The sequence below is a fragment of the Myxine glutinosa genome, chromosome 1 (assembly GCF_964187855.1).
Source record: "Myxine glutinosa chromosome 1, kmMyxGlut1.1, whole genome shotgun sequence".
NCBI lineage: Eukaryota > Metazoa > Chordata > Myxini > Myxiniformes > Myxinidae > Myxine > Myxine glutinosa.
In genome coordinates, this window is record NC_136261.1 from 140,576,104 (window position 1) to 140,720,282 (window position 144,179).

The window sequence follows — 144,179 nt, forward strand, 5'->3', positions numbered from 1 at the left end:
AATTTCAAAATAATTCATTATTTTATTTATGTAGTATCTTGTATTAACATTTCCATTAAAATTATTTTGAATAATAAATATCATTAAACCCTTATACATTTCCTCAATACAAAGAGTCTCTTTCCTTGTAAGAAATGGTGTATTATCACCATAATGCTTAATATTCATCTCTCTTATTAATCTTGTAAAGTAATTCAATTTTGGTTCTAATTTAAAAGAGTTATATGTTTTTTTATATTTCTTATTATCATTAATTAGAATATAATCACAGAATAAACATTGTTTATATGAATCCTCATCATTAAGCCCCACTCTATCACAAGCCGGACAATTCTCTAATTTATCATATGGAGAGTCTGGAAATTCTAAATATCCTTCAGAACTTAACATATTTATGTGTTAAATTTTTACTTAAACTAAATGCAAGTTTATTCATTAATAAATACAATGTTTCAAAGCACAAAAGACAAATTTCAATCAATCTCTACTTCGGTGAAAGATATAGAAAAATATGTCAAAGATGTTAAATTGAACAAAGATAAATATGGAAATTTTTGGGTAAAACCAGTTATGGAAAATAACATGAGCCCCTCTATTTCATTTAAAGGAAGAGCTCTAACTATACCTGGAAAGACATCCATTAAAGTAAATCTAACAAAAGTTTCTCCTCTACTCCTGGCAATTTATTCAAAGCTTGAAAAAGTGATTGACCACGATACTTTGAAAAAGAATGATAAGACCATCAACAATACTCGTGGAGAAATTTGTATTTACTTTAATAATCCAAAGGGTGTAGATCTAAGTAAAATGAATGATGTTAATATTTCTGGTGAAATGTCATTTCGTTCTATGATAGTTAGAGATTATTTAAAGATAACTTTTGATATTAAAAATGTAGAGATTGAATCCGTTAATGAAAGAAAGTATATTGGTATAGATGGAAAGGTTTTTTCTGCTAATTAAATATGAGTCATTACAGCAGTGAAGATTTTACTATTTCATTGAACTCGGACGATAGTGATGATAGTATTTCATTGAACACAGATGATAGTTATGATACTAATAGTTTGTGCTCAAATGATAGTTATGAGAGTAGCTTTATTGATGACTCTGAGTATGATTCTGAGTATTCATGTGATAGTTATGACTTAGATGATTCTGAGTGAAAAAGTGTTTTAGTTTAAGCACAGCGATATATATAAAACGGAGCTGTAAAGCTCAAAAGTGTTTTATTTTAAGCACAGTGATATACATAAAACACCACGTTTTCTCACACTATAAATATGGTTTATTGTGATACTTGCGAGAAGGAAGTAAAATATTATAAACAACATATTCTCACCGCAAAACATACATGCAACATTCTTAACAAACTTTCCCCTCTTCCACCTAAAACAAAACATTGTAAGGTCTGTAAAACAACCATCCTCAAGAAGGGGTTTAAAGCCCATCTTAAAACTAACAAACACTTGTCAAAATTGTTTACTATTAAAAATACTGATGGTGCTTTCAAAAGACATATCAGGATTCGAATCTTTAACTTCAAACCTCCCGAACCAAAGTCTATAGTTGATGCTGTAGAAATAGTCAAACCTGCTGTTCAAACATTGATTGAAAAAACACTAAAAGAAATGAAACCACTTAAATTTTATATGGGGGTAAAATTAGAAATGACAAAGGATAAAGGAGTTATAGATACACCATACATGAGAACTGAGCCACATTTTATATCTTCATATCAAGATTTTAAAACATCAGGAGTCTATGATGAACTTATTAAACAAGAGCAAGATGTGGATAATTCAATCGTAGGAAGTGGATTCAATATAGGAAAAATTATTTACATAGACATTCATATTCTTAAATCAGATCTTCTAAAAGCTTCTTCTTACATTGATTTACCCAGTGTTATCAAAAATAGAAAAGCAGTTATCAATATCAAAAATAAAGACAATAAATGTTTTCTCTGGTCTATTTTAGCACACTTACATCCTCCACATTTTCATGATGAAAGAGTATCTCATTATAAAAAATATGAGAATACATTAAATACGAAAGATCTAAAGTTTCCGATGACTTTAAATGATATTCCTAAATTTGAAAAGATGAATAATTTATCAGTTAATGTTTATGGTATAACAGAAACAAACAACATTCAGGTTTTAAAGCTTTCTGACAATTGTAAACAAACTCATATTAATCTTCTATATTTTAATTCAGAGGAAAATTCACATTATACATACATCAAAGATATTACAAAATTAATAAAACCACAAGTATGTAAAAGAACAAATAAAATATATATTTGTATGCGTTGTCTTAACTTCTTCCATACACAAGAAAGATTAGATAAACATTCAAATTATTGTGGTGAACATAAATCAACGGTAATCAACATGCCTAAAAAAGGCTCAAAGCTCACATTCAAAGATGAAAATAAAACAATAAAACATCCATTTGTTATATATACTGATTTTGAAAGTATTTTAGAAAAAATTGATACTGCTTCTCCAGATCCAAAAGAATCATACACAAATAAATATCAAAAACTTGTGGTTTTTGTTATTATATCAAATCATCTGTTGGTGATAAATATAACAAGTTGGAGATGTATAGAGGCTCAAATACCCCAGAGGAGTTTGTGAAACGACTAGAAAAAGACTGTGTTCGATTAACCAAGATAATGAGAGAAACCAATAAACCAATGTCCTTAACAAGTAAAGAAAAAAGAGAATTTATAAAAAACAATGTCTGTCATATTTGTGAGGAGAAAATTGGTAAAGGTCTAAAGGTTAGAGACCATTGTCATCTCACTGGTAAATATAGAGGTCCGGCTCATCAAAGTTGTAATATTAATTATCAACTCCCCTCTTTCATTCCTGTCTTTCTTCATAACAACGCTCATTATGATACACATCTATTTATCAAGGAACTCTCAAAGACTTCTGGAAGTATCTCAGCAATTCCAAACACGGATCAGAAATACATTTCATTCACAAAAACAATTCACACATCTCCTATTACTAATATCAGATTTCTTGATACATTTAAATTCATGGCAAGTCCATTGGCTAACTTGGTTCAAAATCTAAAAGAGTTTCCATGTCTTTCAGAGTATTTTTTAGATAAAGATTTTCTAACACAAAAGGGAATTTACCCCTTTTTTTTTTTTTTTGTATACAAGATCGAGGCTCGTGAAAGAGCGAACATTAATCACACAGAAAGACAAACAGACACACAAAACAAATAACATCGGGAGCGGTAGACAAGATGGGGAGAGAGGGGGAAGGACACAAACACAACATTTGAGAGCAGGGACCGAGAGACATGGAGACATCGAGAGAACTGTGGGAGGGAGAGGGCTTTGGGGGGAGGCATGGGAAGGGGGGTGGGGGGTGGGAGAGGTATAAAACATATGGACACTGCCAAGACTTCCAGGAAAGAAGTTGGAATTTCAAACAAGGTGGATCTGGGGTGAATTAGTGGGGGTAGAAAAGATCAAGGTTTTGGATGGGGGAAGATAAGAGATGGTGGTGAACAGCTGTTTTGAAGACCTGGAGGGAGGAGTGTGATTGAAGTGAGTGTGGGAGTTTGTTCCAGAGGCGGGAGAAAAGAGGAATGAAAGAGTGAAGGTGAGCAGAGAGCCGAGATTTCGGCAGTTTAACCATCAGAGGGTGGCTGGCAGATCTTGTGCGACCTGTAGGAATATTTGGGGGACAGAGCACAGAGAGAGCTGGGGGAGCAAGGCCGGAGAGGAGTCGGTAGAAGACAGAAAGACCACCTACCTGCCTGCGGTGAGTGATTGAAAGGCCCTCAGAGATAGCTTCATCGCGGGAGATTCCAATGATTCTGAAAGCTTTGGATTCAACAGCGTGAAGCCGAGCCAGGTGTGAGGCAGGAGCACCAGCCCATAGGGGAGAACAGTATTCCATTGAGCTGCGGATGAAAGCCTTGTATGTGGTGAGGAGTGACTATATGGACCCCTATGACTATATGGACTCATTTGAGAGATTCAATGAAACACAACTTCCTTTAAAAGAAAATTTCTATAACAAATTAAATAATAGTCATATATCTGATAAAGATTATGTACACGCACAAAATGTTTGGAAAAAATATAACATTAAGAATCTTGGTGAGTATCACGATTTGTACCTCAAAACTAATGTGCTTTTGTTGGCTGATGTGTTTGAGGCTTTCAGAACAATCTGTCATTCTGGATATGGATTGGATCCTGCTCACTATTACACTGCTCCTGGATTGGCTTGGAGCGCGATGTTAAAAATGACAAAACAAGCTTTGGATTTGATAACCGATGTTGATATGCTTTTGATGATTGAAAAGGCAAAGAGAGGAGGAATTTCACAAGTCTGTTCAAAGAGATATGCTAAAGCAAATAACAAGTACATTCCAAATTATGATCCATCGGTAGAGAGCTCCTACTTGATGTATTATGATGCGAACAACCTGTATGGCTGGGCAATGTCTCAGGCTCTTCCTTATGGAAAACTTAGATGGGTAAAGGAAAAAGATTACAAAAAGGTTTTACAAGATGTATGTATCTCTACACAAAAAGAATTGGATGATTCAAAGGTTGGTTATTATTTTGAGGTCGATTTGAAATATCCAGAGGAACTTCATAACCTACACAAAGATCTCCCATTTGCTTGTGAAAAGGAAAGTCCAAAGAAGGAGTGGTTAAGTGATTATCAACAATCATTTAATATAGGTGAATCAACAGAAAAATTACTTACTACATTATATAACAAGAAAAATTATGTTCTACACCAAAGAAATTTGCGACAATATTTATCAAAAGGTCTAAGAGTAGAGAAGATCCATAGGGTTCTAAAGTTCAATCAAAGTCATTGGTTGAAGGGGTACATTGATTTTAATACACAAAGAAGAACAGAGTCAAAAACAGATTTTGAGAAAGACTTTTATAAATTGATGAATAATGCGGTCTTTGGTAAGACCATGGAAAATGTGAGAAAAAGACAAAATATCAGACTATCAACATCTTGGAAACAAGCATCAAAATTAATTAATAGACCGAGTTTTACTAGAGCTGAGGTCTTTACTGAGAACTTTTGTGCGATCCATTTGATTAAAGAGAGTATTGAAATGAACAAACCTATTTATATTGGAACATCAATTCTTGATTTATCAAAGTCATTAATGTATGATTACTTTTATAATAACTTGAGGAAGAAATATCAAAATGATGTTAATCTACTTTATATGGATACAGATAGTTTTATTTTGCAAATTAATACTGATGATGTTTATTCAGATATGAAAAAGGACATTAATATCTATGACACTAGTAATTACAGTCCAGAGAGTGAGTTGTTCTCTTCTAAAAATAAAAAGGTGATTGGAAAGTTTAAGGATGAATTAGGCGGAAATGTAATGAGTGAATTTGTGGGATTGAGGTCTAAGGCTTATGCTTATAAATACATTGTGAATAACGTTGAAAAAACTGATAAGAAGTTAAAAGGCATAAAGAAAAATGTCATTAAAGAAACAATAAACTTTAATGATTATTATAACTGTTTAACAACAAAGAAAGAAGAGTTTCGAAAGATTAATGGAATAAGAAGTTATAAACATCAATTATATTCAGAAGAGATAAATAAGAAAGCATTGGGGGCTTTTGATGATAAGAGGTTTATTTTAGAAAATGGAATTGATAGTCTCCCTTATGGTTATATAAGTATATAAGTGATAAGCTTTATATAAGTGATAAGATATACATAAGTGATAAGATATACATAAGTGATAAGATATATATAAGTGATAAGATATATATAAGTGATAAGTTAAAAAGGGGGGGTTGGGGATTTTAACGGGCTACCGCCGCCTTTTTTACTATTATATAAATGATAGAACCAAGTACCAACCAGACTAAAGAGTGGAGGTGTAATCAACCTTGGTATATAAATGGTAAACATAACGAATGTGAAAAATATCAAATAGGTATAATTGAAAAGACAACTGGTAAAACAATTTACAAAACAAATAAGAGAATTAATTTAAATACCGGTGAATTGGGTAAAAAAGATGGAAATATTTTTGAGTGGACGGAAAACTTTGATGGTTGTCAGGAAAATATATACTTTAATTTTAAAATGGTATGTGGCACTGGAGGCGCTCAAACAAGAACATTGAGGGAGGTTTACCATTTTATCTTAGCTCAGTTAAAATATCTTAATAAAGAACCAAACTCAAACATATTTTTTGTTAATGTATTAGACGGTGAGGAGAGTTGTAGGAGAATTAAATTATTTCCCACACATAAACAAATATTTGTAGGGTCGTTGTTTGAGTGGGCCAAAGATGATTCACCAGATGATATTAAGAGTAAAAGGTTAAAAGGTCCATAAGGTCAGAAGGATCACAGGTTCACACAGAAGGACCATTGTTTAAGTGGTCTAATGAATAAGGATAACATGTCAAAAGGTTAGAAGGTTCGTAAAGAACAGGGTGAGAGAAATAGAGGTGTTTAGGGGCAATGAGGGAGGGGAAAAATTAACATGTAAGTCAATGGGAAAATGAGAGTGTCCCAGAAGCAACATATATACACTACTCCCCTACATTTATCACTACTTCAAATACCTAAAATTAGAATCAGGTGCACCAGCTCAGGTGCAAATGATTAGAACGTCGTTGGAGAGGATCTTGGACGAACCTGTCTTATTTAAACCTCAGACATTTAGTTTGGTTTGCTCTTTGTTGTTGAAGTGCCATGCCTCGATCAAAAGAGCTCTCTGAGGCCTTCAGAAAGAAGGTTAGAGACGCCTCCGAGTCTGGGAAGGGATTTAAAAAGATCTCCAAACAATTTGAAATCAATCATTTGACTATCCGGAAGATCATCTACAAGTGGAGAAGATTCCATACAACTTCCAACTTGTTCAGGCAAGGCCACCCCAGCAAGTTCAGCCCGAGAGCAGACCGCAAGATGCTGAAAGAAGTCTCTAAGAACCCCAGAATGTCATCACGGGACCTACAGGTAGCTCTTGCCACTGTTGATGTCAAAATGCACGAGTCTACCATTAGAAAGAGGCTGCACAAATTTGATCTACATGGGAGGTGTGCCAGGAGGAAACCTTTGGTGTCCAGAAAGAACATCAGGACAAGACTAAAGTTTGCCAATGAACACCGAGGCAAAGACCAGCACTTCTGGAACAATGTGCTCTGGACAGATGAGTCAAAGGTAGAGCTATTTGGCCACAGTACCAGAAGACATGTTTGGCGAAAACCAAAGACAGCATTTGACCACAAGAACCTGATACCAACTGTAAAGCATGGTGGTGGAAATATTAAGGTTTGGGGCAGCTTTGCTGCATCAGGGCCTGGGCAGCTCACCATCATAGAATCCACTATGAATTCTTCATTGTACCAGAGGGTGCTTGAGGATAATGTGAGGCCATCTGTCAGAAAGTTGAAGCTCAACCGAAGGTGGACCTTGCAACATGACAATGACCCTAAACATACCAGCAAATCCAACAAGGAATGGCTAAAAAGAAAGAAATGGAGGGTTCTGGAATGGCCAAGTCAAAGCCCAGATCTAAATCCCATCGAGATGTGGGGGGATTTGAAACGAGTTGTGCATGCAAGAAACCCCTCAAACATCGCACAGCTGAAAGAATTCTACATGGAGGAGTGGGCAAAAATTTCTCCCAGTCGATGTCAGAGATTGGTAGACAGTTATAAGAAATGCCTACTTGAGGTTGTTTCTGCCAAAGGGGGCAATACCACCTATTAGAGCCAAGGGTGTACTTACTTTTTCCACATGCGAAATTTGCATTTATGTTTATTCAAATTATACAATGGACTGCAAAATGTAAATGTTTCATGATACTTGTTATATTATATCACCTTTATCTCTCAATATTGTTGAAATGAAGATCAAATAGCTGTATGTTGAAATATGTTGAAAAAGTCAAAACTTTACATGGGGTGTACTTACTTTTTCACATGACTGTATATATATGTATATATATGTATATATATATATACATATATATATATATATATATATATATATATATATATATATATATATATATATATATATATATATATACGTATATATACACAAAGAATTAAGTTAAGCACCCCCCCCCGTTTTTTTACAACCTCGCACATTACAAGTTTGTTGTCGTCAAAACAGTGTAATATACCCATGATATTGCTATATTTTCTGGAGAAGTGATATTATGGTCACATAAAAACATAACAATCATGCCGTTTTCAATATTTTATTCTGAATAATTTAAGGTGAAATTTTTTGGGAATTTTAGGCATATTTTCACCTCAATTTAAGTATGGAGCTATAGGTCCATCACGGACAGTGTGGATGACGTTTATATTTTCTAACGTACAGTCATTGTTCTGAGAAGACCTCTAGCGATCTTTGCGTCAATAACGTGTGTAGGACCCACGTGATCGGATCACTGACTCAACCCTACGTCTCATAGACCCTGTAAGCCGTCGTATGCGTTGCTGTGGCAGGTTGAACCCCCTCGAGCACGTTTGGGACATGTTGGGACGACAAATTGCGAAGATGGTCCCTCCAATAGCCAATCTGGATGAATTGGAACGTGCATTACATCGGGAATGGAACAACCTGCCACAGCAACGCATACGACGGCTTACAGGGTCTATGAGACGTAGGGTTGAGTCAGTGATCCGATCACGTGGGTCCTACACACGTTATTGACGCAAAGATCGCTAGAGGTCTTCTCAGAACAATGACTGTACGTTAGAAAACATAAACGTCATCCACACTGTCCGTGATGGACCTATAGCTCCATACTTAAATTGAGGTGAAAATATGCCTAAAATTCCCAAAAAATTTCACCTTAAATTATTCAGAATAAAATATTGAAAACGGCATGATTGTTATGTTTTTATGTGACCATAATATCACTTCTCCAGAAAATATAGCAATATCATGGGTATATTACACTGTTTTGACGACAACAAACTTGTAATGTGCGAGGTTGTAAAAAAACGGGGGGGGTGCTTAACTTAATTCTTTGTGTATATATATATATATATATATATATATATATATATATATATATATATATATATACATATATATATACAGTCAAATCCGCCATTGATCGTTGCCTCATTCACGCTTGTTTCCATCCGTGATTTTCCGGTATTAACCGAGGGCAATCGCACGACAATACATGTAACACCAGCAGAGTGAACAGTCAAGGGTAGAGCTATTTGGCCACAGTACCAGAAGACATGTTTGGTGAAAACCAAAGACAGCATTTGACCACAAGAACCGTAGCCAGACAGCATTTGACCGTAGCCGGGCGGGAGAAGAGGGGAGGGGAGGAAGGAGAGGGGGGAGAGGGGGGAGAGGAAGGGGGAAGGAGAGGGGGGGGAGAAGGGGGATTTCAAAAAAGTGGATCTTGGGTGAATTAACAGGGCAGAAAAGATCAAGGTTTTGAATGGGGGAAGATAAGAGATGGTGGTGAACAGCTGTTTTGAAGACCTGGAGGGATGAATGGGATTGAAGAGAGTGAGTGAGTTTGTTCCAGAGGTGGGAGTAAAGAGGAATGAAAGAGTGAAGATGAGCATGAAGTCTTGGTATTGGCAGTTTCACCATAAGAGGGTTGCTGACAGATCTTGTGCGACCTGTAGGAGTATTTGGGGAGCGGAGCACAGACAGGGCTGGGGGGAGCTAGGCCAGAGAGGAGTCGGTAGAAGACAGAAAGACCACCAACCTGCCTGCGGTGAGTGAGTGAAAGGCCCTCACAATCAGCTTCATCGCAGGAGATTCCAATGATTCTGAAAGCTGTGGTTTCAACAGCGTGAAGCCGAGCTAGGTGTGAGCACCTAAATGTATATTGCGAACTGTGGTGTGACCGACCATGCGTCTCTCTGTCTCCCATTTACTCCCATCTGTCTACCCTTCCTGTGCTGCATTTGAAAAGCTGCTGATTGGTTATTTTGCATTTTCATTTCAATTTTCACTTTTCTTGAAGCAATATAGTCTTCCAGTAATCTTTAAAATGAACATGAACATCTGGATTTAAGTAGATTTAATACAAATATTCATGGAGTAACACAATTTAAAACAGCTATATTTTGTCATACTTTTAGACAAATCCAACCTTCGCCACCACACAGTCGATTTATTTTAATTTTTAATTTTGAGTTTGACAATAGTTTTTTTGACAGTTTTGAGTTTTGACAATTTTGAGTCAGCCTGCCTATAATGCTTGCGTTTGCACCACCATTTTTACTTTGGCCGGTATATGTAGCTTACTTTGTAGTTTTGACTCTGAAATGAAGGGCGCAACTCATTTAACTCATTTAACTTTTTAAACAGTCTATGACATAATTTAAATTGTTAGATTAACTTAAACTTTTCCCGTCACTCGGGATGGGTACTTTTGCTAGTTTTTCCCATCACTGTGGAAGGATACTTTTGCGAATAAATATATAATTCAAGGTGGTACATCGGTAGTGGAGATGGTAAAGTGTATAAAATAAATAAATAATTCAATATGGCATGTCTGATGTGCCAATGGTAAAGTGTGGATAAACATAAATAAAAGTTGTGTGTTGGTGTTGGAGATGCTAAAGTGTAAATTCATAAATATTTAAAGGTGGAACGTAGGTAGTAGAAAGATAAAAGGCATATCAATAAATAACGAGATGGTATTCATAGAATACTTACCCTGCGCAGTCAACTTGGTGTGAGCCAACTATTCCATTTTTGAACGTTTCTTTTTTTTGATCCAATATGGCTGCCAGACCACGTGAGCGATGACATCATAAATTTATATTCTCTAAATAATTATTGCATAGATCATGCTCAATAAATTCCAAACTGATCAGACTAAGCGTTGTCCCTGTCGAATTATGACATCGTAATTATGGCACCAATGACGTCATCGTTAACAACACCTATTCCCCATATGGAGTTATTTACAATAAGCCACGTTTCAATTTTTAAAATGCTGACAAGGCACACACTTTACTTTACTGAAATGCATATACAAATGTTATAGTTTCACGTCGATCAAGGAAGCGGTTCAAGAGTTATAAATTTTTAAATATTTTCGTTTAATTATATATATCTGCCAAACCACGTGACCTATCGCAAATTCCAAAAGGTGACTTTTAGTAGACTGATATGCTGAACACATCTGTGAAGTTTCCCCTCGATAGGATCACAAATGAGGGAGGAGCTTGGTTTTAAATGTTTATGCTTAAAGACGTCATAACTCCGAAACCATGTGATGCATGATGTCATTCTCGCTGACTTTTTAATTCGTCATGGGAATGCGATTCTGCCTGCAAAGTTTGGCCTCGATCTGTTCAGTCGTTTCGGAGAAAATTGGATTTTAGTGGTTTTTCACTCAAAACAATATGGCGTCCGAACCACGTGACCTACGGCGTCATTATAATTTTATTTCTGCATGAATTTATACCAAGAAGATGCCCAAGAAATTTCATCCTGATCAGATAAAGTTTTTTACTTGTCGAATTATGACGTCATAACAGCGGCACCTATGACGTCATCATTCACATATGTTATTTCGCATGGAGAGTTCTTTGCAATGTGACCTGTCTCAATTATTTCTGTGCGACGTTTTTTGAGATATAGAGGTGCAATTTTTTGGGGTTTTTCCAGGATGGCGCCCATACCACGTGACCTGTGATGTCATAATATTCACTAAAATATTCTACAGGATTAGTCCCTCCAATGGTGAAAATTTCATGTCAATCAGACCAATGGTTGCCGAGAAAATGAATTTTTTAAATGCAGACACGTACGTACAACGTACGGACGGACGGACCCGAATGCTTAACTCTGCCTTTCGCTTCGCGAGCCCAGGGTAATTAATGGTGGCATGTCTGTAGTGGAGATGGTCGTGTGTGTCCATAAATAAATAATTCAAAATTGCGTGTTGGTAGCAGAGATGGTAAAACATATATAAATAAATACATCAATCAAAGTTGTCACCTGGGAGTGAATATGGTAGAGTTTATTGTCCCCCGTCGCACCGCGGAGGGAAAGGGGGACTATGGTTTTCCTCTCCGTCCGTGTGTGCGTACGTCCATGCGTGCGTGCATCCGTGCGGGCGTGCGTGCGTGCATGCGTGCGTGAAGGACCGAATTCTAATTTGGTGTGTGGGTGCAACCTACGTCTAAATCCAAGATGGCCGCCGCCATGTATGTCTGAACCTTGTGAGCGGAATATCTTGAAAAATAAGCGAAGTACCAACTTATAATCTGGTGTGTGGGTGTATCTAGGCATAAGGATGAACGCTATTGAAAAATTGGGTCGCCACGTAAAAATCCAAGATGGCCGCCACCATATATATGTCTGAACCTTGTGAGCGGAATATCTTGAAAAATAAACGAAGTACCAACTTATAGCCGGCGAAGCCGGTGTTGTCAATAAACGAGTACGTATTATGTTGAAAACCTGATTATGCCTTGGCTCGAGAATCCGAAGCGCAGTGGACGCAGCCATCTTGCAGATGCGGAAGTATGCATAACAAATTTAAAACGTTCATTAGGAGTTTCTTTCACCCGTCATCGTTTGATTCACAATCTTATGCACCTCCAATGTATTAATAAAATAATTTAAGACCAACATCGGCCCGCACGGGCCTGGTTATCTTCAACAAAACGCGTCACCAAACACCGGACCCAATGAGAGTCGAACATTTGCAAAAATATTTCAAAAATGAAATCACTCAATGGTGGCCGCCATCGACCGGATGCGGAAGTTTGCATAAAACAATTGCGAAAAAGTTCAATAGGAGTTTGTTTCACCCGTCGTTCTTTGATTCACAATCTAATGAAACCTCTAATTAGTAATTAAAATACGTTAAGACCAACCTCGTTATCTTCAACGAAAATCGTCATCAAACACCAAAACCAATGAGATTCGAGCATTTGAAAAAATATTATTACGTGTTTCGGAGGGTGAAAACGGCGTCAAATATTCTAACATTGACGAAGAATTATTTTTTAGAAATCTCGCGGCCGTATGGGATAGTTTTTCACGGCCAGAAATACGGTATAAGCGGTTTACATATTTAGTTTAGAAATACGGATAGTTTTTCACGGCCGGAAATATCCGAAGTTGAGACGGAATTCACCGAATTAATCACTGCAAGCTAACTTCTTCTGGTGGAGGAAGCCGCAGTGCCCGGAGAGAACCAGCCCTGACAGCGACTGAAGTTAGAAGACTACACACATACTGTGAAAACGTATGTTAAGCCCAGTTAAAATTTCTTAAAATAGGCCTTAAGCTAGCACATCGTATAGTTACTTCCTTAAGCTTCTTGTGACATTTATTGTATGCAGGTATTGGGGAGGACTGTCTGCTCTTCTCTTTTACCAAGTCTTACCAGGTACGGTACTTACTACACCTACCTACTACCAACTACCTAACCTACTGATGCCATGGTGATGGGTAAAATAGTGGCAAGAGGCTTTGGCTTTGCCGGCTCATTGCGGCTTTGCAGTCAGTACTAGTAATCTGGTGTGTGGGTGCATCTAGGCACAAGGAAGAACGCTGTTTAAAATTGGGTCGCCACGTCAAACTCCAAGATGGCCGCCGCCATGTATGTCTGAACCTTGTGAGTGGAATATCTTGAAAAATACACGAAGTACTAACTTCTAATCTGGTGTGTGGGTGTATCTACGCATAAGGGAGAACGCTATTGAAAATTGGGTCGCCACGTCAAAATCCAAGATGGCCGCCTTGCATCTTCCATTTTGTCAACTCGCATCACTTCACCGATGGGGGCCTAGGCGTAACGCTTGTAAATAAATAAATGGTCCATGAAAGTATATACTATATCATCCTGTACTCTTATCTTTCATATATTTAAAAAAGATATACTATTAGCTCACATAAGAGACTCAGGATTGGCTTTGTGTAATACTTATACTTTAAATTCAGAATTAATTTATTGCTCCATACTCATCAAATGTTGTCTTTTTGACATGTACTGTTGTTCATGTGAAATTTTACATGTGTTCGTCCTTTCAAAGCCGAGCAGAGAAAGTCATTACGGAAAAAAGTAAATTGCTCTGATTTTTGACAGAAACATTTAACAACCGATGTCTGCATCCATTTGTCATAGATGCCTCTGTGTGCGGAATTGTATGTCCTTAAAGTAACAACACACAATGTTACAGTAACGTAGGAGTGAAAAATAAACCAGCCAGTGGGAAAACTAATTACAGCTCTTTCGACAGTTTTAATGAGCAAGTTGGCTTGAAAAGTGAAAGAAAATTTTGATATATTTTTTTTATTCCTTTTCTTAGGTCAAGGCAAGTGTTAAGTATGAAAAGCACAAAGTGTCAAAGTTCATTCATTTTAAAAGGTAGTTTTAGGGGCATTTTACCATAAATATATCCTATATCGTGATGTAGAAATTTATTGGATGCTAAAAATGTTGAAAAGAAGCCACCTCTAAAAGAAAAAAAAGCACAACTAGAAAGCATCTCAAGATGCAAAACCCATCTGCAATGTTCACAAAGGTCCACATTTTTTAGAACCATTATTTTTAGTCATGTGGATTCGCAAGAAAACAACAAAGAAAAGAAAACCCTCTCTCATGTCTCTCTGCTCTCTCTCTCTCTCTCTCTCTCTCTCTCTCTCTCTCTCTTTCTCTCTCTCTCTCTCTCTCTCTCTCTCTCTCTCTCTCTCTCTCTCTCTCTCTCTCTCTCATGCACAGATTTATCCCATCTCGTCTTCAGTTGTCAAACCCTTCCTCCCGTCCATAGTACACGGAATCTTGTGGTGAGGCTGTTGCCCAGAAACAACTTGCCTTCGTCTCCTGGAAAGCAAATCCAACGGAAGGAAATCTCATTTCCTTTCACAAAGCCCGAAACAAGTGTGTGTCCACCCTCAGGAGAGCCAGGAAACAATATCTCTCCGTTCTCAAGGCCGAACTCTCTTATCTGTCTCCCTCTTCCAAATCCTGGTGGCGTCTGGTCAAATCCGTTTCTGGTGTTTGTTCCCCCTCCATCCCCTCCCTTACCTCAAACGGCTACACAGCTGACTCCGCACGTGAAAAAGCTGAATGCCTCAACTCTGTGTTTGCCTCTAAATCTTGTGTCCCAAACCCATCCCTCTCTGTGCCCACCATACCCAGTCGTACCCAGCTGCTCCTGGACTCCGTGTCCTTTCCTCCTGACAAGGTGGAAAAGTTTCTGTCAACCCTCGACTCTGATTCTGCAACTGGACCCGACGGCATCAGCCCACGGGTCCTAAAATCCTGCTCTGCCGCTCTATCTCACCCTCTCTCTGTTCTCTTCACCCTCTCATTTGCTCAAGGTCAACTGCCATCTGCTTGGAAATCAGCCAACATCACCGATTTGCACAAAAAAGGTGCAAAAACAGATCCTAGCAACTACAGACCAATCAGCCATCTCCCAATTATCAGCAAAGTCATGGAATCCATCATTGCTTCGGATATGAAATCTTTCCTCTTCTCCAATGGCTTGATCTCTGATCATCAATTTGGTTTCAGACCAGGTCACTCTACTCTGGACATGCTGCTTCTGCTGTCTCAACAATGGATGGAGGTCCTCAATGCCAAACAGGAAATTAGAGCTGTCTCCCTCAACATATCACGTGCGTTCGATACGGTCTGGCACCCCGCTCTGCTCACCAAACTCTCCTCCTTTGGTATCCATGGAAATCTCCATGCATGGCTGGCGGACTTCCTCTCTAGTCGTCGTCAACGTGTGGCCCTGAATGGGTTTCTCTCATCTCCTCTTCCTGTTCAGGCTGGAGTTCCCCAAGGCAGTGTTCTGGGCCCTGTGCTTTTTCTGGTCTTCATCAATGATCTCTCTGACTCTCTTGAAAATCCTCTCTATCTCTTTGGTGATGACTCCACTCTCTGCCGCTCCATTCCTCTTCCCTCAGAACGGCAGTCTGCAGCCTCCTCACTCTCTGAAGACTTGGACAAAATCACAGACTGGTCAAACAAGTGGAACATGTCTTTCAATCCTGACAAATCTCACACTCTTACTATGTCTCTCCGAAAAGATCGACTGGACAACCCTCCCATTTACTTTCTCAACAATGCTCTCCAAGAAGTTCTGTCGCTCAAGCTTTTGGGTCTCACTATCTGCCATGATCTTTCTTGGGAAAACCACATTTCCAAGCTGGCCTCCAAAGCCAGTCACCGACTGGGCATCCTCAGTCATGCGAAGTCCTTCCTCGGCACACCTGAGCTCCTCACCACATACAAGGCTTTCATCCGCAGCTCAATGGATTACTGTTCTCGCCTATGGGCCGGTGCTCCTGCCTCACACCTAGCTCGGCTTCACGCTGTTGAAACCAAAGCTTTCAGAATTATTGGAATCTCCCGCGATGAAGCTATCTCTGAGGGCCTTTCACTCACTCACCGCAGGCAGGTAGGTGGTCTTTATGTCTTCTACCGACTCCTCTCCGGCCTTGCACCCCCAGCTCTCTCTGTGCTCTGTCCCCCAAATATTCCTACAGGTCGCAGAAGATCTGCCAGCAACCCTCTGATGGTTAAACTGCCGAAATCTCGGCTCTCTGCTCACCTTCACTCTTTCATTCCTCTTTTCTCCCGCCTCTGGAACAAACTCCCTCACTCCCTTCAATCCCACTCCTCCCTCCAGGTCTTTAAAACAGCTGTTCACCACCATCTCTTATCTTCCCCCATCCAAAACCTTGATCTTTTCTACCTCCGCTAATTCATCCCAGATCCACCTTGTTTAAAATTCCAACTTCTTTCCTGGAAGTCCTGGCAGTGTCCATGTGTTATACCTCTCCCCCCCCCCCCTTCCCATGCCCCTCCCCAAAGCCCTCGCCCTCTCTCAGATCTCTCGATGTCTCCATGTCTCTCGGTCCCTGCTCTCAAATGTTGTGTTTGTGTCCTTCCCCCTCTCCCCCCCATCTTGTCTACCGCTCCCGATGTTATATGTTTTATGTGTCGGTTTGTCTTTCTGTGTGATTAATGTTCGCTCTTTCACGAGTCTCGATCTTGTATACAAAAAAACAACAAAAAAAAAACCCCAAATGTCAGCCTTCCTTTACCACATCTGATCTGAAACCTGCACAAACAACTGTATGTATCCTTGTTATAACTTTACCCTGTCTCCCTATTGGTTACTGTGTTTCACTGAATGCTTGCGTTAATGTGCCGTTAATGTAAAAGCCAATTCCATTCAAGTTTTTTTTTTTATGCTGGGGGCATTATTATTAGTCTAGACCCAAAGGTGATGCAAGACTATTGCAATGCCCCTGTCTGTCTCTGTCTGCCCGTCTGTCTGCGTGTCTGCAACTGCTTGTCCGATTGATGCGAAACTTTAAACATAGGAGGGACTGTGGAGAATGTTTTATTGCTCGCTCTGTCATAGGTCACATGGTATGACAGCCATATTGGATTGAAGAAAACAATTTGGACATCACTTTCTCTGAAACCGCTCTCCTGAAAAAATTGAAACTTGGCAAATGTCATCAACTCTCCATGGAGTATATATAGTGATAACAAAGATATCATCGGTGAAGTGGTATTCCAGCCATAATTGGTTGAATTGATATCCTTATTCAAAAATTTGAAACTTCATATGTCTGATCTATGATGATGTGAGTGAAGAATTAAATTTACGATGCTGTATATCACATGGTATGGCAGCCATATTGGATTAAAGGGAAAAAATTGACAGTATTTTCTCTGAAATTGCTCCAGTAAAAAAAACTTGAAACTTGGCAAGTCATCAAATCCCCATGGGGTATATAGGGTGATAACGATGAAATCATCGGTGAAGTGATATTCCAGCCATAATTGGTTGAATTGAAATATTTATCCGAAAAATCTGAAACTTCATATATCTGATCTCTGACCCAATGTGAGGGAAGAATTAAATTTACAATAATTATAACCCATACCAAGAAACGATGTGACGTTATAGGGTGCATGGATGATATGGGTATATGAGCCACAATAGGAGTTGGCCATAATAGCAGCGTGTTCAGTTAATGATGGTATTTTTGTTCAGAATGAATGCACGATACGAGACTATGCACTCTATGAGTGCTGCTCCAGTTTACACATTGTAAACTAGACACAATGGGTATGATAGTGTGGCGTGCATCTCATCCCACAACGGGCATGATAGTGTGGCGTGCATCTCATCCCACAACGGGCATGATAGTGTGGCGTGCATCTCATCCCACAACGGGCATGATAGTGTGGCGTGCATCTAATCCCACAACGGGCATGATAGTGTGGCGTGAAACTCATCCCACAACGGGCATGATAGTGTGGCGTGCATCCCATCCCCAAATGGGCATGATAGTGTGGCGTGCATCTCATCCCACAACGGGCATGATAGTGTGGCGTGCATCTCATCCCACAACGGGCATGATAGTGTGGCGTGCATCTCATCCCACAACGGGCATGATAGTGTGGCGTGCATCTCATCCCACAACGGGCATGATAGTGTGGCGTGAAACTCATCCCACAACGGGCATGATAGTGTGGCGTGCATCCCATCCCCAAATGGGCATGATAGTGTGGCGTGCATCTCATCCCACAACGGGCATGATAGTGTGGCGTGCATCTCATCCCACAACGGGCATGATAGTGTGGCGTGAAACTCATCCCACAACGGGCATGATAGTGTGGCGTGAAACTCATCCCACAACGGGCATGATAGTGTGGCGTGCATCCCATCCCAAAATGGGCATGATAGTGTGGCGTGAAACTCATCCCACAACGGGCATGATAGTGTGGCGTGCACCCCATCCCACAACGGGCATGATAGTGTGGCGTGCATCTCATCCCACAACGGGCATGATAGTGTGGCGTGCATCTCATCCCACAACGGGCATGATAGTGTGGCGTGCATCCCATCCCACAACGGGCATGATAGTGTGGCGTGAATCTCATCCCACAATGGGCATGATAGTGTGGCGTGCATTCCATCCCACAACAGGCATGATAGTGTGGCGTGCATCTCATCCCACAACGGGCATGATAGTGTGGCGTGAAACTCATCCCACAACGGGCATGATAGTGTGGCGTGCATCCCATCCCCAAATGGGCATGATAGTGTGGCGTGCATCTCATCCCACAACGGGCATGATAGTGTGGCGTGCATCTCATCCCACAACGGGCATGATAGTGTGGCGTGAAACTCATCCCACAACGGGCATGATAGTGTGGCGTGCATCCCATCCCCAAATGGGCATGATAGTGTGGCGTGCATCCCATCCCACAACGGGCATGATAGTGTGGCGTGAATCTCATCCCACAACGGGCATGATAGTGTGGCGTGCATCTCATCCCACAACGGGCATGATAGTGTGGCGTGCATCTCATCCCACAACGGGCATGATAGTGTGGCGTGCATCCCATCCCCAAATGGGCATGATAGTGTGGCGTGCATCCCATCCCACAACGGGCATGATAGTGTGGCGTGCATCCCATCCCACAACGGGCATGATAGTGTGGCGTGCATCCCATCCCACAACGGGCATGATAGTGTGGCGTGCATCTCATCCCACAACGGGCATGATAGTGTGGCGTGCATCCCATCCCACAACGGGCATGATAGTGTGGCGTGCATCTCATCCCACAACGGGCATGATAGTGTGGCGTGCATCTCATCCCACAACGGGCATGATAGTGTGGCGTGCATCCCATCCCACAACGGGCATGATAGTGTGGCGTGCATCTCATCCCACAATGGGCATGATAGTGTGGCGTGCAACCCATCCCCAAATGGGCATGATAGTGTGGCGTGCATCCCATCCCACAACGGGCATGATAGTGTGGCGTGCATCTCATCCCACAACGGGCATGATGGTGTGGCGTGCATCCCATCCCACAACGGGCATGATAGTGTGGCGTGCATCCCATCCCACAACGGGCATGATAGTGTGGCGTGCATCTCATCCCACAACGGGCATGATAGTGTGGCGTGCATCTCATCCCACAACGGGCATGATAGTGTGGCGTGCATCTCATCCCACAACGGGCATGATAGTGTGGCGTGCATCCCATCCCACAACGGGCATGATAGTGTGGCGTGCATCTCATTCCACAACGGGCATGATAGTGTGGCGTGCATCCCATCCCACAACGGGCATGATAGTGTGGCGTGCATCTCATCCCACAACGGGCATGATAGTGTGGCGTGCATCTCATCCCACAACGGGCATGATAGTGTGGCGTGCATCTCATCCCACAACGGGCATGATAGTGTGGCGTGCATCCCATCCCCAAATGGGCATGATAGTGTTGCGTGCATCCCATCCCACAACGGGCATGATAGTGTGGCGTGCACCCCATCCCACAACGGGCATGATAGTGTGGCGTGCACCCCATCCAACAACGGGCATCTTGGTGCAGCACTATGATGCCATCAGCGGTGCAATTTTGAAGCTATGCACCCCCTCCCCAACCCCCTTCCTCCCACCCCCGCTCCCGCTCTCCATTGAAAATCCTGTATACGGATATACACACACGCGCGCGCACACACACACACACACACACACACACACACACACACACACACGTATACACAAACACACACACACACGCACGTATACACAAACACACACACACACACACACACACACACACAGGTATACACACACAGGTATACACACACACAGGTATATACACACACAGGTATATACACACACACACAGGTATACACACACACACACACACACACACACACACACACACACACACACACTTGGCCATTTTGGGTTGAAGAGGGTCATCCAAAAAGGCATGCCAGATGGGCCAATCACTATTGCTTAACGAAAGGGATATACCTTGTGTTGGCCTAATGGTTTGGGTGGTGGGCTTGGGATCCTGAGGTCCTGAGTTCGAATTCCGTTGAATTAATGCCAGGTGGGGTTGACTCAGACTGTCATCAGAAAAATGATGCAACCAGCAGCCGGGTGGCTGCACAAGAACCACCACCAATACACTTCTACTACTTTTAGCATTCCTAATTATTCCCACTTTCTTCTGTGTTCGCCAAGGGAACGTTTTTGCCTCAAGTCTCTTCCAAAATAGGTTGGTCAACGTTTAAATCAAGGTGACCGGAAATTGGAACCCAGGGTGCCGGTGATACCTTGCCTACCATTCCCCAAAAATGACAGGAATATCTAGCATCCATCAACGACCACTGCAAGCAGAAAGATCCTCTGTCTTAACGTCTCTCTGATGGATGGCACACATCAATGCATCACCCTGGATGAAAAACCAGGGAGAATGTTTATAGCTGGGTGAAGGTTCAAATCCAGGATAGAACAGCCCAAAAGGCTCTAAGTTTTACTGCCAGCTATAAAATCAAATTAATAATGCGTACCTTTAATAAAATGGACTTTTCACCAGTTAAAGGATATAATTTAAAGGATTCATCCTTGTTATCCAAATAGTCAGTAGTTTGATGGTTGGGCCTTGTTTGATGATTGATACCTGCTTCCAAAAAGCACCTTCTGACCATCACATTTACTCAATAGAATTGCTTTCATGATTCCAATACCGATAACGAGCTTAGTTAGTCCCAATTGCTTTGCATTTTAATTGTCAAATAATACTCAGACTAATTTGAAAAGAAAAGGGGAAAACATTTTCCAAATTAATTTTTGGGTTTTTAAAGAATTAATTTGAATTAACATTCCAACAGAATTAATCTTAGGATGCAATGCAGATGTCATTTCAGATTCACTACTTGAATATTATGAGGATAAGCAAAATATACATGTCTGCTGTTCTGCTATTTTTGATGGTGTATTGTTGGGGTTAAAATACCTGTCTCTCCGAAATGATGTCTCTCCGAAAAGACCGACTGGACAACCCTCCCATCTACTTTCTGAATAATCCTCTCCAAGAAGTTCTATCACTCAAGCTTTTGGGTCTCACTATCTGCCATGATCTTTCCTGGGAAAACCACATTTCAAATCTGGCCTCCAAAGCCAGTCGCCGACTGGGCATCCTCCGTCGTGCGAAGTCCTTCCTTGGCACACCTGAGCTCCTCACCACATACAAAGCTTTCATCCGCAGCTCAATGGAATACTGCTCTCCCCTCTGGGCTGGTGCTCCTGCCTCACACCTAGCTCGTCTTCACGCTGTTGAAACCAAAGCGTTCAGAATCATTGGAATCTCCCGTGATGAAGCTACTTCCGAGGGCCTTTCACTTACTCACCGCAGGCAGGTTGGTGGTCTTTCTGTCTTCTACTGACTCCTCTCCAGCCTTGCTCCTCCAGCTCTCTCTGGGCTCTGTCCCCCAAATATTCCTACAGGTCGCACAAGATCTGCCTGCAACCCTCTTATGGTTAAATTGCCAAAATCAAGACTCTCTGCTCACCTTCACTCCTTCATTCCTCTTTACTCCCACCTCTGGAACAAACCCCCCTCACTCTCTTCAATCCGACTCCTCTTTCACGAGCCTCGATTATGTATACAAAAAAAATAAAAAAAATCTTAATGTCAGAGCTTGTTTTCAGGCTAAATATATATTTATTTGTTTGGGCATGGAAAATGGGGTTACAAGACATTTGCACAATGTTTTGCATAAACTAATTTATAAAATGTCTTATTTGGATATTTTTGGGGTAGATATTACAAATCAAGTGGAAATTCATTTATCAAATACTAACAGGAGTACCCTGCGTTGCCTGGTGATGTTCTAATCCTGTTGGCATTTTTTTTTGTAGGTGTCTAAGAACATTCCCCTACCTACACACCCAATCAGGAAAATTTCTCTTGAATATGATAATGTTAGTTTGGACCAAAAGGAGGGGCTGGCCTGTGATTTGGAACCGTAGCCTAAAAACTCATAATAGCTCAACTCGCTTCGCTCGTTTCACTATCATTCATTTTTAGTCTCTGATACCAAATCACAGTCCAGTCCCTCCTTTTGGTCCCCACTCCACTGCGTGGGGCTGGCTTCGCCCTTTCGAGTAGATAAAAAAAAAAATTTCTATTTATATAGTATTAAAGTCAGGTTTATTGGATTTAAGAAAATCATTCATAGATCCAATAAATATCTGATCATTTTTTATCTCTGGTAAGATCCATCATTTTAGCACAGGAATCACGATCTAAAATATTGACAAATATTACATTAGAATTTAATTCTTGGTTTAGATATCGCTGTTGAGCTAATATGAAATGATAAGCCTCTCTTAATGACCTAGTCTGACCTCCTCCTATGCCACATATAAATTTGGGATTGTAGTGAATTATTTTCCCATTAAGGTATTGACAATAATCGAAATCTTCAGTCCATTTTAAAATGTTAAAATTTCTAGAAACAGAAGATAACTCATTTGTTTCAACATTTATTCTTTTATTTGTTTATTTACTTTTACCCTGTTGTTTCTTCATTAAGACTTATTTGATATTTTTCACATTAATGATGTTTACCATTAATATACCAATCTGAACTATTCCTCCATTCTTTAGTTTGATTCGTTTATATAGATTTAAACCCGTATGGAAGTGCATTTATTTTATCATCTTTTGTTTCCCTTTTATCATCAAATGAAGAAAGAGCATTCTTATTAACAGTCTCTGTAAAAATCTCATGACCATAACTTCTAATAAGGTTCATCTCTCTAAAGATTGCATCATCTTTATGTATACAATCATAATAATGATCAAAGTTAATTGTTTCCTTCAATATTCCCTTTTTAAAACCCTTTAGTTTTTAATCAGTCTTGTATTTATCTCCATCCAAATATTTATGAGCATATGCTTTTGATCTAACCCCAACAAATTCACATAGAATATTACCTCCGACTTCATCTTTAAATTTACCAATTACCTTCTTATTCTTTGATGAGTATAAATCATTATTAGGATTATCATAAGAATCTATATCTTCTTTTAGATCATTATAAATATCATCAGTTTTTATCTCTAACTAGCTGAAAGCACCCGGCGTTGCCCGGGTTATTTTTGAATGAATTTACTACTATAATTCAGCTTTTACTCACGGCCGTAGAAGATCGACTCTTATAATTCAGCTCAGCTTTTAATTGCGAAATGGGCCCAGCCCGGCCGAAGCGGCCTCGACCGGCCTCGCCACCTAGCCTATAACCTTCCCGGGGGCCGGCCCAACATTTTTTGTATTAGAGGTTTCCTCCTATCTTTCACTGTTCAGGAGATTAGCACGTGCAGACAAACAAACAAAAACTTTCTTTTATAATATATAGAGATATTAAACGATCAGTATCCATATACAATAAACATGCTTTATCATCATACCTTCTCTTTATATTATTATACAGATAATCATACATAAGATATTTAGATAAATCCAACACCGTTGTTCCAACATAAATTGGTTTATCCATTGGTATACACTCTTTAACTCGATGAACTGCACAAAAGTTTTCAGTGAATATCTCAACTCTTTTAAAACAAGGTTTGTTTATCAATTTCTCTGCTTACACTCTTGTTGTAGCTAATCTTACATCTTGTATATTTCTTAGATTCTCCATAGTTTTCCCAAATACAGCATTATTCATCAACTTGTAAAAATCCTTTTCAAAATCATTATTTGCCTTTGTTCTCATCTTTGTATTATAATAAATATACTTACCTAACCAATTACTTTGATTAAACTTTAGTATCCGATGTACTTTCTTCACTACTAGTCCAGAATCCACCATTTGAACAAGATTTCTTTGATGAACAACATAATTATTTTTATCATATAATGTAGTCATAAGTTTTGATGTTGGAATATATTTAGATGTTTCAAAGAATGACTTTTGATAATCACTAAACAAATCTGAATTTGGAGTTTCACCACTAGGACCAAATGGAAGATCCTTATGTTTATTATGAATTATCTTGGGATATTTAAAATCCACTTCAAAGTAATAACCAAACTTTCTTTTATCTAAATTTTTATCAGTATGCCTTAGAACATCTCTCAACACCTCATCATGCTTATTCTCATTAACCCATTTAAAACCACCATATGGTAATGCTTCTGACATTGCCCATCCAAAAAGATATTAGCATCAGAATACATAAGATATGATGAATCTTTTCCTTATCGTAATCTGGAAGTTATTTATTATTTGCTTTAGCATACAACTTACTACATACTTGTGATATACCACCCCCTTTACTTTCTCAATCATCAATAACATATCAACATCACTTCACAAATCCAACGGCTGTTTAGTCATCTTCAACATAGCAGACCAAGCTAAACCAGGTGCTGTGAAATAATTTACAGGATCGAGACCATATGATTCTTTGTTATGGCAAACATCTCTAAATGCCTCGAATACATCAGCTAATAGTAATACATCAGTTTTAAAATAAAGATAATGATATTCACCCATATTATGTATGTTGAATTTATCCCATACTTCCTGTGTTCTTTTATACTCTTCATCAGTTATATTTGACTTGTTAAGTTCATTATATAAATTTTCTTTTGATGGAAGTTTTGTATCATTAAACTTTTCAAATGAACTCATATAATCAAAAGGATAAATACCCTTCTTAGTTAACAAGTTGATATCTTCAAAATGACTTGAAAGAATAGGAAATTACTTTATGTTTGACACTGCAGCGGTTACCGGAAGCATGACACAATTACCGTGCACAGGCCGATGACGCAACCGGCGAGCGGTCATGTGTCCGGACTCGCCCGGGCGTGTCCAGACTTGCCCTTCTCGGGCGAACACTTGCCTTGCATACCACGCCCCATCGGGAGGTGTGACTTACCTATTTTGCATACCACGCCCCACCTGAGAGGTGTGGCTTTTGTGTGTTCAGTTTGCGATATAAATTGCTGCCCGTTCGAGGGGCTGATTCAGTGTGCTTTTGAGTTCTTTGGTTTTGAGCTAAATAAATAGCTCGGTGAAACTTCGTTCCTGTGTCGTCCATTTTGTCTGGCTTTATCGTGCGAGCACAGCTCCCACAATTGGTGACCCCTTTCTAAGAACACGGCGATGGAGTCAGCTGCAGCTTTGAAGCTCCCGGGCTTCTGGGAGTCGCACGCGGCCGTTTGGTTTGCTCAAGCGGATTCTCAATTCGCCCTGCGAAAGATTATGAAGGACACGATGCGCTACCACCATGTGGTCTCTGCGCTCACCGCCTCCTCCGCTGCGCGGGTCCTGAGCTTCCTCCAGCACCCGCCGAACGCCGACAAATACGGCGCGCTCAAAGGCCTACTCCTCGGTGCGTTTGGACTCACGGAGACCGAATGCGCACGACACCTACTACACCTCCCGGAGCTGGGCGAGGCCCGTCCATCCGAAAGCATGGACCACATGCTTGCTCTTCTTGGTGACCACAGCCCGGACTTCCTCTTCCGCGAGCTGTTCCTCCAGCGTCTACCCGGGCAGGTACGGTTAGCTTTGGCTAATTCGCCCATCACGGACCCTCGCACCCTGGCCAAGGAGGCCGATAAATTTTTCTCACCCGGGCGACATGTCGGAGCAGCTGCCTGGGACCCTGGGCCGACTGAGGCAATGCCTGCGCCACGACCGGCGCCTCCACCGGCCGAGTCTGCGCCACTGACGGCAGCGGCCGCCGCGACGCCCCGTCGACCTAACCTGACGCAACTGCCGGAGCCTCCACCAGAGCGGACCATGTGCTACTACCATGCCAGGTTTGGGCAGAAGGCCAGAACGTGCCCCCACTGTGCACTTTCGGCAGGTTGGGAAACGAACAGGCCGGTGCCCGCTGCCTGCCATGAGTGTCGGCCTTTCAGGCAGCCTTCTGTTTATCACGGACACAGAGTCCGGGCGGCGCTTTTGTGTGACACTGGCACTCAGCTGAGCGTGATACCCGCCTCGGTGCAGGACAAACAGGCCGCGCTATGCGGCCCTGCCTTGGTTGCCGCAAACGGTTCCTCCATCCGCACCTTCGGTTCACGCAGCGTTGCATTCTGCTTCGGGGGCCAGCGCTTCAGGTGGGACTTCATCACGGTGAACGTGCCCATGGCCTTGCTGGGTGCAGATTTTCTTTGTGCGCATGGGCTTTTGGTCGACGTCAAATGGTGTCGGCTCATCAACGCGGAGACCTTCAGCTCGCTCGCTTGCTCATTGAGAGGCTCAGCTCCGACCAAGCTAGCCTGCGCGCTCCCGGCCGTGGACGATTTCACCCGCCTACTCACTGAGTTTCCCGCCCTCACGCAGCCGACGTTTTCGGCCGTCGCCATCAAGCACGGCGTCGAACACCACATCCCAACCACAGGTCCACCGGTCTACGCCAGGGCTCGCCACCTCGACCCGGCCAAACTCGCCGTGGCGAAGGCGGAATTCGACACGCTGGAGCGATTGGGCATTGTGCGGCGCTCAAATAGCGCGTGGGCCTCGCCCCTGCACATCGTGCCCAAACCGGGTGGCGGATGGCGACCATGCTGTGATTACCACCGCCTCAACGATGCCACCACCCCCCGACCGGTACCCGATACCACACATACAGGACTTTTCCGCCCGTTTGGTGGGGCGGGTGATCTTCTCCAAGGTCGACCTTATTCGGGGCTACCACCAGGTACCTGTCCGGCCAGCCGATGTTCCGAAGACGGCTGTAATTACACCTTTTGGCCTCTTCGAGTTCCTCCGAATGCCGTTCGGCCTTAAGAACGTGGCCCAGGCCTTCCAGCGGCTGATGGACAGTGTGCTGCGCGATCTCACCTTTTTGTTCGTCTACCTGGATGAAATTCTCATCGCCAGCACTTCCCGGGCGGAGCACCTCGTCCACCTGCGCACGCTTTTCGAGCGCCTCGGCCAGCATGGCCTCATCATCAACGCGGCGAAATCCCAGTTTGGCGTAACGGCCGTCGACTTCCTGGGGCACCGCATCACGAAGCACGGGGACGTCCCGCTGCCTACCAAGGTGGAGGCAGTCACAAGTTTCCCGCGCCCCCGCTCCATCAAGGCCCTGCAGGAATTTTTGGGGATGGTAAATTTCTACCACCGGTTCGTGCCTCGCGCCGCCCAACTCATGCGCCCCCTGTACGAAGCCCTCCGGGGCAAGCTGGCCAAGCACGACGTCGCCTGGACCAGAGAGATGGATGCGGCGTTCACGGGCGCTAAGCTGGCCCTCGCCAACGCGACCATGCTGGCGCACCCGGCGCTCAACGCACCCATCACCCTCACCACGGACGCTTCCGACTACGCAATGGGCGCCGTGCATGAACAGTGGGTGAATGGGGCTTGGCAACCGCTGGCCTTCTTCAGCCGGCAGCTTCGCCCTAACGAGCGCAAGTATAGCGCTTTCGACCGCGAGCTCCTCGGCCTTTACCTGGCTGTTCGCCATTTCGCCATCTTTTGGAGGGCCGCCCGTTCACGGCGTTTGTGGACCACAAACACCTGGTCTCCGCTATGGCCAAGGTTACGGAGCCGTGGTCAGCCCGCCAGCAGCGCCACCTCTCCGCCGTGTCCGAATTTACGACGGACATCCGGCATGTCACGGGCAAGGACAACGCTGTGGCCGATTGCCTCTCTCGGTCCGGCGCGAACGCCATCCATATCTGGGTGTGGACTTCGCCCGCATGGCGGCCGACCAGACCACCGACCCCGCGGTGCAAGCCCTCCAGACAGCGGACACAGGCCTGTGGTTGGCCGACGTCCCCTTCGAGGACACAGGCACAGTTCTCCTCTGTGACATTTCCCTGGGCCAACCTTGCCCCATCGTGCCCACTGGATGGCAGCGGCACATTTTTGACGCCCTGCACGGCCTTTCCCACCCGGGCCGGAAAGCATCACAGAAGCTCGTGGCAGCAAAGTTCGTCTGGCACGGGCTCCGTAAGGACGTCCGCGACTGGGCCAACGCCTGTGTCGTCTGCCAGCGTGCGAAGGTCCACCGGCACACCCAGGCCCCGTTGGCACCATTCGACGTGCCCGCGCGGCGCTTCTACCACGTCAATGTGGACCTGGTGGGACCCCTTCCCTCCTCGCGGGGCTTCACCCACCTCCTCACGATGGTGGACAGGACCACCAGGTGGCCCGAGGACGTCCCGCTGGCATCAACAACATCCACCGACGTGGCGCAGGCCTTCATTGGCACTTGGATTGCCCGTTTGGGCACGCCCTCGGACATCTCCTCCGACAGAGGCCCGCAATTCACCTCCGAGCTTTGGGGCGCGGTCGACCAGGCCTTGGGGGTCAAGCTTCACCGCACCTCAGCCTACCACCCCCAAGCCAACGGCTTGTGCAAGTGGTTCTACTGCTCAATGAAGGCCGCTCTCAGAGCCAGCCTCCAGGATGACGGTTGGGCCGACAGGCTCCCGTGGGTCCTATTGGGCCTCCGAACGGCCCCTAAAGAGGACCTCCAGGCTTCCACCGCCGAGCTGGTCTATGGCCAGCCACTGCGCGTGCCGGGCAAATTCATCCCTGATGCCACCGGCCCCTGGTCCACGGCTCGCCAACGCTCGGACCTCCAGGAGGCCGCCAGGAGATTTGCCCCCGTGCCCACGTCCCACCACGGCTGCCCCCAACCCCACATCCCCCCAGCACTTCGCACTGCGGAGTACGTTTTTATCCGGCACGACGCACACCGGGGACCACTCCAGCTGCCATACGATGGACCTTTCCGGGTCCTGCAGAGGGATGACAAGTCATTCATCGTCGACATCGGCGGCAAGCCGGACTGTATCTCCGTGGACCGCCTCAAGCCGGCCCATTTGGACCTCGACCAACCTCCACGGTTGGCCCTTCCTCCACGATGGGGCCGTCCCCCGTCAACCAAGCCCCCCGCCCGACCATCCACCGCCACGCCGCCTACCACCCCCACACGAATCACCAGGGGTCGTTTCGGCCGGGTCATCAAGACCCCCCTCAAACTGACTCTCCCGGTGCAGGTTAATTCTGGGGGGGGGGGGGGGGGGGGGCGCATGTCGCGGTTACCGGAAGCATGACACAATTACCGTGCACCGGCCGATGACGCAACCGGCGAGTGGTCACGTGTCCGTACTCGCCCGGGCGTGTCCAGACTTGCCCTTTTCGGGCGAGCACTTGCCTTGCATACCACGCCCCGTCGGGAGGCGTGACTTACCTATTTTGCATACCACACCCCACCTGACAGGCATGGCTTTTGTGTGTTCAGTTTGCGATATAAATTGCCGCCCGTTCGAGGGGCTGATTCAGTGTGCTTTTGAGTTATTTGGTTTTGAGCTAAATAAATAGCTCGGTGAAACTTCGTTCCTGTGTCGTCCATTTTGTCTGGCTTTATCCTGCAAGCACAGCTCCCACAATACTAAAGAAGCTAGAGGACTTGCTATGAATTTATATGAATCAAGAAATCTAATATTTGTTCTGGGATTTGTATTTATATTTTTTGTAAATGAAATGTTGTTTTGATCTGTATTTGGAATAGCTGAAATATCACCGGGTGTTTTGCTGAGTTGTTTGATGAATAAATGGGTGTCATAATGTGAGTTGTTATGAAGGAGTACGGGTATAAATGATGGTGTTTTATAATTTCGATTACAAGACTCATGAGCTACTCCTCTAAACTTTCCTGATATGTGGCAATGAACTCTAACCTTTTTATCTTCAATATTCTCTGAACATATATGACAAGTATTACTATTTTTATGATCTTCTTCTTCTTCATTAGTTAACGACATTTCTTTATTTGTTTTATACATTATATTAACAAGTCTTTACACAATCATCCTCAAGTCTCTTAACAAATTCCTCAGCTGCATCTTCTCCTCTGTAAAGATCGAACATGTTATACTCGTCACCAACTGATGATTTAATATAATAACAAAATCCACAAGGAACATATATTTCTGATACTTTTTGATATCTTCAACTGATTCCAATATACTTTCAAAATCTGCATATATAACGAATGGATGTTTAACACATTTATTAATTTCTTTAAATACAACCTTCTCTCCACTTTTAGGCATGTTCACCGCAATATGGTTGTTCACAACTTGTTCACACTTGTTGTTCACAAGTTCACAACTGTTGCCTTATGTTCACCACTAATTGTTATGTTTATCTAAACTCTCTTGTGATCTAAATGTATGAATACATCTCCTACAAACAAGTGCCTTATGACCAGATTTATAAACTTGATCACTTAGTAATCTCGAAAGACTTTATATAAGCATAATGATAATTATCCTCATTACTAAAATATAGAAGATCAATATGTTTATCTGTATTATAATCTCCGTAGGTGATCGTCTGTCTGTCTGTCTGTCTGGGGGAGTGTCTGGGAGGGGCTTCAAAAACAAATATCCACCATTTTGTTTTCTCACATAGCTTTGAGGCCTCTTTTGTTAGGCCTGTGGTGTCTTGCTCTCTCTCTCTCTCTCTCTCTCTCTCTCTCTCTCTCTCTCTCTCTCTCTCTCTCTCTCTCTCTCTCTCGCGCCCCCTGCTGGCCGTTTGTGGTGGGTGTGGCGTCATGGCGGCTGTGAGCAACTGCTCTGTGTTGTAGTGAGTTCTTTGTGAGTTTTCCTCCTCTCCTGCCCTCCCCTGCCCCCCCCCTCCCTCTCCTTTCCATCCTGTGTACTTTGGCATTTTGTTTTCATCCTTCCTATACCTTTGTCTTCAAGAGAGAGAGGTTTGAGAGCGGATCCATTTTGGGTGCGGCCTACCGGCTTCGACGACGCTTTGTAAGCCTTTTTGTGCTTATACTGCACGTTTATTATTTATTCTAGTTTGATTTATTTCGTTTTGGTACCTACTTGTCCGGTTCGGACAAGTGGGGGGGGGTGTTAATTCGCTGGGATGGCGAATGCACGCTCTCGGTTTGAGGCGTTCGACAACTTAACAAGGAAGCATGCATTTGTGTGTGTTCCACCCGAAGGAACTTCCACTGAGGACATTGTTTTGTCGGTGGGGAAAATAATCGGTTGTGAAAATGTACGAGCAGCGTCGAGAATGAATCAAAAAGTTGTTGTATTTGTGTCCGATGAAAAATTCGTTCACGATATTGTAAGTGCGGGTTTAACCACAGAGACAGGTCTCTTTGTCTTGGCGTCGCCTATGGACACTCCGTCGATGAGGGTCGTCATATCTAACGTACCCCCATTTATAACCTGCAACCAGCTGATGTCCGTTTTGTCCCGATACGGAACAGCTGTGTCAAAAATCACAATGATTCCGCTCCGGTCTCAGGATGAACGTGTTAAACACGTGATGAGCTTCAGACGGCAGGTGTATATGGTGCTTCCGGATCGAGGCGATGACACGGGGTTAAACATCACGTTCAAGGTAAAGGTGAACAACCATGAGTACCAGATGTATGCGTCATCGGCCTCATTAACATGTTTTCAGTGCGGAGCTTTTGGCCATGTGAAAAGGTTTTGTCCGAAGGTATCGTGTGTAAGGTGTGGTGAAGCAGGTCATAGTGACGCTGATTGTAAAAGAGATAACACCCCGGTCTCTAACGTGCGAAACAACGTAAACCGAAATACCCGAACGGTTCCTACCGACGCTCCCTCGCACTCGAGGAGTAGGGATAATACTCCTGTTCGTCTTAGTGTAAACGACAACACCGCTGATTCGGTAAATAATGAAATAACCCCAGATAACCCACCTGTGGTGGCAGATGCTACGTGCAGTGAGGAGATGGAAGAAAATCCCATTGTGGTGACAAAGAAACGAAGAGCACCTGGTGCTTGTAACTCCAACATTACTTTGAAAAAGGTAGTGTTGGATAAAGACAGTGTGGGTGCAGACGCCCTGGAACGTCTTTCTCAGGTGTCCACAAGCTGTGTTGACACCAGGGAGAAGGAACATGAATTAATTAATTCTGAAACATTATCGGGCAGCACCGAAAACCTGGGAGAAAAAGTAGATGGTGAGACTAAAGATGATGGTGAGCCCATTAGTGAGCCGCCACCTTCACTACCTGCTGAGACCGAGCGGATTGGGAATGTCTCAGCCCCAAGCTCCTCTTTACCCCTGCAAGATCTAAATCATGACACTGGTTCGTCAACTGAGCCAGTGAACATCTCCCTGCAGGAGGGTGAAGCCGAGATTTCAGCTCCTGCTGAATGTCCCGGGTACCAGAGTGAGGATGACTCTACCATAGAACATTCCAGCAAATCTTCGGACTTGGCTGGAATCAAAATGGTGACTGTGCAGACTGATATATGTGACCCGGGTGGAGCTGTTTCTGATTTGTCAGATTCAGAGGATGAAGTTGAGATGACTGAGTTGTCTCAATCTTCATCAGATCAGTCATCCATAGCCCCTCAACTCGTTATTTCTTTTCTGAATGACACCTACCGACACCGAAATGTGATTGTAAAAGATCATTTTCCTGATTTAATTTCATTCATCCAGGCTGCAAAGGACATAATTAGGAGGCCGGATGAATTTCATTTAACAAGGTCGCTGTTTCATCGGCTTAGAAAGGCTGTTACAAAAGCAGGGAGCGAGATTTCCCAGCAACCGCTCACGCCTTTTGATAATCCATGAAAAAAATCACCTTTGGAACCTTAAATATGAATGGCGGAGGTGCAAGCCAAAACCGCCAGGTTCAGGTGAAAAGTTTATTTGAGCGCAAGAAAATTGATGTGCTCTTACTCCAGGAAACCCATATAATTCAAAATGGGGAGTACGACTGGTGTCGCCTCTTTAAAGGACAATGCTTTTTTAGTAACATGTCTTCTTCTTCTGCTGGTGTAGCCTTTTTACTCAGACCAGGCCTGGTACCTGAGTCATGCCTCTTCCAGGAGGTGATTAAAGGCCGGTTTATTTCATTGGAACTGGTCATTAATAATTTTCGGTTTACACTATTCAACGTTTATGCACCAAGTGAGAGTGTGGAACGAAGAGCTTTCTTTTCATCTTTAATTCGACACATGCAGTCGATAGATCTCAATAATTGTATTTGCATGGGGGGTGACTTTAATTGCACCTTTAAACCCAGTATAGACCGAAATACAGCAGAACCTCATCCCGAAGGTAGTACTGATTTGTTAAATTATTTTTCGGCAGTGGGTGTGCTAGATGCATGGAGACTGCATTACCCCAACAAATCTGAGTATACTTGGGGACGATGTGCCAATGGGAGAATGACCTTCGCTAGACTTGACCGTTGGTACATAAACTCACAGTTCAGGAATGCGGTTATCTCTCCAAATCATTTTCCATCTTTGTTTTCTGATCATCATTTAGTTACCATGGGCCTCTTTTTCCCTCAACCCTTACGCAAAAGTGCATACTGGAAATTCAATACCAGTCTTCTCGAAGATGCTTTGTTTAAAGACGCCTTCCGTGCTTTTTGGGTCATCCAACTTTCAAGAAAGCCCTCTTTCTCTTCTTTAGCATTATGGTGGGATAATACAAAAGCTCAGATTAGAGTGTTTTGTCAGCAGTTTGTTTCAAATGGAACTGACATAAAAAATATAACAATGGCTTGTTTAGAAGCTGATATTATACGGTTAGAGTGTAAACTGGCTAAAGATAATATCAGAAGAGACCACAGGTTATTGGTTGAAAAGAAGGCTCAACTGAGAGAGCTGATTCAGGAGAAAGCAGCAGGCCTGTTAATTAGATTAAGAATAAACAATTTAAAGGTATCAGACACCCCGAGTAAATCTTTTTTCCAAATGGATTTTGTCAATAAGTCACCCAAAACCCTTTTCTCTGTACAAGACTTTAGGGGAAACATGGTTGCCAACCCTGGAGATGTAAGGTTGTGCATTAGAGAGTTTTTTTCAAAAGTCTATGCAAAACAAAATGTTTGTGAGCAAACCATGGAATTTTTAACTTCTCACCTTTCATCCCTAACTGAGCCTCAGTGCCTGGGCCTGGATTCAACAATTACTTTGCCTGAGCTAACGCAGGCCCTAAGTGAAATGGACTCGGGGAAAGCTCCTGGGATTGACGGCCTACCGGCAGAATTTTTCTTGGCTTTTTGGGACCTTTTGGGCCCTGAATTATTGAATGTCCTGGAATCATCCTTGGTGCTTGGAGAACTCCCACTAAGCTTCAGAAGAGCAGTGGTGTCGCTGATTCCAAAGACTGGGGATCTACGACAGATAAAGAATTGGCGGCCGGTCTCGTTATTATGTACGGACTATAAAATATTGTCAAAAGTGTTGGCCAGTCGGTTGAAGACGGTAATCGGTGATCTAGTCCACCATGATCAGAGTTACTGCATCCCAAACAGATCTATTTATGATAATATTTTTTTGATTAGAGACTTAATGGAATGTGATTGCTTGGAAAAAGATTTTGGGATAATATTCCTGGATTTGGAAAGGGCTTTTGACAGTGTGGATCATGTTTTTTTGTATCGGGTGCTAGAAGCATGTGGCTTTGGTGTCAATTTTAGGGCCTACGTGACTTTGTTGTACAACAATATATTTAGTTTATTTAAAATAAATAACGAACTCAGCTCTCCTGTACAGGTTCAAAGAGGGGTGAGACAAGGATGCCCGGTTTCTGGGTTATTATTTTCCTTGGTAATGGAATCACTCCTAATTTTATTTAGGAAAAATATTTCAGGAGTGACTGTATCCCCTGGGAGTCCTTCAGTAGTTGTATCGGCTTATGCAGATGATGTCTGTGTGGTTGTTAAGAAGGAGAGTGATATCCCAGCACTTGTTGAATGTTTAAATCTTTTTTGCCTCGCTTCTTCTTTGAAGTGTAACTGGGACAAGAGTAAGGCCTTATGGATTCCCTGTCTCAAGAACATTCCACCTGGAAGAGTGCTGGTACCACCTGTGCATCTACCAACAAAGTTAAAATGGGTGGAAGACAGAGTCAAATACCTTGGGGTTTTCCTGGGATCTCCACATTACGTCCTCAAAAATTGGGACGGGATTGTTGAGCATGTCAAAAAAAGACTGGGACTGTGGAAACGAGCTCTGCCCCACCTTTCCTACAAAGGCAGGGTTCTAGTGGTGAATAATTTGGTGGCTTCTTCCCTGTGGCATAGGTTTATCTGCCTTCAGCCGCCAGAGGCACTACTAAAGGCAGTGCAGAGGCTACTCGTGGATTTTTTTTGGAGTGGTCACCATTGGTTACTACCAAATGTCATATGTAGCCCCTTGTCTGAAGGTGGCCAGGGACTGATCGACATAAAAAGTCGTATCATGGCTTTTCGGCTGTGTACCATACAGCAGTTGCTGTACAAGGAACGACTGCCAAGCCGACTTCTGGCCTATCACGTGCTGCGAAAAGCAAGCGGGCTCGGATATGGCCTTGAACTTTTCTTAGTCCAACTCCAACATGTCGACACATCTCATCTACCATCATTCTATCAGAGCCTTCTGAATGCCTGGCAAAGCCTTTCGACTAGTCGCCAGCAAGAAACCTATGCGACAAGCATGTTTGTGGAAGAACCCCTTTTTTACAACCTACTGTTTCCTGCAATTCCAAGAAGCCGAGACTTTTATCAACACTTTATTACAGCGGGCATAATCAAAGTGTTGGACCTCCGCCATGATTCTGGTTGGGGGTGGAAGTCGGTGCAAGAGATAGCCGATATGACTGGAATATGGTCAAACAGAATAATCGGAAGAATACTAAAGGGAATAGTAAAGAAAAGCTTCCAACTTGGACTAAGATGGACCCAGGAAGTTTTGGTGACATCCAATGACTGGCATTTTCCTGGTTTATTGGTACAGCCTAGTCACGGAGACTTGCCCCCAATTAGTGAGGGACAAAACATTTTTCAGAAATGCAGTAGTAAAGACCTGTATCGGTTATGCACTGCAGTTCTGCTTGGGAACTCACCGTTAAATGGAGTGGCCAGGTGGAAAGGGCTAATGCCGGAAGGACTCCCATCTGAGCCTGCATGGGAATCAGTATACAGTAAGCTGGTAAGCAAAAGGACAGGTGATCTCCAGTGGCGAATGATACACTGGATCATTCCATCTAATAAATTAGTGAGTCATTTCGCGCCCATATCTACGTGTTGCCCGTTCTGTGTTTACACAGAGGATGTGTTCCATGCATACGTTGATTGTGCAAGGCTTGTGCCTTTATTTCAATGGCTGAACTACATGGCTGGAAAAATGAAGATCACTTTTTCTCTGCGATCATTTATTTTTGGTTTCAATGATATGAAAGAACATGTACATATGTTGTTTTTGTTTTTAGTGGCCACGGCGAAAATGGCAATTTATTTATCGAGGAAGGAAAAACTGAAAGGAAAGCCGATTGGGCAATGTGATGTCTTGTTCTTTTTTAATGCCTTGATATCTGCAAGACTCAAACTTGAATTTTGTGATTCTGGAAGAAAGAAATGTATTGATGAGTTTATGAACATCTGGTGTTTTGATGGGATCTGCATGGTGCAGGAGAATGAATTATTGATATATTTGTAGGTTTGTTGGGATTGAATCAGTGTGTGGTCAGTTTTTCTGTTGTTGTTTTTCTTTTCTAGTTCATTGGACTGTTTTGATTTCCTGTCATTATCTCTTTTTCTTTTCTGTATTTTTGATTATTGTGCCTGTATTGAATAGTATCTTCACCGACTGGCTTGTATTTTTATATTTTTGTAATAAAAAGTCTAAAAAGTCAAAAGTCTCTCTCTCTCACAGTTTTATTTCAACTCTAATTCGATATCTCATTTCACTTTTCTCAGTTGCTAACATGGTTTTAGACTCAGTTGAAAAAAACGGGAATAAAATTCGATGAAAGTTTCCTTTTATAGAACGAAATGCATTTTCAAAGGCCTATAACATAAAGACCATTGACACTGTCTCACGCCATTATCTCCACTCTAACGCACCATCTGATTTCATTTTTATCGATGGTTTTAGACTCGGTTTCAGCAACAATTGAGAAAATTCATGCACACACGGGAAAATGCTGAGATATATTTTAAAAATTGCGGCACGATATATCATAAACCGCCCAAATAACACAGACGGGAAATTGCCGAGATATATTAAAAATTCACGGCATGATGTATCATACACCACCCAAATAACTCAGATGGGAAAATGGCAAAATATATTTAAAATTTGCGGCAGACTTTTCCATTTGATGACAGTCATCACAAAAAGTCAACAATGTGGAGAGAGGGGCAAAGCTTCATTCGCATATCATCACAGATGCGAAATTGAAAGGAAAAAAAAGGAACCGCCTTTCAAGGCCATTTTTCCCCAGAGCGTGGATTGGCCTTTTTTTTGGGCACCGCGATCCCCTTTTTGAAGCAATGTTTTTTGGCCGGATGCCCTTCCTGCCGCCAAACCTGTTAGTCGCCTCTTGCAACACACAGGGAACTACCAGTGAACTGGTACTCCATTTACTGACCACGGAAGGATGACAGGCTGAGTCAACCCCCTGGGGTTAATTCAGCGATCGACCGGGATTAAAACCCAGGATCCTATGATCCCAAGCCGGCACCCTAACCTCTAAGCGAAACACCAGGCTATCGCGAAATTGCCGACAGATATTTCTTCGTTCTTATTTCATTCATCATTATTATCTGGAAGTAAAGGTAATCCTGTTGAAACACACCATTCATTTCATCGATCTTAGTTATTTTGATTTCCCACTAGTTTTCAACATCGTGTTCACATCCAGAATTAATAAATAAACTCCATTTCACGTGTGCATGGAGGTGTAATTCACATATGTAAAATAAATAAATAAACTCAGATGGGAAATTGCTGAGAGATATTTTTTCGTTCTTATTTTATAAGCTATGTGCATGTACACTTTAAAGAGGTTTATTTGAAATCCTTAATTTTAAAAATGTCATTTTGTATGGTGTAACGAAAAGAGTAACTGGTTTTCATGGGGCAGAAAGGCGCAATATAATGTTCTTATACACCGCCCAAAAGACTTTTTTCCAAGTGACTTTTCCATTTGAGCTGTATTCTTTATATCGTCGGAATGTTTCATTCTTTCGACGTAGTCACAATAAAAAGTTGCAATTAGGTACTCTGTCTGCACTTGGGGAGAGGGGCGGAGCATCGTTTACGTGTCGCCACTCACATTTGTAAATGCTCTCTCCAAAATGAATGAAATAATGAGGGAACAGAACGAGACCGCCAATGAACGTTAACACAAACGGATGCTGAGCAACAAAGATATTTGAAGGTAATGTGTGCTCAGCAAACATATACCAGAGCAGCTGGAATGAATCCGGATGAAGTATTGGAAAATATTGTGGAAAATCATCATTTCGGTCCAACTCCGATGACGTCACCATGCGTGTACTGTTCTGCAAAGCATTTCACTAATGAATGAACAGGACAAGGGGGCGGATTTACACTGTGTTGCTCCAAGAGAAAAGTTAAATTACCTCTAATATTTGCTGTACCTGCTCTATTGGAACAAATGTCACAGTGGGGGGGGGGGGGGGGGGGGAGAGGAGACTGAGGGAGAGGGAGAGGAGACTGAGGGAGGTGGAGAGGACACAGGGGGAGGGGCAGAGGAGTGAGGAGGAGTTGGAAAGGAATGAGGAGGAGTAAAGCGACCGCCACTCTCCCCATGTGCGACCTACTCTCCACCGTGTGTGTGACCCACTCTCCCCCCGTGTGTGTGACCCACTCTCCCCCGTGTGTGTGACCCACTCTCCCCCACGTGTGTGACCCACTCTCCCCCACGTGTGTGACCCACTCTCCCCCGCGTGTGTGACCCACTCTCCCCCGCATGTGTGACCCACTCTCCCCGCGTGTGTGACCCACTCTCCCCCGTGTGTGTGACCCACTCTCCCCCGCGTGTGTGACCCACTCTCCCCCGCGTGTGTGACCCACTCTCCCCCGTGTGTGTGACCCACTCTCCCCCGCGTGTGTTACCCACTCCCCCCCGCGTGTGTGACCCACTCTCCCCCGCGTGTGTGACCCACTCTCCCCCGCGTGTGTGACCCACTCTCCCCCGCGTGTGTGACCCACTCTCCCCCACGTGTGTGACCCACTCTCCCCGCGTGTGTGACCCACTCTCCCCCGCGTGTGTGACCCACTCTCCTCCGCATGTGTGACCCACTCTCCTCCGCATGTGTGACCCACTCTCCCCCGCGTGTGTGACCCACTCTCCCCCACGTGTGTGACCCACTCTCCCCTCGCGTGTGTGACCCACTCTCCCCCGTGTGTGTGACCCACTCTCCCCGGCACGTGTGTGTGACCGACTCTCCCGTTTGTGTGTGACCCACTCCCCGGTGCAGTGTGCGTGATGTGGGAGGGATGGGATTGGGGAGGGAGAGGATTTGAGCTCTTGAAGTCACATTTTACATGAGATGTAATTACACATTTCAAACTGTACTTCCCATGTGCATGCACATGCATTCACATGCTATCAGAAGTAAATTGTGTAGATTACATAATTTGTGGATCTGATAAATTTCCAATAACCATTTTGTAAAACTGAATGTGCAGCATCGAAATGAAGATGTCCAAATGTCACACACGTCCATGCTTGTGGGATTCCCACGGGTGACCCCACTAGTCCTTAATAAATGATGAGCTTACACTTACCGGTTTTAAAGTTGATAAAATACAAAGCTCTTTTAGAAATTCAGAATAAATTTTTATTGGTTTCCTGTTGTAAAAAAAAAAAATTGGATACAGGAATATCAAGAAATCCAGATGAATATATGTTTGATATTCTATGGGGAGCTGGTTCAAGGGTAGTAAGGGATGAGGAAGGAGTTGAAGAAGAAAATGAGGCAAGTTTGATGGAAGAGAGGGAGGAAAGGCAGAAAAAAAGAGAGGGAGAAAAGGAAGAAAAGAGAGGGAGGAGAGGGAGGAAAGGGAGAAAAGAGAGATGGAGGAAAAAATATAAAAATACGGAAACCAGTGAGATTAATAAAAGATTGGAGGTATTACAGAAAATAAATCAAGCTCGAAGCACTGAGGAGGAAAATAAAGAAATTAAAAGTTGAATGAAAATATTAGCTTTACGAGTGCTTGACATAACTTCAATTTCAGGGAGGAGATTTAAATGAGAAAATGGGGATAAGGAAGAAGGAAAATATTATGTAGTTGATGTTATTGACTTAAGTTAAAGATTAACATGTTTATTTTTTTCACTAAATAAATGGAGGAGAGAGTGAAGGCATTCCTAAGGATTCTTTATGTTTTAAAAATCAAGATAGAAATGTAGATGTTGGAAAACAAAAAGGTTTTCACACTCCATATGAATTTTTCTCATAAATAAATGAGTTATTGTGTGAAGTGTAAAAAGAAAACTAATACTAAAAATATATCGTACGTTAAAAGTAAAAATAATAGAGTTTTTCAAAAGGGGATATGTTTAGTGCGTGGCTCTAAAAAGTGTCAATTCACTTCTAAGCGTAAAAGTGGGGGAGATATACAAAAGTTTTTGTCGGGGAGTAAATTTACAACAACTGGAATACCAGGGGAATTACACCTCCTGGCATATTCTTTCTGTGGTCCAGGAACAAACTTGGATAAAAGATTTGATGAGGCTGACAATCCCAAACCTTGGTCTGAACCTCTAAACATGGTTGATGAAGTGTTTATGAAGCATGATATTGATTATGGGAATAGCACTACGTTGGATGAAAAACATGAAGCCGACAGAAAAATGTTGTATAATTTGTCTTTGATACGAAATCCAACGTTGAGAGAGAAAGTTGATAGGTTTATCGTCCAAAAATTGATAAATGCTAAATTGAGACTTGGGCTTGGTAATAAAAAAAAACTATTAAGCTCTAATCATGTCATCAAGACTGAGGAACAAATAGTTTTAGCTGATGAATTACATAAACCTATAATCACAGAGTTTAAAAGAAGAAAGGTTTATTCCAAAAGTGTCGATTACATCTGGTCCGCTGATTTAATTGAACTAAATAATGATAAGGGGTATAAGTATGCTTTAACCGTTATTGATTTGAGGAGTAGATTTGCATCGGTTGTTCCTTTGAAAAACAAAAGGGGTAATACTCTTATGTTAGCTTCCAGTGGAATATTTAGGAAAAGCAAAAGGAAACCAAAGAAGTTATGGACTGATGAGGGAACAGAGTTCCAAAACAAAATATGGATGAAATTTCTTAAAGATAATGGTCTCACATTATACAGCACCTTTAACAAAGGAAAGGCAGTTGTTATTGAGCATTTTAATCGTACTTTGAAAGAGAAACTACATTAAAAAAATTCACACAACTCGGTTCTCAACAATGGGTATCTTTAATTCAGGACATTGTAGATCATTACAATAATACAGTTCATTCATCAACGAAATCAAAACCATCGGAAATATTTACAAAATTAGAATATGAAAAGGAGATTCATTTGAGAAAGCCCAAGTTCAAAGTTGGTGATATTGTAAGAATATACAGATGGAAAAGCCATTTTGAGACAGGTTATGCAAAGAGATGGACTAATGAACTTTTAAAAATCATTGATGTAATGGATACAGTTCCTTGGACTTACAAATTATACAATTTAAATGGAGAAGAAATCTTGGGATCATTTTATTCACAGGAACTACAAAAGACACAAGTAAGCAGATAATACCCTTGAAAGCAATGGGTTGGCGGTTCACAATCTTCTACAATACACCGCTATAGACACTCGAGGACCAAGTCCGGGGTGTATAGTAGGGATCATCTGCTTTTTCTCACCCTAAACCAAGACCAAAGCAAATTATACCCTTGAAAGCAATAGGTTCGCACTTCACAATCCTCAACTATACACCGCTATGGACACTTGACGGCCAAGACCGAGGTGTATAGTAGGTGGTGTATGCTTTGGTTTTGGTTTAGGGTGAGAAAACTCAACCCTAACCCCCACATTAAAACAACAAATTTGTAAGTCTAAACAACTGTATCCATTACATCAACGATTTTAAAAAGTTCTTAACACCATCTCTTTGTATAACCCTCCAATTCTGTTCATCCTTTTCCTTTTTTAAACAATTCAATGACAATCTATCATCTATCTTCTATCTATCTATCTTCTATCTAAATAAAATAAAGTTTTTGTTTGTTTGTCTGCATGCGCTAATCTCCTGAACGGTGAAAGATAGGAGGAAACCTCTGAAACAAAAAATGTCGGGATGGGCCCCGGGCAGGTTATAGGCTAGGTGGCGAGGCTGGTCGAGGTCGCTTCGGCCAGGCTGGGCCCATTTCACAATTAAAAGCTGAGCTGAATTATAGTAGTCAATCTTCTACGGCCGCGAGTAAAAGCTGAATTATAGTCGTAAGACCTATGTACAGAAGATTAAATTCATTCAAAAATAACCCGGGCAACGCCGCAACAACCCAACTGCAACCCAGCCCTAACCCTAACCATCACATTCAAAATCCCAACCCTAACCCAACCCAACCCTAACCGAACCCCAACCCAACCATAACCCAACCCAACCCAACATAATAAGAAAATTTAAACTGAAGGCATTTTTTTTCCAATAATTTATATATATACATATATATATATATATATATATATATATATATATATATATATATATACATATATATATATATATATATATATATATATATATATATATATATATATATATATTCCTCTTCCTCCAATTCTGTCTTTCAAGGCTTTCAAGTTTGAAGAAGTAGAAATGGGGAGGAAGAATTTTCCAGCATTTTCTTCCTTGAACTTTCTTGATATTGTTGAAATATATATGTAAAATAAATATATTACTTATCTAATATTGAATTAAATAACATATATATATATATACTGTGTATATATATATATATATATATATATATATATATATATACTGTGTATATATATATATATATATATATATATATATATATATTGTTGTGGTTTTTAGAACCTTCACTTTGTCAATTTAGTTGTAAACTTCCTTATTAATAACCCCTGTGTACATTTCCCCTTAACTGGCTGGTAAATGAAATAATTGCACCTTAGTTAGTCCACATTGCAACACGTAGCAAATCATAGGCCCTTTCGTAGTTATTTCATTATTATGTGTTTCAGGTAAGGCCATGTTTCCAATAGATGAATCTCCATTGCATCAAATCAAATAAGATAGGACCCTTTCGTTCTTTTCAAAAAGGTTGCGAGTGGTTTTCCATTCCTGCAAGCCGCCATTGCCATGTGTTCATCTCGGAGAAGAAGGGGGGCGTGGCACCTCATCATCATCAGAGGTGGAGTCAGCCAGCCCTAACGGCTGGTCAGCGCCGCGGTGAGCAACCCGGTGGGCGTGCCCTCGTAGCCCGCGGCTTGATTTCGGGGAGGGCAATAAAAGGAGGAGGGAGGGAGCACGAACCAAGCTGTTTTGTGGAGGGAGGTGCTTGAGTGTTGACCAAGTTCTGAGTTCTGTGGAGTGAGGTACGAGAGAGAGACGCTGCTTCAAACAGCCCCCCTGCCGCGTGAAGCTTTAACACGCTGCCAGGGGCAACCCCGCCGTGTGGACCAGAGTGCGGGGAGTCGGCGGCCGCTCACCTCCAGCCCTGTCATTCTGCACGGACCTGAACCTCATCCTTCCAGCCCTCTGGTCCCACCTTCTCATCCCTCCATTCATTCCTGCCTGCAATCCCCCAGTCGTGTACGTGAGTTTGGCTTGTTTTGTCTTGTCCCTGGGTATAAGTTAAGCTTGTTTAAGGATTGCACTGTGTCTTCTGTAAATTACTTCGTTCTTCTTCTTCTTTGGTTTTGTACATTAAAAATACATATCTGTTCCTCCTTATTCTTTGGTTTTCATTCTCGTCCGATCGCTTTCGTGATTTCTTGATTGAGTACCAGTGGCACGATTTTGGCCGAACCGCTTTGCAATCGGGTTTAGTCATTGCTAACGGCTCGCGCCGCAGTTCGCTTCACTCGGCGCATTCCATTAATTACGCTGCGGCACGGGTGGGAGTATTTCCTCGCTGACGGCCGGTGGTAATACTTAGGTACTGAGATTAATTGGGCTTACGACCCTACGTACCATCGGCCATCAGTGACGTCATACTTCCAGGACCGGCGGAGACGGCCATCTTAACAGGACAAGGGGATTAACCCCCCCTTGCTAACGGGAGTGCCGTCCCCCGGAATCCGTAACAATATATATATATATATATATATATATATATATATATAATTTATTTCAAATCAACTGAACTTACCTTTCATCAAGCACCATCAAGCAAAGAACAATGTTCTTTGGTTTAGGATCCAAAGAGTGTTATTTGCGTAATCTATAAGCAGAGTCTCCAAGATGGGAAGTGTCTCCAAGATAGACCCCACAGGCAGTCTCCAAAATGAAACCAATTTTCAAAGTATCCAAGGTAAAACTCTTTTCTTGATTTTATTAAATTTAGTGAGTCTCCAAGGTAGGCTCCACAGTTAGAACCATCTAGGCAGAACTCATAATATGTTTTTCCCAAATTTAGTGAGTCTCCAAGGTAGGCTCCACAGTTAGAACCATCTCGGCAGAACTCATAATATGTTTTTCCCAAATTTAGTGAGTCTCCAAGGTAGGTATTGAAACCATCTAGGCAGAACTTATAATATGTTTCACCCAAATTTAGTGAGTCTCCAAGGTAGGCTCCACAGTTAGAACCATCTAGGCAGAACTCATATGTTTTTCCCAAATTTAGTGAGTCTCCAAGGTAGGCTCCACAGTTAGAACCATCGAGGCAGAACTCATAATATGTTTTTCCCAAATTTAGTGAGTCTCCAAGATAGGCTCCACAGTTATAACCATCTAGGCAGAACTCATAATATGTTTTTCCCAAATTTAGTGAGTCTCCAAGGTAGGTATTGAAACCATCTAGGCAGAACTCATATGTTTCACCCAAATTTAATGAGTCTCCAAGGTAGGTATTGAAACCATCTAGGCAGAACTCATATGTTTCACCCAAATTTAATGAGTCTCCAAGGTAGGTATTGAAACCATCTCGGCAGAACTCATAATATGTTTTTCCCAAATTTAGTGAGTCTCCAAGGTAGGTATTGAAACCATCTAGGCAGAACTTATAATATGTTTCACCCAAATTTAATGAGTCTCCAAGGTAGGTATTGAAACCATCTAGGCAGAACTCATATGTTTCACCCAAATTTAATGAGTATCCAAGGTAGGTATTGAAACCATCTAGGCAGAACTCAAAATTTGTTTTTCCCAAATTTAGTGAGTATCCAAGGTAGGTATTGAAACCATCTTGGCAGAACTCATAATACGTTTCATCCAAATTTAGTGAGTCTCCAAGGTAGATATTGAAACCATCTAGGCAGAACTCATATGTTTCACCCAAATTTAGTGAGTCTCCAAGGTAGGTATTGAAACCATCTTGGCAGAACTCATAATACGTTTCACCCAAATTTAGTGAGTCTCCAAGGTAGGTATTGAAACCATCTTGGCAGAACTCATAATATGTTTTTCCCAAATTTAATGAGTCTGCAAGGTATAACTTTTTGGCTGGATTATCAAGGTAGAACTTGTTCTGTGGGTCATGGTTGTACAAAAGGACTTCAAACAAATCAATAATTTCACCCCTAGTTGTGGTAAAAGCAGTATTTTCATTTTGCATCTCAGATACAATTCTTTGTGAGAGAAAATAACAATGTATTAATTTAATACAAGATTATTATATGTATAAATCAAACTCTGTGAATATTAACAGAAACTCTTACCTCCATTGATAAGAGGTTTGAATCCAGTTAATCAATTTGAAGGTTTAGTTCCACACAGGTAGTAGGACTCCAAGGAAGTCCAAAATCATCCCACTCAAGCTCAGCACAGTCGTCCATTCTCAAGAGAAGCAGGAAGTTGTTTAAATTTAGCCTATGCTTCTTTTTCTTTTTTCTTCTTTTTTTTGGATACAAGATCGAGGCTCCTGTAAGAGCTAACATTAATGACAAAAAAAAAAAAAACGGACACATAAGATGAAATAAAGGGAGCTGGAGACAAGATGGAGAGAGAGGGGGAAGCTCACAAGTACAACATTTGAGAGCAGGGACATCAGGGGATCTGTGGGAGGTATCGGGCTTGGGGGAATGAGGCATGGGTAGGAGGGTAGTGGTGGAAGAGGTAAAAAAAACAAAATAAAACACATGGACACTGCTAGGACTTCCAGGAAAGAAGTCGGTATTTCAGAAAAGTGGATCTGGGGTGAATTAACAGGGGTAGAAAAGATCAAGGTTTTGGATGGGGGAAGATAAGAGATGGTGGTGAACAGCTGTTTAAAGACCTGGAGGGATGAGTGGGATTGAAGAGAGTGAGGGAGTTTGTTCTAGAGGTGGGAGAAAAGAGGAATGAAAGAGTGAAGGTGAGCAGAGAAGCTTGATTTTGGCAGTTTCACAAGAAGAGGGTTGCAGGCAGATCTTGTGCGACCTGTTGGAGTACTTAGGGGACAGATCACAGACAGGGCTATTAGGCCAGAGAGGAGTCGGTAGAAGACAGAAATACCACCAACCTGCCTGCGGTGAGTGAGTGAAAGGCAAAGGCCCTCACAACCGGCTTCATCGCGGGAGATTCCAATGATTCTGAAAGCTTTGGTTTCAACAGCATGAAGCCGAGCGAGGTGTGAGGCAGGAGCACCAGCCCAGGGGGGACAGCAGTATTCCATTGAGCTGCGGATGAAAGCCTTGTGTGTGGTGAGGAGCTCAGATGTGCCAAGGAAGGACTTTGCATAATGGAGAATACCCAGTCGGCGACTGGCTTTTGAGGCCAGCTTGGAAATGTGTTTATCCCAGGAAAGATCATGGCCGATTGTGAGACCCAAGAGATTGAGTGGCAGAACTTATTGGAGAGAATTGTTGAGAAAGTAGATGGGAGGGTTGGTACCCCTAGTTGGGATCGAGGAGGTCAGAGCAGACAGTCCAGACAGTCTTTTTGAAGAGACAGTGAGAGTGTGAGATTTGTCAGGATTGAAAGACATGTTCCACTTGTTTGACCAGTCTGTGATTTTGTCCAGGTCTGCAGAGAGTGAGGAGGCTGCAGACTGCCGATCTGAGGGATGAGGTATGGAGTGGCAGAGAGTGGAGTCATCAGCAAAGAGACAGTGAGGATTTTCCAGAGAGTCGGAGAGATCATTGATGAAGACCAGAAAAAGCACAACCCTGCCTTGGGGATCTCCAGCCTGAACAGGAAGGGGAGAAGTGAGAAATCCATTCAGGACCACAGAGGAAGTCCGCAAGCCATGCGTTGAGATTTCAATGGATACCATAGGAGGAGAGTTTGGTGAGCAGAGCGGGGTGCCAGACCATATCGAAGGCATGCGATATATCAAGGGAGACAGCTCCAATTTCCTGTTGCACATTGAGGAGCTCCATCCATTGTTGAGACAGCAGAAGCAGCATGTCCAGAGTAGAGTGACCTGGTCTGAATCCAAATTGATGATCAGAGATCAAGCCATTGGAGAAGACGAAGGATTTGATATCCGAAGCAATGATGGATTCCATGACTTTGCTGATGATTGGGAGCAGGCTGATTGGTCTGTAGTTGCAAGGATCTGTTTTTGTACCTTTTTGTGTACACTGTACAGTGGTAATGTTGGCTGATTTCCAAGCTGAAGGCAGATGACCGTGAACAAAAGAGAGGGTGAAGAGAACAGAGAGAGGATGTGAAAGAGCGGCAGATCAGGATTTTAGGACCCGTGGGCTGATACCGTCTGGTCCAGTTGCAGAATCAGAGTCGAGGATTGACAGAAACTTCTCCACCTTGTCAGGAGAAAAGGACACAGCCCAGGAGCAGTTGGGTTCGACTGGGTAAGGTGGGTACAGAGAGGGATGGGTCTGGGACTCCAGATTTTGAGGCAAACACAGAGTTGGGGCATTCAGCTTTTTCACTTGGGGAGTCAGCTGTGTAGCCATTTGAGGTAAGGGAGGGGATGGAGGGGGAACAAACACCAGAAACAGATTTGACAAGACGCCACCAGGATTTGTAAAAGGGAGACAGGTTTGAGAGTTCCCTCTTGAGAGTAGAGATATATTGTATACTCGCTCTCCTGAGGGTAGACACACACTTGGTCCAGGCTTTGGAAAAGGAAATGAGATTGCCTTCCATTGGATTTGCCTTCCAGGAGGCGAAAGCAAGTTGTTTCAGGGCAACTGCCTCACCACAAGATTCCATGTACCATGGACGGGAAGAAGGGTAGGACAACTGAAGACGGGATGGGATAAATCTGTGCATGAGAGAGAGCAGTTTACTTTGGAAGAATTCCAAGGATGAGTTGATGTCAGAGGCAGTCGAGATGGGAGACCAGTCCAGATGATGTATGGCTGCTTGAAGACCGTGCGAGTTGGCCTGAGTGAAACGTCAGACCCGTCGATGCTGAGGAGGCTCTCTGAGAATGGCCCGAGAGATGTCTACTTTAACAAGCTTATGGTCAGATGAACCAACTGGAGCAGAAGAAGAGCAGCAGACATTTGCAGGGAAGTTTGTCATAACCAAGTCTAGAAGAGAAGATGCTCCGTTGACTGAGATCCGGGTCGGGAAATTGACAGATTGTGTCAGTCCCAGTGAGTCGCAGAAATCCTTTGCTGAGGTGCCATGGTTGGTGAGAGAGGGTACCCACACCCAGCCAGCTGGCATGATGACAGTTGAAATCACCACATATGAGGAAGAGAGAGTTGGGATGAGTTGATAGAAGTTGGTCCATGTTGTCAGACAGCGAGATGTAAATGGAGTCATCACTGTTTGGTGGACGGTGCAGAACACATATGAACAAAAGGTGGGAGCGAAGGGGAAGCCGTAGCCAGAGGTATTCCTGGGGGTGGGGCGGAGAGAGGGCAGTGCAGGGAGAGTGAGGAAGAGAGTTTTTGATAAAGATAGCAACCCCACCTCCAGGACGAGACTCAGGTCTATCATACCGGAGGAGGGAGTAACCAGGAAGAGATATTAAGGAATCAGCGACATCTTCAAGGAGGAAAGTTTCTGTTAAGAAGATTACTTCTGTTTTGTCAGAAGCAACCTGTATGGAGAGATCAATCAGGTTTGAGCGAAGGCCCCGGATGTTAGAGGTCCATACCGTTCAGGAAGAGGAATGGGGAGCATCGGATACAGGACAGGGGGGGAGGGGTAGGGCAAGATGAGGAAGAGGAGGAGGAGGTAGGGAGAGCTGTTGATAGTGTGTCGGAGATTTCAGGAGAGCTCGGAGAAAGGGAAGGATGAGAAGGACAAAAGGTTTGATGGTGATTCGGTGAGGCACAGTAAGGTGTTGTTTGAGGGGGGGCAGAGCGAGGAAGAAGGTTGGAGGAGATGGAGGTAAGAGTTGGAAGGGAGAGGAAACGGGGAGGACACTTTGAGGAGGAGGGGTGAGAGGGGAGAGTTGGAGAAAAAAGGAGGGTGGGGAGATTTTTTAATGGGGAGGGGGTAGGAGGAGTTTTGAAATGGAGGTGTGAGGGGGGTATTTAGGAGGGGAGGAGTGAGGGGGGAGTTTAGGAGGGGAAGGGCGAGGGGGGAGTTTATGAGGGGAGGGGCAAGGGGGAAGATTTGTAAGGGATGGATTAGGGGAGAATTTAGGAGGGGAAGGATGAGTTTGGATTTTAGAAGTTGTTGGACGATTAATGGAAAACGAACATTTGTTGCAAAATGAGTTTCTTGTGATTTTCAAGTCAGAGATCCATTTGAAAACGTTGGAGGAGGGGTGGAATGCAGGTGAGTTTAGGGAATGTAGGAAGGAAGAGTTGTAAGAGATGGAATTTTTATTTGAAATGAACAGATTTGGTGAGCAACTCAAAAACAACCTTTTAAAGAAGAAGAAGAAAAAAGTGTTATAATATACAACAGAATAAAACACTTCAGGGGAAAGTTTAAACATTTTAAAACTAAGCTGTGAAAACTATCTGGGGAAATTCCCTAAATGAGGGCATGAAGGACTCCTAATGGGGGGGGGGGGGGGGTGGGGGGGGGGAGGATTAAGGATTCCAGCACAGGTTCAGAAGCAGGAACAGAAGGATAGGAGATTGACAGAAAGGAGAGCAGAGAACCAAGGAACAGGGAGGTGTATAAGCAATATGTTAGTACGGGAGAGGCCTACTTTTTAAATTCTTCGTTAATAAGTTTTTTTGAAGGGTAGGTGAAAGTGGATCAGAGGAAGAAGGATAAAGTTGAAGATCTATGGTGAGAACTGAATTGGAAAGGTGTCTTTTGGCTGGAGAGGATTGAGTTATGAAGGAAGGAGAGGAAAAAAACAGAAAAAAACGGGTGGGGCGACACACGTGGTCGAAGAACGAATGAACACAGGAAAGAGAAGGAAATTAGATTTTTATTATTATTATTATTATTATTTTATATATATATATATATATTTTGTATTAAGACAAAACAGAGGGTAGGATGTTCGGGGAAGTATGGGGTGAAACAAAACTGGAAAAATGGACCACAAACGAAAGCAAATGGACCACAAACGACCGCCGAGAGGAAACAACAAAGCCTCAAGGCCTGGAAAACAGGCCTGAAAATGCGGGAAGAACCAACAGATGATTAAACACAGGTAAGCACGATTTACACCAAGATCTAACTCGGAACACACAGTGGGCACTCACACCATAAAATACAAATACAGTTTTGATAAAAAATACAAATGTAAAAATTCTTAACTTTGGTGGCGTGGAGAGCTGGCAAAAACACACGACCTCACCGGCAAAACCGGAGGCGGAAGTGAATGTAGGAGGAAGGGGAAGGGGTTTTCCACCCTTTATATTAGAATGGTGGGTGTGGTTTCCTTTGGAAATTCCCTGAGTAAATCTCTGGGCAAGCCTGGGCAAGGCTTAACTGGAAATGATGTAATAGTGGGTGGGGTTTATAAAATTGGGTGGGCCTTAGTAAAAAGTGGGCGGGGCTTAAGAAGAAGTGAACAGGCTTATGAAAAATGGGGGTGGGGGGGGGGGGCTTTGGAAAAGTGGGTGGAGCTTATCAAACCGTGGGTGGAGCTTATGAAAAGTGGGCAGGGCTTCGGAAAAGTGGGCGGGGCTTTGGAGGAGGTCAGACTAGGTTATTAAGAGAGGTTTATCATTTCATATTAGCTCAACAGCGATGCCTAAACCAAGAGTTAAATTTTAATGTAATATTTGTCAATATTTTAGATGGTGATTCCTGTGCTAAAAGGATGGATCTTATCAGAGAGATAAAAAATGATCAGATATTTATTGGATCGATGAATTATTTTCTTAAATTCAATAAACTTGACTTTAATATATACATATATATATATATATATATATATATATATATATATATATATATATATATATAATATATATAATATATATTATATATATATATATATATATATATATATATATATATATATATATATATACATACATACATACATACATACATACATATATATATATATATATATATATATATATATATATATATATATATATATATATAAATATATATATATATAAAACACAGTTTGTGTGTGTGTGTAATGTTACCGATAGACTCCTAAACGGAGAGGCTCACGTGCTTGATATTTGGCATAGACATGGCCATTGAGCCTGGGAATAACATGGCCGACCTAAAAAAAAAAATTTAATAATATTTTTTTACCATATTTTTACCTCGGCGCATTTCAGGGAGGAATATTATGCACGGAATCTGAGGCGGTGGCACAGCAGCGCGCTGATTCGCTCAGAGCGATCACGTTATGTTCCTTGCCGCCATAAACTCAGTTACGCGTTCGCACGTATTTCAGAGCGAAAAGCGATTGCGTTTTTTCACATTTCAGCGAGGAACATTGCTATTCACACCACGTATGCTTTTTTTTCTTTCATCTTTACGAGATCCATATTTTTTATTCATATTTATCTCAGCGCATTTCAGCGAGGAATATTATACACGGAATCTGAGCAGGTGGCAGAGCAGCGCGCTGATTCGCTCAGAGCGATCACGTAATGTTCCTTGCCGCCATAAACTCACAGTTACGCGTTCGCACGTAATTCACATGTTCAAAACAAACGAGATCCGTGAAGCGAGTTGGTCGAGTCGTGCTAACCAAGATGGCGACACGGCGGCTTCACTTTTCATGGAGTATGAGCGTTCTATATATTTTCAATTCAGTGCGCCCGACTCGCTCACGTATTTGATTTGTGGCATAGACATGGCCATTGGGCCTTCACGGTGTAATTTGTGGGAGGCTTTTGTCCGAGTGAGCTTGAGTCGAGAGGGCGAATGTACGGGTTGGGAATGTACGGGTCTCCCTTCCCCCGTCCGGCAACGACGGTACTGGAGGGCGTCACAGGATCGGTGAGTCTCCAAAACCCGCTTCGTGCTGTTGCGAAGATGCAGGACGATGTCGCGATTGTTGTGCTGCTCTCCGACCATGAGAACTGCAACGTCATTGTTGACTGGCCCTCCCCTTCCCTCCCCCTTCCCCCTCCCCCTCAGTCCTCCCTTCTCCCTCCCATCACTCCCCCTCCCCCCTCTCCTCCCCTCCCCCTCCCCCCCTCTCCTCCCCTCCCCCCCGTTCCCCTCCCCCACCCCTACCCCTCCCCCTCCCACCCCTCTCCCTCCCACCCCTCTCCCCCTCGTACGTACATTTTAATATATATTTTAACGTGCTTTTTATTGTATTTTAAATTGTTTTTTTTATTGTTAATTTATGTACTATTTTATTTATTTTAAATATATTTTTAAGGAAAACATTTTTTTTTCACGTCCGGAGGAGTGACGTAAAGTCGCACATAATGACGTTCGCTGAACTGAAATTTACTCTAGAAGAGTGGCGTAAAGTCGGATTTGACGTAGGTCGAAATGGCGTAAAACGGGGTATGACTGTATAGGATGATATTTCAAAGAGTTGTGGATGGATTATGACAAACCCTGGGGGATGAGTTGGGTAGGTGACAAGAACAAGCTGATTTGATTTTAGTTCAGGTCCAGATCTAGGTCCGGCCTATTAGTGGGATGCAAAATGTAAACTGTTCAGCCTGGCGGAGGTGTGCGCTCGTCCGAGTGCCATTCTCGTTGGGTCATCCTATCTCTAAACTCGAGGCGATGATGGGCCATAATGTCCAAGTGCCCACCCATCCGTAAGTCTGTCCAGTTGTCTGTTAACATTTTTCCATTTTTGCTACTCCTCCATTATCACCCGGCTGATTGTTCTGAAAGTTGACACACGAATACTAGAGACCAGCCCACACAATCGCTCAGGTTTCGATTTTTCGATTTTGTATCTGGGGCTCACAGAGGGGTGGGGTTACTTCCTGAAACTTTGGATCACTACTCGTCCCTTATTTAGCAATTGATTTCTCTGAAACCCAATACAGCCCTTATACTCGATGGTCCGCAGGATCGCTCGGTCTTAGATTTTTATCTTGCCAAAACGAAGTTTTTGCTAGATGTATCAGTCAGCTTGTATGTTTGTTTGTTTGTTTGTTTTTTATCTTGCCAAAACGAAGTTTTTGCTAGATGTATCAGTCAGCTTGTATGTTTGTTTGTTTGTTTGTTTTTTTGTTTGTGGTTAATCATTTTTTTTTCACGTTTAGATCACTCTGTAGACCACAGTTATTATTGGAAACTCCTGTAACTTCGCATATCAGAGTCCTATAGAGATACCCTTCAGCACACAAAATTTTGAAGGTCAAGGTCAAAGGTCAAGGTCACTTTGCGGTCAATCATGGAGGTCAACGAAACCCTTATTTTTTGAGTAACTTTGATCGGATCGTCTCCAAACTTCATGGGAATCTAGTATATGGTCCGGCGCTCAGCTGATTAGTTTTTGGTGGCGATCGGCCTTGACCTTCAAGGTCATTTTGAAGGTCATTCAATTGGGTCAATCATGGAGGTCAACGAAACCCTTATTTTTTGAGTAACTTTGATCTTATGATCTCCAAACTTGGTGGGTATATAGGGTGTGGTATGGCGCTCAGCTGATTAGTTTTTGGTGTCGATCGGCCTTGACCTTCAAGGTCATTTTGAAGGTCATTCAATTTTGACCAAAAGGTAAAATTTTCAAGTTTCAGTTACCATATCGAGTAGTACCTCAAATTGAAGCCCTTGTTGAGTGCTTTCCAAACATATAACTAGTTTGACAATGTGACGTCATTTGACGGCGTTATGACGAAAAAACTGCACTTTTCATGTATATTGTATTGCTTTAGTTCACATTGTTTAGGTCACTCTGTAGAGCACAGTTCCCTTTGGAAACTCTTGTAAGTTCGCATATCAGAGTCTTTTAGAGATACCCTTTAGCACACAAAATTATGAAGGTCAAGGTCAAAGGTCAAGGTCACTTGGCAAGATACGGTTCACCCTGTGGGTGACATATGTTTATTTTGTTTTTTTGTTTTTTTGTTTTTTTGTTTGTGGTTAATCATTTTTTTTCCACGTTTAGATCACTCTGTAGACCACAGTTATTATTGGAAACTCCTGTAACTTCGCATATCAGAGTCCTATAGAGATACCCTTCAGCACACAAAATTTTGAAGGTCAAGGTCAAAGGTCAAGGTCACTTTGTGGTCAATCATGGAGGTCGACGAAACCCTTATTTTTTGAGTAACTTTGATCGGATCGTCTCCAAACTTCATGGGAATCTAGTATATGGTCCGGCGCTCAGCTGATTAGTTTTTGGTGGCGATCGGCCTTGACCTTCATGGTTAGCGCTGGAGGTCGAAAATTATTGACCCCAAGGTCAAATGTTGAAACCCTTATTTTTTGAGTAACTTTGATCGGATCGTCTCCAAACTTCATGGGAATCTAGTATATGGTCCGGCGCTCAGCTGATTAGTTTTTGGTGGCGATCGGCCTTGACCTTCATGGTTAGCGCTGGAGGTCGAAAATTATTGACCCCAAGGTCAAATGTTGAAATCGTAGGTACCATATCTTCGCATATCTTCGCATGTAACTTCGCATATCAGAGTCCTATAGAGATACCCTTCAGCACACAAAATTTTGAAGGTCAAGGTCAAAGGTCAAGGTCACTTTGTGGTCAATCATGGAGGTCGACGAAACCCTTATTTTTTGAGTAACTTTGATCGGATCGTCTCCAAACTTCATGGGAATCTAGTATATGGTCCGGCGCTCAGCTGATTAGTTTTTGGTGGCGATCGGCCTTGACCTTCATGGTTAGCGCTGGAGGTCGAAAATTATTGACCCCAAGGTCAAATGTTGAAATCCTTATTTTTTGAGTAACTTTGATCGGATCGTCTCCAAACTTCATGGGAATCTAGTATATGGTCCGGCGCTCCGCTGATTAGTTTTTGGTGGCGATCGGCCTTGACCTTCATGGTTAGCGCTGGAGGTCGAAAATTATTGACCCCAAGGTCAAATTTTGAAATCGTAGGTACCATATCGAGTAATACCTCATATGAATGCCCTTGATGAGTGCTTCCCAGATCTGTAAACAGTTTGACGCTATGACGTCATTTGATTACGTCATGACGAAAAAACGGAATTTTCATGAAAAAATTATTTCCTCAGTTCTCATCAAAATCTTTCAATATTTCATGTGCGTTGGTCATGAAGACATACTATTCACCATACGAAATTATTAAGGTCAAGGTCAAAGGTCAAGGTCACTTGGCAAGATACGGTTCACCCTGTGGGTGACATATGTTTATTTGTTTGTGGTTAATCATTTTTTTTTCACGTTTAGATCACTCTGTAGACCACAGTTATTATTGGAAACTCCTGTAACTTCGCATATCAGAGTCCTATAGAGATACCCTTCAGCACACAAAATTTTGAAGGTCAAGGTCAAAGGTCAAGGTCACTTTGCGGTCAATCATGGAGGTCAACGAAACCCTTATTTTTTGAGTAACTTTGATCGGATCGTCTCCAAACTTCATGGGAATCTAGTATATGGTCCGGCGCTCAGCTGATTAGTTTTTGGTGGCGATCGGCCTTGACCTTCAAGGTCATTTTGAAGGTCATTCAATTGGGTCAATCATGGAGGTCAACGAAACCCTTATTTTTTGAGTAACTTTGATCTTATGATCTCCAAACTTGGTGGGTATATAGGGTGTGGTATGGCGCTCAGCTGATTAGTTTTTGGTGTCGATCGGCCTTGACCTTCAAGGTCATTTTGAAGGTCATTCAATTTTGACCAAAAGGTAAAATTTTCAAGTTTCAGTTACCATATTTACCACAGTTATTATTGGAAACTCCTGTAACTTCGCATATCAGAGTCCGATAGAGATACCCTTCAGCACACAAAATTTTGAAGGTCAAGGTCAAAGGTCAAGGTCACTTTGCGGTCAATCATGGAGGTCAACGAAACCCTTATTTTTTGAGTAACTTTGATCTTATGATCTCCAAACGTGGTGGGTATATAGGGTGTGGTATGGCGCTCAGCTGATTAGTTTTTGGTGTCGATCGGCCTTGACCTTCAAGGTCATTTTGAAGGTCATTCAATTGGGTCAATCATGGAGGTCAACGAAACCCTTATTTTTTGAGTAACTTTGATCTTATGATCTCCAAACTTGGTGGGTATATAGGGTGTGGTATGGCGCTCAGCTGATTAGTTTTTGGTGTCGATCGGCCTTGACCTTCAAGGTCATTTTGAAGGTCATTCAATTTTGACCAAAAGGTAAAATTTTCAAGTTTCAGTTCCCATATCGAGTAGTACCTCAAATTGAAGCCCTTGTTGAGTGCTTTCCAAACATATAACTAGTTTGACAATGTGACGTCATTTGACGGCGTTATGACGAAAAAACTGCACTTTTCATGTATATTGTATTGCTTTAGTTCGCATTGTTTAGGTCACTCTGTAGAGCACAGTTCCCTTTGGAAACTCTTGTAAGTTCGCATATCAGAGTCTTTTAGAGATACCCTTTAGCACACAAAATTATGAAGGTCAAGGTCAAAGGTCAAGGTCACTTGGCAAGATACGGTTCACCCTGTGGGTGACATATGTTTATTTTGTTTGTTTTTTTGTTTTTTTGTTTTTTTGTTTTTTTGTTTGTGGTTAATCATTTTTTTTCCACGTTTAGATCACTCTGTAGACCACAGTTATTATTGGAAACTCCTGTAACTTCGCATATCAGAGTCCTATAGAGATACCCTTCAGCACACAAAATTTTGAAGGTCAAGGTCAAAGGTCAAGGTCACTTTGTGGTCAATCATGGAGGTCGACGAAACCCTTATTTTTTGAGTAACTTTGATCGGATCGTCTCCAAACTTCATGGGAATCTAGTATATGGTCCGGCGCTCAGCTGATTAGTTTTTGGTGGCGATCGGCCTTGACCTTCATGGTTAGCGCTGGAGGTCGAAAATTATTGACCCCAAGGTCAAATGTTGAAACCCTTATTTTTTGAGTAACTTTGATCGGATCGTCTCCAAACTTCATGGGAATCTAGTATATGGTCCGGCGCTCAGCTGATTAGTTTTTGGTGGCGATCGGCCTTGACCTTCATGGTTAGCGCTGGAGGTCGAAAATTATTGACCCCAAGGTCAAATGTTGAAATCGTAGGTACCATATCTTCGCATATCTTCGCATGTAACTTCGCATATCAGAGTCCTATAGAGATACCCTTCAGCACACAAAATTTTGAAGGTCAAGGTCAAAGGTCAAGGTCACTTTGTGGTCAATCATGGAGGTCGACGAAACCCTTATTTTTTGAGTAACTTTGATCGGATCGTCTCCAAACTTCATGGGAATCTAGTATATGGTCCGGCGCTCAGCTGATTAGTTTTTGGTGGCGATCGGCCTTGACCTTCATGGTTAGCGCTGGAGGTCGAAAATTATTGACCCCAAGGTCAAATGTTGAAATCCTTATTTTTTGAGTAACTTTGATCGGATCGTCTCCAAACTTCATGGGAATCTAGTATATGGTCCGGCGCTCCGCTGATTAGTTTTTGGTGGCGATCGGCCTTGACCTTCATGGTTAGCGCTGGAGGTCGAAAATTATTGACCCCAAGGTCAAATTTTGAAATCGTAGGTACCATATCGAGTAATACCTCATATGAATGCCCTTGATGAGTGCTTCCCAGATCTGTAAACAGTTTGACGCTATGACGTCATTTGATGACGTCATGACGAAAAAACGGAATTTTCATGAAAAAATTATTTCCTCAGTTCTCATCAAAATCTTTCAATATTTCATGTGCGTTGGTCATGAAGACATACTATTCACCATACGAAATTATTAAGGTCAAGGTCAAAGGTCAAGGTCACTTGGCAAGATACGGTTCACCCTGTGGGTGACATATGTTTATTTGTTTTCTCGATCATCCCAAGAGATCAACGGGCTTCCCAGAGAGCAACCCCCCAAATCAACAGAGGTCTGAACCACAACCTCAAGAGATGACTATCAGCCAACTCCGGGCTATTTATTTTCATCTTGCTTTGATCCATTCATTCCTCATATCTCACTTTTTTTCTCGATCCCACTCATTCTTTCAGTTGCAGTTTGGCATGGTCCTTCGTGATTCAAGTGTGCACCATCCCCATTATGTCCACTGAAAAATTTGCAATTCATTCGTTCAGAAATGTGCAAATGTATGCTTTCTTGTAGGAGCTTAGCTGTCTTTTGGCGACAAAGGTTAGCAAGCACATTTCATTTCCATTGCAATTAGAGAAGCCAATACAATGAAAGCCTCCCTGTGGAAATAAAACATTCCCTGCTGAAATAGTGCACACATCTGTACACCATGATATACAATAAAACCGTACTTGCAGTCGTATAACAACTTAAAAACCGCAGCATTCTGATTAGTCATTAAACCTTACGACGAGCTTCATATTGAATATGTACAGTGCTGTGTTGTGCATTTGGTCTGGACCATAGTGATGGGAATAAGTCATTTAGTGCAAATGATGAAAACTGCTTTCTTCAGATTTGATTAGAGCCAGATTCCTTTTCTCTTATGCTTCAACCTAGAGCTAAATTCTGTTTGAATTACATGTGTTTAGTCATTGCAAAATGGTGGGAAAGATTACATCTAGCAACTAGATGGTATTCATAGAATACTTACCCTGCGCAGTCAACTTGTTGTGAGCCAACTCTTCTGTTTATGAACATTTTCTTCCTTTGATCCAATATGGCTGCCAGACCACGTGAGCGATTACATCATAAATTTATATTCTCTAATATAATTGTTGCATAGATCACGCTCAATACATTTCAAACTGATCAGACTAAGCGTTGTCCCTGTCGAATTATGACGTCATAATTATGGCACCAATGACGTCATCGTTAACAACACCTATTCCCCATATGGAGTTCTTTACAATGAGCCATGTTTCAATTTTTTCCAAGCAGCGGTTTTGGAGATATAGAGGTGCAACATTTTTCGGGTTTTCCAAGATAGCGTCTGTACCACATGACCTATGACGTCACGATTATCATGAGAATATTCTAAAGGAGGAGGCGTTCTATGGTGGAAATTTCGTGCCCATCAGACCAACAGTTGCTGAAAAAAAAATCATAATGATTGGATGGATAAGTGTTGTATTTGTCGAATTATGACGTCATAACGAAGGCACCAATGTCATCATCATTAACATATCTTATTCCCCATGGGGAATAGTTGACAATGAGCCAGGTCTCAATTTTTTCCATGAAGTTGCTTCAGAGATATAGAGTTGCAAAGTTTTTCCAAGATGGCGCCTGTATCACATGACCTATGACGTCATGATTATCATTAAAATATTCTACATGAGGATGCGCTCCTACGGTGCAAAATTTCGTGCCCATCAGACCAACAGTTGCTGAGAAAAAAATTCACAATGATCGGATACGTGTTGTACTTGTCGAATTATGACGTCATAACGAAGGCACAGATGACATCATCATTAATATATGTTATTCCCCAAGGAGAGTGTCGTGAAAATCAACCACAGACACGACTTGTACCTTGGGTAGGTTTAATATCATTTAGATCTGTGGTAACATCCTGTAAAATACATTCATGCAATAGACATCAGAATCGGAGTATTACATGGGAAATGACCGATATCAATAGGCAAAGCAAGCAAGTCCAGCATATAGGTGCGTACATAGCATTCAAACTACAGGACTATATGTCACAGTAAGTGTCGCTGGAGTGTCCTTGTGCCGCGGTTGTCCCAGGTCTTATAGACGCCCCTTTAGTGGGATAAGCGAGCACTCCCGGGTTCACCTTCAGTATAATTTCACTACATTCTCCCCGCCGTTAAAACTATACTGCCGCTAGGCAGGTCGCAAGCAAGCGTCAGCAATAATCGAATGGGGTACGTCAATCCACGTCAGTCGGTCCACCCGTAGCGGTTGGGGCGGCGAACTACCCTGCCAGTTCGTGTCCGGAGACTACCGGGTACGGCGTCCCCAAGCCCGGAGTCCCCCGCGTCGGAATAGCTGCCGGAGGTGGGTGTCGGAGGGGGCACCCCAGAGCCATCAGGCAAGGGGGTGGGCGACGACGGTAGTGACGGCAGTAGTTCCATAGAGGAAGCTTCGGTAGAGTCCATAGACTCATAGATTGGTTCGTCGATATCCCTGTCGTCGACCCCACAAGGGGCGAGATGGCGTACAGAGACAGTAGACTCGCGTCCGTCTGCCGTTATCACACGAGCATGCTCGGGATTAGCCTGGAGTACCCGCACCTTATCAACAAGGGGGTCGTACTTGCTAGCGTGAACCGCTCGTTTGAGATAGGCCGGCCCCGGCTCAGCGAGCCAGCTGGGTAAAGATTGGATACTTCCCGAGTGTCTAGGGTGGTGGAACAGTCTTTCGTGAGGAGTCTGGTTGGTGGCTGTACATAGGAGAGCCCGGATCGAGTTTAGAGCTGCAGGTAGCGACCACGCCCATTTATCGAGGCCCCGGCCGAGGGTCCTGAGGCTTAGCATGACGGCCCTCCATATAATCCCATTAAAGCGTTCGATCTGCCCATTCGCGTGGGGCCGGTACGGGGTGGTGTAGCTCGAAGCGACATTATTTTGGAGCAAGTAGCCCCTCACCTCCTGAGACAGGAACACCGCACCCCGATCGGTATGCACGTAGGCCGGATACCCAAACATAGAAAACAAATTCTGCAGGCACCGTATAACCGTGGCAGTCGACATATCCCCGCACGTATAAGCAAAGGGGAATCACGAATACTCATCAACGATAGTGAGCAGATAACGAGAGTTACTCGACACCGGCAACGGCCCTTTGAAGTCCATCGCCAATCACTCCCACGGTCTAGTAGCCCTAACCAGCGTCCCCATAGGAGGGTTGTAAAAACGCGGTTTGAGCTCCGCACAGATAGTGCAATCACGGCAGATCTGGCGGATGTCCTCAATCGAGTACGGCAGATTACCACTGCGCACAAAATGTGCGAAACGCGCCACCCCGGGATGACACATAGTGCCGTGCAAAGCGCGCAGTCCCTCCAAAGTTACAACCCCCGCGCAAGTGGCCGGCCTCGATAAGGCGTCGGCGACCAGGTTATCCTTCCCCGGGCGGTATTTGATGGTGTAGCAGAAGTCGGCGAGTTCGATACGCCAGCGAGTGATTTTCTCATTCTTAATGCGTTGAGCATGTAAGGTGTCGTACATGAATGCAACGCTTTGTTGATCCGTGACGATTTGGAAACACCGCCCGAGCAAGTACGGCCGCCATCGCCGAATTGATTCGACGATCACGTATGCTTCCTTTTCGACAGACGAATGCCTCCGCTCAGCGGAGGTGAGAGTCCGCGAAAAGAAAGCCACTGGGCGCCCCCCTTGGGAGAGAGTCGCCGCTATCGCATGATCCGAGGCATCACTTTCCAAGACGAAAGATACACTCTCGTCAATCGTCGCTACAGCGGCGCCAGCGATGTCGGCTTTAAGGCCCCCGAAGGCCGCCATGGTGGACGGGCCCATGGGGAACGTGTCGCAGGCCACGAGGGGGCGGAGCTTCGTGGAGAAATTTTGCACCCACTTTGAATAGTGGGCGAACAGTCCAAGAGCGCGTTTCAGCGAAGCCGGATCGCTAGGCGGAGCCATATCGAGCAAAGGTCGCAGACGCTCCTTATCCGGAGAGACAGAGTCATGGGTCACGGTGTACCCCAGAAGATCTACCGTGCCTAGAGAGTAACGACACTTAGCCTCATTCATGGTTAGGCGATATTTCTGCGCGACCTCGAGGAAGCGCTTCAGATTAGCGTCGTGATGCCCCTGGTCATACCCACAAACCGTAAGATTGTCCAGATAGACAAAGACATCGGTCAAGTTCTCCTTCGTAACGAGGTCATCCATAGCCCTCTGAAAACATGTGACCTCGTTAGTTACCCCAAAAGGGAGTCGAGTGAACAGGTACAACCGTTGACCCGATTCAAAGGCTGTATAGACGCGATCTGCCCTAGAGATGGGGACCTGATGATACGCACTACGCAGATCGAGAGTGCTATAAACGGAGTACAGGGCCACCTGGCGTACCAGTGCATCCATCCCCGGTAAGGGGTAGGCATCCAGCTGTGTAAAACGATTAATCGTCTGTGAGTAGTCGATTACCATGCGCCGGCGATGGGCCTCACTTCGCACCACTAAGACCTAGGCCCGCCACGGCGACCGACTGGGTTCTATAATACCGTCCTTTAAGAGCTGGGCCGTTTCTTCCGCAATGAATTGTGCGTCTGCGCGAGAGTAGCGCCGCGATTTTACGGCTACAGGGGCACAATCAGTGGTCAGGTTAGGGAACAGCGAGAGAGGCTCCACGTCCATCTGAGCGAGGGCGCACACAGCAAGCGTGTCCGGCCCACCGAAGTCCATTTCCAAATGTCCATGTCGCTTTAGGAAATCGTGTCCTCACAGAACGTCGGCACATAACGCAGGTAATACCATGAGATACACATCTGGGAACATGCGTGCGTCCCTTTATCACAAGTTTCAATCAACATGCCCCTTTTGTGCTCAGCCGAAGTCCTTGGGAGGCCATGAAGATCCGTCGTGTAGTCCCGAGAACCGGCCACCCATGTTGATGCACTAGTCGTTGATCGATAAAACTATCCGTAGACCCCGTGTCGATTAAGGCCTGCACAAAAACGCCCTCGACCCTGAGCGGAATGATGGCCTGCGCAAGGCCGGAAGACCCGGCAGGTATTGTGCCGTCCGGGCGAGAAGATCGCGCCTCGCGAGTGGATCCCACACCAGCTGCAGTTTTCCGGTCGTCCGGGCAGCCCGTGGAGGACCCCCGTAACAAGGGCATAGTTGGCCGCGCTGGAGCAGGAGCATGTAAATCGTAAAAGCCACTGTCAGAGGACGTTCCCACGCCGGCTGCAGTTTGCCGGTCGTTCGGGCAGCCCGTGGAGGACCCTCATGACAAGCGCATAGTTGGCTGTGCTGGAGCAAGTGCGTGTAATTCGTAAGAGCCGCCGTCAGAGGGCGCTCGAGTCACGCATAGAGGATCACTGCCATCCACCGTTCCATGAGCTGGTGCGGTAGCGTGTAATTCGCAAAAGCCGCCGTCAGATGGCGCTCGAGTCCCGTGCAGCGTTCACTGCGAATCCAGAGGAGTTGGCAAAGCAGTACCTCGTTGCTTGTTTGAGGTGGGCGTCCGGACGCCAGCCAAGGCCGATCGCTTCGCGGCCGGTCGTGGTCGCGCCAGTTGTTTAGGCGGCCCGATGTCCCCCACCAAGGTCGAGAGTGCAGCCAGGGGCCCACGAGGAGGGGAGACGCTCATCAAGGCCGGGCGGGGCGCTCCGCTCGGTGCGCAGTCCGTTGGCTCAGCGATAAGCCCATTCAAGGCCGCGTGGGCTCGCGTACCTCGCGCGGACTTTTTGCAGACCTTCGCGAAATGGCCCTTGGTGGAGCACAGATGGCAAATTGCCTCCCGAGCCGGGCATTCTAATCTGGAGTGCTGCCGATTGCCACAAAAATAACACTTCGCGTACCGTTCAGGCCGTGGCCGGGCAGCGGTAGCAGCAGTCAGGCCGGACGCTGAGTCCGCTTCAGGAGCACCCAGAGACTCGGCCGTGGTCGAGTCCTCCCCCATATCCTCGGCGGTAACCCTCTCTGGTCACGCGAATTGAGAAGTCCCTGCCACGACTCGTGGGTGGTCATAAGCGGTAGATTGTTCATGGGCATCTGTAAAGACGTGAGCCAACCGTAGTGCCTCCGTAAATGTCAGCTCCGCGGTCTCCAAGAGTCGGAGCCTCAAGACTCCACAGCTGATTCCAGAGACGAAAGAATCTCGGAGAAGGTCATCCTGAACTTGCTCGTGTGTCCGTACCTCCTGAGCGCTGTCCGCAAGGAGGTGTCGCAGCTCCTGTGCGTAGCGATCGTCGATTCCGATGGTTGTTGTCGCCGCTGAGAGAGCTGATGCCGGCCGTGCACGGCGCTCCGTTTCTTTATGTATAGTCACTTTAGCTCGGCCAGAGCAGTGGCATACGTCTCAAATCGAGCAATGCACCGGTAAACGCGGTGATGGACCTTCGACTAACACGGACAGCTTCACCGCGGCGGTGGGCTCTGTTTCATGCGCTGCGAAGTAATTCTCCAGCGTTTTGAGCCAGTGGGTGAACTCCGACCCTGACTCCTCGGCTTGTGCGTCGGCATCAAGGATCGGTACCATGATCATCTTGGGTTCAGCCATTTCGTAGATTTAAATGATATTAAATGTCGTGAAAATCAACCACAGACACGACTTGTACCTTGGGTAGGTTTAATATCATTTAGATCTGTGGTAACATCCTGTAAAATACATTCATGCAATAGACATCAGAATCGGAGTATTACATGGGAAATGACCGATATCAATAGGCAAAGCAAGCAAGTCCAGCATGTAGGTGCGTACATACCATTCAAACTACAGGACTATATGTCACAGTAAGTGTCGCTGGAGTGTCCTTGTGCCGCGGTTGTCCCGGGTCTTATAGACGCCCCTTTAGTGGGATAAGCGAGCACTCCCGGGTTCACATTCAGTATAATTTCACTACAGAGAGTGCTTGACAATGAGCCATGTTTTAATATTTTTCCATGGAGTGGTTTTGGAGATATAGAGGTGCAACTTTTTTCGATTTTTTCCAAGATGGCGTCTGTAACACGTGACCTATGACGTTATAATTATCATTTAAAAATTCGACAGGAGGAGCCGCACATATTCTGAAAATTTAGTGTCCATCGGACAAACAGTTGCAGAGGAATTTTTGTTTTATTCATACTGATCAGATCAAGCGTTGTACTTGTCGAATTATGACGTCATAATTAAGGCACCGATGACATCACCATCAACATATCTTTTTTCCCATGGTAAGTACTTGCCAATGAGATATGTTTCAATTTTTTCCATTGAGTGGTTTCGGAGATTTCGATGTGTAACTTTTTTCCAAGATGGCGTCCGTACCACATGACCTATGACGTCATAGTTATGAATAAAAAAATTATGCAGGCGGAGGCGCTTCGGTTAAATTTTGTATCAATCGGACCAACGGTTGCCGAGAAAATGAATTTATAAAATGCAGACACGTACGGCAGACGGCACACGTACGCAAGTGAATGCTTAACCCTGATTTTTGCTTCATGAGCGCAGGGTAATTAGTGGTAGTGAAGCAATAGTTGCACGTCGAGGCTATGTCACGGTAGTCACATCGTTAATCTAGTGCTACCTTTTCCCACCTTCTTGTTGCGTCGGCTGGGGAAACATTCTTGGCCGTCATTTACAAAACGTCAGGGTCGGTCTGACATTCTGCTGAAGGTGGCAGCAACTTGCAGTTTGCGTATGGTCATGCTAGGGATAACTCGCGTACATTCTCCTCGAGAGACACCACGAGATCTTCAACGTCCACTGGGTAATTCTCGCAGAGGGGACTCTCATGTAGCTTAGCGTCAGTCCGAGGAATGGCGCACTTTGTGAATGGTGCAATCTGAGTTCATAGTGGGGCTGAGAATCAAACCGAGACGAGACCACTCCAAAGTAAGTGTGCTTCATCTGTACAATCTGTCACAATCATCCTGGTGTTATAATGTGGCACATCATTCGCTCGTCTATTCTTGTCACATTATTTACTGTTTTCGTGTTAGTGAGTTGCGTTCCAAAATCAGTGGACTGTGTTCTTTTCTTCAGCAATAAGTTGCACGACAAAGTTAATTAATAATAACAATGGCCATTCTAAAGAATTAAAGAGGGGAGGTTGGGAGTACAGTATAACTAACTTTGGTCAACTTTTCTGCGAACGTGGTTAAACTCATAACCATCCTTCCCAACTTTTTGTTCCTCATCTACAGTGACTTAAACTGCTATTATGACAGCTGTCTGGGAGTTAGCTCTGCAACAAATAACCATGGAATTGCATGTGAGGCTTTCTGTGACTCTATAGATCTGTGGATCTCACAATATCTTTAAACTTCCCAACCTGGATTTCAGAAACTGGAATGTTCTCCATCTTGAGTCTTGACTAACTTTCCATCCAACAGCTCTTATTCCTCCTCTGCCACTCTTGGCTCTTCTTCTTTTGAATGCGCACAAGGCTGCGGGTAGCACCATTTGCTGATGGTGCAGCTGTACTCATGATGCAGTATGCCACTCGTACTTGTATGTTGGAGCAGGAATTTTGGAGTTGACCAGGGTGCCGGTGACGGCTCGTCTACTTTTCACAAATGGCACAGTGGGATCTTTAACGTCCAGCATCTAATGCTGGCAGATGGGCTGCCCCACTTAACAACTGCACGAGGGATGGCACACACATTGATGAATCGCCCTGCCTGTGAAACACCAAATGGACAGTTTGATTCCAACCCAGGCTAAACATCCCACAGGCATCCCACAGGCATTCCTATCCTGCCATTCCTTTGCTACTCTGAACACTTTCTTCTCAAAGCTCATATCTCTCTGGTCATTTTTAGAGAGAGACATCCATGCCAGTTTGCATTAGCCAACTGGCAGAGACTGCAATCTGCCATCTCACAAAGGGACTGGCCTGCATTCTGTACATTATCTGATATTGGTTCCACCAGGGAGTACTAATACACAGATCATCTCTTTCTCATGCACCTGTTCATGCCAATCCTGCCAGCAGTTCGTTTATCCATCTTTTACTCCCTGGTACACTGAATCCTGCAGAGAAGCAGTTTTGATCAAGCAGCGTCCTTTTTCAGCATGAAAAGCTAATCCAACTGATTGCAACTTTAATTCATTTATTCAGTTTGACAACAACTGTGTCCATCCTGAGGCATGCCATAAAACACCATCTTTCAAATCTCAAGGCTATACTTTCCAACTAGTCTCCTTCCTCCAAGTTATGGTGAAGCATGGTTGAGTACGTCACTGGTGTATGCTCCTCCTCCATCCCAGACCTCACCTCAAATGGCAGTAGGTACTGCTGACACTGGCGAAAGAGGGAGATAGAATGGCAGAGCAGGATTTGAGAACATCAGCCCTGATGCCATCAGGGCCCTTTGCCTGAAGCATGGTCAAGACTGGTGAGAACTTCCTCTACCTTCTCTAGTGAGAAGGTAATAATGTCCAGTAGACAGTGAATATGAGGGTTGGGTACACGAGATCTGGAGACAAAGAGTGTTGAGGCATTCTGCCTTATCTGCCTTATAAGGCAGAATGCCTCAACACTCTTTGTCTCCAGATCTCGTGTACCCAACCCTCATATTCACTGTCTACTGGACATTATTACCTTCTCACTAGAGAAGGTAGAGGAAGTTCTCACCAGTCTTGACCATGCTTCAGGCAAAGGGCCCTGATGGCATCAGGGCTGATGTTCTCAAATCCTGCTCTGCCATTCTATCTCCCTCTTTCGCTGCCCCATCCTGTATATCCTTCTCCTTTGGCCACATTCCATCAGCCTGGATGTCAGAAAACATCACTCCTGTTTGAAACTCAGCTCAGCTATAAACGGTCATACTGGTGTTTCACAATAAGGACGATTCACCGATGTCTGTGCTGTACACCCGATGGACAATAGACTGGGAGTCCCATCTGCCAGAATTAGTTGGTGCATGCTAAAAACTCATGGTATCTCAAAGATCCCAGCCACTTTATCCAACACCAGGCTTTCCTCTCCGAATGAAGGCTTGAGTTCCCCAAGGTATTGTCTTGGGCCCGGTCTTGTCTCTCATCTATAAAAACAACCTGTCCGATGCTCTGGAAAACCCTCTCTTCATTTTTTAAGACAATTCCACATTATTTCTTGCAGTACCCCCATCCTACTGTCACACAGACAGCAGCGGCGTCACACTCTGCTGATCTGTAATTGATTAGATGCTGGTCTGATAAATTGAACATGTCCTTCCATCCTGGAAAATTTAACTGTCTCACCCTATTGTTCTGGAAGGATCATCAAACTACCTATGTATTCCATGGAGAGCCACTGGGAGGGATTCAGTCTCTTGAACCTCTTGGCCTTAACATCAGCCATGACCTTTTCGGGGTCAACTACATGGCAAAGCTGGCCTTCAAAGCCAGCCCCATAGTAGGCATCTTCCATCGATCCAAGTCTTTACGTGGACAAACAGAGCTAGTCACAGTCTACAAGGCCTTTGTCCATAGCTCAATGGACTACAGCTCTGTGCTATGGGCTGACACTCCAACATCACATCACTCTCTCCTAGATTCTGAGGAATATTAAGCTCACAATATTATTGGAATCTCCCACCATCAGGCCAAAATACAAGGTCTGTGTTTTCACATTTTCTTGCTGGTTGTACTCAATTGTTGCCCCACTACACCACATCATTTCAACTTTGCTCTTCCACAACCCTCAGTCTTCTAGAAAAATGAACGAACCAGTTACACTTTGAGAAGAAGCATGTCATAATAACTGTGATTGGCTGTTCAACATGACTGTGTTGTTCATTGGCCATACACAATCAATGAAAGAAAATGGCAGCAAATCCTCAAACAAATCTCCTGTAGAATTGAATCATCAAATTACTGACCTTACACCATAATTACATTATTTTGCCATCACACACTGATGCATAATTTGTTGGACTATTATGACTTAAATGGCCCCAATTAATCCCACCTTGTGGGGTCAGCCATACAAACATGAGTTTTCCTTCTTTGCACCACTCTATCTTAAGCATATTCTCTCTGCACTCTACATCTGTCATGTCCATCTCTACCATCTTAAGTTTAGTCCACCTATTTTTGGCTTAGCAACTGCATCACTATCAAAGGTCTGCCTGAGCACATGCCCCAATTAACAATGATCTGTTGCAATTACAATGCACTCCAGTTATAACAGCAATAAGGTTTTGTTTTGAATTAGGCTGAAAGGAGTATCTGTATGCCCAAAAGCATAATTCTCCGGTCTAATAAACACGACCAATTTTCTTCAATAACTCCTCATAGGACATGACTTCATGAATCAAGCAGAAGTGCACAAGCTAAGTCAGCAATGTGTTGTGGGATTAATTACTGTTAATAAGATCTCTCCTTCCTTGCTCATTCATTTAGAATAGCCTGGAGCACTGCAGTGAATCCGATTACTATGCTATTTAATACATGCAGTCTACACATTACACATTATTGCTATTTTGTTTCTTAATCACATGGACAATTGGCAAACCCTTGACATATTTTTGTAATCAATTATTAAAATACTTTGAAACTTTTTATGTATTTTGACGATGCAGCATTCTTCAGCTGTGGATCTTAGCACCTTTTAAAATTTGCACAGCCTCATCATTGTTTTTTTTATAAATTAAATATTTTTACCTCTGCCACCAAAGGTAGATGGAGGTTATGTTTTCACCCCTGTCTGTCTGTTTCTTTGTTTGTCTGTTTGTGAACAAGATATCTAAAAAGGTTGTGGATGGATTCGCACGAAATTTGGCAGAGATGTAGCGTATTGTCGCGTTTCTGTCGATTAAAATCTTTACCAGGAAACAGATTAGCTGAGCAAGCTTTAACTCTGAGACAACGATCAAATGCGGATTTTATACACGCGGGGGAAGAAAGGGAGAAGGGGAAACTGAAGAGCTTACATGTGGTCCTCTGGCAGTTCCCGAACCTGTAGAAAATAACTCAAACAAAAACGGATTTAGAAATGTACAAAAATAACAAAAGGGTTTATTAAAAGAAATGATGGTAAACTAAATTCCTAAACGGGACGTCCCCCCACACCAGACTTAAAACACAGACAAAGGATGAAAATAAACTGGAAAATAAAATTGTGTGGTTTATCGTGCACTTAGCTCTGATCAGCTCGGGGGGGGGGGGGGGGGGGGAGGGGGGTGGTCTCGCCAGGAATTGCCAAGGCCCCGGAGGTCCGTGCATGGGAACACGCCCAGTAGGCCTCGATGCGCCCTTGTTCTCTAGGCCTCGATGCACCCTTGTTCACGAGGCCTCGTCACGCAAGACACGCTCGTCCGCACGGAGAACTGCAGTTCCCGGGCTGCGGCTCTTCCTGCTGCCTATGCACGTCTCCCGATGGCGTCTCTGAACACGGTCGGTCCAATCACTTCCTGGAGCCCGTCATCCACGCACAATCGTTTGCGAGGTCCAGAACGTGAGCAGGCACAAGAGCGAGAAGGAGAAGAAGCCAAGAGAGAGAGAGAGAGGCATGAGCGCAAGACAGAAAGGGGGAAAATGCCGGTTAGAGACTTCTTTTAACGTCACGCTCTGACGTCATCGGCCCTTTTCTTCCAATCTCTGCAGGCCAACACCACAGGCCCAGCTCCCCACCAATCAGCGCGCAGTCCGCCTGCTGACATCATCAGTCGTGCCTTGCCAATCAGCGTGATGCTTCCTACTCGCCCTTCCCTCTACCAATCAGGGAGTTGCTTCTTACCCCAGCCTTCCTGTTGGTCAACTCCCACCCAATCACTGCCCTTCAGGGCATGGCTCTCGGCCTGCTTGAGTTATGTGTGTCTGTCAGGCGGAATTGTCAGCCCTAATGCTTGATGCCTAGCTTCCGGTTGGTTTTTACTGTTATTTAGTGTAGTTTAATGACAATTCTAACTCATGTCTATGGTGCAGTGCCAAAAGGGACAAAGGATAAATCACCAAGGGAACGACGTACAAGAGATAATTTACTCTTATTCCCTTAGCTAGTTAACATGTCCCGCCCCCTCACGACGGGGACAAATATACACTTAATCCGACATCCGGGCTAACAAGTACTTATTACATGGTGGTTTCTACATGACAATCAGAGCAGGCTACCTATACAAATCTACCTGGTCTAAAGTCATCACTACCCCACTGACATACAGTATGTAACAAGGATGAAACCATTAGATTTTGGTGAAGACCCGGATTCGGATCAGGAGACTAGAAATTTTTAAGTGATTCTTCACCATTGCGAGTTAGGGCCAAAAACTATACATAGCACGATATCTCAAAAAGTTGTGGATGGATTTGGACGAAACTTCTTACATCTTAGCTCTTACATGAGCCTCGATATTGTACACACACACACAAAAAAAATCTTGGTGGGCCGGTTGTGTGTCTAACAAGGACGATTCGATTCAATTTTGGTGAAGATCTGAATATGGTTTCGGATATGAGAATTATATAATTTTTCAAGTGATTCTTCACCATTCGGAGATAGGGCTAAAAACGATACATAGCAGGATATCTCAAAAAGTTATGGATGGATTTGGACGAAACTTGTTGGACAGGTTGTTTGTGTGACGAGGAAGAATAGATTCAATTTTGGTGAAGATCTGGATCCGGATTCAGCTAGTAGAATTTTTAAAGTGATTCTTCACCATTGAGTGATACGACCAAAAACGAGGTGTAGATCTGGGTGTGAAAGACTGGACCTATGTTTATTCCTGTGGTGGATGTGGTGGACCTATGGTGATTGTGATTTTCTGGTCTACTCTGAGATACAAAACGTAAACTGTTCACCAGGCCGAGGTATGCTGTCTTCTGAGTACCGTTCTAGTTACCATTGTTTTTTTTTTCTTCATATTCACTTTTCTTACCTCTTTCCTCTTTGTGAAGGGTATTGATATTTTAGTTCTTATTGAAAAGTGCTATATAAGAAAGGGATTGATTGTTTATTTGGACTGAAATAGATATTCAAACAATCCCTGCCAATTTACAGGATATAATAATTTTATAATTGTTATCAGTGTGTGGGACTGCACAAGTATCAAATATTCAAGCATCCCTGCAATTATATCTCAAATCTTCAAGCATCCCTACAATTATATCTGCAATCTTCAAGCATCCCTGCAATTATATATCAAATATTCAAGCATCCCTGCAATTATATCTCAAATCTTCAAGCATCCCTGCAATTATATCTCAAATCTTCAAGCATCCCTGCAATTATCTCAAATCTTCAAGCATCCCTGCAATTATATCTCAAATCTTCAAGCATCCCTGCAATTATATCTCAAATCTTCAAGCATCCCTGCAATTATATCTCAAATCTTCAAGCATCCCTGCAATTATATCTCAAATCTTCAAGCATCCCTGCAATTATATCTCAAATCTTCAAGCATCCCTGCAATTATATCTCAAATCTTCAAGCATCCCTGCAATTATATCTCAAATCTTCAAGCATCCCTTCAATTATATATCAAATCTTCAAGCATCCCTTCAATTATATATCAAATATTCAAGCATCCCTTCAATTATATCTCAAATCTTCAAGCATCCCTTCAATTATATCTCAAATCTTAAAGCATCCCTTCAATTATATATCAAATCTTCAAGCATCCCTGCAATTATATCTCAAATCTTCAAGCATCCCTGCAATTATATCTCAAATCTTCAAGCATCCCTGCAATTATATCTCAAATCTTCAAGCATCCCTGCAATTATATCTCAAATCTTCAAGCATCCCTGCAATTATATATCAAATATTCAAGCATCCCTGCAATTATATCTCAAATCTTCAAGCATCCCTTCAATTATATCTCAAATCTTCAAGCATCCCTGCAATTATATCTCAAATCTTCAAGCATCCCTGCAATTATATCTCAAATCTTCAAGCATCCCTGCAATTATATCTCAAATCTTCAAGCATCCCTGCAATTATATCTCAAATCTTCAAGCATCCCTGCAATTATATCTCAAATCTTCAAGCATCCCTTCAATTATATCTCAAATCTTCAAGCATCCCTGCAATTATATCTCAAATCTTCAAGCATCCCTGCAATTATATCTCAAATCTTCAAGCATCCCTTCAATTATATCTCAAATCTTCAAGCATCCCTGAAATTATATCTCAAATCTTCAAGCATCCCTGCAATTATATCTCAAATCTTCAAGCATCCCTGCAATTATATCTCAAATCTTCAAGCATCCCTGCAATTATATCTCAAATCTTCAAGCATCCCTGCAATTATATCTCAAATCTTCAAGCATCCCTGCAATTATATCTCAAATCTTCAAGCATCCCTTCAATTATATATCAAATCTTCAAGCATCCCTTCAATTATATATCAAATATTCAAGCATCCCTTCAATTATATCTCAAATCTTCAAGCATCCCTTCAATTATATCTCAAATCTTAAAGCATCCCTTCAATTATATATCAAATCTTCAAGCATCCCTGCAATTATATCTCAAATCTTCAAGCATCCCTGCAATTATATCTCAAATCTTCAAGCATCCCTGCAATTATATCTCAAATCTTCAAGCATCCCTGCAATTATATCTCAAATCTTCAAGCATCCCTGCAATTATATATCAAATATTCAAGCATCCCTTCAATTATATCTCAAATCTTCAAGCATCCCTTCAATTATATCTCAAATCTTAAAGCATCCCTTCAATTATATCTCAAATCTTCAAGCATCCCTGCAATTATATCTCAAATCTTCAAGCATCCCTTCAATTATATATCAAATCTTCAAGCATCCCTTCAATTATATATCAAATATTCAAGCATCCCTTCAATTATATCTCAAATCTTCAAGCATCCCTTCAATTATATCTCAAATCTTAAAGCATCCCTTCAATTATATATCAAATCTTCAAGCATCCCTGCAATTATATCTCAAATCTTCAAGCATCCCTGCAATTATATCTCAAACCTTCAAGCATCCCTGCAATTATATCTCAAATCTTCAAGCATCCCTGCAATTATATCTCAAATCTTCAAGCATCCCTGCAATTATATATCAAATATTCAAGCATCCCTGCAATTATATCTCAAATCTTCAAGCATCCCTGCAATTATATCTCAAATCTTCAAGCATCCCTGCAATTATATCTCAAATCTTCAAGCATCCCTTCAATTATATATCAAATCTTCAAGCATCCCTTCAATTATATCTCAAATCTTCAAGCATCCCTGCAATTAGATCTCAAATCTTCAAGCATCCCTGCAATTATATCTCAAATCTTCAAGCATCCCTGCAATTATATATCAAATATTCAAGCATCCCTGCAATTATATCTCAAATCTTCAAGCATCCTTGCAATTATATCTCAAATCTTCAAGCATCCCTGCAATTATATCTCAAATCTTCAAGCATCCCTGCAATTATATATCAAATATTCAATCATCCCTGCAATTATATCTCAAATCTTCAAGCATCCCTGCAATTATATCTCAAATCTTCAAGCATCCCTGCAATTATATCTCAAATCTTCAAGCATCCCTGCAATTATATCTCAAATCTTCAAGCATCCCTTCAATTATATCTCAAATCTTCAAGCATCCCTGCAATTATATCTCAAATCTTCAAGCATCCCTGCAATTATATCTCAAATCTTCAAGCATCCCTTCAATTATATCTCAAATCTTCAAGCATCCCTGCAATTATATCTCAAATCTTCAAGCATCCCTTCAATTATATATCAAATCTTCAAGCATCCCTTCAATTATATATCAAATATTCAAGCATCCCTTCAATTATATCTCAAATCTTCAAGCATCCCTTCAATTATATCTCAAATCTTAAAGCATCCCTTCAATTATATATCAAATCTTCAAGCATCCCTGCAATTATATCTCAAATCTTCAAGCATCCCTGCAATTATATCTCAAATCTTCAAGCATCCCTGCAATTATATCTCAAATCTTCAAGCATCCCTGCAATTATATCTCAAATCTTCAAGCATCCCTGCAATTATATATCAAATATTCAAGCATCCCTGCAATTATATCTCAAATCTTCAAGCATCCCTGCAATTATATCTCAAATCTCCAAGCATCCCTTCAATTATATATCAAATCTTCAAGCATCCCTTCAATTATATCTCAAATCTTCAAGCATCCCTTCAATTAGATCTCAAATCTTCAAGCATCCCTGCAATTATATCTCAAATCTTCAAGCATCCCTGCAATTATATATCAAATATTCAAGCATCCCTGCAATTATATCTCAAATCTTCAAGCATCCTTGCAATTATATCTCAAATCTTCAAGCATCCCTGCAATTATATCTCAAATCTTCAAGCATCCCTGCAATTATATATCAAATATTCAATCATCCCTGCAATTATATCTCAAATCTTCAATCATCCCTGCAATTATATCTCAAATCTTCAAGCATCCCTGCAATTATATCTCAAATCTTCAAGCATCCCTGCAATTATATCTCAAATAGTCAAGCATCCCTGCAATTATATCTCAAATCTTCAAGCATCCCTTCAATTATATCTCAAATCTTCAAGCATCCCTGCAATTATATCTCAAATCTTCAAGCATCCCTGCAATTATATCTCAAATCTTCAAGCATCCCTGCAATTATATCTCAAATCTTCAAGCATCCCTGCAATTATATATCAAATATTCAAGCATCCCTGCTATTATATCTCAAATCTTCAAGCATCCCTGCAATTATATCTCAAATCTTCAAGCATCCCTGCAATTATATCTCAAATCTTCAAGCATCCCTGCAATTATATCTCAAATCTTCAAGCATCCCTGCAATTATATCTCAAATCTTCAAGCATCCCTGCAATTATATCTCAAATCTTCAAGCATCCCTGCAATTATATATCAAATATTCAAGCATCCCTGCAATTATATCTCAAATCTTCAAGCATCCCTTCAATTATATCTCAAATCTTCAAGCATCCCTGCAATTATATCTCAAATCTTCAAGCATCCCTGCAATTATATCTCAAATCTTCAAGCATCCCTGCAATTATATCTCAAATCTTCAAGCATCCCTGCAATTATATCTCAAATCTTCAAGCATCCCTGCAATTATATCTCAAATCTTCAAGCATCCCTTCAATTATATCTCAAATCTTCAAGCATCCCTGCAATTATATCTCAAACCTTCAAGCATCCCTGCAATTATATCTCAAATCTTCAAGCATCCCTTCAATTATATCTCAAATCTTCAAGCATCCCTGCAATTATATCTCAAATCTTCAAGCATCCCTGCAATTATATCTCAAATCTTCAAGCATCCCTGCAATTATATCTCAAATCTTCAAGCATCCCTGCAATTATATCTCAAATCTTCAAGCATCCCTGCAATTATATCTCAAATCTTCAAGCATCCCTGCAATTATATCTCAAATCTTCAATCATCCCTTCAATTATATATCAAATCTTCAAGCATCCCTTCAATTATATATCAAATATTCAAGCATCCCTTCAATTATATCTCAAATCTTCAAGCATCCCTTCAATTATAACTCAAATCTTAAAGCATCCCTTCAATTATATATCAAATCTTCAAGCATCCCTGCAATTATATCTCAAATCTTCAAGCATCCCTGCAATTATATCTCAAATCTTCAAGCATCCCTGCAATTATATCTCAAATCTTCAAGCATCCCTGCAATTATATCTCAAATCTTCAAGCATCCCTGCAATTATATATCAAATATTCAAGCATCCCTTCAATTATATCTCAAATCTTCAAGCATCCCTTCAATTATATCTCAAATCTTAAAGCATCCCTTCAATTATATCTCAAATCTTCAAGCATCCCTGCAATTATATCTCAAATCTTCAAGCATCCCTTCAATTATATATCAAATCTTCAAGCATCCCTTCAATTATATATCAAATATTCAAGCATCCCTTCAATTATATCTCAAATCTTCAAGCATCCCTTCAATTATATCTCAAATCTTAAAGCATCCCTTCAATTATATATCAAATCTTCAAGCATCCCTGCAATTATATCTCAAATCTTCAAGCATCCCTGCAATTATATCTCAAACCTTCAAGCATCCCTGCAATTATATCTCAAATCTTCAAGCATCCCTGCAATTATATCTCAAATCTTCAAGCATCCCTGCAATTATATATCAAATATTCAAGCATCCCTGCAATTATATCTCAAATCTTCAAGCATCCCTGCAATTATATCTCAAATCTTCAAGCATCCCTGCAATTATATCTCAAATCTTCAAGCATCCCTTCAATTATATATCAAATCTTCAAGCATCCCTTCAATTATATCTCAAATCTTCAAGCATCCCTGCAATTAGATCTCAAATCTTCAAGCATCCCTGCAATTATATCTCAAATCTTCAAGCATCCCTGCAATTATATATCAAATATTCAAGCATCCCTGCAATTATATCTCAAATCTTCAAGCATCCTTGCAATTATATCTCAAATCTTCAAGCATCCCTGCAATTATATCTCAAATCTTCAAGCATCCCTGCAATTATATATCAAATATTCAATCATCCCTGCAATTATATCTCAAATCTTCAAGCATCCCTGCAATTATATCTCAAATCTTCAAGCATCCCTGCAATTATATCTCAAATCTTCAAGCATCCCTGCAATTATATCTCAAATCTTCAAGCATCCCTTCAATTATATCTCAAATCTTCAAGCATCCCTGCAATTATATCTCAAATCTTCAAGCATCCCTGCAATTATATCTCAAATCTTCAAGCATCCCTTCAATTATATCTCAAATCTTCAAGCATCCCTGCAATTATATCTCAAATCTTCAAGCATCCCTTCAATTATATATCAAATCTTCAAGCATCCCTTCAATTATATATCAAATATTCAAGCATCCCTTCAATTATATCTCAAATCTTCAAGCATCCCTTCAATTATATCTCAAATCTTAAAGCATCCCTTCAATTATATATCAAATCTTCAAGCATCCCTGCAATTATATCTCAAATCTTCAAGCATCCCTGCAATTATATCTCAAATCTTCAAGCATCCCTGCAATTATATCTCAAATCTTCAAGCATCCCTGCAATTATATCTCAAATCTTCAAGCATCCCTGCAATTATATATCAAATATTCAAGCATCCCTGCAATTATATCTCAAATCTTCAAGCATCCCTGCAATTATATCTCAAATCTTCAAGCATCCCTTCAATTATTATATATCAAATCTTCAAGCATCCCTTCAATTATATCTCAAATCTTCAAGCATCCCTGCAATTATATCTCAAATCTTCAAGCATCCCTGCAATTATATCTCAAATCTTCAAGCATCCCTGCAATTATATCTCAAATCTTCAAGCATCCCTGCAATTATATATCAAATATTCAAGCATCCCTGCTATTATATCTCAAATCTTCAAGCATCCCTGCAATTATATCTCAAATCTTCAAGCATCCCTGCAATTATATCTCAAATCTTCAAGCATCCCTTCAATTATATATCAAATCTTCAAGCATCCCTTCAATTATATCTCAAATCTTCAAGCATCCCTGCAATTATATCTCAAATCTTCAAGCATCCCTGCAATTATATCTCAAATCTTCAAGCATCCCTGCAATTATATCTCAAATCTTCAAGCATCCCTGCAATTATATCTCAAATCTTCAAGCATCCCTGCAATTATATCTCAAATCTTCAAGCATCCCTTCAATTATATATCAAATCTTCAAGCATCCCTTCAATTATATATCAAATATTCAAGCATCCCTTCAATTATATCTCAAATCTTCAAGCATCCCTTCAATTATAACTCAAATCTTAAAGCATCCCTTCAATTATATATCAAATCTTCAAGCATCCCTGCAATTATATCTCAAATCTTCAAGCATCCCTGCAATTATATCTCAAATCTTCAAGCATCCCTGCAATTATATCTCAAATCTTCAAGCATCCCTGCAATTATATCTCAAATCTTCAAGCATCCCTGCAATTATATATCAAATATTCAAGCATCCCTTCAATTATATCTCAAATCTTCAAGCATCCCTTCAATTATATCTCAAATCTTAAAGCATCCCTTCAATTATATCTCAAATCTTCAAGCATCCCTTCAATTATATATCAAATATTCAAGCATCCCTTCAATTATATATCAAATCTTCAAGCATCCCTTCAATTATATATCAAATATTCAAGCATCCCTTCAATTATATCTCAAATCTTCAAGCATCCCTGCAATTATATCTCAAACCTTCAAGCATCCCTGCAATTATATCTCAAATCTTCAAGCATCCCTGCAATTATATCTCAAATCTTCAAGCATCCCTGCAATTATATATCAAATATTCAAGCATCCCTGCAATTATATCTCAAATCTTCAAGCATCCCTGCAATTATATCTCAAATCTTCAAGCATCCCTGCAATTATATCTCAAATCTTCAAGCATCCCTTCAATTATATATCAAATCTTCAAGCATCCCTTCAATTATATCTCAAATCTTCAAGCATCCCTGCAATTAGATCTCAAATCTTCAAGCATCCCTGCAATTATATCTCAAATCTTCAAGCATCCCTGCAATTATATATCAAATATTCAAGCATCCCTGCAATTATATCTCAAATCTTCAAGCATCCTTGCAATTATATCTCAAATCTTCAAGCATCCCTGCAATTATATCTCAAATCTTCAAGCATCCCTGCAATTATATATCAAATATTCAATCATCCCTGCAATTATATCTCAAATCTTCAAGCATCCCTGCAATTATATCTCAAATCTTCAAGCATCCCTGCAATTATATCTCAAATCTTCAAGCATCCCTGCAATTATATCTCAAATCTTCAAGCATCCCTTCAATTATATCTCAAATCTTCAAGCATCCCTGCAATTATATCTCAAATCTTCAAGCATCCCTGCAATTATATCTCAAATCTTCAAGCATCCCTTCAATTATATCTCAAATCTTCAAGCATCCCTGCAATTATATCTCAAATCTTCAAGCATCCCTTCAATTATATATCAAATCTTCAAGCATCCCTTCAATTATATATCAAATATTCAAGCATCCCTTCAATTATATCTCAAATCAAGCATCCCTTCAATTATATCAATTATCATCATCTGGACTTCAATTATCATATCTTCAATTATCATCTGGACTGGTCTCCCATCTCTACCGCCTCTGACATCAACTCATCCTGGGAATTCTTTCAAAGTAAATTGCTCTCTCTCATGCACAGATTTATACCATCTCGTCTTCAGTTGTCATACCCTTCCTCCCGTCCATGGTACACGGAATCTTGTGGTGAGGCTGTTGCCCTGAAACAACTTGCTTTTGTCTCCTGGAAAGCAAATCCAACGGAAGGAAATCTCATTTCCTTTCACAAAGCCCGAAACAAGTGTGTGTCCACCCTCAGGAGAGCCAGGAAACAATATCTCACCATTCTCAAGACCGAACTTTCTTATCTGTCTCCCTCTTCCAAATCCTGGTGGCGTCTGGTCAAATCTGTTTCTGGTGTTTGTTCCCCCTCCATCCCCTCCCTCACCTCAAACGGCTTAACGGCTGACTCCGCACGTGAAAAAGCTGAATGCCTCAACTCTGTGTTTGCCTCTAAATCTTGTGTCCCAAACCCATCCCTCTCTGTACCCACCGTACCCAGTCGTACCCAGCTGCTCCTGGACTCTGTGTCCTTTCCTCCTGACAAGGTGGAAAAGTTTCTGTCAACCCTCGACTCTGATTCTGCAACTGGTCCTGACGGCATCAGCCCACGGGTCCTAAAATCATGTTCTTCTGCTCTTTCACTCCCTCTTTCTGTTCTCTTCACCCTCTCTTTTGCTCAAGGTCATCTGCCATCTGCTTGGAAATCAGCCAACATCACCGCTTTGCACAAAAAAGGTGCAAAAACAGATCCCAGCAACTACAGACCAATCAGCCTTCTCCCAATTATCAGCAAAGTCATGGAATCCATCATTGCTTCAGATATTAAATCTTTCCTCTTCTCCAATGGCTTGATCTCTGATCATCAATTTGGTTTCAGACCTGGTCACTCTACTCTGGACATGCTGCTTCTGCTTTCTCAACAATGGATGGAGGTCCTCAACGCCAAACAGGAAATTAGAGCTGTCTCCCTTGACATTTCACGTGCCTTCGATACGGTCTGGCACCCTGCTCTGCTCTCCAAACTCTCCTCCTTTGGTATCCATGGAAATCTCCATGCATGGCTGGCGGACTTCCTCTCTGGTCGTAGTCAACGTGTGGCCCTGAATGGGTTTCTCTCATCTCCTCTTCCTGTTCAGGCTGGAGTTCCCCAAGGTAGTGTTCTGGGCCCTGTGCTTTTTCTGGTCTTCATCAATGATCTCTCTGACTCTCTTGAAAATCCTCTCTATCTCTTTGCTGACGACTCTACTCTCTGTCGCTCCATTCCTCATCCCTCAGATCGGCAGTCTGCAGCTTCCTCACTCTCTGCAGACCTGGACAAAATCACAGACTGGTCAAACAAGTGGAACATGTCTTTCAATCCTGACAAATCTCACATTCTTACAATGTCTCTCCGAAAGGACCGACTGGACAACCCTCCCATCTACTTTCTCAACAATCCTCTCCAAGAAGTTCTGTCGCTCAAGCTTTTGGGTCTCACTATCTGCCATGATCTTTCTTGGGAAAACCACATTTCCAAGCTGGCCTCCAAAGCCAGTCGCCGACTGGGCATCCTCCGTCGTGCGAAGTCCTTCCTTGGCACACCTGAGCTCCTCACCACATACAAGGCTTTCATCCGCAGCTCAATGGAATACTGTTCCCCCCTCTGGGCTGGTGCTCCTGCCTCACACCTGGCTCGGCTTCACGCTGTTGAATCCAAAGCTTTCAGAATCATTGGAATCTCCCGCGATGAAGCTATCTCTGAGGGCCTTTCACTCACTCACCGCAGGCAGGTAGGTGGTCTTTCTGTCTTCTACCGACTCCTCTCCGGCCTTGCTCCCCCAGCTCTCTCTGTGCTCTGTCCCCCCAATATTCCTTCAGGTCGCACAAGATCTGCCTGCAACCCTCTTATGGTTAAACTGCCAAAGTCTAGGCTCTCTGCTCACCTTCACTCTTTCATTCCCCTTTTCTCCCGCCTCTGGAACAAACTCCCCCACTCCCTTCAATCCCACTCCTCCCTCCAGGTCTTTAAAACAGCTGTTCACCACCATCTCTTATCTTCCCCCATCGAAAACCTTGATCTTTTCTACCCCCGGTAATTCACCCCAGAGTCCTTGCAGTGTTCATATGTTTTAATCCTCTCCCACCTCCCCCCAAGTCCTCCCGATGTCCCTGCTCTCAAATGTTGTGTTTGTGTCCTTCCCCTTCTTCCCCCTCTCTTTTGTGTCCTCCCCCCTCTCTCCCCATCTTGTCTGCCGCTCCCCTTGTTTTTTGTGTTTTGTGTGTCGGTTTGTCTTTTTGTGTGATTAATGTTTGCTCTTTCACGAGCCTCGATCTTGTATACAAAAAAAAAAAAAAAAAAAAAAAAAAAAAAAAAAAAAAAAAAAAAAAAAAAAAAAAATCTTCAAGCATCCCTTCAATTATATCTCAAATCTTAAAGCATCCCTTCAATTTATATATCAAATCTTCAAGCATCCCTGCAATTATATCTCAAATCTTCAAGCATCCCTGCAATTATATCTCAAATCTTCAAGCATCCCTGCAATTATATCTCAAATCTTCAAGCATCCCTGCAATTATATCTCAAATCTTCAAGCATCCCTGCAATTATATATCAAATATTCAAGCATCCCTGCAATTATATCTCAAATCTTCAAGCATCCCTGCAATTATATCTCAAATCTTCAAGCATCCCTTCAATTATATATCAAATCTTCAAGCATCCCTTCAATTATATCTCAAATCTTCAAGCATCCCTTCAATTAGATCTCAAATCTTCAAGCATCCCTGCAATTATATCTCAAATCTTCAAGCATCCCTGCAATTATATATCAAATATTCAAGCATCCCTGCAATTATATCTCAAATCTTCAAGCATCCTTGCAATTATATCTCAAATCTTCAAGCATCCCTGCAATTATATCTCAAATCTTCAAGCATCCCTGCAATTATATATCAAATATTCAATCATCCCTGCAATTATATCTCAAATCTTCAAGCATCCCTGCAATTATATCTCAAACCTTCAAGCATCCCTGCAATTATATCTCAAATCTTCAAGCATCCCTGCAATTATATCTCAAATAGTCAAGCATTCCTGCAATTATATCTCAAATCTTCAAGCATCCCTTCAATTATATCTCAAATCTTCAAGCATCCCTGCAATTATATCTCAAATCTTCAAGCATCCCTGCAATTATATCTCAAATCTTCAAGCATCCCTGCAATTATATCTCAAATCTTCAAGCATCCCTGCAATTATATATCAAATATTCAAGCATCCCTGCAATTATATCTCAAATCTTCAAGCATCCCTGCAATTATATCTCAAATCTTCAAGCATCCCTGCAATTATATCTCAAATCTTCAAGCATCCCTTCAATTATATATCAAATCTTCAAGCATCCCTTCAATTATATCTCAAATCTTCAAGCATCCCTGCAATTATATCTCAAATCTTCAAGCATCCCTGTAATTATATCTCAAATCTTCAAGCATCCCTGCAATTATATCTCAAATCTTCAAGCATCCCTTCAATTATATATCAAATCTTCAAGCATCCCTTCAATTATATATCAAATCTTCAAGCATCCCTTCAATTATATCTCAAATATTCAAGCATCCCTTCAATTATATCTCAAATTTTCAAGCATCCCTTCAATTACATCTCAAATCTTCAAGCATCCCTGCAATTATATCTCAAATCTTCAAGCATCCCTGCAATTATATCTCAAATCTTCAAGCATCCCTTCAATTATACCTCAAATATTCAAGCATCCCTTCAATTAATATATCAAATCTTCAAGCATCCCTTCAATTACATCTCAAATCTTCAAGCATCCCTTCAATTATTTATCAAATCTTCAAGCATCCCTTCAATTATATATCAAATCTTCAAGCATCCCTTCAATTTATATATCAAATCTTCAAGCATCCCTTCAATTATATATCAAACCTTCAAGCATCCCTGCAATTATATCTCAAATCTTCAAGTATCCCTTCAATTATATATCAAATCTTCAAGCATCCCTTCAATTATATATCAAATCTTCAAGCATCCCTGCAATTATATATCAAATATTCAAGCATCCCTGCAATTATATCTCAAATCTTCAAGCATCCCTGCAATTATATCTCAAATCTTCAAGCATCCCTGCAATTATATCTCAAATCTTCAAGCATCCCTGCAATTATATATCAAATATTCAAGCATCCCTTCAATTATATCTCAAATCTTCAAGCATCCCTTCAATTATATCTCAAATCTTAAAGCATCCCTTCAATTATATCTCAAATCTTCAAGCATCCCTGCAATTATATCTCAAGTCTTCAAGCATCCCTTCAATTATATATCAAATCTTCAAGCATCCCTTCAATTATATATCAAATATTCAAGCATCCCTTCAATTATATCTCAAATCTTCAAGCATCCCTGCAATTATATCTCAAACCTTCAAGCATCCCTGCAATTATATCTCAAATCTTCAAGCATCCCTGCAATTATATCTCAAATCTTCAAGCATCCCTGCAATTATATATCAAATATTCAAGCATCCCTGCAATTATATCTCAAATCTTCAAGCATCCCTGCAATTATATCTCAAATCTTCAAGCATCCCTGCAATTATATCTCAAATCTTCAAGCATCCCTTCAATTATATATCAAATCTTCAAGCATCCCTTCAATTATATCTCAAATCTTCAAGCATCCCTGCAATTATATCTCAAATCTTCAAGCATCCCTGCAATTATATCTCAAATCTTCAAGCATCCCTGTAATTATATCTCAAATCTTCAAGCATCCCTGCAATTATATCTCAAATCTTCAAGCATCCCTTCAATTATATATCAAATCTTCAAGCATCCCTTCAATTATATATCAAATCTTCAAGCATCCCTTCAATTATATCTCAAATATTCAAGCATCCCTTCAATTATATCTCAAATTTTCAAGCATCCCTTCAATTACATCTCAAATCTTCAAGCATCCCTGCAATTATATCTCAAATCTTCAAGCATCCCTGCAATTATATCTCAAATCTTCAAGCATCCCTTCAATTATACCTCAAATATTCAAGCATCCCTTCAATTAATATATCAAATCTTCAAGCATCCCTTCAATTACATCTCAAATCTTCAAGCATCCCTTCAATTATTTATCAAATCTTCAAGCATCCCTTCAATTATATATCAAATCTTCAAGCATCCCTTCAATTTATATATCAAATCTTCAAGCATCCCTTCAATTATATATCAAACCTTCAAGCATCCCTGCAATTATATCTCAAATCTTCAAGTATCCCTTCAATTATATATCAAATCTTCAAGCATCCCTTCAATTATATATCAAATCTTCAAGCATCCCTGCAATTATATATCAAATATTCAAGCATCCCTGCAATTATATCTCAAATCTTCAAGCATCCCTGCAATTATATCTCAAATCTTCAAGCATCCCTGCAATTATATCTCAAATCTTCAAGCATCCCTGCAATTATATATCAAATATTCAAGCATCCCTTCAATTATATCTCAAATCTTCAAGCATCCCTTCAATTATATCTCAAATCTTAAAGCATCCCTTCAATTATATCTCAAATCTTCAAGCATCCCTGCAATTATATCTCAAGTCTTCAAGCATCCCTTCAATTATATATCAAATCTTCAAGCATCCCTTCAATTATATATCAAATATTCAAGCATCCCTTCAATTATATCTCAAATCTTCAAGCATCCCTGCAATTATATCTCAAACCTTCAAGCATCCCTGCAATTATATCTCAAATCTTCAAGCATCCCTGCAATTATATCTCAAATCTTCAAGCATCCCTGCAATTATATATCAAATATTCAAGCATCCCTGCAATTATATCTCAAATCTTCAAGCATCCCTGCAATTATATCTCAAATCTTCAAGCATCCCTGCAATTATATCTCAAATCTTCAAGCATCCCTTCAATTATATATCAAATCTTCAAGCATCCCTTCAATTATATCTCAAATCTTCAAGCATCCCTGCAATTAGATCTCAAATCTTCAAGCATCCCTGCAATTATATCTCAAATCTTCAAGCATCCCTGCAATTATATATCAAATATTCAAGCATCCCTGCAATTATATCTCAAATCTTCAAGCATCCTTGCAATTATATCTCAAATCTTCAAGCATCCCTGCAATTATATCTCAAATCTTCAAGCATCCCTGCAATTATATATCAAATATTCAATCATCCCTGCAATTATATCTCAAATCTTCAAGCATCCCTGCAATTATATCTCAAATCTTCAAGCATCCCTGCAATTATATCTCAAATCTTCAAGCATCCCTGCAATTATATCTCAAATCTTCAAGCATCCCTTCAATTATATCTCAAATCTTCAAGCATCCCTGCAATTATATCTCAAATCTTCAAGCATCCCTGCAATTATATCTCAAATCTTCAAGCATCCCTTCAATTATATCTCAAATCTTCAAGCATCCCTGCAATTATATCTCAAATCTTCAAGCATCCCTTCAATTATATATCAAATCTTCAAGCATCCCTTCAATTATATATCAAATATTCAAGCATCCCTTCAATTATATCTCAAATCTTCAAGCATCCCTTCAATTATATCTCAAATCTTAAAGCATCCCTTCAATTTATATATCAAATCTTCAAGCATCCCTGCAATTATATCTCAAATCTTCAAGCATCCCTGCAATTATATCTCAAATCTTCAAGCATCCCTGCAATTATATCTCAAATCTTCAAGCATCCCTGCAATTATATCTCAAATCTTCAAGCATCCCTGCAATTATATATCAAATATTCAAGCATCCCTGCAATTATATCTCAAATCTTCAAGCATCCCTGCAATTATATCTCAAATCTTCAAGCATCCCTTCAATTATATATCAAATCTTCAAGCATCCCTTCAATTATATCTCAAATCTTCAAGCATCCCTTCAATTAGATCTCAAATCTTCAAGCATCCGTGCAATTATATCTCAAATCTTCAAGCATCCCTGCAATTATATATCAAATATTCAAGCATCCCTGCAATTATATCTCAAATCTTCAAGCATCCTTGCAATTATATCTCAAATCTTCAAGCATCCCTGCAATTATATCTCAAATCTTCAAGCATCCCTGCAATTATATATCAAATATTCAATCATCCCTGCAATTATATCTCAAATCTTCAAGCATCCCTGCAATTATATCTCAAATCTTCAAGCATCCCTGCAATTATATCTCAAATCTTCAAGCATCCCTGCAATTATATCTCAAATAGTCAAGCATTCCTGCAATTATATCTCAAATCTTCAAGCATCCCTTCAATTATATCTCAAATCTTCAAGCATCCCTGCAATTATATCTCAAATCTTCAAGCATCCCTGCAATTATATCTCAAATCTTCAAGCATCCCTGCAATTATATCTCAAATCTTCAAGCATCCCTGCAATTATATATCAAATATTCAAGCATCCCTGCAATTATATCTCAAATCTTCAAGCATCCCTGCAATTATATCTCAAATCTTCAAGCATCCCTGCAATTATATCTCAAATCTTCAAGCATCCCTTCAATTATATATCAAATCTTCAAGCATCCCTTCAATTATATCTCAAATCTTCAAGCATCCCTGCAATTATATCTCAAATCTTCAAGCATCCCTGTAATTATATCTCAAATCTTCAAGCATCCCTGCAATTATATCTCAAATCTTCAAGCATCCCTTCAATTATATATCAAATCTTCAAGCATCCCTTCAATTATATATCAAATCTTCAAGCATCCCTTCAATTATATCTCAAATATTCAAGCATCCCTTCAATTATATCTCAAATTTTCAAGCATCCCTTCAATTACATCTCAAATCTTCAAGCATCCCTGCAATTATATCTCAAATCTTCAAGCATCCCTGCAATTATATCTCAAATCTTCAAGCATCCCTTCAATTATACCTCAAATATTCAAGCATCCCTTCAATTAATATATCAAATCTTCAAGCATCCCTTCAATTACATCTCAAATCTTCAAGCATCCCTTCAATTATTTATCAAATCTTCAAGCATCCCTTCAATTATATATCAAATCTTCAAGCATCCCTTCAATTTATATATCAAATCTTCAAGCATCCCTTCAATTATATATCAAACCTTCAAGCATCCCTGCAATTATATCTCAAATCTTCAAGTATCCCTTCAATTATATATCAAATCTTCAAGCATCCCTTCAATTATATATCAAATCTTCAAGCATCCCTGCAATTATATATCAAATATTCAAGCATCCCTGCAATTATATCTCAAATCTTCAAGCATCCCTGCAATTATATCTCAAATCTTCAAGCATCCCTTCAATTATATATCAAATCTTCAAGCATCCCTTCAATTATATCTCAAATCTTCAAGCATCCCTGCAATTAGATCTCAAATCTTCAAGCATCCATGCAATTATATCTCAAATCTTCAAGCATCCCTGCAATTATATATCAAATATTCAAGCATCCCTGCAATTATATCTCAAATCTTCAAGCATCCCTGCAATTATATCTCAAATCTTCAAGCATCCCTGCAATTATATCTCAAATCTTCAAGCATCCCTGCAATTATATATCAAATATTCAAGCATCCCTGCAATTATATCTCAAATCTTCAAGCATCCCTGCAATTATATCTCAAATCTTCAAGCATCCCTGCAATTATATCTCAAATCTTCAAGCATCCCTGCAATTATATCTCAAATCTTCAAGCATCCCTGCAATTATATATCAAATATTCAAGCATCCCTGCAATTATATATCAAATATTCAAGCATCCCTGCAATTATATCTCAAATCTTCAAGCATCCCTGCAATTATATCTCAAATCTTCAAGCATCCCTGCAATTATATCTCAAATCTTCAAGCATCCCTGCAATTATATCTCAAATCTTCAAGCATCCCTGCAATTATATCTCAAATCTTCAAGCATCCCTTCAATTATATATCAAATCTTCAAGCATCCCTGCAATTATATATCAAATCTTCAAGCATCCCTGCAATTATATCTCAAATCTTCAAGCATCCCTGCAATTATATCTCAAATCTTCAAGCATCCCTGCAATTATATCTCAAATCTTCAAGCATCCCTGCAATTATATCTCAAATCTTCAAGCATCCCTGCAATTATATCTCAAATCTTCAAGCATCCCTTCAATTATATATCAAATCTTCAAGCATCCCTTCAAATATATCTCAAATCTTCAAGCATGCCTGCAATTATATATCAAATCTTCAAGCATCCCTTCAATTATATATCAAATCTTCAAGCATCCCTTCAATTATATATCAAATCTTCAAGCATCCCTTCAATTATATATCAAACCTTCAAGCATCCCTTCAATATAATTATATATCAAATCTTCAAGCATCCCTTCAATTATATATCAAATCTTCAAGCATCCCTTCAATATAATTATATATCAAATCTTCAAGCATCCCTTCAATATAATTATATATCAAATCTTCAAGCATCCCTTCAATTATATATCAAATCTTCAAGCATCCCTTCAATATAATTATATATCAAATCTTCAAGAATCCCTTCAATTATATATCAAATCTTCAAGCATCAAAAAGACAACGAGTTCAAAATATTGGTCACAATTATCGTCGACAAAATGGTAAAATTATATTTGCATCACTTTCTCATCATCCAATTGAAATGTTAATCCAGCTCTTAAAATACTCACAAAATTCGACATGTAGATAAATATTTCACCATACTGAAAAGGCAGGGATTGTTTTTGGGAACCCAGAAAGATTAAAAAAAAACTCCATTAAGTTTCAATGGTTGTCACAAAATCATGAATATGAACACAAATTCGAAATTTTGAGAAATAACGCAAGTAAGATGTTTCTTTCTGGAACTTTTGATTGCAATCCGAGCAATAGTTTTGTTTGAAACATGTTTGTAGAAACATTCTGGATAATGTTCATAAATTAATTGCAGAAAACCTTTTACTTAAGTTTCGTCCAGAAAGAATATCACAATAATTTTGTTTTGCAAAAGAGCTTACTAACAGAACCATTGCTTTTTATGCCTCCGCCGACAAAGACGCCGGAGGCAATTCTGTTTTCGGTTTGGCCGAACGTCCGTCCGTCCTTCCGTCCGTCCGTCTGTACGAGCTAAACCTCGTTTTTCTCAGCAACCACATGTCCAATTGAGACAAAACTTTCAGGGTAGGAGTGACACCCATGCAGAATGTTTTTTTTGATAATTGTGACGATATAGGTCACGTGGTATGGCAGCCATCCTGGATTCAACGCAAATAATTAAAAAATTATTTCTCGGAAACCGCTGAATGGAAAAATTTGAAACTTGGCACATTGTCAAGTACTCCCAATGGGGAACAAAAGCATGGTAATGATGACATCAGAGGTGAAGTGGTATACGAGCCAAAAATGTTTCAATCAAATTCCTTATCCTAAAAATCTGAAATTGCATGCACATGATCTATGACCCATTTATATTGAAATATTCAATTTATGACATCATAGGTCACATGGTTTGGCAGCCACATTGGATTGAAGGAAAGTATTAAATAATTATATCTCTGAAACCACTCACCCTATTGACGCGAAATTTTACAAATATCATCTAACATCACTGATGCATATTGTTTGAAAATGATGATGTCATAGGTCACGTTGTTTGACAGCCATCTTGGATAGAAAAACGAACCTTGTCCGATCAATACGAACTTCACAAACGTGATCCCCTACCCATACATATGCAGAGTGATGGCATCTACCCATTGTGGGACTATGCGGAGGCATATTGGCGACACAGTCGCATAGTTATGGTTTTTTACTGGTTTTTATGGTTTTACCATGGTTTTACCATTATAGTTATGGTTTTACCATTGCTTCAGCTTGTAAATGTAGACCATTTCCCTAACCTTTGATCCATATTTGCATGTTCATCCTTGCCAGCATGTCCACCATGCTCCATGATTGTTATTGTCAGCCATTGTCAATATAAGACTTTTGGATTATTTTCAAACATGTGCTAAACTTTGAAAATCGACAGTTGTTTACAATGTGTAAACTAGAACAGCAATAATTGTAGAGCACATCGTCTCGTCTCGTGCATTCATTCTGAACAAAAATACCATCATTAACTGAACACGCTACTGTTATGGCCCACTGATATAGTGGCTCATATACCTGTATCATCCATGCACCCTTTTATGTCACGTAGTTTCTTGACATGGGTTACGAATGTCATAAATTTAATTCTTCCCTCAACTCGGGTCATAGATCAGATATATGAAGTTTCAGATTTTTTGAATAAATATTTAAATTCAACCAATTATGGCTGGAATACCACTTAACCAATGATGTCCTTGTTATCAGCCTATTTACCCCATGGTGAGTTGATGACACATGCCAAGTTTCAATTTTTTCATTGAGTGGTTTCAGAGAAAATGATGTCCGATATTTTTCCTTTTGATCCAATATGGCTGCCAGACCGTGTGACACATGACGTCATAAATTTCATTATTCACTCACATCAGGTCATAGATCAGATATATGAAGTTTCAGATTTTTGGATAAGGATTTCAATTCAACCAATTATGGCTGAAATAGCACTTCACTGATGATGTCATCGTTATCACCCTACGAGTATATAGCCCATGTGGAGTTGATGACATATGCCAAGTTTCAATTTTTTTCATTGAGTGGTTTTTGAGTGGAAAATGATGTCCAAATTTGTTTTTCCTTGAATCCAATGTGACTTAAGATGTCAGAATTAACAATAAAATATTATCCATGGGGAGTCCCCCCTAAGTTTCAAGTTTTGGTTCGATCGGACATGTGGTTGAAGAGAAAACCATTTTCAAAATGAAAATTTACAGATGCGGAAATGCGCACACGGACACACACACAAACACACGGGCATTGAATTAGCCTTGCATCCCCTTCAGGGCAAGACTAATAAAGAATCAATGGATTAATTGTAGCTGTCTCAGATCCATAAGCACAGCTTGAGATTTTGCTTCACTAGAACTTTCCAGATGGGTAACAAAGAGGATAGAGTAAACAAGGCTGTGGAAACACTGCCGTACATCTGACACACAGTCTCCAGATGAGGACTTTTTTAAAAATCTCAGATAATGGAATTTTGTCCCTGTGGACACTGAGCAGTCATTCCCTATAATTGAAGGGGGCAGGTCGAAGACTTCCTGTTGAATCTGCGAGGAGCATGCTGATAGGCGACCACGTGACCAATCGAATCAGGCCGAGCAAACCTTATGGGCATGTGGTGCGATCTTTTCTACCACCAATCGACCTTTAACCTACAACAGGATTTCATAAAAGTAAACCACCAGACGAAGCCACCATGACAAACAGAATCAACCCAAGAGAGCAAGTGAGGTTTATATGTGTATTGAAAGCACAGGGATTCGGGGAATTTAGAAAAGAAGCAACAAGACTTGAGCATGCTCCGGGTCGGAGGTGAATCGGTACTCATGCGCACATGGCGTTTGAAGCAGTGTTGTATTGATCGGATCAGAAGGGCTCTATTTTGGATTATTATTGCTACGTCCGACTGCAACCACACCTCCTGGGTGATGGGAGGGAGAGGCAATGTGCTCGTGTGGCAGACGGCCATTGCTGCTCACAGATCACGCGCAACTTCGGCTGTATGGGACGTGATTTGTGCCTCAGTACTCCATCGAGTTCGGAGGTCCATAATATTTCTGCCTATAAAATAAACATTAAAAACATGTTTTTATGCCTATGTTGCAAAAGTATAAAAGATTAACTGGAGAATGAAACCAGAAAGTTTTACTAGTGTAAAAGTAAAATATACTCACTCTTAATTGGCCTTAAAATTATTGTTTGATTTGCACTGCAATTGTACAATCAGTCCTGGAGAAACATACACGACATCCATTTATCCTAAAATCCTTTAAAATTCTTAAAATAATTCTTAAATTATTTTAATTCTTAAATTTTAATTTTTTTAAAAGAATTTTAAGAATTTAATTTTAAGAATTTTAAGAATTTAAATTTTAAATTTAATTTTTAAGAATTTAAGAATTTTAATTCTTAAATTAATATTTTAAAAATAAAATTCTTAAAATAATTACAAATATGCATAAATCATGAACAGCACAAAACCATCTCATAATTGGTATTCGATTATCAAAATGTACATATCCGATAGGATAAAGCAAAGGGGAAATGTCAATTCCCAGCCGATTCTAATGCCTGGCACTGCTTATGGAAGATATTAGATGCTCTTCTTTTCTTGTTTCATTTGTTTGTTCAAACAAGTCCTATTTTGCACATTTCTTCGCAGCAGCAAAAATGATCATGAAGTGAAGACCTGTCATAATGTAAAAATTTTCAACCACCTCCTGCTGCTACGTGGAAGCTGAATCAATACATTTTTATTTCTTCCTCATGAATATCATTGCTCCTAATTTGAAGTAATTACTTATGTCAAGGCATAGGATGAGCTTGTGAGAATTGCAATGAAACTGTCTGTTTTTGTTACTTGGCAATTTTATTTTTTTTGACAAGTATGTTGATCACCCCGGTTTGTGTGTTTGTGCGCTTGTCTGTCACTTATACTTGCCTACAGGTCACAATTTTAAACCAAGCTTCACTAAACTTCACCAAATGGTAGAGTTGGTGGTCCAACAGAATCCTATTTATTGTTGAGGTCAAAAGGACAACATAGGCCAAAGGTCAACCACTTTTTCCAAATTTCTAAAATCCTCAATTTTCATCCGATTGACTTGAAATTTGAATAGTATTTACATATCAGCTAACTGAATTCAACCACCAACTATTTTGAGGTCAACATAGGCCAAAAGGTCAACATAGGCCAAAGGTCAACCACTTTATGTCGAATTTCTAAACTCCTCAATTCTCAACCGATTCACTTGAAATTTGAATAGGATTTTCATATCAGCGAACTGAATTCAACCACCAACTATTTTTGAGATCAGCATAGGCCCGGTGTGTACCCTGGTTTAGAATAGGTACACCGTATCCCTGTGCATTGTAAGAGGCGACCAAGGGTTGGCGTCAGGAAGGGCATCCAGCCATAAAAAACATTGCCTCAAACAGGGAACCATGATTGTCATGGGGCCCGCAAGGCTAACCCTCGCTCTAGCGTGGAAAAATGGCCTTAAAACGATCATTCATTCATTCATAGGCCAAAAGGTCAACAAAGGCCAAAGATCAACAACCATTTCAAATTCCTAAAATCCTCAATTTTCATCTGATTGACTTGAAATTTAATCGGATTTTAATATCGGAGAACTGAATTTAACCACCATCTATTTTTGAGGTCAACATAGGTCACAAGGTAAACATATGCCAAAGGTCAACCACTGGTTTTAAAATTTCTAAAATCTTAAATTTTCATCCAATTGACTGAAATTTAAATAGGATTTTCATATCCCCTAAATGAATTCAATGACCAACTATTTTTGAGGTCATCGTAGGCCAAAAGATCAACATGGCCAAAGGTCAACAATCTTTTCAAATATCTAAAATCCTCAATTTTCATCTGATTGACTTGAAATTTGAATAGGAGTTTCAAGTCAGCGAACTGAATTCAACCATCAATTATATTTGAGGTCAACATAGCCCAAAAAGGTCAACATAGGCCAAATTTCTAAAACTGTAAATTTTCATCCAATTTACTTAAAATTTGAAGACGATTTGTATATCAGTTCACTAAATTCAACCACCAATTATTTTTGAGGTCAAAGGGATGCTTTACTGAGTGCCATTATACATTTTTGTCTTTTGCCAAGTGTCGCTCTATGAGTGATTTTTCATCTGTCTGTCTGTTTGTCTGTGGCCATCTTTCTCAGAGATGGCTGAGCAGATCTTCATTAAACTGTCAGAAGTTCATGAGTGAATGTCGCGAGTGTTTTAGGCAAAAAATATTCTTTTAATTTTGAAAACAAAATTATTATTTTGGGGATTAAAAAGAATCGCTTTATATAGTGCCTGTGTCTTTGTAGCTATATGGAAGGTACTATTAAATTATCCCCGATTCGTGTGTGTGTGTAATATCATATTAAATATTAATTTTCCTTATTGGGTGTAAGTCGGGAAGTGTTTTAGGCACCTAAAATAAAAAATAGAAAAAAACAAACGAATTTATTTCTTCAAAATGCCAACCTGATTAGAACATCACCGGGCAACGCCGGGTACTCCTGTCCGTCCTTTAATAAATAGTAAATTAATAGAAGACCATAGCCCATACTCTTTGCAGAGTTCCAGGGCATACTATGACAAGTTGAGAAACTGCTGCTGGAAACAATCTTGGACTGGTCACCGCTCACACGCAGGGTACTCAACTGAAAGGGTAGGAATTTCGAATTTGTTAAGGGTGATTTAAATCCTTCAAGGGTGATTTGTCAAAATTGTCGATAACTCACCTCTTTCCAAAAGACGCCGATAAATCTTTCATATCCACCAACTCCAGTGCTAGCAGACAGTTCGTCCGCTTTAAGGCCCATCTGATGGATGGTGCACATTGTGATGCAATGCCCTGCCTGCCTGCGAAACACCAATCTGACAGTTTATAGTGAGGTCGGGAATCAAACCCACACTAAAGGATGCTCAAAGGTAAGTAAGCCACCTCTACATCATCCTGTCACACATAAAGGTAAGGTATTACATTGATGTATTGCTCTGCATGGGAAATGCCAGAATGACAATTTATAGCTGGGTCAAGATTTGAACCCGGGCAAGACAGTTCAGAGGCGATTGAGCGTACTTAGAGGCTTTCCTGCCAGCCCTTTGCCTTATTTTTATTGTTTGGGGGATTAGGAAGCCATTTTATGTCCGGAAAATGAGTTAAAACACTGTCCTTAAGTCCAATAAACTCAAAATTCATATGGAGGGAAGAAAAATAAGAATTATTTCTAACAATGTACTTTTTCAGATCATTCCACAAAGCCCACAACAAGTGTGTGTCCACTCTCAGGAGAGCCAGAACCCAATATTTGTCCAACTTCAAGTCTGAAATTTCAAACTTGTCTTCCTCCTCTAAAACCTAGTGGTACCTTGTTAAGTTTGTCTCTGGTGTGTGCTCCCCTTTCATCCCTTCCCTCACACCAACTGGCACCACAGTCAACTCCACACGTGCGAAGGCGAAATGCCTCAATTCTGTGCTTGCTTTGAAATATTGTGCCTGATTCAACCCCTGTCTCACTTTACCGACAGGGGCTCAAACTCATGACCCTAAGATGGCCAGCCACCTGAACTGTTAAGCCAACCAGGCTTTGAGCCCCTGTCGTGGTACTTTTGTGGTACCCGGAAAAGTACCCTTTCAATAATGTCGACCGAGCTTTGGCTCTGAGTGAAACCAACAATACAACACAATAAACTGTTTTAAAGTCCATGAAATAATTTCAATTGATAGATTAACTTACACTTTTCCCATCACTGGGGACGGATAATTGCTTGAATAATAAACGAATTAAATAAACAAAATACATAAATCATTAAACTAAATAAATAAACTAAAATAAAATAAACGAAATTAAAAAAACTAGAACAAACTAAATAAATAAATTACTAAAACTTAATTAATTAAATTCATAATGAATATTTAATAGTTTAATAAAAAATTAATTTAACTAAATAAAAAAAATTACACAGAACAAAATAGTAAATAAATAAATAAAGAATAAAGTCGATTAATAAACGCGATTAGCTTCATTGGGAATTGGTACTTTTCCTTATAAATATATACAGGTAGTGGACAAAAAAAATGGAAATACCTGGATAAATGAGGGCCACCAAGTTATGGCTCCCACACAGGTGTGTCCCATGCGTTAATTAAGCAAATACCATCCCAGCATGCTTAGGATCATGTATGAAAATGCTGCACAGGCGTAGTTGCCTATAATTATGGCTGTCATGGCTGCCATGGCTGCAAGAGGAGACGCCCAATGCACCCACCCACAGAGGAAGTGTGGTCACCCAATTATTTGATGAGCATGACACTGATGTTATCCATATGTCAAAGCCTTCTCAGTCACCAGATTTGAACCCAATCGAGCATTTATGGCATATTCAGGAACGATGCCTGAGATAGCATTTTCCACCTTCATCAAACAGGTGTGAGTTGATTCTCGTGGAAGAATGATGCTGCATTCTCCCTGCATACTTCCAGACACTGATGGACTCTTTGCTATGGTGCAAATAGGCCGTAATGGGTGCACATGGTGACCCAATGCCCTATTAAGTGGCTTTACATTGGTGTTTCCATTTTTTGTCCACTACCTGTATGTTGGGTTATGTTACATATGCTGTTTATGTAAGAAAAAATCTGCAACCCATACTAAAATACGCAATTTGGTGTTTGTCTGTCTGATGATTTTTTGACCGCGATACATTCGATTGTTACTTATCCAATCTCAAGCAAACCTAACAGGATGACTGAGGGTTACACAATGAATGTTGTAGCGCATTCATTGGCCCCTCTCCCCAAGGGGGTTTTCTCCCTCAAGCGGGTTTTCCCCACCATTGCCGCTAATGGAGCTGCGTGTTGAGGTGTATATCCGTGTTAAGTTAGCTTTACCTTGGCATTTTTCCAAGGCTGCTTTTCATAACAAAACGAATGATAATACTAATAGCATAATATTAAGGTTATAACAAAACAATATCAATACTAATAATGTCCCACCTCCACAAGGGGTTTTTTCTCCTTGAACAAACGTCGTGTCAACATTTATAAATAGCTTATCATGGCGTTTTGTGGGAGCAACGGCCCAACGGCCTCCACCAGAAGTAAAAATATTATAAACCATAAGCATGTATGATTAGCTTTTTAAACAGTCGCTAATGCTTTTTATTTGGAGGAATGCGGCCATCACTCAATGCTTATCACGTCGCCGAACGCACCCTATCGGGGATCTACTGTAGTCTTTATACCCCACAAGGAATAATAACACGATCCTGCTGCGAACATGGACTTCTTCCAACGCGTTTTTTGTGGTGTTTTTCCAAAGCCCTTCTCATTATAGTCAGGTTCACTATGTTTTTTCGTTCAAAATTTTGGTAGATTAGCAAAACTATACATTTTTGGAATATTCAGAGCATGAGGAATCCAAAAATTAATGTTTACATTTGCGTAGACACCTTTGCGAAAATGACACTCAGGACAGTGATGAAGATCTGTAAAAGCATATTCCTGAACGGTATAGACCTCGTAGATCCTGTGTATAGGACTTATAGTTCAATCTGATACTACCTATAACTTCCTATAACAACCTATAACTTCAAAGGACTTGCAATATCATGTATTATGTAATACAGTTATATCACAAATATAAAGACAATGGTTTTCAATTACCTTTGTTTGTTGCTTTTCTATAATCCTGAGCACTATTTTGAGGCCTTTATTGGATTCCTTGACCCAGAAAACATAGGATTAGCATATTTAATTAAGTCTCTAGGTTGACTAGAAGCCGAGATCACGCAAAATATGTATTTTATGGCGGCCATTTTCAAAATCCAAAATGGCGGCCATGCAGGTGTCTGTGCAAATGCCAACATTGATTTTCAGATTCTCCATGCTCTGAAGATTCCAAAAATGTACAGGTTTGCTAATCCCAAAATTTTGAAAGAAATAATATTTGTTAACATAGTGAACCTGACTATCTTCATATTATGTCGAATTATGACGTCATAATAGAGGCACCTATGACATCATCATTAGCATATTTTATTCACCATGGAGAGTTCTTTACAATGAGCCATGTCTCAATTTTTCCTATTCAGCGCTTTTGGAGATATAGCGGTGCAAAACTTTTCGGTTTTTCCAACCACGTGACCTTTGACGTCATATTTATCATTAAAAAATTATACAGGTGAAGGTGCACCTGTGGTGAAAATTTCCTGTCAATCGGACAAACGGTTGCAGAGAAAAATCATATTTATTCTGTGCGGACAAACAGACAAACAGACAAATGAAAAATCACTCAAAGTGACCTCAAAATAAGTAGTGGTTGAATTTAGTGACGTGTATGCAAATAATCTTCAAAGTTTAACTTAATCGGATGAAATTTGGCCTATGTTGACCTTTTGGCCTATGTTGACCTCAAATATAGTTGTTGGTTGAATTTAGTTAGCTGATATGAAAATCCTATTCAAATTTCAAGTCAATCTGATGAAAATTGAGGATTTTAGAAATTCCAAATTGTTGTTGAGCTTTGGTCTTTGTTAACCTTTTGGCCTATGCTGATCTCAAAAATAGTTGGTGGTTGAATTCAGTTCGCTGATATGAAAATGCCATTCAAATTTCAAGTGAATCGGAATGAAAATTGAGAATTTTCGAAATTGTTGTTGACCTTTGGCCTATGTTGACCTGTTGGCCTATGCTGATCTCAAAAATAGTTGGTGGTTGAATTCAGTTAGCTGATATGAAAGTCCTATTCAAATTTCAAGTCAATAGGATGAAAATTGAGGATTTTAGAAATTCGAAAAAAAGTGGTTGACCTTTGGCCTATGTTGAACTTTTGGCTTATGTTGAACTTTTGGCCTATGTTGATCTCAAAAATAGTTGGTGGTTGAATTCAGTACGCTGATATGAAAATCCCATTCAGATTCCAAGTCAATCGGAGGAAAATTGAGGATTTTAGAAATTTGAAATTGTTGTTGACCTTTGGCCTATGTTGACCTTTTGGTCTATGCCGATTTTAGAAATAGTGCAGCGGCATAGCAAACCAATTGTGCATTTTGTGATGGAAGCACCAAATTTGGCAGAATGATAGAATATTATATGGAGAACATTTTCAGATATGGAACCACTTTGGAATTCACCCCAATGTGGCCGCCATATTGGATTTCAAAATGGCGGCTTAAAAATCTTTAATTACAAATATTTCTGGTTCTATACCAGCTACAGCCTTGATTTTAGTGTCTGGATGTACAAACTTGAGGTCAAGGAATTGAATGGTTCTACTTAGAAGTTGATTTACTGACGCCATATTGGATTCCAAGATGGCGGCTTCCGAAAATCTGCTGACCGATATCTCTGGTTCTATGCCAGCTAGATACTTGATTGCTCATGCGGTTTGCTCATGGTGGTGGGTGTGCTCTCCCCTTTGGCGCAGTTGCTGTGAGGTCTCAAATTCTGTGATGACCCGAGCAACTTCGGGGCCAGCCACCATCCACCGTCGAAGGGCACTTGGATTTTCAGTTAGGCCCACTGCCCCGCCATCGCCTTTGACCGTGGCATTGTTTTGTTCATGAGCCTGGTCTAGGGAGATGGCGGAGAAAGCATGCCTAGTCTTCTTGGATGTGAAGTGCCCCGCATGGAACTTGGCAGCAACATCTGGGTGTTTCTCTGCAATGCCAACCATGTCCCTGATGTGGACTGGTAACCAGCGAGCATAGTGGATATGGTCCAATGCAGCGAACCATGTAGCTAGCTCTGGTAGGGTGTCCATGTACAGCGTGAAGTTGGACTCTCTCAGTGAACGTATGTAGAGGAGTATACAGAGCTCCAGGTTAAGTACAGTGGCCCAGTACTGAAACTGTGGACATGCCGCTGCTCTCTGGTCACACCATGCCTCGAACTCCAATGGTTCCTCATCTCTTGCAGTTGCTCTTTCGTTGTATATGTCATATGCACGATGCTGCAGTATGTGTAGGGCAGCAACAGTTACTTGGTGGGCGCGTCTTGTACGGCTGACGTGAGCTGCACGCAAGAAGGAGTCTGCTGTGCCAGCTGTTGCTATCTCTGCCTGAACCAATGCCTGTGTCCAACCGCTGTCTTGCAGCCAGTCTCCTGCTGTCTTCAAAGCTGCCATCTCTGTGTGTAGACCACCCAGCATGACCACAAAGAGATCTTCACCATGTGTGTCTGGCCAGTTCCATTGCACCTGCTTGGCGATCGCATAAAGTGGTTGGTCCAGTGTGACGACGGGTATCTGTCCAGGGTTTAGCTCATTGATCGCTGCTTTCACGACATCCATGGCATGGCGGATCATTGGCACTGAGTGGGCTTGGTCATGGAAGAGGGGAAGCAAGGCAGTGGGTGTGACTGTGATACTAGTATCCTTGGCCGATTGGTTCTCTGCGTGATGTGCAGCCCAAGAAATGTTTCCTGGATTCTGTGTGTCACCACTGTCACATGCATCCTTCACAGTCTGGAGCCACCTCTTCTCTTTATCCAGTTCAGCTTGTGCAGGATTCCTCTGCAGCGACGCCTGGGTTCCAGCTGGTACAGGGTGGCTTTTGGCAAGTGAACTAACTGGTTGTACATCTGTGTAATACCGTGGAAGGTCCTCCACAGTCTTGACATTTGAGACACCCCCGATGATGACAATACCTCGGTCTGTGCCTTGATTGTCATAGTCTGGATGTTGTATCAATGAAATACCAGTTCCGTGGAAGGAGTCGTGTGCTGTCGTGGAACTGGGATTGTGGTCTATATTATCCACAGCTGATGTGGTGAACACTCCACCGCGGAGCTTTGGGGGACAGACCACCTTCTCCGCCCGAAAGCGCTGACAGACCCCGTTCCCCAGCCCTGCAGAGATCCGTAGCACTCTATCATAGGCAATGCTGATCCCTAGTCCAGATAATGTGTCAACCAGTTCCCTCTTTCTCGTATGGGCTTGAAGCATCAAGCCAAGATATATTGGCAAAGGAGTCTCTTGACTAATGCTGTGTCGTACGTCTGTGCCTGCACCTCTCCTCTCATGCTTCACACTGTTGTATTTGAGAAGTTGAGCTATTGTCACAGACGCCGATGCCGATGACTGACATGCCTGATCTTTGATGCCTGCGCCCTCTAAAATCATGGAGACCATTGTCAGCAGCAGTTGTGGCACAGACTCTTCTTGACATTTGTTTGAGAAGGACCCATTGAAAGGCTGAGATGACTGGAACATATCCTTCCTTATAATCCCTGCAGCTCGTGCCAGGTGCACAACATCACTGTCAATATCATGTTGACATGCCTTGGCTAATGCACTGCCAATGTCTTCCTGAAACACCAGCAGGACATCTCTTCCCTGCCTGTGCTCCTGCAGATCAGGGAAGTGTGCCAGGATACGCTCCTTGAGTCTGGTTGTATGGACTCGTGTTTCCAGCACAACTCCGAACTGTTCCATTCTCATTGTGTAGAGCTTGGTGAGGTCTGCCATCTTGAATACAGGAGCAGTGTCTTCTTCGTTAGCAGTTTCCTCTATGTACGTTACCAGTTCAGCAAGGACTATTGCAGAAATGACATCTACCGTGCTCTGGCTTTGCTCAGCAAGCTTTTTTGCTGCCCTCACGCGGTTGTATAGGGATGTCAAACATTTCTTATGGTACTTGGCCTCTCTTGCGACCATGTCCCCAGCACTCAGTTGGGCTAACAAAGTGGTATCCTGAAGAAACTCTGCAGCCTTGCGAACGTGTTTATCTAGTTCCAATGTCGCTGCTTGATGAAACTCCAAACCAAGCTCTTGCTGGCAGAAGAAGCACAAATTGTCGCATATGCTATCAACACAAGCTGCCTGAGACCTAGTAAGCTTGTACTTATCTGTGATTGTACTGGGGATAGGGCTTTCCTCTGGATGACTTCTCTTCTGTACCCGCTGTAGCTTGGTAGTGTTATATTTCACCCTGCATGACTTGTGCCACTTGGCTTGGTGGGCAGCTAGAGTGGCAGCTATCCCTTGGCCTTCATCCAGTCGTTGCAAGTCCACGTCTTGTGGCAGCTTGCCTAGTTTATTGAATGCTGATAGATTGTCTTCAAGTGTCTTGTATCCAGCACCTGCATCAGTTCTTTTCGTGACAGCAGGACACTGTAGGGACTCTCCTATATCAACTTGACACAGAACACAGAGTTCCCAGTCCAGTGGCGTCTTTGGCGTTGAAGTTACATGCTTGGTAACATGAACTAACTTGAACTGCTTCGACATGATTGAAACCTGGATGGAGCAAACAAACAAAAAAGTCGTTTAATTAGGGGTTAATCAACGGACCAGCATGTTTTATCTACAGGACAATACACGACCCCCCCTGAAATTTGACACCAAATGACCTCTTTTAGGGGTACTTTTGGCCGAAATTTTCAAATTTTTCACTCCCCAGACCCCTAGATGTTCCCTTGAGCTCAGAATCGCCGCTGTAATGTGTCTACTGATGTTAGAAAAGATATAGGGTGAATGGGGCAATAATTGTGCCTGTAGGATTTGTTTCCGCCACCCCCCCTAAGGGTTACAGATTTTTAAAGCCGCCATTTTGAAATCCAATATGGCGGCGACCTTGGGTGAATTTCAAAGTGGTTCCATATCTGAAAATGTTCTAAATATAACATTCTATCATTGTGCCAAATTTGGTGCTTCCATCACAAAATGCACAATTCTTCTTAAATTTTTGCTATGCCGCTGCACTAAAATAGTTGGTCGTTGAATTCAGTTACCGATATGTAAATCCCATTCAAATTTCAAGTCAATTGGATGAAAATTGAGGATTTTAGAAATTGCAAATGGTTAGTGACCTTTTGGCCTATGTTGACCTCAAAAATAGTTGGTGGTTGGTTTCAGAAAGCTGATATGCAAATCCTATTCAGATTTCAAGCCAATTGGATGAAATTTGAGGATTTTAGAAATTTAAAAAAAGTGGTTGACCTTTGACCTATGTTGATCTTGTGACCTATGTTGGTCTGAAAAATTGTTGTTGGTTGAATTCAGTTAACTGATATATAAACCCCATTTAATTTTCAAGTCAATAAGATGAAAATTGAGAATTTTAGAAATCCGAAAAAGTGGTTGACCTTCGGCCTATGTTGACCTTATGACCTTTTGACCTCAAAAATTTTGTCGGACCACAAACTCTACCATTTGGTGAAGTTTCGTAAAGTTCGGTTTAAAATTGTGACATGTAGGCAAGTATAAGTGAGCGAACAGACAAACCAACAAACAAACACACAAACACACACAAACCAGAGTGATCAACATACTTGCATAAAAAAACCAAAAAAAACCTGATTTAACGAGTTAAAATGTCATGCATGGTCTGATCCTTTGAACGACCTGACATAACATGTTGTAATATCATGCATATTCTGATCCTTTCCATGACCCGATCTATCATGTCATAATATGCATGTTCTGATTCTTTCAATGACCTCATCATACATCTTGACTTCCGCTACTGGTTTTGCCAGCGAGGTTACGTTTTTTCGAAGCTGTTCACGCTCTCCACGCTATCAAAGTTAAGTAATTGTTCCTGTTTGTATTTTTGTCAAAACTGTATTTTTATTTCATGGTGTGTGTACCTACTTTGTGTCCCTAGGAAGATTCTGTGTAAATCGTTCATACCTGTATAAAATCGTCGGTTATTTCGTGCCGCTTTTTTTGCGGCCTGGTATTTTAAGTTTCCTACCTTGAGGCTCTGTTTTCTCTCAGTGGTCGATTGTGGTCCATTTACTTTCGTTGTCTCAGTTTTTCCCAGACTTTTCACCCCATACTTCCTTGTTTAAAATCTTAACTCCAAAAAAAAATTCCTTCTTTGTTCTTGTTTGTTCGTTCGTTCTTCGACCACGTGTTTCACCACAATTTTCCCAGATAGTTTTCACGGTTTAGTTTACAGTGAAATGGGGAAAAACCAGATGGGAAAAAACTTTCCCCTGAAGTGCTGTATTCTGTCGTAGATGATAACACATTTTTCTTCTTCTTCTTTAAAAGGTTGCTTTCGACTTGCTCACCAAATCTCTTCATTTAAAAAAAAAATTGCATCTCTTACAGTTCCTCCTTCCTACATTCCCTAAACTCACCTGCATTCCACCCCTCCTCCAACGTTTTCAAACGTATCTCTGACTCAAAAATCACAAGAAACTCATTTTGCAATAAATGTTCGTTTCCCTTTATTCGTACAACACTTTCTAAAATCCAAACTCATCCTTCCCCTCTTAAATTCCCCGCTCACTTATCCCTTTGAAATGTCGTCCCCCCTTGCCCCTTCCCTCCTAAACTCCCTCCTCACCCCTCCCCTCCTAAAATCCCCCTCGCCCCTCCCTTCCTAATCTCACCCATCCCTTTCAAATCTGCCACCTCACTCTCCCTTTCAAATCTCCCCCCTTACCCCTTCCCTCCTAAACTCCCCCCTCACCTCCTAAACTCCCTCCTCACCACTCCCCTCCTAAACTCCCCCCTTACCCCTCCCCTCCCAAACTCCCTCACCACCCCTCCCCTTCAAATCTCCCCACCCTCCTTTTTTCTCCAATTCTCCCTTCTCACTCATCCTCCTCAAAGCGGCCTCGCCGCTTCTTCTCCCTTCCAACTCTCACCCCCATCTCCCCCAACCTTCTTCCTTGCTCTGCCCCCCCCCCTCAAACAACACCTCACTGTGCCTCACCCAATCACCATCAAACCTTTTGTTAGCCTCATCCTTCCCTTTCTCCAAGCTATTCTGAAATTTCTGACACACTATCAACAGCTCTCCCTGTTGTGAAAAACCAGTCGGGTCCACAACTTTAGTCCATCTGGTGGTTTAATTGCATTAAGACCATGACATCATTCTGTAATACAGGAAATGCAATAGGAATAAGGTTTGGCATCACATGGGTCCATCCATAACATTCAATGCAAGCAAGCTTAATATTCTATGCAGGCATACCATTAGCGAGTCCACTATATGTAACATGTCACAGGAAAAGTCCCCCTGAGCACCGACCGCAGCGGGTCTTATAGCCGCGCCCCTAGCGGTGTCAGCGAGCAACGATCATCACCTGGGTTCAGCATTAGTACGAATACGATTTCACTACATTCTCCCCACCGTTAGAATTATACTGCAGAGCGGCTAGAATCGAGTGAGCGTCAGCATTAACAGGGTGTGGAACATGGTATCAGTCGACCCAACCGTACCGGTCCGGGCGGCGAATTTCTCTGCCAGCACGTGTCCGAAATTCCCCGGGTACGGCATCACGTATCCCAGAGACCCCGGCGTCGGAGGAGCTACCGGAGTCAGGTGACGAAGGGGGTACCGCCAAGCCTTCGGGCACGGATAGATGCGGCGAGGGGAGGGTCGGCAGACTTTCAGCGACGGGAGCGTCGGAAGAGTCCATAGTCTCATAGATTGGTTCGATCGGTTTGTCCGATTCCCTACAAGGGTCGGCGATCCCACATGGGGCAAGATGACGTACGGAGACAGTGGTCTCACGTCCATCAGCCGTCATCACACGAGCATGCTCAGGATTAGCCTGGAGTATCTGCACTTTGTCCACTAAGGGGTCGTACTTGCTCGTGCGAACCGCCCGTTTGAGGTAGGCCGGCCCGGGCTCAGCGAGCCAACTGGGTAAAGACCGTATACACCCCGTGCTCCTGGGGTGGTGGAAAAGTCGCTCATGGGGAGTTTGGTTGGTGGCCGTACACAGTAGAGCCCTGATCGAGTTCAACGCCGCAGGTAGCGACCAAGCCCATTTATCGAGGCCCCAGCCGAGGGTCCGGAGGTTGAGCATGACGGCCCTCCATATAATCCCGTTGAAGCGTTCGATCTGCCCATTTGCCTGGGGTCTGTACGGCGTGGTGTAACTAGAAGCGATGTTATTTTGGAGCAGATAGCCTTGCACCTCCTGAGATAAGAAGACCGCACCCCGGTCGGTATGCACATAGGCCGGGTACCCGAACATAGAGAACAAGTTCTGTAAGCATCGCATTACCGTGGCAGCAGTCATGTCCACGCACGTATAAGCGAAGGGGAATCGCGAGTACTCATCGACGATAGTGAGCAAATAGCGAGAGTTACTCGACACCGGCAATGGGCCCTTGAAATCCATCGCCAAGCATTCCCAGGGCCTCGTAGCCCTAACCAGAGTCCCCATGGGTGGGTTATAGAAACGCGGTTTGATTTCCGCGCATATAGTGCAGTCGCGACAGATACGGCGGATATCGTCAATCGAGTATGGTAGATTGCCACGCCGCACAAAATGAGCGAAACGCGTTACGCCCGGATGCCCCGCAGTGGCATGCAGCACGCGTAGGCCCTCCAAAGTAGCGATACCCACGCACGTAGCCGGTCTCGATAAGGCGTCAGCGGCCTGGTTATCCTTCCCCGGGCGGTATTTGATGGTGTAGCAGAAGTCGGCAAGCTCTATACGCCAGCGAGTGATTTTCTCATTCTTAATGCGCTGGGCGTGTAATGTGTCGTACATGAACGCAACACTTTGCTGGTCCGTGATGATTTGGAAACATCGCCTGAGTAAGTACGGGTGCCATCGCTGAATAGACTCGACGATCGCATACGCTTCCTTTTCGACAGACGAATGTCTCCGCTCAGCGGAGGTAAGAGTCCGTGAAAAGAAAGCAACCGGACGCCCTCCTTGGGAGAGGGTCGCCGCGATGGCCGGATCCGAGGCATCACTTTCGAGGACGAAAGATCCGCTCTCGTCGATCGTCGCCACAGCGGCACTGGCGATGTCAGCCTTAAGGCCTCCAAAGGCCGCCAATGCGGCCGGACACAGAGGGAATGTGTTGCAGGCCACAAGGTGGTGAAGTTTCGCGGAGAAATTTTGGACCCATTTGGAGTAATGGGCGAATAGCCCGAGGTCGCGCTTCAGGGACGCCCGATCGCAGGAAGGGGCCATGTCGAGCAAAGGTCGCAGACGCTCCTTATCCGGAGCGACAGAGCCATGGGTCACGGTGTACCCCAGAAGATCTATCTTGCGTAGAGAGTATTGACACTTATCCTCGTTCATGGTTAAGTGATACCTCTGCACGACCTCGAGGAAGCGCTTCAGATTAGCATCATGGTGCCCTTGGTCATACCCACAAACCGTAAGATTGTCTCGGTAGACGAAAACATCGGTTAAGTTCTCCCTCGCAATGAGGTCATCCATGGCCCTCTGGAAACAGGGGACCCCGTTCGTTACCCCAAAAGGCAATCGAGTAAACTGGTACAACTGTTGCCCCGACTCAAATGCGGTATAGATACGATCTGCCCTAGAGATGGGGATCTGATGGTACGCACTACGGAGATCGAGAGTGCTGTAGACCGAGTACTGGGCCACCTGTCACACCAGCGCGTCCATCCCCGGAAGGGGGTAGGCATCCAGCTGTGTAAAGCGATTAATCGTTTGGGAATAGTCGATTACCATGCGTCTGCGGTGTGCATCGCTTCGCACCACCAAGACCTGGGCTCGCCACGGTGACCGGCTAGGTTCTATGATACCGTCTTTCAAGAGCTGAGCCGTTTCGTCCGCAATGAATTGCATGTCTGCTCGAGAGTAGCGCCGTGATTTTACCGCGACAGGGGTACAGTCGGAGGTTAGATTGGGGAACAGCGAAAGCGGCTGGATTTCCATTTTCGCTAGGGCACACACAGCAAGCGCGTTAGCCCCCACAACAAGCGTGTCAGGCCCACCAAACTCCATTTCCAGACGTCCATGTCGCTGAATAAAATCGTGTCCTAACAGAATATCAGCACATAAAGCAGGTAAGACCATAAGGTGTACATCTGGGAAAACCCGTCCCTTTATCACGAGTTTCAATCGGCATTCCCCCTTCGTGCTGAGTCGAAGTCCCTGGGAAGCCATGAAGATCCATCTCGTAGACCTCAAGCCCTGCCAACCATGCCTGTGCACTAGTCGCTGGTCGATAAAACTATCCATAGACCCTGTATTCACCAAGGCCCGCACACAATGGCCCTCGACCATGAGGGGAATAAGGGCTTGAGCCAGGCCGGACGAGCCTGCTGGGAGTGGGACCGAACCTCCCGAGTGGGTCGGCCGAGCCTCGCGGGCGGATCCTATGCCAGCGGCAGTTTTCCGGGCGTCAGAGGGTGCCCGTGGAGTCTCGTATAAGTTGTCAGGGTGTGTTCCCATGCAATCTGCAGTTTTGCGGTCGTTGCCGGAGTATTCGTTGTCCATGGGGAATCCGTTAAAACCATTGGAGAGCTTTCCCATGCATTCCGGTGTTTGGCGATTCAAAATCACGTTTGATGTGTATGGGCCTCCGTAGTATTCGAAATCGCCATTTGACGATTTTGACGGGTATAGGCCTCCGTAGTATTCGAAATCGCCGTTTGACGATTTTGACGGGTATAGGCCTCCGTAGTATTCGAAATCGCCGTTTGACGGGTGAGGGCCACCGTAGTTGGTACCGAACTCGTGTCGCCGCCAGTGGGCGCTGTACGCTCTTGAGAGACACGACGAGAACGTACCGCTGGGGTTTGGCGAGGCTCCAAAGCCCCTCGCGTGGCCCGGAGTCTGGACAAGGACGCATGTGCCATGCCCGATTGAGGATGAGACTGTTGTGGCTGTTCGGTGACTCTCGCCAAGGTCGATTGAGCGACCAGGGGCCCGCGAAGAGGGGCCCTGTCCTTCAAAGCCGGGTAAGGCACCGTGTTCCGAGCTCAGCTCGTAGGCTCCGCAATGAGCCCATTCAAGGTCGCGCGCGGCCAGGAGCCGCGTGCGGTTTTCCGGCACACTTTTGCGTAGTGCCCCTTTTGCGAGCACAAATGGCATATGGCGTCCCGGGCCGGACACACGGCCCGGGGATGACGTTGTCCCCCACAGAAATAGCAGGTGGCTCTGCGTAAGGCCTTGGGTCTGGCCGTTGCGGCAGCCATCAGGACCGGATCCACCTCCGGAGCATCCTGGAGTTCCGCGAGCAGTTCCGCTCCCTCGGCGGTAGCACTCTCCGGCCGTGCATGGAGCGAGGTTCCCGCCAAGAGGCGCGTGCGATCATAGACGTTCGACTGCAACCGCGCTTCAGTGTGTACCTTTCCTTGCTCGAGTGCCGCAGCGAAGGTCAGGTCGGTCTTCTCCAGGAGTTTGAGCCTTAGGTCCTGAGAGGAGACCCCAGCGACATAGGCGTCTAGGAGAAGGTCATCCTGAGCCTGCTTGTGAGTCCGTGGCTCCCGGGTGCTGTCCAGCAAGAGTTGCCGGAGCTCCTGGGCATAGTGATCCATCGGCTCGTTGGGTTGCTGGCGTCGCGTTAGTAGCAAGTGCCGAGCATACACCGGGCTCTTTTCCTTTATGTACAATCGTTTGAGCTCCGCAATCGCGAGGTCGTACGTCACACATTGTGCGATGCTATTGTACACCTTGTAGTCGATTTTGGAGTGAAGCGTTGCTAGCTTCGCGACAGCCGTCGGCTCGGTCTCAGGCTCAGCGAAATGGTTCTCCAACGTTTTCAGCCAGTGCTTCAGTTGCAATCCACCATCCGAGGCTTGCGGGTCGGCGCAGAATGGTGTGACCACCAGCGTCTTGTTGCCCGCCATGTCGGTAGATCGTTAATGGAATTAAGTGTTGTGAAAAACCAGTCGGGTCCACAACTTTAGTCCATCTGGTGGTTTAATTCCATTAAGACCATGACATCATTCTGTAATACAGGAAATGCAATAGGAATAAGGTTTGGCATCACATGGGTCCATCCATAACATTCAATGCAAGCAAGCTTAATATTCTATGCAGGCGTAACGTTAGCGAGTCTACTATATGTAACATGTCACAGGAGAAGTCCCCCTGAGCACCGACCGCAGCGGGTCTTATACCGCGCCCCTAGCGGTGTCAGCGAGCAACGATCATCACCTGGGTTCAGTATTAGTACGAATACGATTTCACTACACTCCCTACTTCTTCCTCCTCTTCCACATCTTTCCCTACCCCTCCCTTCCCTGTTCTGTATCCGATGCTCCACCCTTCCTCTTCATTAACGGGATGGACCTCAAACATCCGGGGCCTTCACTCAAACTTGACTGATCTCTCCATACAGGGTGCTTCTGACAAACCAGATTTGATCTGCTTAACATAAACTTTCCTCCTTCATGATGTCTCTGATTCCTTAATATCTCTTCTTGGTTACTCCCTCCTCCGGTATGATAGACCTGAGCCTTGTCCTGGAGGTGGCGTTGCTATCTTTATCAAAGACTCTCTTCCTCACTCTCCCTGCACTGCCTCTCTCCACCTCACCCCCAGGAGTACCTCTGGCTATGGCTTCCCCTTCGCTCCCACCTTTTGTTCATATGTGTGTTGTACCATCCACCAAACAGTGATGCCTCCATCTACATCTCGCAGTCTGATAATATGGACCAACTTCTATCTTCTCATCCCAACTCTCTCTTCCTCATATGTGGTGATTTCATTAATTGTCATCATGCCAGTGGGCTGGGTGTGGGTACCTCTCTCACCAGCCATGGCTCCTCAACAAAGGACCTCTGCGACTCATTGGGACTGACACAATCTGTCAATTTCCCGACCCGGATCTCAGTCAACGGAGCATCTTCTCTTCTAGACTTGGTTATGACAAACTTCCCTGCAAATGTCTGCTGCTCTTCTTCTGCTCCAATCGGCTCATCTGATCATAAGCTTGTTAAAGTGGACATCTCTCTGACCATTCTCAGAGAGCCTCCTCAGCGTCGACGAGTCTGGCATTTCACTCAGGCCAACTGGCACGGTCTTCAAGCAGCCATCAATCATCTGGACTGGTCTCCCACCTCTACTGCCTCTGACATCAACTCATCCTGGGAATTCTTCCAAAGTAAATTGCTCTCTCTCATGCACAGATTTATCCCATCTCGTCTTCAGTTGTCATACCCTTCCTCCTGTCCATGGTACACGGAATCTTGTGATGAGGCAGTTGCCCTGAAACAACTTGCCTTCTCCTCATGAAAGGCAAATCCAATGGAAGGAAATCTCATCTCCTTTCACAAAGCCCGAAACAAGTGTGTGTCTACCCTCAGGAGACCCAGGAAACAATATCTCTCCACTCTCAAGACTGAACTCTCAAACCTGTCTCCCTCTTCCAAATCCTGGTGGTGTCTGGTCAAATCTGATTCTGGTGTTTGCTACCCTTCCATCCCCTCCCTTATCTCAAACGGCTACACAGCTGACTCCGCACGTGAAAAAGTTGAATGCCTCAACTCTGTGTTTGCCTCACAATCTTCTGTCCCAAACCCATCCCTCTCTGTACCCACCATACCCAGTCATACCCAGCTGCTCCTGGACTCTGTGTCCTTTTCTCCTGACAAGGTGGAGAAGTTTCTGTCAATCCTCGACTCTGATTCTGCAACTGGACCAGACGGCATCAGCCCACAGGTCCTAAAATCCTGTTCTGCCGCTCTTTCACTCCCTCTCCCTGTTCTCTTCACCCTCTCTTTTCCTCAAGGTCATCTGCCATCAGCTTGGAAATCAGCCAACATCACCGCTTTACACAAAAAAGGTGCAAAAAGAGATTCTTGCAACTACAGACTAATCAGCCTTCTCCCAATTATCAGCAAAGTCATGGAATCCATCATTGCTTCGGATATCAAATCTTTCCTCTTCTCCAATGGCTTGATCTCCGATCATCAATTTGGTATGGACATGATGCTTCTGTTGTCTCAACAATGGATGGAGGTCCTCAATGCCAAACAGGAAATCAGAGCTGTCTCCCTTGACTACAGTGCATTCAGAAAGTATTCAGACCCTTTCACTTTTTCCACATTTGTTATGTTGCACCCTTATGCTGAAATAGTTTTTCCCTCATCAGTCTACACTCAATACCCCATAATGACAAAGAGAAAACAGGATTTTCGAAAGATTTGCAAATTTATTAAAAAGAAAAAACTGAAATATCACATTGACATAAGTTTTCAGACCCCTTGCTATGACATTTGAAATTTAGCTCAGGTGCCTCCCATTTTGCTTGATCATCTTTGAGATGTTTCTACACCTTGATTGGAGTCCACCTGTGGTAAATTCAATTGATTGGACATGATTTGGAAAGGCACACACCTGTCTATATATGGTCTCACAGCTGACAATGCGTATCAGGGCAAAAACCAAGCCATGAGGTCGAAGGAACTGCCTGCAGAGCTCAGAGACAGGATTGTGTCGAGGCACAGATCTGGGGAAGCCTACAAAAAATTTTCTGCTGCATTGAAGGTTCCCAAGAGCACAAAGGCCTCCAGAATTCTTTAATGGAAGAAGTTTGGAGCGTTCAGGACTCTTCCTAGAGCTGGCCACCCGGCCAAACTGAGCAATCAGGGGAGAAGGGCCTTGGTAAGAGAGGTGACCAAGAACCCGATGGTCACTCTGGCTGAGCTCCAGAGATACTGTGTGGAGATGGGAGAAACTTCCCGAAGGACAACCATCACTGCAACACTCCACCGATATGGGCTTTATGGCAGAGTGGCCAGACGGAACTGGCAGGTCAATCTTGGTTTCATCAGACCACAGAATCTTGTTTCTCACAGTCTGAGAGTCCTTTAGGTGCTTTTTTTTGCAAACTCCAAGCAGGCTTTCATGTGTCTTTCACTGAGGAGAGGCTTTATCACCTTGTGTGTTTGTGTGTGCATATGTGTGTGTGTGTGTGTGTGTGTGTGTGTGTGTGTGTGTGTGTGTGTGTGTGTGTGTTTGTGTGTGTGTGTGTATGTATGTGTATATATGTGCATGTGCGTGTGTGTGTGTGTGTGTATGTATGTGTATGTATGTGCGTGTGGGTGTGTGGGTGTGTGTGGATGTGTGTGTGTGTGTGTGTGTGTGTGTGTGTGTGTGTGTGTGTGTGTGTGTGTATGTATGTGTATATATGTGCGTGTGGGTGTGTGGGTGTGTGTGTTTCCGTACCAAAACTAAACAAAACAATTATCGTTTTATGAAATAGAGAATCATGCTATACTTCATCACGGTAGTGTTTCTTTACGTCAGTGGACAATTCGAATGATGGGTTTAATAAAGTAGAGGTTATAAACATGTACTAACAGCCGTAGAGGAGTGTAAAACTGATGTTTTGGGTGTTCAACCTTGGACGCAGCAAGAGAGCTCTCTTGAGGATTCCTATATGAACGTAAAGTGATTTATAAGTTCTGTGTGTGCTCTCAGTCTTCCAGCCGAAGCGAGAATGAATCCAGCTCATCCATGACCCAAAGTCATTCCAATAAGGAGACAGCAAGTCACCGTATCTGTGAAGCTGAGCTCATAATAGGCAGAAGCAGCACATGCAGGTGCGTGAAGACAAGGTGACAGCACCTGCGAGCCCATAAATGTGCTTTTGTCTGTGCACGGCTTACCGTTCCCGCAACAGACGCTTTGATTCCTCATCCTGAACTTTCAAACACCATGGTGCAGCTGTCATGGAATCTCGAGCGCAGCTCCTGCTCCCTCATGTCATACTCTGTTGTTTGTGTTTTGTTTGGTTTCTTCCTGGAAGCTCATGCACAATCCTAGAGTAATTGGCTTGCGGAATACTGTTTGCGGGAAACTTTGGATCAAGTTTTAGAAGACTTGTGCTTCTCCTTCCTTTAAACCACTGACCGTTAACTAACATTTGCATGCCACATATTTGACAAGGAAATTAAACTAATCCATGTTATTGAAGAAAAGAATAATTGCCCTCTATATCTCCAAAACCGCTCTATGGAAAAGATTTAAACATGGCTCATTGTAAAGAACTCCGCATTGGGAATGTTAACGATGACGTCATTGGTGCCATAATTATGACGTCATAATTCGACAGGGACATGCTTAGTCTGATCAGTTTGAAATTTCTTGAGCGTGATCTATGCAACAATTATATTACAGAATATAAATTTATGATGTCATCGCTCACGTGGTTTGGCAGCCATATTGGATCAAAGAAAAAAAAAAGTTCAAAAAACAGAAGAGTTGGCTCACACCAAGTTGACTGCGCAGGGTAAGTATTCATAGAATACCATCTAGATTCTAGATAATTATCTTTGACAATCGTAGTCATGGATTTACTGTTAACAAACTCTTTGCCATTATGTTGTAGCTTTACTCATCCCTTCATATCAGAATGAAAATAAATTCGAGTTAACCTGCCCTCTTCACTTTTCTCCTGTTTCCCTTGATATAACAGAAACAAAAGAGATAATTCAATGGGATCTGGAGTCAAACAACACTATTTTGTATTTTCTATTTTTGAATCAAAAATACACCCAACATTGAGGTTTCTTCTTCATTTGAATGCAGCACATCTGATTGGGCAGAAATGTGGGATTTGGTCATGGTGCCGGTGATGGCTCGCCTACACTTCGTAAGGGACCCAATGGGATCTTTAAAGTCCACTAACGAATTCTAGCAGACAGGAAGCCAGTTTAACGTCTATCCGAGAGACGGCACACATAATGATGAATCATCCTGACTGTGAAACACCGGTATGACAGCTTATAGCTGGGTCGGGATTCAAACCCAGGCTTGAGATGTTAGAGTCGAGTGTGCGTATCTCTAGGAGCCTGTGCCGCTCCTTTCCTTGCCTAGAGTCTCGGCCATCCCACCAGCCCACCTTGAGGCTAATTATGTGCTTTTCTTTATGTGTATATATTAGCCAATATCCTGATACATGGGGCATCTTTCGTTCATTTTTCAAACTCTCTTCCAAGATTCCAAGATTTTTCCAACTCTAATTCCAAGATTTCTTTTTTTTTACCTCAAGCTGTCTCAAAATAGTATTCAGTGAACATGAGAAGCCTCCAAATAGCCTGCTAATTCGTTCCAGTACTAGCTCTTCCATGAGCCTTGACTCTGTCTACAAAAAACCTGTAGGTTTGATTCATTGAATATGAAAAGGCTGCTTATAGCTTATTTTTGTTTACTTGGAGCTGAATAATTTAATTCATATTAGAATCAATATAATTTGTTCTGAAGAGGTAAAATGTATGAAATATGCATTACAACTGAACGATCTGATCTGATGTATGGATGCCTGGAGTCTCAGGGAATTCCTGACAGCAGTTAGAAAATAATTATTTGGAGAATGGGTCATCTATACAAGTAATCCAATCACATTTTGTGATTGGCATCGTAAACTCATCATTTGTTAAAATTTAGGTTTGTGTAGGAGATCATATTAATGCACTTTGGGTGGTTAAGCAATTTCTTGCTAACGATGACATGCTGTTTACATTTTCCCATCGATTGTTTGTATAATCCTTTTCCCCGATTTGTGCAGGAGCTCCTGTTGCTGTTTTATCATCATTATCTTAATTGACGGATGTTGCAGAGAGTTGGATTGGAAAAACCTAATATTTCGTTTTTACATCAATCTAAGGCTTAATTAGTGTGTTTGTAGAAATATCATATTCAGGATGAAAACAGCAGCAGACGTCAGTGTACGTTAACATGAATACAAGGACATTAGTACTAGACAATAGACAGCATGGTGTGGTCCATGGGATTTGAACCTGGCAGGGTGTTCCCTATATCACAAAACAGGGGTGCAAATCGGAACACTTAGCAGAAGAGTATTTCAGAATAATTGTTAAAAACACACAAACATTCAGCACAGTATCAGGCAATAGTAAGTAAAAGAACGCATAACTTTAGGATGATTTACAAGAGGTATATTGTTTAAACTTTAAATCATCGGATGGAGTGCACATATCTTATCGAAGACGTTAGATCCATCTTCAATTTGGTATTTCATTTTTATCACCATATTATAGAAATAATCCTTGTGTTGGCTTAGCGGTTAGGGTGCCGGCTTGGGATCCTAGGATCCTGGGTTCGAATCCCGGTCGATCGCTGAATTAACACCAGGGGGGTTGACTCAGCCTGTCATACCTGTCATCCTTCCGAGGTCGGAAAATTGAGTACCAGTTCACTGGTAATTCCGTGTTTGTCGCAATAGGCGACTAACAGGGTTGGTGGCATGAAGAGCATCCGGCCGTAAAACATTTGCTTCAAAAAGGGGACCACGGTGCCCGAAAAAGGTCAACCCCTGCTCTGCGGGGAAAATGGCCTCTAAAGGTGGTTCTATTACAGAAATAACACAACTGTTTTATCGAGAGTTCAGTGAAAATCAACGATAACATTTCTAGGGGTAACAGGAATTATTTAGGTGCAAAGTTTTGGAAAACATGATCCGTAAATACATGTCGGAGAAATGGTCGAGGACCTGTTCAACATCGGGTTTTTACAACCAAAATAGCCGCCAGTCGGCCATTTTATCCGATGCATATCCAACTGAATAGTCGGATCTTTGATCGAATCACGAAACAATGTTGTTTTGGGTGTTACTTTATTCGACATATTACAAAAGATTATTATGTATAAGTTTCATGATGTTTCAATGATGTTTCAATTTTCATCCGATTGACTTGAAATTTGAATAGAATTTACATATCGGCAAACTGAATTCAACCACCAACTATTTTTTAAGATCAGCATAAGCCAAAAGGCAAGCATAGGCCAAAGGTCTACAACAATTTCAAATTTCTAAAATCCTCAATTTTCATCCGATTACTTGAAAATTGAATGGGATTTACATATCAGTTAACTGAATTCAACCAACAACTATGTTTGAGGTCAACATAGGCCTAAAGGTCAACATAGACCAAAGGTCAACAATAATTTCAAATTTCTAAAATCCTCAATTTTCATCTGATTGACTTGAAAATTGAATAGGATTTACATATCAGTTAACTGAATTCAACCACCATCTATTTTTCAGATCAACATAGGCCAAAAGGTCAACATAGGCCAAATTTATAAAATTGTCAATTTTCATCCAATCAACTTAAACTTTGAAGACGATTTGCATGTCAGGTCACTGAATTCAACCACTAATTATTTTTGAGGTCAAACGGATGCTCTACTGAGTGCCATTCTACTTTGTTCTGCTTTGCCAAGTGTCGCTCTATGAGTGATTACTCCCGCCAGGGAGTAATGCATTCACTCGTGTCCGTGTGTGTGTGTGTTCGTGTGTTTGTGAACAAGATATCTGGAAAGGTTCTCAACGGATTTGGATGAAAGTTGGTGGGATGATTGCCCTTGGGTTAAGGAAGAATTGATTAGTTTTTGGTGAAGCTCAGGATATTATTCCCGATCCAGGAATTTTTTGAAAGATTTTTTTACCATTGGAAGATAGGGCTCATTTTTTTTTAACATCATCTTCTATATATTCTATATTTAACATTGTGATATGAAAATAGTTTTCATATTTGTTGTAAATGTAGTTTAAACTCGTGGTTATGCGTTAGAGCGGTGTATTTTTTTTAGCAGCGTCGTCTTCAATGTTCTTTTTTTTTCTTTCTAATAAAGGCATATTCTGTCATTTTAAACCACCAAAGTGTGTATTAGGTTTCCCCGTTTCATAAAATGTATCGTTTGATACGTATAATGCTTTAAAACTGCTTTTTGTTTGTTTGTTTGTTTTTACCTCAGAAGAGATATCAACATTTAGCTCAGAGAATGTCATTAGCGGTGTCAGTATTTGATGAACTTATAAAGACTTGGTTCCAGATTTGTCAATGGCTGAGGTATATTAACAAATGAATAAAACAGATTTGGCGAAATTCCAACTTTTTTTTAAAAGATCGCATATTCACCCAGGGTTGTGATAAGCTGAAGAAGAAGAAACTTCACATGGGCTTCCTAGACCAAATAAAGAATTCTGGTTCTGGCTCTGCGATTTTCAGGTTTATTACTCCCGTCAGGGAGTAACGCATTCGATCGTGTCCGTCTGTGTGTGTATGTTCGTGTGCTTGTGAACAAGATATCTGGAAAGGTTCTCAACGGATTTGGATGAAAGTTGGTGGGATGATTGCCCTTGCGATAAGGAAGAATTGATTCGTTTTTGGTGAAGCTCAGGATATTATTCCGGATCCAGGAATTTTTTTGGGAAATTTTTTTGGGAAAGATTTTTTCTGTTTTACTGCATTAAAGCTTTTATTCTTATTCTTAAATGATGTTTTTCTCCTCTAATTCCGAGATGTATCAAAATTAATTATCTGACAGTTAGGGCCTACTTTCTTTTTCATTTATTGTTTTGGGGAGATGGGATGTTAAACAAAACGTATTATTCCAACTAAACCCACGGCGGGAGTATGCGCTCTACTGAGTGGCGTTCTAGTTTTCCATGTGTTTGTCTGTCTGTCTTTTGCCTGACAGTTTTGCCTGTCTTTTGCCTGTCTGTCTTTTGCCTGAAATGACAGACAGAGTCTGTGAACAAGATATCTCAAAAAGTTGTGGATGGATTCAGACGAAATTTGGCAGAGAGATAGTGTATGTGACACGGACAAAATGATTAGATTTTGGTGAAGATCCGGATTCGGATTCGGCTAGTAGAGGTTTGTAAGTGATGCTTCACCATTGGGAGAATGGGCCAAAAACAATATATAGCAGGATACCTCAAAATGTTGTGGACAGATTTGGACGAAACTAGGTTGATCGATTGGGTGGTTGACAAGGATGAATCGATTTGATTTTGGTGAATATCTGAATATGGATTCGGATACGATAATTATTTAATTTTTAAGTGATTCTTCGATCACCATTGAGGGATCGGGCGAAAAGCGATATATAACATATTTTTAAAGGTTATGGATGATTTATGACTAAACTAGGTGGATGCGTTGGTTAGGTGACAAGAACAAACTGATTAGATTTTGGTTCAGGTCCGAATCCAGTTCCGGCCTATCAGTGGGATACAAAACAAACTGCTCAGCCTGGTTGAGGTGTGCGCTCTACCGAGTGCCTAGTTCTTTTTTTGATGAAACACCCTGCTACTTCGGAATTTTATTCAAAATTTGCAAAACAAAGTCATGGCAAAACCGTGGCAAAAGTACGGTAGTGGTCAAACACGTGTTGCATTCCCTCAAAAACCAACACTTAAATCTTCTCAAGAATCCTCTTCCCAATTTGACTTACAACACAGCTCCGAACAGACTTCCTAATGTTAGTGCCCTGTTTGTCACTACCCTCTCCTCAGTTCAGCTCAAAACTGGGCGTGGTCAACTGTCTTAAAGGGACACAGTTATATTGAGGTGCTAGCCAACATTTCGTAGTCAACTCTCTTAAAGGGGCACTGGTATATTTAGGTGCTAGCCAACATTTCGTAGTCAACTCTCTTAAAGGGACACAGTTATATTTAGGTGCTAGCCAACATTTCGTAGTCAACTCTCTTAAAGGGACACAGTTATATTTAGGTGCTAGCCAACATTTCGTAGTCAACTCTCTTAAAGGGGCACTGGTATATTTAGGTGCTAGCCAACATTTCGTAGTCAACTCTCTTAAAGGGACACAGTTATATTGAGGTGCTAGCCAACATTTCGTAGTCAACTCTCTTAAAGGGGCACTGGTATATTTAGGTGCTAGCCAACATTTCGTAGTCAACTCTCTTAAAGGGACACAGTTATATTGAGGTGCTAGCCAACATTTCGTAGTCAACTCTCTTAAAGGGACACAGTTATATTGAGGTGCTAGCCAACATTTCGTAGTCAACTCTCTTAAAGGGACACAGTTATATTGAGGTGCTAGCCAACATTTCGTAGTCAACTCTCTTAAAGGGGCACTGGTATATTTAGGTGCTAGCCAACATTTCGTAGTCAACTCTCTTAAAGGGACACAGTTATATTTAGGTGCTAGCCAACATTTCGTAGTCAACTCTCTTAAAGGGCCACTGGTATATTTAGGTGCTAGCCAACATTTCGTAGTCAACTCTCTTAAAGGGACACAGTTATATTTAGGTGCTAGCCAACATTTCGTAGTCAACTCTCTTAAAGGGACACAGTTATATTTAGGTGCTAGCCAACATTTCGTAGTCAACTCTCTTAAAGGGGCACTGGTATATTTAGGTGCTAGCCAACATTTCGTAGTCAACTCTCTTAAAGGGACACAGTTATATTTAGGTGCTAGCCAACATTTCGTAGTCAACTCTCTTAAAGGGACACAGTTATATTTAGGTGCTAGCCAACATTTCGTAGTCAACTCTCTTAAAGGGACACAGTTATATTTAGGTGCTAGCCAACATTTCGTAGTCAACTCTCTTAAAGGGCCACTGGTATATTTAGGTGCTAGCCAACATTTCGTAGTCAACTCTCTTAAAGGGACACAGTTATATTTAGGTGCTAGCCAACATTTCGTAGTCAACTCTCTTAAAGGGACACAGTTATATTTAGGTGCTAGCCAACATTTCGTAGTCAACTCTCTTAAAGGGGCACTGGTATATTTAGGTGCTAGCCAACATTTCGTAGTCAACTCTCTTAAAGGGACACAGTTATATTTAGGTGCTAGCCAACATTTCGTAGTCAACTCTCTTAAAGGGACACAGTTATATTTAGGTGCTAGCCAACATTTCGTAGTCAACTCTCTTAAAGGGACACAGTTATATTTAGGTGCTAGGCAACATTTCGTAGTCAACTCTCTTAAAGGGCCACTGGTATATTTAGGTGCTAGCCAACATTTCGTAGTCAACTCTCTTAAAGGGACACAGTTATATTTAGGTGCTAGCCAACATTTCGTAGTCAACTCTCTTAAAGGGACACAGTTATATTTAGGTGCTAGCCAACATTTCGTAGTCAACTCTCTTAAAGGGGCACTGGTATATTTAGGTGCTAGCCAACATTTCGTAGTCAACTCTCTTAAAGGGACACAGTTATATTTAGGTGCTAGCCAACATTTCGTAGTCAACTCTCTTAAAGGGGCACTGGTATATTTAGGTGCTAGCCAACATTTCGTAGTCAACTCTCTTAAAGGGGCACTGGTATATTTAGGTGCAAGGTGTCATTTTACTGCCTGGCTACACAGATGATAAACAAGAGGGCACTCCATTAGGGGACTCCATCCACCACGTCGAAAGGAGAGGTTTCCATTAATAGGAGCATGAAATTAATATTTAAAAAATGAGATCTCTTACAAGGAACCTCAAATGGGCCCCTCAAGGCTGCATGTTGCCAATTGATGGTTGTTTTTGCTCTATACTTTTTAAATGCTGAGTATCAATCAAGGACACAGCACCTACCATTTTTAGGTCATCTCATCTCGATTCGTGAAGAAATGAATTATATAATGGATTATGATATCTGGATGTCTGTCCGTCCGTCAAGCTTTTGCTATTTTTTCCACCCCTCCATTATATCAACCAGCTGATTGTTCTGAAACGTGACACATGAATACAAGACACTCGCCCGCATCATCGCTCAGGCTTAAATTTTTCGATTTCGGATCATTGGTGCATCCAGGTGGTTTATCCCCTGAAACTTTGGATCCCTACTTGTCCCTTATTTACCAACCGATTGCACTGAAACCCGATACAGCCCTTCTACTCGATGGCCCATATAATCACTCCACCTTAGATTTTTCGATTTCAGATGAGAGGGCCTCTCAGGGGATTTGGGGGCTCCCAGGAGGATTTCCCCAAATTAGAAGAGGTCTGAACTATAACCTCAAGAGATTACATTCAGTCCAAACGGGGCTGTTTATGAATCTTTCGTATGACTTGGCCTGGTGTTGGCTTAGCGGTTAGGGTGCCGGCTTGGGATCCCAAGATCCTGGGTTCGAATCCCGGTCGATTGCTGAATTAACACCAAGGGGGTTGACTCAGCCTGTCATCCTTCCGAGGTCGGCAAATTGAGTACCAGCTTGCTGGGATGAATGATCCCGGTGTGTACCCCGATTTAGAATAGGTACACCGTATCCCTGCGCATCATGAGAGGCGACCAAGTTTTGGCGTCAGGAAGGGCATCCGGCCATAAAAACATTGCCTCAAACAGGGAACCATGATTGTCATGGGGCCTGCAAGGCTAACCCTCACTCTAGCGGGGAAAATGGCCTTAAAACGATCATTCATTCATTCATTCATGACTGCGTTTGAATCTCCAACATCCGAGTGGATCCTAGAGTGGATGATGTAACAATTCCGCCACTGAGTCTTGGAAAAATTGTGAGATGGGGAAGTCAGAATGGCAGGTATGAAAGTGGGTCTTGTGTGCCACATGGAGCAAGTTTGGCAAGCTCAGCAGGATGCCAGACTGTGTTGACACAGGGAGATAGTTGTGACCACTTTTTGAAATGTAGGGGCTCTAGCATTTGCTGAGAGAGGATCAGCAGCTTGTGTAGAGCTGTGAAGAGTGCAGACAAAGATGTAGGAAGAGTAGCAGAGCAGGATTTGTGAAAATGAGCAATGATGCCATTGAGGCCTGTTGCTGAAGGATGTTCAGGCTGGACAGAACAGTCTCCATTTTCTCGAGTGAGAAGGAAACAAAGTCAAGTAGACAGTGGATGTGATCAGACACAGTGAGATTAGGATGGACAGAGAAGGACAGTTTGGGAACATGAGATTTAGAGACAAACACCAATATGAGATATTCTGCCTCATGTTCAACAAAGTCGGCAGTGATGGCTTTTTTTTTTCTTTTTTCTTTTTTTGTATACTGAATCGAGGCTCGTGAAAGAGCGAACATTTACTTCACAAACAAATCAACCAGACAAACAAAATATATAAAAAGAGGGAGCGGAAGACAAGATGGGGAGAGAAGGGGAAGCACACAAACACAACATTTGAGAGCAGGGAGATGTGTGGAAGGGAGAGGGCTTGGGGGGAGGAGGCATGGGAAGGGGGAGGGGGGGAGGGAGAAGTATAAAGCACAAGGACACCAAGGACTTCCAGGACAGAAGTTGGTATTTCAAAAAAGTGGAATTGGGGTGAAAATAGCGGGGGTAGAAAAGATCAAGGTTTTGGATGGGGGAAGATAGATGGGGATGGTGGATGGTGGTGAACAGCTGTTTTAAAGACCTGGAGGGTGGAGTGGGATTGAAGAGAGTGAGGGAGTTTGTTCCAGAGGCGGGAGAAAAGAGGAATGAAGGAGTGAAGGTGAGCAGAGAGTCTTGATTTTGGCAGTTTAACCATAAGAGGGTTGCAGGCAGATCTTGTGCGACCTGTAGGAATATTTGCAGGACAGAGCCCAGAGAGAGCTGGGGGGGCAAGGCCAGAGAGGAGTCGGTAGAAGACGGAAAGACCACCAACCTGCCTGCGGTGAGTGAGTGAGAGGCCCTTGGAGTTAGCTTCATCGTGGGAGATTCCAATGATTCTGAATGCTTTGGTTTCAACAGCGTGAAGACGAGCTAGGTGTGAGGCAGGAGCACCAGCCCAGAGGGGAGAGCAGTATTCCATTGAGCTGCGGATGAAAGCCTTGTATGTGGTGAGGAGCTCAGGTGTGCCAAGGAAGGACTTCGCACGACGGAGGATGCCCAGTCGGCGACTGGCTTTGGAGGCCAGATTTGAAATGTGGTTTTCCCAGGAAAGATCATGGCAGATAGTGAGACCCAAAAGCTTGAGTGACAGAACTTATTGGAGAGGATTATTCAGAAAGTGGCTGGGAGGGTTGTCCAGTCAGTCTTTTCGGAGAGACATCGTAAGAGTCTGAGATTTGTCAGTATTGAAAGACATGTTCCACTTATTTGCCCAGTCTGTGATTTTGTCCAGGTCTGCAGAGAGTGAGGAGGCTGCAGACTGCCGATCTGAGGGATGAAGAATGGAGCGACAGAGAGTAGAGTCATCAGCAAAGAGATAGAGAGGATTTTCAAGAGAGTTAGAGAGATCATTGATGAAGACCAGAAAAAGCACAGGGCCCAGAACACTGCCTTGGGGAACTCCAGCCTGAACAGGAAGAGGAGATGAGAGAAACCCATTCAGGGCCACACGTTGACTACGACTAGAGAGGAAGTCCGCCAGCCATGCGTGGAGATTTCCATGGATACCAAAAGAGGAGAGTTTGGGGAGCAAAGCGGGGTGCCAGACCGTATCGAAGGCACATGATATGTCAAGGGAGACTGCTCTAATTTCCTGTTTGGCATTGAGTACCTCCATCCATTTTTGAGAAAGCAGAAGCAGCATGTCCAGAGTAGAGTGACCAGGTCTGAAACCAAATTGATGATCAGAGATCAAGCCATTGGAGAAGAGGAAAGATTTCATATCTGAAGCAATGATGGATTCCATGACTTTGCTGATAATTGGAAGAAGGCTGATTGGTCTGTAGTTGCTGGGATCTGTTTTTGCACCTTTTTTGTGCAAAGCGGTGATGTTGGCAGATTTCCAAGCAGATGGAAGATGACCTTGAGCAAAAGAGAGGGTGAAGAGAACAGAGAGAGGGAGTGAAAGAGCGGAATAACAGGATTTTAGGACCCGTGGGCTGATGCCGTCAGGTCCAGTTGCAGAATCAGAGTCGAGGGTTGACAGAAACTTTTCCACCTTCTCAGGAGGAAAGGACACAGAATCCAGGAGCAGCTGGGTATGACTGGGTATGGTGGGTACAGAGAGGGATGGGTTTGGGACACAATATTTAGAGGCAAACACAGAGTTGAGGAATTCAGCTTTTCACGTGCGGAGTCAGGCGTGTGGCCATTTGAGGTGAGGGAGGGGATGGAGGGGGAACAAACACCAGAAACAGATTTGACCAGACGCCACCAGGATTTGGAAGAGGGAGACAGATAAGAGAGTTCGGTCCTGAGAACGGAGAGATATTGTTTCCTGGCTCTCCTGAGGGTGGACACACACTTGTTTCGGGCTTTGTGAAAGGAAATGAGATTTCCTTCCGTTGGATTTGCTTTCCAGGAGATGAAAGCAAGTTGTTTCTGGGCAATAGCCTCACCACAAGATTCCGTGTACCATGGACGGGAGGAAGGGTATGACAACTGAAGACGAGATGGGATAAATCTGTACATGAGAGAGAGAGAGCAATCTACTTTGGAAGAATTCCCAGGATGAGTTGATGTCAGAGGCGGTAGAGATGGGAGAGCAGTCCAGATGATTGATGGCTGCTTGAAGACCGTGCCAGTTTGCCTGAGTGAAATGCCAGACTCGTCGACGCTGAGGAGGCTCTCTGAGAATGGTCAGAGAGATGTCCACTTTAACAAGCACATGATCAGAAGAGCCGATTGGAGCAGAAGAAGAGCAGCAGACATTTTCAGGGAAGTCAGTCATAACCAAGTCCAGAAGAGAAGATGCTCCGTTGACTGAGATCGGGGTCGGGAAATTGACAGATTGTGTCAGTCCCAGTGAGTCACAGAAGTCCTTTGCTGAAGCGCCATGGCTGGTGAGAGAGGTACCCACACCCAGCCAACTGGCATGGTGACAGTTGAAATCACCACATATGAGGAAGAGAGAGTTGGGATGGGTAGATAGAAGTTGGTCCATATTATCAGACAGCGAGATGTAGATGCAGTCATCACTGTTTGGTGGACGGTACAACACACATATGAACAAAAGGTGGGAGCGAAGGGGAAGCCATAGCCAAAGGTATTCCTGGGGGTGAGGTGGAGAGAGGGCAGTGCAGGGCGAGTGAGGAAGAGAGTTTTTTAAATAAAGATAGCAACCCCACCTCCAGGACGAGGCTCAGGTCTATCATACCGGAGGAGGGAGTAACCTGGGAGAGATACCAAGGAATCAGAGACATCATGAAGGAGGAAAGTTTCTGTTAAGCAGATCACGTCTGGTTTGTCAGAAGCAACCTGTATGGAGAGATCAGTCAAGTTTGAGTGAAGGCCCCGGATGTTTGAGGTCCATACTGTTAAGGAAGAGGAAGGGGGAGCATCGGATACAGAACAAGGGGGGTGGGGGATAGCGGTAGGGTAAGATGTGGAAGAGGAGGAAGAGGTAGGGAGAGCTATTGAAGGTGTGTCAGAGATTTGAGAATAGCTTGGAGAAAGGGAAGAATGGGGCGGACAAAAGGTTTGATGGTGATTGGGTGAGGCGCAGTGAGGTGTTATTTGAGGAGGGGGAAGAGTGAGGCAGAAGGTTGAGGGAGATGAAGGTGAAAGTTGGAAGGGGGAAGAAGCGGGGAGGATGCTTTGAGGAGGAGGGGTGAGAGGGGAGTCTAGGAGGGGAGGAGCGAGGGAGAGTCTCGGAGGGGAGGGGTGTGCGGGAGTTTAGGAGAGAAGGGGCAAGGGGGGAGATTTGAAAGGGATGGGTGATGGGGAGGATTTGGAGGGGAGGGGCAAGGGGGAAGATTTGAAAGAGATGGGTGATGGGGATTATTTGGAGGGGAGGGGCAAGGGGGTAGATTTAGAGGGGAGGGGTGATGGGGAAGTTTTGGAGGGGAGGGGTGATGGGGAAGTTTTGGAGGGAAGGGGTGATGGGGAAGATTTGGAGGGGAGGGGCAAGGGGGAAGATTTGAAAGGGATGGGTGATTGGGAAGATTTGGAGGGGAGGGGCAAGGGGGAATATTTTAAAGAGATGGGTGATGGGGAAGTTTTGGAGGGGAGGGGTAAGGGGGTAGATTTGGAGGGGAGGGGTGTTGGGGAAGTTTTGAAGGGGATGGGTGATGGGGAGGATTTGGAGGGGAGGGGCAAGGGGGAAGATTTGAAAGAGATGGGTTATGGGGATTATTTGGAGGGGAGGGGCAAGGGGGTAGATTTAGAGGGGAGGGGTGATGGGGAAGTTTTGGAGGGGAGGGGTGATGGGGAAGTTTTGGAGGGAAGGGGTGATGGGGAAGATTTGGAGGGGAGGGGCAAGGGGGAAGATTTGAAAGGGATGTGTGATTGGGAAGATTTGGAGGGGAGGGGCAAGGGGGAATATTTGAAAGAGATGGGTGATGGGGAAGTTTTGGAGGGGAGGGGCAAGGGGGTAGATTTGGAGGGGAGGGGTGTTGGGGAAGTTTTGAAGGGGAGGGGTGATGGGGAAGATTTGGAGGGAAGGGGTGATGGGGAAGTTTTGGAGGGGAGTGGTGTTGGGGAAGTTTTGAAGGGGAGGGGTGATGGGGAAGATTTGGAGGGAAGGGGTGATGAGGAAGTTTTGGAGGGAAGGGGTGATGGGGAAGAATTGTAATAATTAATGTAATAATTACATTATTAATGTAATAATAATAATAATAATGTAATAATTAATTGTAATAATGAGAGAAGAAAGAGTTAAAGCTGTGACATACTTAATGAAGAAGGGTGTGAAGATCCAGAGGAAAACAATATCTCTAGTTAGCTGCTAAAAACGGTGGAGTTTCATGATTCATGCATGCTGGAGGCTGCCATAGATGCATGGATGAAAAACATATGCCTCTAATTTGGACACGGAGAATTGTTCATGTGAACAAAGTCCACTTCCTATTCTTAGATATTCAAAAAGCTTTTGACAGTCATTCATCTACCCTTATGGGGATTTGTGAAGGAGTGTTCAGCATCTCCAACAAAATCTTTAAGATTCTGAATAGCTGCATTGGAAGACATATAGTGCAGTTTTAATAAGCAGTGCAATGAGTTGGGTGGATTGTTTCAGCATATTAAGATGACACGCAGTGCATTCTTTCATACAACAGACATATTGGTTTCCTGCACTCCTACCTATTTAACATTTCATGCTTTAACTCCTACCTATCGCAAATGATCATCAGCATATTACCTACCTGTCTATATCCCCAAGTACATGATTACCCTTGTTCACTTATAATTGTTGCTTAAATTTGTATTTGACCAGTGAAAATGTATTAAATCTCATTATGACTTTTTTTTAGTTCAAAGTGAGAGATCACCACCATTAATTGAGTCCTGACATTATCTTTCTTTTCCCTTTTCTTCTTCATAATCTATCTATAATTCCAGTAATCTCTGTGTGTATGTGTGTGTGTATGTCTGTGTGTCTGTGTGTCTGTGACCGCTGTTTCTCGACAACCACGGGTCCGATATACTTGAAACTTGCCAGGTATATTGCTGGGGACCTGAGGATGTGCCTTTTCAAGGTTTCATATTAATCGGAGAAGTAGTTACCGAGCTATGGCGATTTAGCCGTTCGCCGTTCGCTTTGGCTTTGCTAATGGACCAAACCATTTCATGTAAATAGAGGGGGGGGGGGTTCTACCGTACTCGCAAGCCGTTCGCTTTGGCTTTGCGAATGGACCAAACCATTTCATGTAAATAGAGGGGGGGGGGTTCTGTGGTCGTTACTGCCACGTGGTTTCAAAGTTTTTTTTTGTTGTTGTTGTTTGCACGCATGTTTTTTTGCACCCACGTACGGGCACGCTCTAGTAATAATAATAATAATAATAATTAACATTGCGAGCAGTGATGCCCCATTCTCATTAAACCGGGTACCAGGACGGCCCACTCTGATTGGACAAGTGTGTGACGACGTCATTGACAACAGCAGCGCAGACCTGATTATGCAGAGTTTGAACTGAATGAATCGAAAAATGAGGGAGGAGATGCATTTTGAAGGTACCGCCTTGATGTCCTGAGTGCAACAAACGGAGCTCATATTGAAGTGTATCGATCGTGTGCACAAAACTTTTTGAGTTTCTGTATCATATAAACCAAACGGTATCATTGTATCATTTGTGGTTCTAAATATATTAACAACCAAAGTTGTCCGGGTCTTTTTGGAACACCCTGTACATCTAAATGAATGGCCACCTTGAGTTACTTTATTTCAAGTCGATAAAAAAAATACCAATTACACAAGTTAGGTGGTACATATAACACCTTAAATAACGATTCGTAAACACTCAGAAGTCGCCCACGGGCTTTTACACACATCATAAGCACAAGCCAGAGCAATTGCCCTAGATTGCGTTTATTTAAAATGTGACGATACTCGACAGCGATGAACTTTCCCATCGACGAACAAGCATATTGTGCTAACTGGGAAGATTACTGGACTGCAGGGCAATAAACGCCTCGCTGGTGAGGAAGCCAATTATTTTAAATGTCGGTTTCATGAAATATCCACCTCGGTGGCGACCAGTAATGCAATATTTTAAGAGATTTTAGAGAGATTCCAACAGGTTGGTGCACAGGTAGTACACCTTATTTTGACCTGTCTAGCCTGGGTCCGATTCTCAGCTCAGCCAATTATTAGGGTCCAACTATAAACATTCGGATTGGATTTTCACAAGCACTGGCATTGCATCTCAAACTGCACCTTAGATCGGATGGTAGGTTAGGCTGGGGACCTGTCTGCTAGAATTAGCTAATAACTAGCGGAAAGATCAAGGGATGCTAAGGATGCCTTGGGGACTTTCACAAAGACAAGGTGACTGCCACAGGCTTCCTGGCCAAATTCCAACTTCCTGGACTAACGAGCTATGCAAATTCTCCTCCAAAGTCTCCAAAATCAAAACGTTGGCCTATGGCATCCCCATCACGCACTGTTAACAAGTTGTCAATGGCAGAGCCTGAAACTTCTTGATTCCTTGATTAATGAAGCTTTGAGGGGTTGGGTAAGAAGGGAAGCAGAAAGATGGGACATGAAGTGGAGGGATGCTGATTCCAAATTCCAAAATTGGTTAAATGGAGATAAAGATCAACTCATCTGTCTCCTCCAAGGTAAAGAACAAGAAGATGTCTCCAAAAAATTTGTTCTATAATACGTTAAGAGCAATATATATTTTTCAGAAACCTATTGCTTCGGCATTATTTGGGCTGAGCAGGTTTTAATGATATTGCACTTACATTGTAGAAAAAGAATTGTACAGCCAAGTTGTCCCCATCCAATATATCCGGTCTTAAAGGTTGCACAATTTAGTTATTGCTGAATTTGCATTCGTTTTTCAAACCAACATATACTTCCTTGCACAATTGTCACTTAAAGGTCCCAATCATTCTTGTCAAATTTTTAGGCATGATGCCTACGATTAAAATATATATATTTATTTGTTGTTTTCATTAATATCGCGTGATAACACAGAACCAAATACGATTGAACTTGAAATGATTCATTGGCCCAACACCAGTTTGCTTATCAGGGGCAACACATTTGAGCAATCTTCCCTAGTTTCCCTTTATCATCAAGGTTAGGCTGGGCCCTAGGGTATGAGCAACTTGGCCATGATTCGTGAAGTATAGGTTGGTCCGACATTGCGGCTTCTGTGATCAAATTAGCTTTGGGTTAATAAACAACTACAATTCGCATTACAATGTCCAGTATAAAACTAGGATCTAACACGAACTTTTCTTGAGGGAGATCGACAAGCCATGTGCTTCAGCCACTGATTGGTATATGTGATATATCTAAAGAATACATCGGACTCCACGCTAAACATTCAGCCACATTCCACAACATTTCTAAGTGTTATGGTACTTAGTCTGTTTAAATTTTCCAGACCAATTCTGTTTTGTTTAGAATGCGTGAGGTGTGGGTTTGAGTGGGTGAGGTGAGGCGAGACATTGACAGTGTGGGGTGAGGAGGGATGCAGAAAGGGGGGGGGGGGGGGGGGACATGAAGTGGAGGGATGCTGATTTCAAATTCCCAAATTGGACAAATGGAGATAAAGATCATGAGCCTGGAGGTAATAATTTTTGTTGAAGGCATGGAGAACCAAAGGTGGTGGTGCAGGTGTGGGAGGAGGATTGGTGGATCCAAGTGCTTATAGCTATAAGCAATATAGTTTTTTTGGGGGAAAATAGTATTTGTGAAGAAAAAGAGGAATAGATCATGGTGAAGAAGAACATGTGGGTTACTCGTGATTGAGAAATGAGGGATTTTTTGACATTTTGATATTTGGTAAGCCATCATATTTTTTAAGCCAAATAATTAATAATATATTTAAAAACAAGAAAAAATTTAAACAACAGGAGTCCATTTGTCTCAGCATGCCTACGTAATAATCACAATCCATTAACTGCATCGACTAATTTACTTATATCCTATGTAGTAACCTAACAACTACCATTAAAATGATTTAACTTAAAATCTACATCTATCTTAAATATTTTATTGGTACTCTTGGCAGGAAATTTTGTCAAGGCCGAATGTGGCCACATAATGGTCTTCCCTTATGAGAGATAATATGGGATGTTGACATCCACAACATCATGCGAAAGGGAAAGCCGTCTTTACATCTGCATCAGTGGAGAATTTCTGGGATATAGCTTTGTCTGTATCAAAACAACTTTTTATGTTCAAACAAACTCGGTTTGGGATCAAACTCTGGCGAGAAAGGAAAATGTCAAGCACATGTTTGTGCCCAATAAACTACTCAAATGTGCATGTAGAATCTTCAAAAGGGTGATTTTATCATGATTCTTTTTTCTTATGGATTTTGGTGATGTATCCCCTCATTTCAATGACTCTTCAACACCTTTACCTTAACCTATATGTTTATATATTTGTATATACAACACTAATATATAAAATAAATATTTCATGCAAAACATTGACATAAAAATCAAGTTTGTTAAATTTACAAATAAAATTCAAGTTACATAATACCTTATAAATATCATTATTCTAACATGATAAAAACCATAAAGCATATGAGAAGAAAATATTTTTTAAAAAGAAAAAAAGAAAAGGAAAAAAAAAACATTAAATAAACAAAAATTATTCAATTAATTATCATTAAATTGAAGTATTAAATAAAATTAATTATAATCAATTGTTTTTTTTTTTTAAACAAAGAAATATAGGGTTAGGGTCACGGTTAGGGTTAGTATGCCATAAAAACATAGGAGCAATACCCCTGGCGCTCACCTGGTAGAATAAAAAAAACATTGGTATATCACGGGTGGTGAAGGTTGTGGTGAAGTTTCATCGAAATTGCGTGTGTAGTTTCTGAGAATAAAGCAAATACCTCTTTTGGGGGGAAACCCCCCCCCCCCCCGTAGACCTCCAAAGGGGCAGATTTTTTAATGCCATGAACAAGCTTTGGTACAGTGCGGGTGGTGAAGGTTGTGGTCAAGTTTCATCGAAGTAGTGTGTGTAGTTTCAGAGGAAAAAGCAAATTCCTATTTTGGAAGTCAAACCTGGACCCACTTTGACCCCCGGTAAACCCCCTTAGACCCCGATCTTTTTAATGCCGTGAACAAACTTTAGTCACAACACAACAAATATCATTTGTGCCAAATTTGATTACAATCCCTTCAGCGGTTTCAGAGAAGAAGGCGCAAGTGTTTACGGACGGACTGACAGACAGACGGATGGATGGACGGACGGACTGACGACCGCCATCGCATAAGCTCCCCTGAATTTCGTTCCAGGTGAGCTAAAAATACGATATCTTAAAAAAATGGCCAAGTCCATTATAACATTTTAAAATGGCAGGAAAAAAAGTTTCCGAGTCATGCACATTTTGAGAAAATAATCCTGCATTACAAAATATGATAACCCATGTGGTAAATTGACCACCCATGTGGTCCAAGTAAATATAGGGATTTGCTTGATGTCGTTGAACATAAAATGATCATCTTGGAAATCTCAGTCTCATCCTGTTGCGCCAGAAGGATCTTCAAACAAAACCACCGATCTCTTGCTATGGTGAGCTAATGGAAGTGCTTCAGTCTCTTGAACTTACCATCAGCCATAACCTCTGCAGGGCTGATAAATGCAGCAAAGCTGGCCTCCAAAGCTATCTGCAGACCTGTGATCCTCCATGTTTCCAAGCCATTCCTTGAAAAACCAGAAGTACTCACAGCTGACAAAGCCTTTGTCCACACCTCAATGAAGGACTGCTCTCTTCTATGAGTTGATACTCCAGTAGAGTATATATATATCTATGTTGGATCATGTGAAATTTAAAGCTCTCAACAATATTGGCATTTCCCACAATGAGGCCGAAGCATAAAATCTGTTGCTCTCACATCGCAGATAGGTCAATCGCTTCTGTTTCTTTGCTGCTTCTCCTCCGGCCTAACTTCCTCTGCTCATTCAGCCCTCAGACTCTTCCCAGATCCTCCAGGATGCATGCATTCTTTCAGTAATATTATTCGAGTTAAACTCCCAAAATTCAGGTTTTAGCCTCCACCTCAACTCTTTTGTTCCCATTTTTTCTATGATTTGCCAAACTGCCTTCCAGAGATAGTTCAGCGACACTTATATCAAGCGATGGTTCACCATCTCACCTCACCCTCATCACTCATCACTGCACACAATCTTTTCTGACCCCAAAAATGGAAACGGCAGGAAGGCTTGCTGAGCTTCCTTGGCAGCAGGTGGTGCCACTGTGTGAATGGGGGGCCTGGAAAAGGCCGTGCACACTCCGCGAGCATATTGACACCCACCCATGGGCTGCCACCCACCTGTTGGCAGTGACACATTCATGGGTCATGGGTTTCATACTGGCACACTGTGGACCCAACCCTTACTTTCTTTCTTCTTTGTTCATTCCCTTGCCTAATGTGTCCAACTGTGGTCCCACTGCCACAGTGTCTGTGTGCTGCTCTTTAACCTCTGTCACCTTGCTCTTTTTTAAGTCAAGATTTTGCATGCAAAGCTAAGAAAACTATTTTTCACACCATCGGGATGGTAAAGGACACGACTAATCCTGCCATTGCCTCCCAATGCAATGTTTATGCAATCTAATTTCCAGGGAAATGCAAGATACACACAGAGACCTCGTTTTGATTTTTCTCAAATGTTCCAATACCTCATGATTATTATGTTGACACATTTTCCAGATGGAACTGCTTCTAATCAGCGCAAACTCTCCAAAATGCCATGCAAGGTTCAAGGCCATCAATATTCTTTCCCAGGCAATTCAGAATAGGCTTATTTTCCACTTGTTACGACGTCCAGAAAACGACAACATCTATCTTACATATCTCTTAAACACAGTGCCAACACCATCAACACATGTACTAGGCAGTGCAATCTGTTTTTACTAGGCGAGGACCTCGGGGTCTCAAGGGTTTAAGTTTTGGTGCCATGTTTTTTTTTTTACCAACATGTCTAGATTATGTGTGTGCTAGAATCGGGAGATGAGGTGGGGAGGGATTGCTAGTCGTGCCATTAGGCAGCATGATCAGTTTGCTGGGGGCAAACCGATGGCCTGGATTTTATCATTCAAATTGGCTGAATATCTGATTTTATCATCATTTTGGTAGGTGGTTTGAATGCTGTCAGGTACAGGACTGAGATAATTATGCCAGCTCTAGTCATCCCTCTGGCCCAGAAACAAGGTCCAAATTCAAATTTATGGTTCATATCGCGAGTCCACATCGTCCATGCAGGGCCACATCACTTGGACTAGCCTGCATGATCTGCTGACTTGTATCCGATTGAACATACGTGAAACATCATAGAAAGGTGTGTGTATTGACGCCAAGTCTTCCCACAGTCTTATGATTAACTTGAAGTGTCCCTGGTAAAACAAGTGCACAACATCCCACAGCGACAGATCCATTATATGATTTGATGGAGACAAGACTTATACAAACTTGTTTTGGGATCAATGCAGTCGGCTCATACGTTACTGAAGCAATTTTTTTCCAATGTGAACTTGTCTGTTTTATCATAACGGTAGTAAAAAGCCCATCAAAAAAGACGTGTTGGAACAGTTTATTGAACGGTGCAACCGCGTGAGCGTGCCAAAGTCGGAAGCCTCGGCCTAGTGTCAGATGTGCTCATATCTTTTTATTTATTAGACATCATACAGATGTAAACAAAAAAGAGCAATCAGAGATAGCAGACCCTCGCCAGGGTGTTTGTGAGGTGTATTTTGTGGGGTGTTTTTTGTGCATTACTTCATTATTTTCATTATTCATCAGACACGTGTGACACATTACGTCCTCTTTATAAAACTTAATTCAGTATTGTATTTGAATTTTTTTTTAGATGAAGCTGTCCTCGGAGTCTTTTGTGTCCCCGGGGTCTCTTGCATCCTCGGAGTCTTTTGTGTCATCAGGTTCCTATGGCTCTTTTGAGTCCTCGGCATATTTTGTGTCTACAGAGTCTTCAGGGTATTTTGGGTCTTTTTGGGTCCTCGGGGTCTTTTGACTCCTCGGGGTCTTTTGGGTCCTTGGGGTCCTCTGGTTCTTCATGGTGCTTAAGGATCTTCAGGGTATGTTGGGGGTATTGGTGATCTTAAGGGTCTTGAGGGGTCTTAAAAGTTCTTCAAAGGTCAAATGGGTCTCAGCAGTCCAAAGTGGCGAAAGGTGCATTCTGATAGTACATAATTAATAGATGTATTGAAAACTCACATGGCTGGATAAGATTAATATAGTAGGATTCTTCTTCTTCAAACAATAACAACTTCTGGCTGCCAGGCTGTAAGACCAATCATATTGAAATTTTAAACACGTGGTCCGCTTTATGACTCCTACATTACTTTGAAGTTTCACATCAATCAATGAAGCAATTCAAGAGATATAATTTTTAAAAGATTTAAGTTCAATCCAATATGGCCACCAAACCATGTGACGTATGAATTATTCAAGGGAAGCATGGTATACGCATGGCATATGCGTAAAGTTTCCGTTCGATCTGTTCAGCCATTCTGGAGGAGTGCCTTTTCAAAGTTTATTCTTCAAAAGATCATAGCCGCCAAAGCATGTGACCTATTTGTCGAAAAGATAAAAAGTTGTGGAACTTTTTGTTCGTCATGGGTATGCAATCATGCATGTAATGTTTTGACTCTATCTGTTTAGCCATTTCGGAGAAAAAGGGTTTTTAGTGGTTTTTAACCCTTTGAGTACGGGATTTTTTTTGATAAAAATACCCCGGTACGGGATTAATTTGGCAATTTGGTACGGGAATGCAACCACGTACTGACGATCTATTTATAGGTATAGTTGAAGACATGTAGTAACGCCATCCGTACACAAAACTTTTTCGCGGGTTGCGGCACTGGACGTCATCCGTACTCAAAGGGTTAAGACTTTTGTGTTAAAACAAATATGGCGGCCGAACCACGTAATAATGATGTCATTATTTTTTTTTTCCACCAATTACCCCTAGATGACGCTCAAGAAATTTCATCTTGATCGGATAAAGTTTTGTTCTTGTCGAATTATGACATCATAATGGAGGCACCTACGACATCATGAACATATGTTATGCCCCATGTAGTCAGGTTCACTATGTTTTTTCGTTCAAAATCATGGTAGATTAGCAAACCTATACATTTTTGGAAACGTTATTACATGGAAAATCTGAAAATCAATGTTTACATTTGCCAATTCCGACCAATTCGATTCGACCAATTCGACCAATTCGACCAATCGACCAATTCCATTCGACCAATCGACCAATTCCATTCGACCAATTCGACCATTCGACCATTCGACCAATCGCTTCGATCGACCATTCGACAATTCGATCGATTCGAATCGATTCGATTCATCGAATTCGATTCGATCGACCATTCGACCAATTCGATTTGCCAACCAATTTGACCGACCTTTGCTTGTGTGGAACGGACTGTGAAAACGATGCGGACTATATTGTCGGATACGACACACAGGACAGTGATGACGAACTCTAAATGGCATATTCTGTAATCGTGTATGTTTGATGCCATTGACTGCCTGTGTATATTTTGTCATTGACTGCCTGTGTAGATGTCAAGTTATACTGACTGCATGTGTATATATGATTTTGCTGACTGCCTGTGTATGTTTGGTGATATGAATTATTGTGACACATTTTGATGTTATTAACTGCCTGTACAAAATGATAACATGTATTTGATTATGCAACTTATCGCGAATATAAAGACAGTATTTTGCAATTCAAAACCTTTGATTCGTGTCTTACCATTCCCCATAGCACTAATTTGATACTTTCATTGGATTCCTTGTCCCTGAAAATATAGGTTTAGTATATTTTAAAAAGTTTTTAGGGTAATTAGAGGCAGAAATAGAACAAAATATGTATTTTACAGTGGCCATTTTGAAAATCCAAAATGGCCGCCATACAGGTATCTCTCCAAATGTAAACATTGATTTTTAGTTTCCTTATGCTATAACCTTTCCAAAAATGTATAGGTTTGCTAATCTACCATGATTTTGAACGAAATATAATTTATTGACATAGTGAACCTGACTAATGGAGCGTTCTTTACAATGAGCCATGTCTCAATTTTTTTCTACACAGCAATTTCGGAGATAAAGAGGTGCAATTTTATTTGGTTTTTCCAAAATGGCGCCGACCACATGACCTATGACCTCATAATTATCGTTAAAACATTATATAGGAGGAGGTGCACCTATGGTGCAAATTTCCTGTCAATCTCCTCTCCTGTCAATCGGAAGGGTAATGAACACTCATTTTACTCTGTGTGCATTGCACATCATGTGCAGCGAATTTCACCTCCCTGCACCTTGTATTTATTGTTATTTTAAAAATCGCTTCTGTGCACCGCCCGTGAAGCTCGGCTTGCAAGTCACCATCTACAATTCCAATAGTAGACATAATTACTCTTTTATGGAAAACGTTTTTCGAGTTTGTTTTATCCTAAAAAATAGACCGTAGTGAACACACATTCGTGTTAAATGATTCGCCTTTAAAACGTACACCTATGAAGGGGGACAGACATCTATACAAACACACATTGCGTTTTATATGGTGGATGTTTGTTTATGACATTTACAAATCAACATCCTCTTAAACCAGAATATGAACACGTTTCAATGCATTTCAAAGAGAATACAACAACAACAACAACAACAACGGGCATTTTAGAGCCATTTTCCCCTGCTAGAGTAGGGGTTAGCCTTGCTAACATGAAATAGAGACAAATCTCAAGTTCAGCACTGCCATTTCGGACACCATGACAATCTTCTCCATTTTGCCCTATTTTGTGCATCTCCCCTTGTTAACCCCTTTGCCCGCATTTCTTCTTCCACCACCTTTAGCCAAGTCTTTCTCGGTCTTCCCCGTCCTCTACTTCCTTCTACATTCATTTCCATCACTCTTCTCAACAAATCACTTTCATCCTTCCTCAACACATGACCAAACCATCTCAACCTGTTCCTGTTCACAGCATCCATCACAGGCTCTATTCCCATCATCTTTCGCAATTCATCATTTGTCTTCCTCTCTCTCAACGATACTCCGCACATCCACCGAACCATTCGCATTTCAACGATAATACTAGAACGCCGCTCAGTAGAGCGCATACTCCCGCCGTGGGTTTAGTTGGAATAATACGTTTTGCTTAACATCCCCTCTCCCCAAAACAATAAATGAAAAAGAAAGTAGGCCCTAACTGTCAGAGAATTTATTTTGATATATCTCGGAATTAGAGGAGAAAAACATCATTTAAGAATAAGAATAAAAGCTTTAATGGAGTAAAACAGAAAAAATCTTTCCCAAAAAAATTCCTCAAAAAAATTCCTGGATCCGAAATAATATCTTGAGCTTCACCAATAACTAATCAATTCTTCCTTATCCCAAGGGCAATCATCCCACCAACTTTCATCCAAATCCGTTCAGAACTTTTCCAGATATCTTGTTCACAAACACACGAACACACAAACATACGAACACACACACACGGACGGACACGATAGAATGCGTTACTCCCTGGCGGGAGTAATAAACCTGAAAATCGCAGAGCCAGAACCAGAATTATTTATTTGGTCTGGGAAGCCCATGCGAGGTTTCTTCTTCTTCAGCCTCTCACAACCCTGGGTGAATATGCGATCTTTTTTTTTAAAGTTGGAATTTGGCCAAATCTGTTTTATTTGTTTGTTAATATACCTCAGCCATTGACAAATCTGGAATTATAAGTTTATTTGAGGTTCAAATTAACCCGGGAGATAGTGTCAAACGATGCTTGCAAGTCTGTGCATGTGATAAATAATAATTAATCGTCCACAGTCGGAGACTCTTCTTCTTCACGCAATAACAACTTCTGGCTTCGAGATCGTACATCCAATCATCTTCAAATTTTGCACACTTGTTACTCTTCATGACTTCTACTAAAGTATGAAGTTTCATGTCGATCAATGAATATGAAATCTTTCCTCTTCTCCAATGGCTTGATCTCTGATCATCAATTTGGTTTCAGACCTGGTCACTCTGCTCTGGACATGCTGCTTCTGCTGTCTCAACAATGGATGGAGGTCATCAATGCCAAACAGGAAATTAGAGCTGTCTCCCTTGACATATCACATGCCTTCGATACCGTCTGGCACCCCGCTCTGCTCACCAAACTCTCCTCCTTTGGTATCCATGGAAATCTTCACGCATGGCTGGCGGACTTCCTCTCTAGTCGTAGTCAACGTGTGGCCCTGAATGGGTTTCTCTCATCTCCTCTTCCTGTTCAGGCTGGAGTTCCCCAAGGCAGTGTTCTGGGCCCTGTGCTTTTTCTGGTCTTCATCTATGATCTCTCCGACTCTCTTGAAAATCCTCTCTATCTCTTTGCTGATGACTCCACTCTCTGCCGCTCCATTCCTCATCCCTCAGATCAGCAGTCTGCAGCCTCCTCACTCTCTGCAGACCTGGACAAAATCACAGACTGGGCAAACAAGTGGAACATGTCTTTCAATCCTGACAAATCTCACACTCTTACGATGTCTCTCCGAAAAGACCGACTGGACAACCCTCCCATCCACTTTTTGAATAATCCTCTCCAAGAAGTTCTGTCACTTAAGCTTTTGGGTCTCACTATCTGCCATGATCTTTCCTGGGAAAACCACATTTCAAATCTGGCCTCCAAAGCCAGTCGCCGACTTGGCATCCTCCGTCGTGCGAAGTCCTTCCTTGGCACACCTGAGCTCCTCACCACATATAAGGCTTTCATCCGCAGCTCAATGGAATACTGTTCGCCCCTCTGGGCTGGTGCTCCTGCCTCACACCCAGCTCGTCTTCACGATGTTGAAACCAAAGCGTTCAGAATCATTGGAATCTCCCGTGATGAAGCTACATCCAAGGGCCTTTCACTTACTCACCGCAGGCAGGTTGGTGGTCTTTCTGTCTTCTACCGACTTCTCTCCGGCCTTGCTCCTCCAGCTGGGCTCTGTCCCCCAAATATTCCTACAGGTCGCACAAGATCTGCCTGCAACCCTCTTATGGTTAAACTGCCAAAATCTAGGCTCTCTGCTCACCTTCACTCCTTCATTCCTCTTTTCTCCCGCCTCTGGAACAAACACCCTCACTCTCTTCAATCCCACTCCTCCCTCCAGGTGTTTAAAACAGCTGTTCATCACCATCTCTTATCTTCCCCCATCCAAAACTTTGATCTTTTTTACCCCTGCTAATTTCACCCAAAATCCACTTTTTTGAAATACCAACTTCTTTCCTGGAAGTCCTTGGTGTACTGTGTTTATACTTCTCCCACCCACCCCCCCCCCCTTCCCACGCCGCCTTCCCCCAATCCCTCTCCCTCCCACACATTCCCGATGTCCCTGCTCTCAAATGTTGTGTTTATGTGCTTCCCCTTCTCTCCCCATCTTGTCTACCACTCCCCTTTTTATATACTTTGTTTGTTTGTCTCTTTGATTTCTTTTTGTGATAAATGTTAGCTCTTTCATGAGCCTCGATTATGTATACAAAAAAAAAAAAAAAAAAAGTGGTCCAAGAGATATCAATGTTTTTATTATTTGCGTTTAATTAACGATGTCTGCCAAACCACCTGACCTATCGCAAATTCCAAAAGGACATTTTAGTACACTGATATGCTGAACAGATCTGTGAAGTTTCCCCTCGATTGAATCACAAATGAGGGAGGAGCTCGGATTTAAAGGTTTGTGCTTAAAAACGTCATAACTCTGAAACCATGTGATGCATGACGTCATGCTCTTGGACTTTTTTGTTCGTCATGAATATGCGATTCTGCCTGCAAAGTTTGGCCTCGATATGTTAAGGCGTTTTGGAAAAAATTGGATTTTAGTGTTTTTCACTCAAAACAATATGGCGGCCGAACCACGTGACCGGTGACGTCATAATTACAATTAAAATATTCTACAGACCGAGTCCCTCCTATGGTGTAAATTTGCTCTCAATCGGTCCAATTATTGCAGAGAAAATGGTTTTTAAAGGAAAACAGAAAAAAAATTCCCCAAAAAATTCCCCAGAAAAATTCCTGAATCCGGAATAATATCCTGAGCTTCACCAAAAACTAATCAATTCTTCCTTATCCCAAGGGCAATCATCCCACCAACTTTCATCCAAATCCGTTCAGAACTTTTCCAGATATCTTGTTCACAAACACATGAACACACACACACGGATGGACACGTGCGAATTCATTACTCCCTGGCCACATTAATAAGCCACAAAACGTTTGCTGCTTAATGTTTTGTTAAAAGTACAAAATACAGAATCAATAAATATAGAATCCTTATTATTTCTCTTTCTTCTTCTTTGGTTAAAGATTTATCACAGGGGGGTAAAGGGGGGGGGGGGGGGGGAGTTGACTTCATCTTTCAATACAAGTGATTTCAGGAGGATCTTTGCAGAAAAAAATCAAGTTTTTTTTTTTTTGATTCGGTGATACATTGAGTCTAAAAACAATACTATATGAGTTATGCGTATACTAAAAATCTGAACCAAAACGACACTGCATGGCTGCAGTATGTTCATGCATTGTTTCACACCAATCATCAAAGCACCACGTTTTCCATTCTCATTTGAACTGAAGCATCATTTTTCTTTTCAAAGATATGCACGTTTTTTGACACGTGATGACAACGTTGTGAAAATATGCCCACATCATTGTCAGCATAACATTGACAAAGATGACCCTGTTGAAAAGGCCTGCCAACACCAGGCAGCTGCTCAAAACCAAGTGACATGGGTGAAGTACTGCAAAGCTGTCAAACTCCATTGGCTCAAATAAACTTTGGCAATATGCAAATGTACAACATAATGTCTGCTGATCAGTAAGACCATCCTGCCACCAAATTAATATCTGTCTATTACATTCAAAAAGATGAGTATTGCTGCACATATTTTGATATCGATATTTTGTGCCAACATCGGTGAATAGTGCTCCGGTACTCACAGCCATGAGTCTACTGGTGGCTTACTGGTTAAGGTGGCTGGCTTAAGATCTTAGGGTCTTGGATTTGAGCGAACTTTAAAAAGTTTTTTAAAGTTACTTTAACAACAACAGCAATGTCAATCTAAACCCATGATTTTCACAGATCATTGGGGATGCCCACCCTAAATTGTGAATGTTGCTGGTTGAGAACCAACCTTGGACAGGTCACCAATCTGTCACAAGGTGTTATAGGTTAGTGCTCAAATTTGGGTAGGGTGCTGGCTATTCTTCCATAAGGACACCATATGATAATTGCCATCCACCACCGAATTCTTAGCGTAGGACACACAGATTACCGTCCTGCTGACAGATGGCACACTTATTGATGCAACACGCTGCTTGTGAAGCACCAGCATGATATGATGAAAGTCGCCAAATCGAATCCAGATGAGACAGCTCAAAGGCGATTACACCACCTCTGAGCTATCCTGTCAATCCGCTTACACAGCAAGCATATCTCAGAGCTATAGAGATTGTTGGAAAAGATTGTTATACACATTTCTTTTTTTGTATACAAGATCGAGGCTCGTGAAAGAGCTAACATTAATCACAAAAAAACCCAACACATAAAACATATAATAAGGGGAGCTGTAGACATGATGGGGAGAGAGGGGGAAGCACACAAGCACAAAATTTGAGCAGGGACATCGGGAGATCTGTAGGAGGGAGAGGGCTTGGGGGAGGAGGCGTGGGAAGGGGGGGTGGGGGCGGGGGGGGTGGGAGAAGTGTAAAATACATGGACACTGCAAGAAGTGTATAAGGTGGGAGAAGTATAAAACACATGGACATTGTTTAAAAAGGAAAGCTAAAATATGACTAAAGATTAAAGGAGTGTGAATATTTACACACAAAAGCAACATTTTGCTGCATTTACAAAGTAATTTGAAAGAAGATAATCAAAATTTTAAATTATAATCATGATCACTATTTTAAACTAGATGGTATTCATAGAATATGTGGTGTCTAGTCTCATTGTACATTATGTATTGAATACACTGTAT